This window comes from Amblyraja radiata, chromosome 13 (assembly GCF_010909765.2).
Source record: "Amblyraja radiata isolate CabotCenter1 chromosome 13, sAmbRad1.1.pri, whole genome shotgun sequence".
NCBI classification, from domain to species: domain Eukaryota; kingdom Metazoa; phylum Chordata; class Chondrichthyes; order Rajiformes; family Rajidae; genus Amblyraja; species Amblyraja radiata.
In genome coordinates this window covers 29,234,267-29,356,162 of record NC_045968.1, presented here as the reverse complement: position 1 = coordinate 29,356,162, position 121,896 = coordinate 29,234,267, and the positions used below count along the sequence as shown (strand labels likewise).

Sequence of the window (121,896 nt, the reverse complement as noted above, 5' to 3'; positions counted from 1 at the left end):
TTGAGGCGGGACTGGAAGATGGTGAGGGACACGGAATTGCGGATCAGTTGGGGGACGGAGTTCCAGAGCCTGGGAGCTGCCCTGGAGAAGGCTCTGTCCCCAAAACTGCGGAGGTTGGACTTGTGGATGGAGAGGAGACCGACTGATGTGGATCTGAGGGACCGTGAGGGTTGGTAGGGGGAGAGGAGGTCAGTGAGATATGGGGGGGCCAGATGGTGGAGGGCTTTGTAGGTGAGGATCAGGATTTTGTAGCTGATCCGGTGGGAGATGGGAAGCCAGTGAAGTTGTTTGAGGACTGGAGTGATGTGATGCCAGGATTTGGTGTGGGTTATGAGTCGGGCGGCTGCGTTCTGGACCAGTTGGAGTCGGTTGATGTAGGTGGAGCTGATGCCAAGGAGAAGTGAGTTGCAATAGTCCAGTCGGGGGATGAAGGCATGGATGAGTCTTTCAGCAGCAGGAGGTGTGAGAGAGGGTCTGAGTTTGGCGATGTTGCGGAGATGAAAGAAGGAGGTTTTAATGACATGGCGGATGTGAGGCTCAAGGAAGAGGGTGGAATCAAAGATCACGCCAAGGTTGCGGGCCTTGGGAGATGGGGAGACAGTGGTGCCGTCGATGGTGAGAGTGGGGTTATTGATTTTGCTGAGTGTGGCTTTGGAGCCTATGAGGAGGAATTCTGTCTTATCGCTGTTGAGTCTTGTCTTTTATTTTCCCCACAACTGGTCCTGGTAGCATTGATGCTAGCTTCAATTTGTAGATTAGTTTTCATTGTCAGTCCTGTTGGGCTTCCAGGATGATAAAGAGGTGGTGGAAAAGGAGGCAGGTAATGAATGGCAGAAGGAAGGAGAGGAGGAGGAGGAAAATGGGTCTCTGCAGGGTGGCCTCTTGACTTGTGTGTTCAGGGAGCAGCAGCCATAAATCCAAGATTCCGATGAATAATGCAGGTGGAGTCTGAAGTTCTGTCAAATACTTGCAAGTTCTGGAAGTTCTACTTCCTACTTCAGATTAGAACTGCAGTTGATGGCATTGTAAAGAGTGCAGAGGAAATTCCCCAAGATATTGCTTAGTTTGGAGGACTTTAGTTATGGGAAGAAATTGGATAGCTGAGCTTGTTTCCCCTGGAGCAAAAGAGGCTGAGTGCTGATCTGATAGAACTATACAGTACTAGACTAAGTTCACACGGGAGGGCTGGACCCCCAACACAATATTCCGCCTCTCCACCAATTCCAATATTGGTGGTCAGTCGGGGGGGGGGGAGGGGTCGTGACCTCTCCCTCCCCCATCATGCAGAGACTGAGCCACACCCACATTTCCGGGTTTTATCATCCCTCCCCCCTCCCATCGGAAAAGGTGTGGCATTCATGGTGTGATTGACAGGAGAGAGATTCTCAACATTTTTTAAACACTAATAACACTTTTATTTTTCATTGATGGGAAGAATCCTCTGCACCTGATGAGCGGAGGGGGACTGAGTAAGATGGCCAAAAATCACAGCCGTAAGTAGCGTTTTATCTAAAATCAATATACAGTGCAAACAGGAAGTTGTCAAGTTTAGACTTCCAACCATTTGCAGTGCTTTTACTTCAATCGAAAACCCCCACCAACCATTTGCAGTGTTTTTACTTCAACCCAAACCCCCCACCAAACATTTGCAGTGCTTTTACTTCAACCAACCACATTTTCATTTTCATTTTCATTTTCAAACCACATTAAGGGCACTCAAGTTCAGTAAAACCACACTCACAGTTTACTAGACATGTGTTCAGTGTTATTCACAGCTCAGACTGAGAGACGTAACCCTCTCACTTCCCCCATCTTGCAGAGACTGACTGAGGCACAACACTTCCGGGTTTTATAGTCCCTCAAATTTGGAGACTAAAACTGCACACAATACTTCAGGTGTGGTCTCACTGGGGCCCTATACAACTGAAGAAGGACCTCTTTGCTCCTATACTCAACTCCTCTTGTTATGAAGGCCAACATGCCATTTGCTTTCTTCACTGCCTGCTGTACATGCATGCTTACTTTCAGTGACTGATGAACAAGGACCCCCAGATCCCATTGTACTTCCCCTTTTCCCAAATTGACACCATTTAGATAATAATCTACCTTCCTGTTTTTGCCACCAAGGTGGATAACCTCACATTTATCCACATTAATCTGCATCTGCCATGCATCTGTCCACACCCAACCGGTCCAGGTCACCCTGCATCCTCATAGCATCCTCCTCACAGTTCACACTGCCGCCCAGCTTTGTGTAATCTGCAAATTTGCTAATGTTACTTTTGATCCCTTCATCCAAATCATTAGTATATATTGTAAATAGCTGTGGTCCCAGCATCGAGCTTTGCGGTACCCCACTAGTCTGCCACTAGTTTGCCTGCCATTCTGAAAGGGACCCGTTAATCCCTAGTCTTTGTCTGCCAACCAATTTTCTATCCATGTCAACCCCCAATACCATGTGCTCTAATTTTGCCCACTATCTACTATGGTGGACCTTATCAAATGCTTTCTGAAAGTCCAGGTACACTACATCCACTGGCTCTCCCTTATCCATTTTCCCCAGTTACATCCTCAAAAAATTCCAGAAAATTACTCAAGCATGATTTCCGCTTCGTAAATCCATGCTGACTCGGACCGAACCTGCCACTGCTATCCAAATGTGCCGCTATTTCATCTTTTATAATTGACACCAGCAACTTCCCCACCACCGATGTCAGGCTAACTGATCTATAATTCCCTGTTGGCTCTCTCCTGCCTTTCTTAAAAACTTACCAAGGACATGGACTGAAAAAGTATGGAGGGATAATCATTAAAAAGTCATTCTGCCATTGCAGGATTCCAGCACTGTGATTAGACCACCCAAGGGAAAGTTGGGATGTGCAAATATGACCAAAGGCAATTCTGGAATAATTATCAATCCACATGTCTTTTCTCTTCACCCTTGCTAGTTGCTGTTTGCCAACAAACATTGTAATTATTTCACTACAGGGGAAACATTCACTCCTGTGAACCATACAACTAAGCCATATACACTGACTCATAATTTGATTCAACTCCTTCTGGATTGGTGATGCTTACAATGGACGCATGTTTAGGTGTTCTTATCTCTTGACAGAGTAAGGTTAGACGAAGTATGTGACCTTGGAGATATTTTAACTTTTTCCTGGTTGTTAGAAAATTTGTTCCTGCACCATTTATTTCCATAGTATCAGATATTGTCACGGGAGCTCATTAAATCACAGTTCAGACAGTAAACCTTAATGAATGCTTCCTTCCTGTTTTCCTGCTATTTTTGTTTTTGCCTCACCTTTCATGAGTGTGTCAGCTCCCATCTGATGACTTAAGTGAGGGTGTTGAGTCAGTCTGCGTCTGTTACTTGTTTGACAATGATAGTGTAAAATGATTACCTTAATTCTTTCAGCCAACATGAAGCTGGCAAGTAATGAATAAAGATCAGAAATGAAATTATTCCTGTTATTCCCCATCTCCAGTTCAAGGTCACTGAAAATAGCTCAATTCTTTCAAATTATATTTTAGCTCGGTTCAACTAATGTGACAGATTAAAGATTCTCTTGTGGACACACTGCCCTCAATGATTAGACATTAATCGTCCATTAATAATCTGGGGAAGGCTCAGAATAGCAGAAACGGATAAAAACAAGAGAAGTAGTTTGTCTTCCTGTCTTTGATCACTCTTGACGTAATTCTTTAGAAAGAGAGCAGTTGAAACTTGAAGAAATAGAATTGTATGTTTCCTAATTAAAACTTCCCTTAAACGCAACAAAGTATTGTTTAATTCATTTGGACTGACTATGAAAGAATCTGTGCAAATTCACATTGAATGTGAATTCTCACTGAACTAGAGGTTATAATTCTAAAGTCCCAATCCCACAGTGACTGTCCAAAACTGACTCATGTTTTAGTTATTGGAAAGAATCCCCACGTGTGGGGTAATGTGAGTATATAAGGAAGACGTCATTCACAATACCCATGTTTTCCTTTCATAATATTAAAGATGTGAAACATTTTAAAAACATTTCTATTAAATATTACCATGACGATGTTTACCCATCTACTGTTGTCAATTATTAGCTCGAGAGTAAAGCATTTTAAATCAGGTATGTGAACAATAAGATTTCTAACTCTTGACTAGTTCTCCAAAATGCAGATTGAATACTTTATGACTTTGACAAATAACTTCTCCTCCTTCCTTCATTCTGATAATTTTAGTGTTCCATCTTTTCCAAAATTAACTATTGAATAAGAACTTGGAATAATAAAGCCTATTACTGTTGGTGTTACTGGGTGTCACTTTTGGTCTCCTAATTTGAGGAAGGACATTCTTGCTATTGAGGGAGTGCAACGTAGGTTCATCAGGTTAATTCCCAGGATGGCGGGACTGATATATGATGAAAGAATGGATCGACTGAGCGTATATTCACTGGCATTCAGAAGGATGAGAGGGCATCTTATAGAAACATGTAAAATTCTTAAGGGATTGGACAGGCTAGATGCAAGAAAAATGTTCCCGATGTTGGGGGAGTCCAAAACCAGGGGTCACAGTTTAAGAATAAGGAGTAGGCCATTTAGGACAGAGATGAGGAATTTTTTTTTCACCCAGAGAGTTGTGAATCTGTGGAATTCGCTGCCACAGAAGGCAGTGGAAGCCAATTCACTAGATGTTTTCAAGAGAGTTAGATATAGCTCTTAGGGCTAACAAAATCAAGGGATAAGGGATAATGGAAAAAAGCAAGAACGGGGTACTGATTTTGGATGATCAGCCATGATTATATTGAATGGCTAGAACGGCCGAATGGCCTAATTCTGCACCTATTTTCTATGTTTCAATGTTGTGAAATCTTAAAAAACATAAATTTATTTTTAAATGGATAAAATTAAAAACAATAAACTATAGATAATGTAAGCTCATGAAGTGGGAGTCTTGCCCAAGTATCTTTCAGGTTTTCTCTGAGGAAGTGATAAAGCCTCAGGCCTCACACCTGACAAAGGGTGTGTGATAGAGCCTGTTGGCGTGTGTGTGTGGTGTGGAAAGGAAAGACTTTGCACTAGAACGTTAAAGAACGTGGATGTCAGTGGAAATAATTCACAATTGAGCTATGTTTGGTTGGTGGATAGAAAAGAGAAAGTAGCAGTATGGTGACTGTGGTCAGTTTACCACCAGGGGGCACCGCATGATGACAGCCTCGCCAACAGTCTGTCTTTTTGTCTTTTTAAATTATATTTAGCATGTTTTAAAAGGGTGTTAATGTTCTCTGGTTTATTTTATGTGGGGGGTGGGGGAGGGGGTCGGGGGAAACTCTTACCTTGACGAGATGCAATTGTTTTCCGGATCGTATCTCCGGTTGCTGTGAGGCCTAACATCATGGTGCTGGCGACCTTGCTCGGGACTGACTTTGAGCCCCACCGCGGGGACGTGGACTACCCATCGGAGACGATCTCTTGCCTTGGATCGACGCTGCAACCGCGGCCTGCGGGTTTCACCATCGAGAAGCTCGCAGTCTCGGGTAGAGGCTGATGTCGGGAAGCTCCAAACGACGCTGAAGGTTTTGACCAGCCCTGACTCGGGGTCCGATCGCCTGGTGCGGGGGAGTTGAGATTCCCCCCTGATGCAGGAGCTTGATCGCCCCCTACACGGAGGGCACGACCGCCAGCTATGGGAGTCAAGATCGCCCCCTCAATGGAAGGCTCGAGGCCCCCGACAGCAGGAGAACAAAGAAGGGAAGAGATTTAACTTTCTTTTGCCTTCCATCACAGTGAGGAATGTGGAGGAGTCACTGTGGTGGATGTTTAGGTTAAAATGTATTTTTGTGTGTTCTGATGCTTTTTATTGGTATGACTGTATGGCAAATTTATTCCTCGTATGTCGCAAAACATACTTGGCTAATAAAGTATTATTATGATTATGTATAGGACCAGTAGGATCCCATTGGATTCTGTTTTTAGTTATCTTGATTTATGTCATTATAAACCATCTGAAGGTCCAACACACAATTTTACATACTTCTATCCGGTCTCTCTGCAACCTCTGGCTGCCTGACCTACTGAGTTCCTCCAGTAGTCTGTTTTATTTGAACTTTTTAAACATTTTTTTAGCCCATTGAACATGGTTGTAGAAACTTCAAAGTTTCAATGGTTGTAAAAACTGCATTTACCTATTGGCCCGAAACTGGTGATGCCCGACCTACAGATTTTCTGGACTATCAGATAATATACAAATACTCTGAATTCACAAATACTATTAATTCTATTAATTCACTTTTAAAGTATTATTTAAGACTAATACTTTTTTCCAGTGAACCAGGTACATTTAAAGGGAAGTGGAGAAACAAGGCCGGGTATGTTTTGAGGGGGAACGGCAAACAGGATCAAGTGAATTTCATGTGAGGGAGAGAACCGGGGCCCTGTTGAGTGGATGAGTGTGCAGGATTAAGCACCTGAGAGCCAGGTTGACGCTTTGCCATTTCCCACTATTCAGATAGTAAGCTATCATAGCTTTGTTGCAATAAAAATGAACCAATCATTAATATTATTGCACAAAAAAATAAACTGCTGGAGGAACTCAATGGATCAGGCAGCAACTGTGGATGTAAATGTACAGATGAGGTTGGGATCAAATTTTGGGTCGGGATCCTTCAGATTGATGGGGGTAGACGGGAGATAACTGGTAGAGTGAAATGATAGAAGAGGTAGGGTAAGAGTTGGCAAGTGATAGGTGGATACAGGTAAGGAGAGATTGATTGGCAGATTATTGCGGTAGGAGAGAGAAGGATAAGATTGGGTAACCAAGGTTGGAGGTGCTAAGTGTAATAACAAATGGGTGAAAATGATGGTATCTGATAAGAAAGGGAGATTGAAATGTAGAAACAAGATGCAGGACCTTCATTGTGAGGTGTCGAGCCCTGTGGGATGCTGCAGGGCAGAGGGATCTAAAGTACTAGTACATAGTTCCCTGAAAGTGGCATCACAGATATATAGGTTAGTGAAGAAGGCTTTTGATGTCAGTCAGGGAATTGAGTATAGAAATTGGGATGTTAAGCTACAATTGTACGAGGTGCTAGTGAGGCCGCACTTGGGGTATTGTGCTCAGATTTGACCGCCCTGCTATAGGAAAGATGCCAAAAAGCTGGGAAGAATGCAGTGAAGATTTACAAGGATGTTGCCTTGAGCTATAGTGAGAGGTTGGGCAGGCTAGGAATTTATTTCTTCAGCGCAGATGGCTGAAGGATGTTCTTGCAAAAGATAGTTTTTTCCCCCCCCAGGATGGGGGAATCAAGAACTAGAGCATATAAGTTTAAGATCAGGGGTGAAAGATTTAAAAGGAATCTGAGGGACAACTTTTTCCATACAGTGTGTGGTGGTTATATGGAACAAGCTGCCAGATGAAGTAGTTGAGGCAGGTACAATAATAACATTTAAAAAACGTTTGGACAGGTACATGCATAGAAAAGGTTTAGAGGGATATGCCATGAGTAGGCAAGTGAGACTAGCTTGGATGGTGTATCTTGGTTGGCATGATGGACCGCAGGACCTGTTTCCATGCCCTTTGACTTTCTAAGAGGAAGGGATGAAGAGAACGGGGATGGGAGAAAAATAGCGGTCCCATAGTAGGGATGGGATGGGTGATGAGTGGATTCTCTTTCCTCCTCCTCCATCCACTCATCACCCAAGTAACCCGACTCAATGTCACCATTTTTCTTCCCCCTTCCTGCTAGTGGTTCCCTTTTACTCACCATCCCCCTTCTGGTTCTACAGTTCACTCCATCCTGCTCTTGAGTGGTGAAAATCAGACTCCAAATTATCATCCCAAGGATCCAAAGAGAATTGATATCCTCAGTGGGTCACTGCAGATAGTCACTGCAAAGAAGGAAGAGTGCTATAAATTTGCTTTTACTTTTTTGAATTAATGCTGCAGTATGTTACCATGGCTTCATGATACTTTCACTAATTTTCAGTCATATGATGCCCAGTGCAATTTTCCATCAGTTTGTCCGTATTTCGATGACTTGCTTCTGCACATTAACGTCCAGGATTAAGGATTGCAAATTCTGCAGGAGGTCCACTGTGCCAACAGATACTGGTAATAAAATTAAACATTAAAAGGCCAAATCTCCTGCAAACTGAAGTTAGTTTCATCAGCATTAATGTGTTGAAGAACATGGACATGGTGTCAATATGACTGAGGGACTGTCTTTCCCTTTGCATACTTTTAAAGTTTGTTGGGGCTTTCTGCATTCCTTTATTCTGTGATTTGTTGATTATGTCAGCCCACGGTCAGAATTAGTGATGATTCAGGATAAAGAAGTGGCAAGCCTTATCTCACCCGGTCCAGATAAGCCATTCCACGTCCATAGAGTAGTCACCCATCACAGTGTAGTTGTAGTTTTATTCCAAGAGGCTTTTAGAACAGATTTTTTCCTGTTGCTTTTGCCTCAACGATCCAATGAGGATTTAAAAGATATACGATGCCTGAGAGAGACATTTATTAGATGTTTTGTCATTTTACTTTTATCTGTGGTTAACAGTTGCAATTTTTTTTACTCTTTATACATTCTTGAATGCCCTGACCTGACACTTTAGTTTCCTCTGCCAAGCTCAGCCAATGGACATTGTTACTAGTGATGTGATTCTTATATGAATCCAAGAAAAGTACTCTTTCCGTCGCCAGCTTTATGTTATCCAATGAAGTGGATATGGGGGGGGGGGAAATGGGGATGGATCATGTCTCCACTGAACTTGCTGTCCTTTTCTAAAGACCCACTGCAACCTAGCAAAGACAGTTGTCACTATGAACTAGTTCTCAGGATTTGCTGTCTGTATTTGTAACCTTGGTACCATTCCAATAGACAGACCCTTCTGCTGAATTGCTTGCCATCGAGATCTGTGAATAGTCCATTGTTCTGAGGGGGCCAAGCCACTGTCTGAGTGATGCCACTGACTAAGGCTGCTTAAAAAGGTCCCATATTCAGAATATCTTTTCCTCTGGGACTCCTTGCTCTCATCCTATTTTCTGACTGTCTTGTTGTTGGCAGAGGAACAACTCCAGGACTGTTTGGAGTCTGTAGACTGGGCAATGTTCAGGGACTCGACAACAGACCTGAATGAATATGCCACAGTCATTAACAATTAACCTACAAACCTGTACGTCTTTGGAGTGTGGGAGGAAACCAGAGCACCTGGAGAAAACCCACGTGATCACAGAGAAAACGTACAAACTCCGTACAGACAGCAACCGTGGTCAGGATCGAACCCGGGTCTCTGGCGCTGTAAGGCAGCAACTCTACCGCTGTCACCACTGTGCCGTTCATACTTTGAACATGGGGAACTTAGGAAAGGGATATGGGTCAGGTACAGGCAAGTGGGGCTAGCTTGATTAGGCAACTTGATCATCTTGGATGAGTTGGGCTGATGGACCTTTTTCTGTGCTGTAGAGCTCTGTAATTCTATTGGTAACCAAATAACAAACTATTTTCTTAGCTATGAAGATATTACAAGGAATGTTAAAACTCTGTAAATCAGGATATTAGCATGCTCTTTCTATGAATGTGATTCAAGAACACACTAGACCTTTTGTACAGTGAAAATGTTCAACATGCTATTTTTGCTTATTTATGTATAATGTATGTTGACATTTGTGAAAATTGATATCTCCCCCAAACAGGTCAGCTAGTAACTGCACTGCCTGCTTGATACTGAGGCACAGGTCTGGAATGTCCCTAGTTTTTTCCGTTAAACATACTTCAGGTAGGGTGGATGTGTGAATTAGCAAAGTGGGGAAGAAAATAAACCAAGATTTGTACTCTGGCAGAAAGTATATGACATTCCCAGGAGATGTTTGTATCTATATGTTACATGCAGGCAGACAGGCAGGCAGGTCGTGGCTTGGTTATGATTCATACCTTGGCAACAGTACACACAAAATTGAAAGGTGGCTGCTTTTTGAGAGACACATTAAATAGATGTATATTGCAGAGGTATGTCTGAAACTTTATTGTGTTTATTATGATTATTGAGCTAGGTGAGGTGGGAAGGCTGTAAGGGTAGGGAATGGGCAGGGTAGCAGAGTAATGACACCCTCAACCCCACACTGGAAAATGTCTACTTTTCTGTTGGTTGTGGATAATAGGAGGAATGATGGTGAGTTCTTCATCACTCCAACTATCACTGTATATCCCTTCTCTTTCCAAAACTCTTCCTCACTTTATTCCACCCTTCACTCTCTATCCCTAACCCACTCAAGCTCTCTATCACTCCCTCTTGCTCAGTCCCCTCTTTATCCCCTCACACATTCTCCATTCCTCACTCTCTCTCTCCATACCCCCTTTACCAATCGCTCCCTTCATTTACCCCTCTCTCCCATCAACCTATTAATTGCCACTCTCTCCATCCACCCTATCCCTTGCATTGCATTCTCTATCCTTTTCTCCAGAACTGCCTCTGTTCCCTTTCTTTTCAACTCTTGTTCACTCTCTTCCTTCCCATTTTTAGTTCATCTCTCACCATCATCTTCTTTGTCCATTTCTCTTTGACTCTGCTACCAATCTTTCTTCCATCCTCCTCTGCCTCTCTTACAGTTAATCTGCAAGTCGAATCGGTAGTAAAGAAGGCAAATGTAGGCATTTATTTCAAGAGGGCTAGAATACAAAAACTGTGATGTAATGCTGAGGCTCTATAAGGCACTGGTCATGCTGCATTTGGAGTATTGCGAGCAATTTTAGGCACCAGTGCTAGCCCTGGAGAGTGTCCAGAGGAGGTTCACAAGAATGATCCCAGAAATGAGTGGGCTAACTTATGATGAGTGTTTGATGGCATTGGGTCTGTACTCGCTAGAGTTTAGAAGAATGAGGGGGGACCTGATTGAAACATACCGAATAGTGAAGGGCTTGAATAGAGTGATGTGGAGAGGATGTTTCCACTAGTGGGACAGTCTAGGACTAGACATCATAGCCTCAGAATTAAAGGACGTTATTTTAGGAAGGAGATGAGAAGGAATTTCTTTACTCAGAGGGTGGTGAATCTGTGGAATGCTTTGCCACAGAAGGCTGTGGAGGTCGTCAATGGATATTTTTAAAGCAGAGAGATAGATTCTTGATTAGTACGTGTGTCAGGTGTTATGGGGAGAAGACAGGAGAATGGGATTAGCGAGGAAAGATAGAACAGCCATCATTGAATGGAGGAGTAGACATGATGGGCCGATTGGCCTAATTCTGCTCCTATCACTTATGACCTTATACTCTACACCTCCGTCTCTCTGATCCCCTGTCTCTCCACCCCGGTACACCTCTGCACTCCCTTTCCTGTCTCCATCCTCTGCTCCCTGCACCCACATACCATGAACCACCGTCACACGCTTCTCACCATCCATCCCCTGCTTGCTCCTGCTCGTTCCCGACACCCTTCTCTGCCCCTCTCTAACCCATCTCCCTTTGCATTCCAAATTCTCCATTATCCATCTCTCTGTCTCCTTTGATAGACGCGAACACGCTGGAGTAACTCAGCGGGACAGGCAGCAACTCTGACTTCAGACTCTTCAGGTCTGAAGAACTTAAGGGCGCTATGAGATCTTTGCTTAAGGGTCTCGACCCATTCCTGCTCTCCAGAGATGCTGCCTGTCTCGCCGTTACTCCAGCATCTTGTGTCTATCTTCGGTGTGAACCAGCATCTGCAGTTCTTTCCCACACACTCTCTGTCCACTTTTCTCTTCTCCCACACTCTCTATTCCAATATCCATTCTCAGTCTACAACTCCCTTGCACTTCTACATCCACCGGCTTCTGTCTCCTTGCCGCCTGCTCCCCTCTCATCACCCACATGAGTTGCTTGCTCGTCTCTCTGCATCCCCTCCCTCCCTCCTTCAGCCCGGGCAGCCTGCGCTCTCCCAGTTGCTGAGCTCACTTCCTGTCGTTGGGATCGAGGGAGCGCAGGGGGAGTGAGAGTAACCGGGACCAGGACCAAAGATACCAGAGCAAGGGACCGGGGTTCCCCGGCCGCGGGGGCGAGGTAATGCAGTGAGCGCCGGAGCCCATGGCAGCTGCGGCGGTGCAAACGGGGCTCGGCAGCGGGCTGTGCAAGTGGCACAATGGGTTCACTGAAAAAGCACCCCCCACGTCTCCCTCTCCCCCCCCCCAACTATCCTCCTACCCTCCCGCCTTCCTTTCCACTACCTTTTCCTCTCCCATCCTCCCTTCTCCCTCTCCCCATCAGCCGACTCCATCCCCGAACCTCTCCCCGTCTCCCTCTCCGTTTCTCCCCATCGTCACCCTCTTACCCCCCCAACGTCTTCCTCTCTCCTCCCACCGTCTCCCCATGCCCCTCCCATCATCTCCCCTCTCCCCACCATCTCCCTTTCTCCCTCCATTTCTCACTGCCCGTCTCCAACTCCCGCCACTGTCTCTCTCTCTCACCATCTCTCCCCGCATCTTCTTCTCTTCCCACTTCTCCCCATCTCCCCACCTCTCCCCGCTTCTCCCCCCCCCCCCCCCCCGTCTCTCCCCCTCTCCCCGCCTCTCCCTCTCTTCCTCTCCCCGTCTCTCCTCTCACTCCCCATCTCCCTCTCTCTCTCCCCAACTGCATTTCGTTGTCTCCGTACTGTACACTGACAATGACAATTAAAGTTGAATCTGAATCTGAACTCCCTCTTCCCGTCTCTCCCTCACTCCCTCTCCGTCACTCCCTCGCACCCCATCTATCCCTCTCCTCGTCTCTTGCTCTCACCATCTCTCCCCCTCTCCTTTGTCTCTCACTCTCTCCCCTTCTCGCTCTCTACCAGCCTCCCCCGTCTCTCCCCCGTCTCTTCCTCTCTCTCTCTCCCTCTCTCCCTCTCCGTTTTAAGAATAAGGGGTAAGGCATTTAGAACAGAGATGAGGAAACACCTTTTCACACAGAGAGTTGTGAGTGTGGAATTCTCTGCCTCAGAGGGCGGTGGAGGCTGGTTCTCTGGGTACATTCAAGCAAGAGCTTGATAGGGCTCTTAATGATGTAGGAGTGGGGGGTATGGGGAGAAGGCAGGAACGGGGTACTGATTGTGGATGATCAACCATGATCACATTGAATGGCTTGAAGGGCCGAATGGCCTACTCCTGCACCTATTGTCTATTTCCCTTTCTCCTCGGTTCTCCCTCTCTCCCCCCTCGCCCCGTTTCTCTCCGTCTCTCCCTCTCTCCTCATATTTCCCTCTCTCTCCGTCTCCATCTCCCCTCATCTCCCCCTCTCTCCTCCTCTCTCCCTCTCCTATCTCCCCCTCAATCCCCGCTCCCCCGACTCGCCCCCTCTCCCCCCTCTCCCCATCTCCCTCTCTTTCCACCTCTCCCCCTCCCCCGCCTCTACCCCTCTCCTCGCCTCTACCCCTCTCCCTCTTCTCTGCCTCTCCCTGTCTTCCTCACTCTCCGTCTTCCCCTCTCTCCCATCGATCCCGCGCTCCCCATCTTTCCTTCTCTCCGCTGTCTGTCCCACTCCCCGTCTCTCCACTCTCTCGTCTCCATTTCCCCATCTCACCATCTCCCGCCCTCCCCCTCACGCCCCCTTCCCCGTCTCCCCCACTCTCCCCTCCCCCTTTCTCCCCGTCTCTCCCTCTCTCCCCGTCTCTCTCACTCCCTGTCTCTCTCTCTCTCCCCGTCTCTTCCTCTTTCCCCGTCTCTTCCTCTTTCCCCGTCTCTCCCTCTCTCCCCTGTCTCTCCCTGTCTCCATCTTCCCCCATCTCCCCCTCCCCGTCTCTCCCCCTCCCCCCGCCTCTCCCTCTCTCCCCCTCCCCCAACCTCTCCCTCTCTCTTCTCCCCGCTTCTCCCCCTCTCCCCGTCTCCCCCTCTCTCTCTCACTGCCAATCTCACTCTCTCTCCCCGTCTCTCCCCATCTCCCCGTCTCTCCCTCTCTCCTCTCCCGTCTCTCCCTCTCTCCTCTCCCGTCTCTCCCTCACTCCCTCTCCCTGTCTCTATCTCTCTCCCCAACTCTCCCTCTCACCCCATCTATCCCTTTCCTGCTCTCTCGCGCATTCTCCCACGCTCCCCGCTTGCCCTCCTCGTCTCTCCCCCCTCCCCTGCCTCTCCCTCTATCCCCCATCTCTCCCCCTCCCCGCCTCTCCCCCTCCCCGTCTCTCCCCCTCCCCGTCTCTCCCCCTCCCCTCACCTCTCCCCCTCCCCTCACCTCTCCCCCTCCCCTCACCTCTCCCCCTCCCCTCACCTCTCCCCCTCCCCTCACCTCTCCCTGCTTCTCCTCGTCTCTCCCCGTCTCTCCCTCTCTCCCCGTCACTCCCTCTCTCCCCATGTCCCTCTCACTCCCTGTATCCTTCACTCCGCGTATCCCCCACTCCCCGTGTCATCCATTCTCCCCGTCTCCCCCACTCTCCCCATCCCTCCCTCTCTCCCCATCTCTCCTGTTCTTCACATCTCTCCTTGTCTCTCCTTGTCTCTCCCTCTCTCCCCGACACTCCCTCTCTCCCATCTCTCCCTCACCCCCGCTCCCTCTCTACCTCTCTCCCGTCTCTCACCCCATCTATCCCTTTCCTCATCTCTCGCTCTCTCGCTGATTCTCCCCCTCTCCCCCCCCTCTCTCCCCCCTCTCTCGTCCTCTCTCACCCTCTGTCCTCCCTCTCTCCCCATCTCTCCCCGTCTCCCCACCTCCCCGTCTCTCTCCGTCTCTCCCCGTCACTCCCTCTCTCCCCGTCTCTGCCACTCACCTCCATTTCTTCCTCTCTCCCCGTCTCTCCCCGTCTCTGCCACTCACCTCCATTTCTTCCTCTCTCCCCATCTCTCCCCTTCTCTCCCTTGCTCTCCTTCCCTTTCTCTCCCGATCTCCCGTCTCTCCCCGTCTCTCCATCGCCCCCCGTCTCTCCCTCTCTCCCCATCGCTCCCTCTCTCCCCGTTGCTCCCCATCCCTCTCATCCCCCTCCCTCCATCCCCTCTCCCCCTCTCTCCATCTCCCTCCCCCCTCCCATCCCCTTCCCCCTCCCTCATTCCCCCCTCCCTCATTCCCCCCTCCCTCCTTCCCCCTTCCCTCATTCCCCCCTCCCTCCTTCCCCCTTCCCTCCGTCACCCCTCCCTGCCCCCTCCCTCCAACCCTCTTCCCTCCAACCCCCTCCCCTCCACCCTCCCTCCCCCTGCACGCTCCCCCCCTCCCTGCTGAGGTGTGTTACTGGTGAAGATTAATGAGCGGTGCTGCTTTGAAACATGCAGCCAGATTGTGAAGCTGCTGGGTCAGGTATTGGTGAGTGATTAGTTGGAATGCTGAGTAACTATAGTGATCGGTGTAAACAACATCTGCTGTTGTTCAGTTTGTCCAGGCCTGGCGTCTTGTACTGAGTCTCTTGCATTCACGGATGAGTAGCAGGTTTGTAGCTGTTTTAGATCTTCTCCAGCTCTTCTATCCGTACCCCTGTCTCTCTCTCCATCTTTTCTAACAGTTTCTGATCTCTCGATCTCACCCTGCACTTTCTGCCTCCTGAATGAAGTGTCAGTTTCCCTTGTCGCTATGACGACGGAACTTGAAACTACCCCGGAGTGTACGAGAAAGCCTGATCGAGTTTGACAGCTTTAAAAGAAAACTATCTCTTTGTTGTCAAACCTGGCAGAATTGCTGTAAATTGATACATTGCAGGGACCTAACCTGCCCACTCAGGGCCGCCCCGGATTGCCTGAATTCAGAACTAATGTGCAAAGTGGAGGAAAATGATGCATATTGTCGAGTTTGCAGAAAGAGGTGGCAATAATAGACAGGTACACGGGGACGGCGGTTCTTTAACATGGATGCTCTATCTACATTGCCCACTCAGCTCGCTGTGTGATTAGCGAGCCTTTCCCGCCTGCTGGAGTGGATGAGGGAGACTATGTTGATCTTTGGATCCAGGTTAGTTTCCATGTTGCTACCTGTAGTTCCGTCTGTGTAAGTTTCGTCTCCTTTCCTGCCAGCTCATTATAGCTGCTCATTACTTCCTCAATGCTGTGAACTACATTGACCTCTGCCCCCTCGTCCTGCTTTGAGGATGTACTGTCGAATCTTTGGCTCACTGAGTGTGCTGAGCATCAACCACCCATTGACATTAATATTATTCTCTCTGCATTCCCATCAACCCCCCCCCCCCCACACCCCCAGATTCTACCACTCCAGGGGGGCAATAGGTTTAGTTGAGTGCATTGTCATGTGTACTGAGCTACAGTGAAAACCCACCAATCTGTTTGTCTGTGGGATGTGGGAGGAAACTCTCTGCACCACTCTGCTTCCTTCATAGTCGTTGCTGTTTGTGAGTCAATCTGAATTAGCATTTTTACCACTGCTGTCCATCAGGTTGGGATGTGTACCTTGAAGCCACTTTCCTGGAAAATTAGCGGTGGAGCTACTGCCTTACAGCGCCAAAGACCCGAGTTCAATCCTGACCACGGGTGCATGTCTGTACATTCTCCCTGCGACCACGTGGGTTTTCTCTGAGATCTTCTGTTTTGTCCAACACTCCAAAGACATACAGGTTTGTAGGTTAATTGGCTTGGTGTAAATGTAAAAATTATCCCTAGTATTTGTAGGGTACTGTTAATGTTTGGGGATTGCTGGTCGATGTGGACTTGCTGTTTCCGTGCTGTATCTCTAAACTAAACTAAAAACTATGGATGCTGGATATACTCCACGGAACAGTCAGCACCTGAGGAGAGAGCAGCACCCAGAGTCAAGGTTTCAGGTTGAAGATCTTTTCCAAGAGTCATTGACTAAATCTCTCCCAAAAGACTCTGCTTGACCCACTGTACGTTTCCACCATTCCCAGTTTTTGGTTCAGATTTCTGCAGGTTTCTGCTTTCAGATGAAGTTATGGACGTTGTGTCTGGTATAATGAGAACATGTCGGATGTACAGTTGGTGGAACCAGAGTGTTTGCTTGTGGGGATTGTTAATCTGCGTCTGTTGTCAACACGAGGAGGCTGGAAATGAATGAAGCCATTACATCCTCCCCTTTCCTGTGACCACTTGCATTGCGGTCACGGGTGTGTGCCTGTTCTTTGTGACTTGCGCTAGAATGTTGGAGGTTGACTGGCAGCGTGCACAGCCAGGTTGATCATGACGTTTCCTACCTCTTCCCCCAAAATCAGCATTTGACCAGAGCCATTACACAGCTGGGATCTTGGAGGAGAATTCCATCTCGAAAGATTAAGATCAGCAATAAACAGCCTAAACATTTAAACCTGTTTTAGAATCATCGAGTCACAGTCCCTTCAGCCCACCACATCCTATTGTGATGCCTATTGCACTCATTTATATTAATCCCATTAACCCACCTTCGGTCCGTAGCCTTCTATGCCTTGGCAATACATGTTCTTGTTTAGATGCTTCTTCAATGTTATGAAAGTTTCTGCCTTCACCACCTCTAGGATTTGGCAGTGCTGACAGGGCCTGCAGTTTTGCTCATCCCCAATTAAGGGGGATGGTGACCACAACTGTTCCAGGATTTCCCCCAGTGATGTTGAAGGAATACCAACACATTTCAGAGTCAGGACAGCGTGTGAAGGAGTGTTCACCAACATATCGGCCCTCACTTTGAGATGACAGGAAACAGCTAAAGAATAGAGGATTAATAAAAACAGAATTTCTTTCAAGTAGGTGCAGAGAACCCCCGCCTCAAAAAAGTCTGATGTTGGCCCCAGTTGTGCCACTCTAGGCTCTTGATCATTGCCCAGACTGAAAACATTGGCGTGTTACTTTGGCGAATTACTCGATTAGAGTGACCCATAAGTAATTTATATTGAACAGAACCCATGAAACGTTTAGCTTCAATTTGGGGATTGGCAATAAATATTAATCTTGGAAATGAATAAGACAAGAATTCAAAGAATGGAATTTGAACTTGTCAATTTTGTGCAGTCCTTGCCAGTTTCACATTGTGGGACATCTAATAGTGGCACTCTCTCTAAAACTTTCATTTAATTTATGTTTTCCTTGTTGAACTCTAATTTTGCATGTTTGATGCTTTCGCCAGAGTGATTGTTTTAAACGTGAAACAAAAGATTTAGGTGTGTCCAAGAATGTTGTTTGTCCCCTTGTTTCCAAGCACTCGGTAACTGATACAACAGAGCCACAATATATAGAGGGAGAACCTGCTGCTTGTTGCGTTTAGCAACTTTAAGCTTTTGGCAGACATGGTAAGCGCCTGATGGTGGACGTGTGTGTATGTGTGTAGTTTGACTGCTGTTCGTTATGTACAAGTCAAAACGCACTGTGCAAACCACTTGCATACATAGGATATTTAGCCTCTCCTGTCTTCCCTCTTCTATCAGTGTAACCCTCACCACCCTTCTCTCTTGTGTGCTTCTCCTGTCTCCCCCTAAATGTATCTTTACTGTTTTCTTTGACCTTCTCTTGTGGGAGTGAGTTCCACATTCTGACGATTCTAGGTTAAATAATTTCTAGGTTAAAGTCATGATCACAGGCCTGAGAGGTTGGTGGCCCACGCCCGCTCTTGTTCTCTTGTCTTCTTACGTAAACTGTGGGCAGTCCCATAGATTTAGACAACTGAAGATAACTTCTGCATCCTCTTCAGTAGCTCTTAACTGTGGTGTAATCAAGGTTCAACAGAGGTTTAGCATAACTTCCCAAGTTTTTCAATTCTATCCCCATAGAAATAGTGCTTGATTTGTTGTTTTACGGCCTTGTTAGCATTGATTGGTTGATTTATTTGTGCTCTGATCCCTCCATTATTTAATTACAGCTGGACTCTCATCTTCCAAGTAATTTATTATAAGATAATTTGTCCGAATTTATTCAAAGCAAGGTAATCTCCTGTGGAGGCACGACATTGCAGCCGCTGGTACCTTGAGCCAAACATCAAACAGCTGGAGGACCTCAGTGGGTCAGGCAGCTGCATGACTCCCTGGGTTCCTCCAGCAGTTTGATAATTTCCTGTGCAGTTGTGTACAGATGAGTTGAAGAGAGGCTCTGATGTGTCGTAAGCTCTGATACCATGCCTTAGTAGACAGTAAATTGTGAATAATGGTCTTAAACCGGGTGAGAAGAATGGGTCTGCCATTTGAAAGTGTGCTTTTCAGGGTTTCCCAGTTGGATGACTGGACAGATGCATCATAAAGAAAATTGGAATATTCACTTAATACTGTGGACATTTTTAAGTTGACAATAAGTGGCCATTCCCAAGTGAGGTTTGACTTCCTGTTTGTGAGTTCTTGCCCAACTGTAGGACTGAGGGGAACAACATGCCGTGCATTCTCAGCCATTGATTCACCCATGGCTCTGATACATGGGTTGAGTTTCCAAATTGGTTAAATCTCTAGGAATGTTAAAAATGTGCGCAGTTCTTTACAGGGAAAAATAATAACAAAACAAAATAAAATATTGGCTGCAAAGACATGAGATTTCATCTTTTAACCCCTCATGCCAAAAGTAGATTCCTATTTTCATTCATATTTTTCTTGTTTTGAATTGGTACATTTATTTTTAGTGATTTATAGTTTTTTGATTGGGAAGTTTGAGTAAATTTGGTTAAATACAATGTGGAATTTTGCAGGCGTGGAATTTGATTTTAGTATAGGAACTTACTTTTATTTATATCTAAAGTTAATCTATATCTAAATCCAAATCTTATTAGTTATTTATGTTATGACATTGGTTGGAAGCTGCATACCAAATCTCGTTGCGCTTATGTGCAATGGCAATAAAATATATTATAATAATAATAATTATTATTATTATTATAATTATTATTTATATCATAGCCTTTATATTCCTTTACAAAAAGCCTCAGTTAATTTGTAGGCAGCAGGGGAAAATATTCACAGATAAAATAATAATAAATAAATATGAACAATATGGAAACGCAGGATTCATCTTGGGGTCCTTGACAGCCGTTTGAGAGTGAGAAAGATGTGAGACCATTATTAGATTTATTGATCATCTGTATCTTCTCCAACATCACTATGAACAGTTTAATATAATATATATCCCTTAAATAGTTGGATATTTGTAGCAAATAAAATATCAATTGTTGGACTTCACTGAATGCCCAAGCCCCTTTGCAACTCCAAGTTAATTGTACTTTTTAGTGGACTTTTTAGAAGCTGGCCACGTTTGTTGCTTACCATGAATAAAGCAAACAAACATTTTTAAAGGTATTCCAAGTTCTTGTCCTCTTGTCGCTGATTCAATATGGATTGTGTCTACGACAGGGCACTGAGTTCTCGTTTCACAAATTCACCTAACAGTGGACCACACCATTCCCTTCAGTCCATGCAAGGCTGTTTCATTCTTACCAGTTTACACTTTGCACATTTTTGAGAATATTTATGCTTCTTGCAGCTTTCAGTAATATGTGCTTGTCATTTTGAAATTAAAGCTCTTTATTATCTTCTCAGCATTAGTGGTGGATGTGGAAAAAATTGCCTCTTGCCTTCACTTTTGGAGTTTACTTTTTAGGGGTATTATAAAATTTCACAAGCGTTTTTATATTTTTAATTGAAATATTTGCAAACTTTCTTTTTGCCCTTTATTATCTCATTGACAATGTTACGAGTTCTTGTTCTGATGGTGAATCCATTAGCTTTTTACTGCCATTTTCTTTGTCCTTTCTTTTGCTGTTTCTCTCATATTCTTTCTATTTAGCATGCTCTTGGTGTCTATTTTAGGCTTGACTTGTCTTGAAGGAGCATGAGAAATAGGGTCGGAGATAGTTCAGCAGATAGTGCTCCAGGTAGTTCCAGGAACTCTTCTAATCAATTTTAGCCAGCTCCTCCGTTATGCCTCTCTAGTTACCTTTACTTAACAGTAGTTCCGATACAGCTTCTCTCTCTCAAACTCCAAGTTGAATTCTATCATATTATGATCTCAGGCTCTGAGGAATTGCTTCACCTTAAGGTCCCTAATTAAATCTAGGGGATCTAGTGTAGGGAATGGTGGAGCAGTGGGTGGTAGACTGTAATTAGCCATGCCTCTCAAGATTGTAAACATGGGGAGGTGTTGTGAGATATGTAAGAGGTTGGAAATATAGGGCGGGATTGACGACATAGAGGAGAGTAAGCCTCAACTCAAGATTAGTGTTGGTGAGGGAATACAAGGAGGAACTTGGCTGCCTGGGATGTTGACCTAAGAGTGGTGGTGGAAGAGAGGTAGAGACTTTCATGGCAGTGCTGTTGGACTAAATGTACAGTTGGGAGTTATTAAAATGTTGAGTTTGAAAGTTCACCCAGCTAAAAAGATTGACTGCTGGGTGAGGTAAGGGCACAGGGGGAGGAGCCAACATGGCTTGGGGAGTTCTATTAGGAGTTGAGAAAGATGGCTATTCAACTTGGAAACCATTGTTCCTCATTGATTGCAATATCAAGCCTGCAACTCGGCAGAATCTGGCTGTGATGGAGAAGTGGAGCTGTTTTTTATGTGTACTGAAGCTTGTAGAGGGAGCAGAATGTAGGCAAAGACCATCCTGGAGAAGGGGAAATATATTAGCACTGCGCTTAATGGACGCAAAACACAGGAAGGTTGATTGAAGCCGATGGCTTGTCATTGAGATGAAGAGCTTGAGATTGTCCTTAATTTCTTGAAGGTATCCTTAGGCCTGTTACAAAAACAGAAAATGCTGGAAGAACTCAACCAGTCAAGCAACATCTGTGGAAGAAGAAACCAATTAATGTTTTGGGTCAGGGGCACTCCCCCTCCCTCAGAATATTTTATTTATTTTCTAATATGGTTTGTCTGTGGCATGTAGGGTAGGGAGGTGCATTACTAAATGTGCTCCAGCTGGGTAGAGTATTGAACAAACAGACCATCCAAACACTCATACTCTTCATGATACTTTCCGGAATCTCTGGTCACCAATGCCTTTTTAGAACATTCAGCAGTTATTTGAAGAGAATGTTTACTCGGAGTAGAAATGGATGTATTTAACCAGGGTGAAAATTGCTTCATTGCCAATGAGTCATCGCCACCAACTGCAACAAACAAGATGCAGGATTGACCACCCCATCCCCAGCATCAACACAGGTAGTGCAGCGATGTGCAGTTCCTTCACCACCAGTCGCAGAATGACTGTATTATCTGTTCCCGCTCTCCAGGAACTTACCGCCCCTCCACAAAGGAGGAGTGCCTAATGTAGAGCTTTCAGCATTGAGACCAGATGAAATTGACGTTGGCAGCGCTGAGCCATTGTCTTCTACTATTAAGGCCTTGGCGTTCTCCACCAGGCAAGGGCAACTGATTTATAGTTACCTGAAGCAGCGATATATGGGAGGTAATAGAGGCAAGAATTACCATATGTTTAAATTGTTCATCATGATGAACAGTCTCTCGTGGCTTTGTATTTCACCACCTCCCCCAGCCAAACCAGTGCAGTCATCATCTTTCCCTTGTTCTCCTGCCATCTTCTCTCTTGAGAAACTCACCTTGTTGTCACCTTTTCTGGGACACTTCTACTGTCCCAAACTTTGCAGCGTTTACCCCCTGTGATCCTTGTTTCGTTGTCTCTTTGAACTTTTTCCATACTGCTGCTCTGACTCAATCCATCCCCTATCCCCACACCTCAACCTCTCTTCATGCAATGTGTTGCCTCATTGACAAACACTAGAATTGGGCAAGAATCCTGCAATGATCCTGACATGTGGGGAAGTAGTGCCAGATCGTGAAATTATCATTGTCAGAGAAATACAGCATTTAAACAGGTAATTGGCCCATTGAAATAAGACATTAAAACAGGCCATTTGCCCCATTGAGCCCCTGCTGACCATTAACTGCACACATACATTAATCCAACACTAATCCCATTTTACCTTAACCCCCCCCCCTGTATTATTCCCCCCCCCCCCCAAGATGTTACTGTCCCCCCAGATCCCACCAATCATATTCACACAGTGGGAGGGGTGGGGGGGGAGGGCAACTAATTACCAACCCACACTTCTTTGGATTGTGGAAGATTTGGGTGGGGGGGACCACATGCAGAACGTGCAAAATCCAGACAGACAGCACTAGAGGCCAGGTTTGAACCTGGGTCGTTGGCGCCGTGAAGCAGCAGCTCTACGAGTTGAGCCACTGTGGGTGGAGGTTGTTCAACAATTGTGCAATGCAGGTTTAGTTTTAAACTAAAAGCATTTCTTGTATGCAGCCTCTAATGGATGGGAATGGGAAGTTAAGTACCGTGGATTGCTGAACATTTCTCTGGTTAGGAATGGATAGGTAGTTTGTGAGACGCGGTGTGTTGTGCAGGATCTGCAGAGAGAGTCGTTTGAAACAACAGTTGAATGATGATGTTTCCTTTCGTCCTTTTGCAGTTCTTCCACAGCAATGTTTGCTACCCTTCACAGTTCCATCGACTAACACCACCACACTATCGCCAAACGGAGTTCATGGTATCATCGCAGAGCCAGTACGGGGGATTCGGGATGGGCTTCGGAAACCTATCGTTGAGCACAGCTGGACTGCCCTCCTTCAAGTTCCGTTCAAGAAGCGAAAGCCTGGACTGGAGGCGGCTCAGCACTATAGATGTGGAACGAGTGGCCAGAGAGCTGGATGTCTCCACCCTGCAGGAGAACATCATGAGCGTGACCTTCTGTAACTTGGACTCTGAGAGGTGTCCCTCTTGCCAGAACTTGGTTGACCCAGTTTTACTGAAGGTAATGAAGCTGGCCCAACTTAACACAGAATACCTCCTTCACTCCCAGGACTACTTCACAAGCAACATCCAGGCACTGGAGGAGCAGCTACAGCTGGCCATGGAAGAGCTGGAGAAGAGCAGGCAGGAAATAGTTAAGAAGACGGAGGAGTTAAAGGGCGTGAAAGATGAGGGCCGACGGCGCAAAAAGATGATCGCAACTCTTCAGCTGCTTGTGCAAGCAGGAGCCAATAATTATCACAAGGTACCTGTGCCTTCAACCTTGTTTTATTTAAAGGTTTGATTATTTATTCTGCCTTTAAGAGTGTAAGAAAAGAGGAGCAGCTGTAGCCCACTCGGTCCCTCAAGCCTGCCCCACTATTCAGTATGATCATGGCTGATCTGCCCCATCTCCTGTGCCAATTCTCTTGATCATGGCCCCATCTCCTGTGCCAATTCTCTTGATCATGGCCCCATCTCCTGTGCCAATTCCAAAGAACCTTCAATTTCCTGATCTTTCAAAGATATATTTATTTTCTCTTTATATCACCAAAATGATTTAGCTCCCACAACCTGCAGGACAGAGAATTCCAGAGATTCACTACCGTCGATGAGAGAATTCCTAAGGAGCTTGCTTTTAATTGACTGTCCTCCATACTTGTAACTATGTCCCCTCATTCAAGATTCTCCCACTTGTGGAAACATCTCAACATCTACTCCGTCCTGTGCTGTGTGACTTGTTGAGTGTTTCCAGCATCTTTTGTTTCTATTTCAGATATGCAGCATTCACGGTTTTCTTTTAATTTAGTGTTGCGTGAGTTTGTTGCGTGCTGTGTTTTATGTCAGAATAAAGACGAATAAGCGCTCAGCTAAGATTGCAACAGTTGTGCTCTGTCGCTTTCCTTGATTTGGATTCCAAACTGATAGTCAGTTTTTTTGTTTCTATTTCAGACAGTCTTTCCTCATGAGGAATTCTCTGAAAAGTACTTTTCAGGGGGAATATTTGACAAAAATCTTGCAATTCCATAGCATGTTTGCAACCTCTGTGTGCCTCAGGCTTATGTTAAATTCTACTCACACTTTTAATCTGGTCACCTAGCAGCCAAATTGTACACTGCAAACTCTCATTAACAGAGACATTAATATCTGAAAAGAATAGACACAACATTCTGCAGTAAGTCAGCAGGTCAGGCAGCATCTCTGGAGAACATGGAGAAGTGAGTTTTCTGGTCGGGACCTTTCTTCAGACTGATTGTGGGGCTGGCAGTTGGGATGGAGGGGAGTGTTGGGGGTGGGGGGGGGGTGGTGGAGGGAAAGCTGGAAGAGAGGAGGTGCAGGACAAAGCCAGGCAGGTAAAAGTTTGATACATATGGAACATAGGTGGAAGGCTATTGTATCAGAAGAGAGAACGGGCAGCACGTCATATTCCGCTTGGGAGCTTACAACCCAATGGTATGAACATTGAATTCTCCAATTTTAGTGAACTGACCCCCTTCCCCCTCCTCTATCCCTTCTTCTCCCATAAACCCTCCCCCTTCACCTTGTCTCTTCCAGCTTTCACGCCCCCCACCCCTTTCACCTACGTTCCTTCCAGCTACACAATGCACAACTCTTCAATCCATTTGTCTTACACTTTCATCTCTAACTTTTGTCCAATCATTTGACTATCGAATGTCCCCATCACCTGTATCAACTTATTACTTGCCTGACTTTGTCCTGCCCCTTCCTCTTTTGCAGCTTTCTTTCCCTCTGCCTACAATCTGTCTGAACAAGGAACCGATCCAAAATGTCACCTGTCCATATTTTCCAGAGATACTACCTGACCTGTTGAGTTACTCCAGCACTTTGTGTTTTTTTTTGGTAAACCAGCATCTGCAATTCCTTGTTTTTACCTTAATTATTTGACTTTGCGTTGCTTGAAGAAGCGATAATGGCTGGGTGCCTGAACAATCCTGCGTCTACAGGTAGAGCTACATCCACCCACCATCTTAGTTAACATCTCCTCTCACACACAGCACCTTTTACAATACAGCACTCCCCCAGTACTCCTCTGTGGTTTTAACCTGGATTATGTTCTTATTGTTCTGGTTTTAGACATGAAGCCACAACCAGTTGCTTGGTAAAACAATGTAGAATCATGAAATTTGGAAGGACATATTTGTTGAACCTCTGCTGTAAGATTAGGGGTTTGAACCAGTAAAAGCCAAAGTTAAATCATTTGAAAAGTTGTAAACGGCACCCAACAAAATTGTTCCATTTGGTACATCTTTGGATGCTTAAAGCTACAACTGTGGACACAGAACTCTGGGTTGATGTGGAAAAAACAACTGAAGCCAATGTGGAAAAGCATAGTAAGTGTTTTTCCTTGTCAACTGAGTTAGAGCCCTGGAGACTAACTAATGAAACTGTTTGACTCTGCTCACCTGCAATTTGTACCTTAAGACATCCAGTTATGATGTGATCTGCACTAGTTTATGCATGCATGTGGGTAAGTACAATAGGCAATTCTGTAACTGCTTTTGCACTGTGAGCCCTGCACAGCCCCCTGCTGGCTCGGGTGCTGCTTCGGGGATGTTCAAACATTGGTTAGTTGTCTTCCTTACAGATGGGTATCGCTCAGTACTTTTTGAATAGCAACTGGATAGGTAAGATCAGTGTATCTGTAGCTATTGATGGTAGTGTGCACCTCAACACAATCAGCCCGAAACTTTTCAATATAACACTTCCCGATAGAGAATGTGGTCATTGATACTTGATTGAAAATTGGTATTAATCACTTTAATTCATTCGGAAGAGATGAGGGGAAGCCCTTTTCAAAAAGCTGTTTTGAAACAAAAGATGCAACTAAGTTAAAACTGGATATAACTGTATAACACAGATTTTCCAATTTCTGATGTATGTGTCCTGTGATATAAATCCAGTCTGAAATGTAATCCGGAACAAGTGGAAAGAGCATTAGGTAATTATGTTAATCTGGAAATAATGAAGTGGAGCCTTTGGAATTAAAGACTTGAAACAAAGCAGTTCACCTAATTAATCTTTGAATGCACATGGACATAAAAAAAACTAAACCACCATGCAGTTATCAAATTGTAACTTGTCCTTGTATGAAATGAGTTTGAACAGTCATTTTCCAACACTTATTTTGTGTAGATTTGCAACTGAGTATTCAGTCTTAACTGCGACAAAATTGGTAGTTACATGGGGAAATTCTCGATGGTTTGCGAGAGAGTAGATTACACTTGGATATGTTGAGCTGTGCATTTGAACGTTATATCTGATCACGAGATAACTGATTAGACTTTAGAGATTCAGCGCAGAATCAGGCGCTTTAGCCCACCAAGTCCGTGCTGACCAGTGATCACCCCGTACACTAACACTAACCTGCATATACACTAGGGACAACTTACAAATTTTCCAAAGCCAATTAACCTATAAACTTGTCTGTCTTTGGTGTGTGGGAGGAAACCGGGGCACTTGGAGAAAACCCATGCAGGGAAAAGTACAAACTCCGTCCAGACAGCACCCGTTGTCAGGATCGAACCCGGGTCTCTGGTGCTGTGAAGCAGCAACTCTACCACCTAGCCACGACACCCAGATGTTGATGCTGTATTCCTGAATTGGATGGTACAGTGATCCAGCCAGTATAACCACTACTTCAGGGCTCCAGTTACACATGTCCAGTTTGACCTCAGATCCTTACTGTATGGAGTTCTTCCTGTGACCATGTGTGTTTCCTCAGTTCATTCCACATCCCAAAGATGTGCAGATTGGTAGATTAATTGGCTGCTGTAATCAGCTCCTAGTGTGTAGGTGAGGTAGAAACTGGGGGGGAGTTAGGAACGATAGCATTGTGAGGAGAAATTATGGGGGTTCACATTGCGCTCTAAACAAGTACATATTTGATGGGCTGAAGAGCCTTCTATATTATAAGGGAATATAGAAAAGCTAAAATGATTCCATTCGCCAGCTTAACTTGATAAGGTTAAAAATAAATGTAATAGTAAGACTTGCTTCAAAAATCCAAAATAATTTTATTTGCTTGGGATCTTTTATTTCCTGAGGAATTGACTCCTTTTTTTTCTCCGCAGTGCCAACTCTGTGACAAGGCATTTGTGAACTATTCCTTCATGCAAGCACACACTGAGCGGCGCCACCCAGAGATCACTCAGGCTGGTGAGAAGTCTTTCTCAGCTACCAAATCAGGGTTCCAAATATGCTGGAATCATTTGGCATATAACCCTTGGCTCAAACACGGCAGCGGTTAACTCTTCCTCAGAATCATTTTTATGCTTTCCTTATACAATTGTTTTTATTTGTTTGTTATTTCCATTTGGTAATCAGTTGGGTGAACTGTTGTTGTTAACCCTTAAATAGCTTATAGAAGATTAGTTCCAGGGGTGTTGATGAGACTGGTAAGAATTAATGTAGTTGTTCCAAGCCAGCAGGGCATGAGTTAAACACAAACCTCAGAGTGCAAAGCAAGCATCTATGGGAAACTGGACAAATCTACTGACGTACAGTAGACGAGACGGCAATAAATGAGTCAAATGGCTTAGAAATATGCTCTTTGGCCCACCAACTCTGTATCGACTCTCAAACACCCAGTTACACTAACAAAAAACAAAAATGTTGGAGTACTGAGCAGGTCAGGCAGCATCAAACGAAGGGAAAATAATCATTGTTTCAGATCTAAGGACATTCGTCTGAAGTGATGGAACGGAAATGATGACAGTTTCTCCTTCCACAGATGCTGCCTGAAGTGCTAAGTGTTTCCAGTGGTTTCTTTTATGTTTCAGATTTCCATCATCTGTAGCTTTTTGAATTTTTAAAACTCATTCATACTAATCCCATTTTCTCCACATATTGCCATCAACACCCTCACATTCTACCACCCACCTACCTATTGAGAATAATTTTCAGTAGCAAATGAACCTACCTGTTTGGATATAATCCAGGCAGTAGTGACCACTGCTAAAAGCTGGAGGCATGGAAAATGCATTAAAAATGTGAGGTGGCTAGATTACGTTGGAACTATGGACAGGATGTGATTGATCGGCTTTTCCCTTTGTCTATGTCACCATATAACAATGAAAAAAGATCGTAAAATGTTATGAGAAATTTGTCTTGTTAGTCTTCCCCACATCTCATGATATGATGTTTAAGAAGGAACTGCAGATGCTGGAAAATCGAAGGTACACAAAAATGCTGGAGAAACTCAGCGGGTGCAGCAGCATCTATGGAGCGAAGGAAATAGGCAACGTTTCGGGCCGAAACCCTTCTTCAGACTCGTGATATGACTCATGATATCTCATGATATGATGTCCAACTGTCATCCTTTCCAGTATTAACATGGGTTAAGGAGTGATTGTGGGTTATTATTAGTCTAAGAGACACTTTTTGAACTGTCATTTAATGTAGTGAGAGATCAGCAAAATCCTATCACCATCTGAAATAGGCTAAGAGTAGTGAGAGTTAGGGGAAAGTAAGTCAATTTCTCCCTTTTGTTCAATTTGAGTTTCTTAAGTTAATAAAGATGCTTTCTCGGGTGTTTCTGTATTGTGTGCAATGTAAATAAAACTAGGCAAGAAACCTGTGGAAATGTATAACAGCGCCAACACTGGGCAGCACATTTGGTGCTGGTAGTGCTGCAGTCTCACTGTTTCAGTGACTCGGATTCGACCCTGAACTCTGGTGCTTCTGAATGGAGTTTGCACAATCTCCCTGTGATCGGGCATCCTCTGGGCACTCTGATCTCCTTCCATATCGCAAAAGTGTACTGGTTGTTAGATTAATTGGCTACTGTTAAATTACCCCAAGCATGAATGGCCAATAAGGAAAGTTTGAGGGTGGTAATGGACACTTGCAAGAGAGCAGGAATGGGATTGCACGAGACTTGGCAAAGACTTGATGGGCCAAACGGGCTGAACGGCATCTGCCAAAAACAAATGTGAAGAAAAATGATTTCTATGTTTAAGCTTTCATTAATTAGATTGATTAAGTTAATTCCATTGCAATCCAAATCGAGGAAAAAAATGATAAAATAGATTCAACCTAACTTTTACTCTGAAACAATGCAGATAAATCTCAGTTCTGATGAAGGGTCTTTGACATTCCACAAATGCACCTGATTTACAAAGTTTCCAGCATTTTCTGGTTTTGAGTCAGAAGTTTGTTGATTTTCTAAAACTAGGAGATATAGAATAATAGTTGTACAGAACAGAAACGGGACCTGTGCCCACCACATCCATGCTAGCCACTGTACCTATCTATGCCACTCCCATTAACCTGTTAAGTCCATAGCCTTTTAAGCTTTGCTGATCCCAGTACCTGTTTAGATGCCTCTAAATGATATGATAATATCTGCCTCCACCACTTGTCAGGTAATGCATTCTTGACTTGATTCACCCTCTATGAAAAATCTCCCTCCCAGCTCCTTTCTAAGCCTCCTACCTCTCACCTAAACCTATGCCCTCTTATCTTAGACACCAGCATGTGAAAAAATATTTTACTATTAACCCTATCTCCCTCGTAACGTGGTATACCTCTATCATGTCACCCCTCAACCTCCTCTGCTCCAGCAAAAAGAGCCAGCCTTTCCAATCTCTCCTTATAACAATCTCTCCATCCCAGGCAACTTCCTGGTGAATCACCTCAGCACCCTCTCCAGTTCAATCACATCCCTCCTGCAGTGTGGCGACCAGAACAACCTATTTTGCTTACTCTGTTTCTAACGAAGTAGTTAGAAACATAGAAACATAGAAAATAGGTGCAGATTTAGGCCATTCGGCCCTTGGAGCCATTCAATATGAACATGGCTGATCATCCAACTCAGTATCCTGTATCTGCCTTCTCTCCATACCCCCTGATCCCTTTAGCCACAAGGGCCACATCTAACTCCCTCTTAAATATCGCCAATGAACTGGCCTCAACTACCTTCTGTGGCAGAGAATTCCAGAGATTCACCACTCTCTGTGTGAAAAATGTTTTCCTCATCTCGGTCCTAAAGGATTTCCCCCTTATCCTTAAACTGTGACCCCTTGTTCTGGACTTCCCCAACATCGGGAACAATCTTCCTGCATCTAGCCTGTCCAACCCCTTAAGAATTTTGTAAGTTTCTATAAGATCCCCCCTCAATCTTCTAAATTCTAGCGAGTACAAGCCGAGGCTATTCAGTCTTTCTTCATATGAAAGTCCTGACATCCCAGGAATCAGTCTGGTGAACCTTCTCTGTACTCCCTCTATGGCAACAATGTCTTTCCTCAGATTAGGAGACCAAAACTGTACGTAATACTACAGGTGTGGTCTCACCAAGACCCTGAACAACTGCAGTAGAACCTCCCTGCTCCTATACTCAAATCCTTTTGCTATGAATGCTAACATACCTATCGCTTTCTTCACTGTCTGCTGCACCTGCATGCCTGCTTTTAATGACCGGTGTACCATGGCACCCAGGTCTAGTTGTGGCTAAAACAACATAAATCGGCAGGATTTTGTTTTTTTTGTGCCTTGCTGCTTTCAATCCACCTTTGCTGTGATTTCCTCTCAGAGAGAAAAACGAAACAACAGACGGCGCAGATTGTGGACGAGATCGAGGAGCTCAGGGAGCGCTTGCGCCTCAGCCAGTCACAGCTGCAAGTCGAACGTGAGGCTGATTCCCTCCGACGGGACCAGGTGAGTGGTTGCCAAATGAATGTAGTGAGCGAGGTCTTGTCATGCTGGGCTTACAACAGCAACGAGTTATTTCTATAGTTACATGGGCATCGTCACATCTTTGCAGGGGCCTAAACAGATTCAACTGGAAGGGAGCACCTCATGACTGGAACTAAGTTTTTTAAGAGAAGCTTGGGTGAAGGGAACTGTAACAGAAAAAGTCACAAAGTAACGTAGTGCAGAAACAGGCCCTTTGGGCAATGTTTATGTCAATCATCGAACATAACTCTACAAATCCCATTAAACAACAAGTACTCTGTAGCTTATCATGCCAGTGTCTATTCAAGTGCTCGTCCAGATTGTAGTTAAATGTTGTTAGATGCCTGACCACCTTCTCAGGACCCAGGGGGCTGGTCAGGGCAATCCCCTCATACCAAGGGCAGATCAGGGTGACCTCTATTCTAGGGTTTACCCGTGATTTTGCCTTGTCTCAGCTGACCTGCTGTATCAATCTTATTCGTAGACACCTGCCTGGTGATCATTGCTCTTTGGTGTCCGTGGGGTTGCGGGCTCATCCGCTTCTGGGTGGCACTACTTACATAAGAGTTAACAGTTATAGTTGACTGTATATGCCAGAAGACATTTGAGTTTGATCTAGACAAGTCTTCTGTGTGTCCCAAACAGGAAGCAGAAAATATCCGAAGGAGAGAGGAGGAACTGAGGAAGGAATTTGAAACTTGGAAGGTGGATGAAAGGAAAAAGATCCTTCAAGAAATGGATAGCCTCAGACAGCAACTTCTGATGGAGTTCCAGGATATGACATCAAAGAACCTGTCTATTGAGGCTGTGAGTGAAATGTTTCTGTAACGGATTTACACATTGGCACTATACTCTGTGAATGTGTTAAGTACGTTATTACAGATCTATGTGACCTACAACACAGGAAAAGACAATTTGGCTCAAGTGGACTTATGCTTCGTGCCATTTGGGCCTCATATCTGCTCCTTGATGAAAAAAATGATTTCATGGCTGATCTTATACCCACATACCTGCTCCACTGTTCAATAAGTTCATGGCTGATCTTATACCCTCAGTGCCACTATCCCACAGTAAGACATCCTTGATCCTCTTAACATCCAAAAATCATTGATCAATCTCAATTTTGAATATGTTCAGCTATTGAGCCTCCAAAACTCACTCAGGTTGCGAATTCCAAAATTTCATTACAATCTGGGTGAAGAAATTAATTTTTATATCTGACCTGAATGACCAATTCTTATTAAGTTGCCTGGTGATGAGTGTTGACGCTGAGTTGTTGGTCACTGCCGCATGGGTTTTCTGAGGTGATCTGATTTTCTCTCACACTTTAGTTTTTTAAAGATACAGCAAGGAAACAGGCCCTTCGGCTCACATAGTCTGCACCGACCAGCGATCCCCGCACACTAACACTATCCTGCACAAACTAGGGATAATTTTACACATACACCAAGCCAATTAACCTACATACTTGTATGTCTTTGGATTATAATTGCACTTCAAAGACATACAGATTTGTAGGTTAATTGGCTTTGATAAAATTATAAATTGTCCTGAGTGTGTAAAATAGTGCATGGGGTGATTGCTGGCCGGCGCGGGCTTGGTGGGCTGAAGAACCTGTTTCAGCACTGTATCTCAAAAGTCTAAAGTGTAATCCTACTTTGACAACAGAACACTACTGTCCACTTCTTGCACTGCCATTCGACTTGTTCTTTTTTCTATCAATGTTATCGCATTGCTTTTTGCACAGATTTCCTTTTAGAAATTTTATGTGTATTTATGTAAAGTGTGATTTTGTCGCTCGTCTCAGCCTTAATGCCTGTGATGCTGCAGCAAACAAGATTTTCATTGTAACTGCACTTCACCGTACTTGTGCATATAATAATAAGCTCAACTTGACTGATATGGTTATATTTCCTTTTATTGAATATAAATGGGAATCATTGTAGTGCAAAGTGTATTTGTATTAATGTAGGTGGTCGTAGGAGAGCTGTGGATCTAATATTGTTAATGTGTGGGAAATTTACTATCAGTCATTTAATCAGTGACAGGGTCAACCAGACGACTGAAGACCTACCGTTTGACCCCTATGCATTTGGTCCATCTTTTGTTCTGAGACACACTTATCAAATTTCTGTTTTCTATTCTGATCCATGACCTCTGTTTAAACCAGCAAGAGGTAAATTTTTATCACCTGAAAATTTGAATTGTGTTGGACTGAGTCTGCGATTCACCTTCACCCTTTACACAATTCCTATGGCTGTACTGGCCTCTTGGTCAGTCAAGCTTGAGGGCTTGCTGCAGTGACCAGTAGACAAGGAGCAGTGGCCCGCGAGTGGTGATTAGGCCTCAGGATCCTGCTGCCTCATATTTAGGCTGCTGTTGAAGGCCTTTCCATCACTTCTCAATGTACCTTTAAAAATAATTGAAGTATAACAATAATTATACATTTAAATATAATAAATCTCTGACAAAAAATATCTAATTAATATCAAATAATTAAAACAATATTAACTATAAAACAAACCTGAACCATTACCTTTTCCATTCAGTTTGGCGATCCCAATTCAAAGGCCCGTTGGACATGTTAGGTTTTTAGGGGACCAGATGTGAATAGTGTCTGGACCCCGTCTTGTAATTGATTCCATTGGTGGAATAGAACATCCAGTGTAGTGGCATAAGACATGGTTGCTGTTGCATTGCTGGCTGAAGGCCCGTATGTTTCAGCCCACTTTCCCAATCTGTGCCACTTACTCTGTTGCTGTGTCTCACTTGCTTTTACCATGCCTAAATGGCACTTTGATAAACAATGTAACAACAAGACAATTCATACTCAAAGCCAGTGTTTTCTGTTGTTAGAAACTGCAGGAGATTCAATCGAGGAGCCCAGTAATTTCCAAAGTGGAGACATTTCACGAGAAGGATCAAGCGGAAGAACTCAGAAACTGGAGGGAGAGATATGAGAAATTGGTAGGGAGAAACACTTTGAAACGTTCACTGGGCAGCTCTCCTGAGAGGCTGTGAATGTGCTGCCATTGGAGAGAAGTAGCATTGAGTGACTGTCCTACCATTGGGAAGATGTATCACTGGGTGACTGTGCTATCAATGGAAGGATGTGTCACTGGGTGATTGGTACCATTGGGAAGATGCATTACTGGGTGACTGTGTTAACATTGCGAATATGTATCATTGGGTGGTCGTGGTATATTGGAAAGTAGTATCACTGGATGACTGGTAGCATCAGAAGGATGTACCACTGGGTGACTGTGGTACCATTGGGAAGATGTACTGCTTGCTGACTGTGGTATGCAATGTTTAATACAAGATAGGATGTGTTGTCATTGCGTGGACTGGGTGATGCACTGATAGCCCTTCCATAATTACACTTTTGTGTTTCATTCTTGACCCTGGATTTTTCATATTCGCTGCTCCTTCTTTGCTATTTAACTAATTTCCTCTGGAAATGAAACACTTCATTACTTTTACTAAAGTACTTTTTTTTTGTGTCTTGTGGCCTTGTTAACCTGGATTTTTATGATCGGTGACTTATGAATTTACACAATCGCTGACTCATTTATTTGGACCACAAAACCAGGTTGAAAAGGCAAAGATTTCAATTTTATTTTTTTAAACTTCCAGAAAAAGGATTCCAAAAAGAAGATGAAAGATGTTCATTCCGAGCATGCAACTGAACAGGAACAGGTATGTGTAAAATTATACATAAAATCAGCTTACTAAATAATTTTTTTCATTTTGTCTACCATTTGGTACCACTTGGCTAAAAGATTACCTTTGGGTAGGGTAGTTGGACCGTCATCTAGTGTTGGTGCAAAAATGTCACCTGAAGTAAACTTCGCTGTAGCCCAAAACAATCACATGCTCAATCCATTGGAAGAGCTTCAAAATTGTGGGAGAGCAACCTTATCTTTACAAATTGGATTCCAGAACCACCTTTACTTTTTAATTCCCATTCGGTTCTGCCTTTCCAGAGTGGCATGGTTTATAAAATACCACTTTTCCAGGAGATTTGTTCAGTTTAAGGTTTTGATGTCCACACCTTGTGGGTCTGTTTCAAATCTGCAAGGAAGACAAATCTAGTTCTTGGATGATGTAACTCTAAAGGGCCTGTCCCACTTTCACGTCCTAATTCACAACCTCTGCTGAGTTTGCCCTTGACTCATATTCGCAGCATGGTCGTCACGAGGACGTAGGAGGTCGTAGGTAGGTCGTGATGCTAGTCATAGGTACTCGTGGCATCAAGTAGGTCGGGCGTTTTTCTAGCCTGATGAAAAATGTCCACGAGTAAAAAAGGTCGTGAAATAGTTTGTGAAAGTGGGACAGGCCCTTAATAATCTGTTGTTTCATTATTTGGAAATCCTGATGGATCTGCATCTGCCTCACTGGATTTTGCTTCTAGCTCTCCCATTAAACTCACTGGTTCATTGGAAACTTTATTATACCACTTCATCATATTTATTTATTATATTACAGCATGACATCTAAAAAATAGTGAATTATAAACGTGTTCAGTATCAATAGGAGTATCATACATTGGTCCCAGAAATTTGCAAGTCAGGCACCACTAAAGTACTGAGGAATAAGATCATTAGGAGGTTCTGAAGTTGATTTCATTTCTCTTCACAGATGATGACTGAAAACGAAAGGCTAAGATCGACTTTATCAGCTGACCAGCGGACAGCAGCAGAATATTTCCAGAAGCAAATCGGTGTACTCACTGCAAAAGTCAAAGAGCAGAGTGTGGTCATCTTGTCACAGGGGGATCAGGTACTCCACTTAAAACATTGCTTGGTTTTTTTCATCTGTCTCGAGATTTGAGTACTACTGGCAGGAACATACTTAGCTATAGATAAACACAAAATGCTGGAATAACTCAGCGGGTCAGGCAGCATCTCTGGAGACAAGGAGTAGGTGACATTTCAGCTTGTGACCCTTCTTCAGACCTGAAACGTCACCTATTTTCTCCAGAGATGCTGCCTGTCCCGCTGAGTTACTCCAGCATTTTGCGTCTACTGTGTAACTGTGTAATTCAGCATCTGCAGTTCCTTCCTACACATATTCAACCATAACGTCATACAGCATGGAAACTGGTTCTTCGGCCCACTTAGCTTGTGCTGACCATTAATCACCTATTTGTACTAATCCCATTTTATTCCCATCAACTCCCCCTGGATTCCACCACACCCACACATTACAGACAATTTACATTAACTGAATAAACAACACATCTTAGGGACGTGGGAGGAAACCAGAACACCCAAGGGAAACCCACACAGTCACAGGGAGAACACAAACTCCTCACGGGGCACCAGATGTTGGACATGATTCTCTCGATCTGGGCCACTTTGCTGTTGTTTGTACGACTGACCCTGAGACATTGATCCTGAGGCATGTTTAAGAAGGAACTGCAGATGCTTGAAAATCGAAGGTGGACAAAAATGCTGTTGAAACTCAGCGGGTGAGGCAGCATCTATGGAGCGAAGGAAATAGGCGACGTCGCCTATTTCTTCGCTCCATAGATGCTGCCTCACCCGCTGAGTTTCTCCAGCATTTTTGTCTACCTTTGACCTTGAGGCATGGCTGTTTGCTGAATGTTATCCCACTACATTAAACTGCAGTCCAGAGAATAACAATGGCACCATATTGGCTGTAAAATGGGCAAAGATCAGACTAGAGACTGTGTCATGGATGCCATTGAATTGAAATTGAACTATTTGTTAACTGGAATTATCCTGAATCCTATCACTGCAACTCAGAATATGTTCACAAGATTTCAACCTTGATCATTTTGAATTCCTTTGCTTTTCCATCCTTGATTATGTATATAACTTGGTTGAATTAATGACAGAACATAAAGATGTTTAAAAAAGCATATGGTATCCTCTGCAAATAAAGGTCTAGAGTGCTAAACTAGTTGATATGCCTTTACGGAGTGCTGCTAACCTGGCTGGGTTATGAACAGATTATCTGAGGACCTGGCTTAACTTGATGAACTTGGAATCAAACAAGTCAAAAGAAGGTTACTAATTCAATTGTGCCTGCACCAACATTTCAAAGATACGATTCAATCAGTCCCACCTGCCATTTTCCCCAACCCGTAAAATAGTTCCTTTCCCTGCATTTATTTATTTCTCTTTGAGAAGAAATATTGAATCTCTTTCACCACCCTTTTAAACCGTGCATCACAGATCATAAATCACTTTGTTAAGAGTCCTCTGCTCCTCAATGACCTCAAATTGTACCTCAAAACTATAAGTCCGCACAGGGAAATAAGTGTAGGAATTTCAAAGTGTAGTTATATTGCTACTAGAAAATTACCATTTCTAGTTGTGACCATCTTTAAATGCTTTATTACAGATCAGGACTGTTTCATCACGACCTATTCAAGGTAAGAATTATTTAAATGTTCTATCCGAGTCCTTATCTGTTTATCTATTCTTCCATTCCCACTTCGTGTGGGCTGCGAGAAAGTTAGGGCTGGGAGCAGATAATGCTACTCACCTGATCTTTGCCTCCATCCATAAGTCTCCCTCAAGTATTTAGAAATGTTGCCTTTCATCCTTTGTGTCTGCCCCAGCCCTTGCTCCCCTGTGCATTATGAAGTGTTTTCTCATGGCAACTTTGGCTCCTTTGTCATCAGATCCTTCTGCCCATCAAGTTCACACTGACCATCAAGTACCTGTTTATATTAATCCGATTTACCAACCTTTGGTACATTGCCATATTCCTTGGCGATTCAAATGCTCATCTACTCAATAAATGTTGTGAGAGCCTCTGCCTCCACCTCCTTCCCAGGCAGTGCATTCTAGATTCCAGCTACCCTCTGGATGAAAAGGTTCTTTCTCAGTCTTGCAATCCTACAGAAATGTGAAGCTTTTAATGATCAGAAGGGATTCATTTTTATGGTGCACGTAGATATACGGTGGGTTAGGGCTGTGAAGAGGAATGGCGAACAAGCATTGCGTTTTAGAGGGGATGGTTCCTGCTTCTCGGTGGTGGTTCAGTGTGCCAATGAGAGAATATCTAGGACACAAAGTGCTGGAGTAACTCAGTGGGTCTGACAGCATCCCTGGAGAACATGGATTGGTGACGTTTTGGGTTGGGACCATTCTTCACACTGTTTGTAGGGGTGGGTGAATTTGGAAGAGAGGAGAGGCAGGACAAAGCATGGCAGAATATATGTAAATGCAGATGAGGGGGGGGGGGGTATGTTAGGCATTAAAACCAAAGGTGTGAGACAAAAGGATTGAAGATTTTAGTTTAGTGATACAGCGTCGAAACAGTCCTTTAGGCCCACCGAGTCTGTGCCGACCAGCGATCCCCGCACACTGGAGACTATTTATAATTTTTCTGAAGCCAATTAACCTATAAACTTGTATGTTCTTGGAGTGTGGGAGAAAACCAACGCAGGTCATGGGGAAAACATACAAACTCCATACAGATAGCATCCATAGTCAGGATTGAACCTTGGACTCTGGCCTGCAAGGCAGCAACTCTACGCTGCGCCACCGTGCTGCCCATTGTGTTGCGAATTGTGAAGCCAGACAATGGAATATGGGTGGAGGGGCAAGAGGGGAGAAATTGGTGCAAGTCCAGGTGGCACCGGGAAACAAAGGGAAGTGTGGGGGAGAAAGGAGATTGTAGGGGTTACCTAAAATTAGAAAATTCAATGTTCATACTGTTTTATTGTAAGCTACCCAAGCGGAATTGGAGATTGCTGTTCCTCCAGTTTGCATGCGGCCTCACTCTGGCAATGGAGGAGGCCAAGACCTAAAGGTCAGAATGACAAAGGGAGTTAGGGTGAACGCCTGTTAATTTCTCGGATTACATGAACTCTCTTGTGTGGTTTGTTTCCCAGCTGCTGTCGTGAGCCAAGATTCAGAATCTGAGAAAGATGACGGTAAGTTTCGGATAAAGATTTCTCCAATATATGGGCAACCCTCGGTAATAAAGTGGGAGTGGGCAGGGGAAAGCATGAGACACCTCATGAGGCTGATATGCGCCTCACACTTAACAGAGAGAAGGAGGCTGGTATAACCGTGCTGTCCTGTTCACCTGCTGCCACGTTAAACCCCACAGTCCCCAGGAGTTCATGCTCTCACTGAGGACGAGAGGTCTTCTCGACTAGAGTGCTGATTCACCTCAGGCTCCCTGATTCTGACTGAAGTTTCTCTGACCCATGCTCAGCTGAGTGTGCAAGTGGCTGGTAAACCTTTACGCCAACACCACTCCCCCCCATCTCCACTACCCCCCATCTCCAGCACCAAGAACCCTACTCCGAACACCACTTCCCCCCCACCCACAACACTGCACGGTGGGCACCGCATGGTGGAGCAGCGGTAGAGTTGCTGCCTTACAGCGAATGCAGCGCCGAAGACCCAGGTTCGATTCCGACTATTGGTGCTGTCTGTACAGAGTTTGTACGTTCTCCCCGTGACCTGCATGTGTTTTCTCCAAGATCTTCGGTTTCCTCCCACACTCCAAAGACGTACAGGTTTGTAGGTTAATTGGCTTGGTAGATGTAAAAATTGTGCCTAGTGGGTGTTAATATGCATGGATCACTGGTCGATGCGGACCCGGTGGGCCGAAGGGCCTGTTTCCATGCTGTATCTCTAAACTAAACTGAACTAAACTGCAGGTGGACACAAAATGCTGGAGTAACTCAGCAGGTGAGGCAGCATCTCTGGAGAGAAGGAATGGGTGACATTTCTGGTCTTCTTCAGGCTGATGTCAGTGGAGGGTTGCGGGACAAAGATAGAATCTAGTTTGAGACTGTAAGACTAGTGGGAGAACTGGGAAGGGGATGGAGAGAGAAACCAAGGGCTATCTAATGTTAGAGAAGCCAATGTTCATACCACTGGGGTGTAAACTACTCAAGCAAAATATGAGGTGCTGTTCCTCCAATTTGCGCTGGGCCTCACTCTGACAATGGAGGAGGCCTAGGACAGAAAGGTCAGATTGGGAATTGGAGGGGGAGTTGATGTGCTGAGCCACCGGGAGATTAGGTGTTGCATCTCTTGCGGTAGCAGGGGAAAGTACCTGGGGAGGGGGTGGTCTGGGTGGGAAGGGACGAGTTGACCAGGGAGTTTCGGAGGGAATGGTCTCTGCGGAAAGCAGAAAGAGGCGGAGATGGGAAGTTGTGGCCACATCTTATAAACTAAACTGCACCTCTGCCCTCAAAGCACATCTTATCCCTCCTTCAGCACCCACATCCCCCCACCTCCAGCACCCATTCCTGTCCGGCACCTATTCCCCCTCCCCCCCTCCTCCATTTCCCCCTTTCACCAACACTTCACCTGTCGCCATAACCTCTCCCCTTGTCCCCAACATCTCTCCCTCGATCCCAGGCACAGTTCCTTCCACCTCCAGCACCACTTCACCCTCTTCCGCGCTCCCAATCTCTCTCACCTACTCATTACCCTCTCTCTTCCGCTCCTCCCCATGCTGCCCCGTTCTACCCCCTCTCTCGCACTCTCCGTTTCCCCCTTGCTCTCAAACGTCGCCTTCATTCCCCAAGTTTTGCACCTCTCTGACTACTTCACAGATTTGGAGAGTACTTTAGACCGCAAGCAGCAGCTTCTGGACACCCTGCGGCAGAATCCAAAATTCATCAAACAGTTTCGCCCCATCTTGGAAGAGTCATTGGAGGAGAAGTTGGAGAGCATGGGCCTGAAAAAGGTATAGTGGCTCTGGAAGCTGCCCTTGTGTTACTGTGACAAACTAGGTTAATGGAATTCCAATAATCAGATTAATGAGCAGACTCCCAATAACCATCAACAAAATCAGTAAAATGGCAATGGAAATCTGATATATAAGGCGGAAATGTTCGACACTTCAAGCAAATCACAGATGCCAGCTGAACTGTTTCTTCAGTATTTTCTGCTTTGCCGTCATAACTAAAGCCAAATTTTGTTATTGGGGAAAAAAGCATTAAGGTTCGGATTAAGAGGTAGTTGAACCCAGGTCTCTGGAGCTGCAAGGCAGCAGCTCTACCACACTGTCATAACGAAAGCCAAATATTGTTATTGGGGATAGCAGTGGCTCAGTTGGTAGGGTTGCTGCCTTACAGCTTCAGAGACCCAGGTTCAATCATGACCTCCGGTGCTGTCTGTAGAGTTTGCACATTCTTTCTGTGACCGTGTGATTTCTCTCCAGCTGCTGCAGTTTCCTCACACATCCAAAAACCTGCAGGCCATTAGGTTAATATGCTCAAGTACATAGATGAGTGAGAGAACCTGTTGGGAGTTGTTGGGAAGATGTGGAGAGTCTAGGGAGAGAGTCCAGAGAGAGGCAGGGGTTAATCAAGGATAGCATGAATTTTCTATGTACGGCTGATGTGATTTAATTTTTCACAGAGCAACATAAAGGCAGTGCAATTGATTTAGTCTGCATGGATTTCAGGAAAGCCTTTGACAAGGTCCCACTTTGGAGAGTCTTGCTTCTTCTTGCACTGGCAGCGCCTGTCGGCAGCGTGTCCGTCTTTTTTCAACTTTTTAAATTTTTTTTTAGTATGTTTAAAAGTGTGTTTTTAATGTTTCTTTGTGTGTTATGTGTGGGGGGTGGTGTGGGGGGGGGTGAGGGGGAAACCGCTTCGGCCGCCTCTTCCATGGAGAGGCGACTTTTTCAGGCCGCCTCCCCCGTGGCCTAACAGCAAGGATCGGCGCCGACTTTCCCGTAGACGCGCCCGGAGCTTCAGCGGCGGGCGCAGCGTGGACTCTCGGCGCGGAGCGGGTGAGACCTCGCTGGAGGGGAGCGCTCCGTTATGCTGGCCCGCGGCAGCCGGCAGCCTGAAGCCGCGGTCTGCAGAACTCCAGCTGGTGCGGCGTCTACAGCCCGGGATCTCACGTTGGGGACCCGGGTGGAAGAAGAAGCTTCCACCGCCGGCCCGCGGCCGTCTTCTACCGCGGGTGCGGCATGGAGGGGAGCTTCGACCGCCGGCCCTGCAGACTGCGGTGCTTCCGGCTGCGGCACGGCAGGTACTTTAAAACTTTGACCGCCGGCCTGCGGCCTACACCAGCCTGAAGCCGCGGTCTCTGGTTGGGAAGAGCCGATCCTGGACTCACCTTGACTTTGACTTTGTCCCTTACCATCTGGACGCCCGCAGCAACGGCTGTGGAGGGTGGTGGTCCCGACCACGGGGGAAAATGGAGGAGGACTGGCCAAGCTCTGTGCCTTCCACCACAGTGATGAATGCTGTGGTGGATGTATGTGTAAAATTTTTATTGTGGTTGTGTTCTTTATTATTGTACCGCTGCTGGCAACCCAAATACCACCGACCTTGGTTGTGTGGCAATTAAATTATTTCTATTCTATTCTATTCTATTCTTGCGTATGGCGTGCACAGCCTAAAGTTGTAGGACAACTTGTTCTATTTGATATTATTTGATTGTGCACGCCAGGTTGATTGCATTCGTCGAAACAGGGCGGACCACGTGAAGGTTGCAATCTCCCACCCCGGAGAGTCTAGCAAGAGGTTCGAACTCCAGGGATTTGGGGCAAGTTGGTAAATTGTATCTGAAAATGGCTTGGTGATGGAAGGCACAGGCTGACGGTGGAAGGTTGCTTTTGTGACAGAAAGTCGGTCATCAATGGTGCTGTGTCCCTCCATATATTAAACAGTAATGATTTGTAAATTGGCACATGGCAGAAAAGTTGGGGGTGTTGTTGTTAGTGACGAGAATAGCCACTGTATATTTCCCAGCTACTGGGAGAGGGTGTAGGGGTCAATCGTGGCCTCACTTGGGAGGAGGATGTCTCACTCCCATTCTCACGGGGCTGGGAGGGGAGAGGGGCGGTTCGCTCTCAGTCTCACTGGGTGGGAGGGTTTACTCCTGCGCTAATGGTTAAGTGGCTTCACTTCTGGTCTCATGGGGTAGGGGGGGTGGTTCACTCCCAGTCTCTTGGGGAGGGAGTTCACTCCTGGTTTCAGGGAAGGAATGGGATGTCACTTGCAGGTCTCGTGGGGGGAGCTGGTTCTCTTTCAGTGTCATGAGGAGGGGTAGCCACTTCTGGCTTCACATGGAAGGGAAGTCTTGGCAGAAGGTGGGGGGGGGGGGGGGGGGGGTGGGTGCTCCAAATCTCACAGAGGAGGGTGGGGGGGGGGGGGGGTCACTCACAGTCGGTGCGGGAGGGGGTCTTGCTCCTTTCGGCATTCTTTGAAGTTTAGGAGAATGTAGGGTGACCTTGTTTCGCTTGGGTTGCTTACAGCCCAGTGGTATGAATATTGATTTCTCTCATTTCAGGTCTCCCTAGCATTTCCTCTGTCTCTATCCCTTCCCCACCCAAGTCACAGTAGCTTCTCATTTTCACCCTACAAACAGCTACCAATGGCCTGTTTCCTTTATCATCGTTGCTTATTTGCATATCTTTCATTCATTGTTCTTTATCTTTCCACATCAACGTCTATATCTCTTGTTTCCCTTATCCCTAACCAGTCTGAAGAAGGATCTCGACCCGAAACGCCACCCATTCCTTCTCTCCAGAGATGCTGCCTGTCCTGCTGAGTTACTCCAAGTTTTTGTGTCTGTCTTCTTTGACCTTATTGAGACATACAAGATCCAGAGGGGGCTTGGCAGGGTAGATTCTGAGATGTTTTCATGAATGGGAGAGTGTCGATTGAAGGGAGGTTGTTACAAGATAAGGGGCCGGTAAAACTGAGGTACTTAGAAATTTTATTTTTTGCAGAGGATTGTGAATCTCAGAATTCTCCATCCAAAAGGGCCATGTAGCTTGATTGTTAGAACTATTTAAGGTGGTGGTAGTTACATTTTTTGACAGTTTACAGAATTGAGGGCAATGGGCACTGGGGATAATATCTGAGGAAGATTAGCCATGATCTAGTGAATGATGGGCAGGTTTGAGGGCTGAATGGCCTATTCCTATATTTTTTCCCATTTCTCTGTTGCTTCTTTGATGTACATTTGGGGCTTTGCTGCCATCTACAGGAAAAAGGCAGACGAGGAAAGGATCGTAAGCATTTACCCATTTAAGTGATGATGGAGACCTATATAATCCCGTTGATTTGCCAAGGGAAGGTTGTGTCTGCCAAAAGTAATTGAATTCTTTGTGGAGGGTCACTGAGGACGGTGCGTTTGACATAATCTATGTGGATTTTTAGCAAAGCTTCTGACAGAGACCCACGTGGCAAGCTAGTCAAAAACATAAAAGCCCATTGGATCCAAGAGTAGCAAATTGGATCCAAAAGCTGGTTAGTGGCAGGAGGTAAAATGCAGGGTCTATTTTTACACTGGGAAGCTGTTTCCATAGGAGTTCTATAGAAGACCAAACTTGATCCCTCTCTGTTTATGGAACACATGAATGATTTTGACTTAAAAATAGGAGGCATGTTAAAGATATTTGCAGATGATACAAAGACGGGCCACATGTGGAACAGTGAAGTGGAAAGCGCTGCAGGAGGATATTGATGACTGATTTGTTGAGCAGAACACGGGCATTTGGAATTTATTGCAGGAAAGAGTGAGGTAATGCATTATTCGGGCAGCAGGTAGAGGCGCTGCCTTTCAGCTTCAGCTATCCCGACCCAGCTATCCACTATCCCACCCACTTGTTCTACATTTCACTCCACTCCCCACCTTCCTTTCTTTATCAAGTACACTATTTGCATCCACAAAAGAGGTGTCTTTTCCACTTATCACCTCCAGTCTTCCTTACTGTCTCCACCCTTCTGTTCCCCGATCTAATTCATCTGCCAATCATTCCCTCCTTACTTGGATCCATCTAGCACTTGGCAACTCTCTTTCCCTTGTCCTTCCACCAGCTATCTCCTGTCTAGTCCATCGGTCTGAAGAAGGGTTCCGAATGCAAACATCATCTGTCCATATCCCTGCACAGATGCTGCCTGACCCACTGAGTTCCTCAAGCACAATGTTTTAGCTCAAAATCCAGCAGCTGCAGTCTCTTGTGTCTTCATTTTACCCAAGCAAGGTCACCATGAGAAGGTGGCAGTGAACTACCTTGTTGAACTGGTGCAGACTGTGCAGTAAAGTCATTCTCATTGTTCCATTAGATGATGCTTCCATCTTCATAGATGCAACCATCGACATTGTGTGTGACTTAAGTGTACAATACACAGATAAAGGATTGGGTAAAGAACTGGCAAATGGGATGTAGTGCAGCAAAATATGAATTGTCCATTTTGGCAGGAAAAATAAGAAAGATGCATATTATCTAAATGGTGAGGGATTGCTGAACTCAGAAGCAGGGATCTGGCGTCATGGTGCTCCTGATTCCCTAAAGGCTGGTGTTCGGGAGCAAAAGGTAATTGAGAAGCTAACGGAATATTGTAATTTATTGTGAGGGGAGTTGAGTACGTGGGTAGGAATGTTATGCTTAAGTTATTTGATTGATTGGTGAGACCTTACCTGGAGTACTGTGTGTAGTGTTGGTATCTTTATTTAAGGAAAATGTTCATGCATTGAAGCAGATCAGAATAAGTTTATAGAACTGCTATTTCAAAAGGGTGCATTGGAAATGGTTGATCCATTGAAAACAATGGATCAATCATTTAAGACAGAATGAGGTGAACGTTTTTCTCTGAGCTGGCGAGTATTTGGGACATTCTTCCTCAAAAGAAGCATAGTTTGAATATTTGTTAAATCTTATGAATAGAGAAAAATGGGGGGTGGGAAGGGAAGCTGGATGGCTGAGCGGTTCTCTCCAGTTTCTCATTTGTTAGGTAAAGGTCATGGATATTCTGGTCTTGATGGAGGCAATGTTTATGAGTTTGAAGGAGGGAGTGTTTATGATTTTGACTTCTCTGTGTGATTGAACAGTATTCATTCTGGCCTCCAACTGCACAATCATATAGTCTTAAACGTGTGTAGTTGCTCAAGGAGAAACAAGGAGGATCAGCCATGTTGATGAGCATAGTGATCCACTGGTGCTTGGAATGGAGCAGTGGGAGTGGGGCATCATCTTGCTTCACCAACCCCCTCTTCTCACCCATTGAAGTAATGAGCTTTTAACAGCGACTCTTTGGATTCTGTTTCAGGGTTCGAAGGGAATCCCGGCCCAAACACTGAAAAGCATGAGCATGACAGTGGGGAAACAGCGTGAGAGCAAGGCCAAGCATTTTCATGAGTTCACCAGCCTTCGCAAGCGCTTTGCAAGGATTGCCATAGAGAAGGTGAAAGAGAATCATCACACCGAAGGTTACTCTCCCCCTCGGTCAAGTAAAGGTATGTGTGTGAGCAATGTGCCCAGCTTGAGCAAGCTGTTCCATTTATCATTTGTTGCTGGCCCTACAACTATTTCTCATCCTATTTGTGTGCAATTGGGTAGACCTTTGTTTTATTTGCCGTTCTTCTCTGGGAATGTATTCCACAACTTGGTGCAGGTAGTTCTGCTATAATGTGTGTTTTTATATCACAAATTGGATATAAAGTGAGTGATGAATTAAGCAATATTATTTGCATTATGCTGGTCAAATTGCTTATAGAATGATTTTGATCAAGAACTAGGCAACCATTCGTCTTCTTCTTGCGTATGGCGTGCACAGCCTAAAGTTGTATATCAAGGGTAGACATCCAGGCCAGGACAGCATCAGTTACTGGGTAGATGGCTTTGATGCCCCCAGGGAAAAGCCTCAGTGGGCAGTCATTCTCGATGTGTGGGACGGTCTGGTCTGGATGTCCATACTCGCAAGCAGGGCTGTCTGTCATCCCTCACTTATGCAGGTGATGGGCTGTTCTTGCATGGAGAGTGCAGATTCTGTTCAGGGTTAGCCATTGCTTGCGATGGAGGTCAAAACCCGGTGGTTTCACTGTGGGGTCTGTGATGACATTTCCGTTGTTGGTGTTGGTGTTGGCATCTTTCCAGGCTCTACGCCACTCAGTCTTGGGGTCAAAGTATTCCAGGGATTTAACGGAAGACCAGGAGGGTTTGCGGGACTTCAGGCCAATGTTGGGCTGATTGTTCAAGTCAGCATGGATGGAAGGTCAGGGTTAGCCTCGATGGTGACCCAATCTTTCAACATCCTCTCCCTTCTGCGTATGCTGAGAGGGGCGATATAAGAGAGGACAGGGAGCCAGTGCAAAGGTGTTGACTTAAGCGTCCCTGTGATAACCCGCATTGCAGAGTTAAGGACAGTGTCAACTCGTTTGGTGTGGCAGCAATTAGCCCAAGCTGTTGAGCAAAACACGGCTGTTGAGTAGACTAGGGCTAAGCTTGCGGTACAAGGGTGTGTGCATTGGATCCCCAGCTGTTGCCTGCAGGTTTCCTGATGTTGACGCTTGCTTTCAGTTTATCAGCCACCCTCTTCAGGTGTTCACAATAGGTGAGGGTGCGATCCAGGGTGACTTCGAGGTACTTGGGGAATTTAAGTATATGGAGGACAATGAAATCAGGGTGGGGATTACTAATATGCTTGGGCATTTTGAGATCAAGAAGGAGGTAGTGTTGGGGCATTTGAAGAGCATTAAGGTGGATAAATTCCCAGGGCCTGATGAGATCTATCCTAAGTTATTGAGAGAGGCAAGAGAGGAGATTATAGGGCCCTTTACTAATACCTTCATATCTTCTCTAACCATAGGCAAGGTTCTGGAGGTCTGGGGATTAAAGAGAAACTGGAGCTTGCCATTTCAAGGTGTATTAATAAGAAACTGGCCTTTCCCAATGAAATAATCTTATCTTTCGAAGCTGTGGATACTGGGTACTATTTAAAGCTTTCAAAGTTGAGGTCTATGGATTTCCACTATTTGCACCCTTTCTTCTCCATTGTCATCTTCAGCCTTGATTGCTATCATCACCCTTCTCTCCCCATCTGACGTCCACCAGTCAACCTCTCCTTACTTGGATCTATCTTGCCAGCTCTTGCCCACCCCTTCTTCCCACCTCTTTCTACCTATGATCTCCCCTCTACTGCATCAGTCTGAAGAAAGGTCCTGTCCCGAAATGTTGTCTTCATTTTCCGTCATTTTCAACTGACCTACTCAGTTCCTCCAGCAGCCTGTTTTTTTTAAACCTCAAGATTCTAGCATCTGTATTCTCTTATATCTTTGTGGATTTTTGTTAGCTAAGGGATTCAGGCTATACAGAGCAAATACATGTAGCTGAGAGCACCAGGTATAGAGATTGGGTTGCTGTTGTGGAGCAGCATTAATCTACCGAGATGGTGAAGCAGACTGCTGCTGGCCCTATTTATAATATATTTGTTCCTTTTAATTAGTGCGGAGACACATCAGCTCATCACTGAATGCGGCGGGTGACAGCAAACGTCCTCGAGCTGTTCCATCAAAACCATCTCGAGTGATTGACTCAAAGGTCCACCAGACTCAAGTATCCAAACCAGCTGCACAGCACAGAACTGCCAGTCCACCTCGCTCGGCTGCACTTAGTGCCAGGTATGACTCTCCTCTCAACTTCCACCCCCATGCCTTAATTTAGGAATCATTCTCCTGAGCGTCTCGACACAAATCGGTGGAGCCATTTTGGTGCAGGGCTAACTGTGACTAGTGGAATGTTGTTCCCTTGAACTTGGAAGTGTGGATTTACAGTCCATTCAGAAGTTTAAAGTCACATACTCTTCCTGTGACTTTAAAGCAGTTCTTTAATGATTACCACCCTGTAACCAGTGGTTTCCCTTCCTTCATCATTTATAGAACATAAAAGTAGGAGTAGCCCATTCAGTCATCCAAGAAGACCTTTTATCTCAGTGTGACTTTCTTGTATCCCATTTTCCCTTAATGCACCATTTTTTGTGGCTCTACATCATGAATATCTTCAGAGCATCCACAGCCCTTGGGTTAAGAGTTCCAAAGATTCACCAAAATCTCCTCTTGATCGAGAGTGCTGACCGCTTATTTTGACACCGTGGTCCCTTAGGTACCCCCGCCAGAGGAAACATTATCTCTGTGTCTATCCTGTCAAGTTCTGTAAGAAAATGAACACCCTTGACATATCTGTGGGGAAAGGTATTACTTTCAGCTGGGATAATTGGAGCACAGTTCCCTGCGTGGATGAATCCAGTGCTCCCATTTTGTTGAAGCCACATTCCCAGGTGAGCCCCCAAAACAATAGGTAGATGACAGATGTCCACACTGCAGCTGAACGGTGTTCCTTTTTCCTCCACCATACAGCACGCCCCCATTCTCTTCTGATGACGACTCCGTTGTGGACAGTGCCTACGTCACCAGTGTGGGTGTCAAAGACGGTCCAAAGGTCAGCATTGTCCAGTGCAAACCGAAGCAGAGACAGGCCACCATGAGTGATGATGAAGACTGGTCAGACACTGACATCTCAACAGGGGTGCTGAGTCCACCTGCAGCCACCATGGTCCGCAGTCCGCCAGGTTAGTCATTAGACGTTAGTCAAAAACAAGAAGGATGCATGGGACAGGTATAGGCAGCTGGGATCAAGTGCATCCCTGGAGGAGTTTTGGGAACTAAGGAGCAAACTAAAAAAAGGAGATCAGAAGGGAAAAAAAGGGCTAGGAGATAGCTCTGGCGGGTAGCATAAAAGACAATCCCAAAAGATGTTATAAATACATTAGGGGGAAAAGGGTAACTAGAGAGAGTGGGACCTCTCAGGAATAAAAGCGGTCACCTCTATGTGGAGCCACAGGAGATGGGCAAGGTCCTCAATGAGTATTTCTCCTCTGTATTTACCGAGGAGAAAGACTGTAGGACGGAAGAAATTGGAGCAGTCACTGGAAGTGTCATGAGAGCAGTCAGGGTTACCGTCGAGGAAGTACTGAAGGTACTGTCGTGTTTGAAGGTAGACTAATCTCTGGGGCCTGATCAGATATATCCTAGGACTTTGCAAGAAACTTGAGAGGAAATTGCGGGAGCCCTGGTTGAAATTTATGAAAAATCTTTGTTAAATACAGGAGAGGTGCCAGAGGATTGGAGGGTGGCAAATGTTGTGCCTCTTTTCAAAAAGAGCTGCAGGGAAAATGCTGGGAACAATAGGCTGGTGAGAACATCTGTAGTTGGTAAGTTGCTTGAGAGTATTCTGAGGGATAGGATATACAGGCATTTGGATGTGCAAGGGCTGATTAGGGACAGTCAGCATGGTTTTGTATGTGGGAGGTCGTGTCTCACAAATCTGATTAATTTTTTTGAAGAAGTGCGCAAAGAGGTTGATGAGGGCAGAGCTGTAGATGTTGTGTACATGGACTTCAGTAAGGCATTCGACAAGGTGCCGCATGGTAAGCTGCTCTGGCAGGTTAGATCTCATGGGATCCAATGGGAGATAGCTGAATGGATAGCAAATTGGCTCGATGGAAGGAAGCAGAGGGTGATGGTGGAAGGTTGCTTCTCAGAATGGAGGCCTGTGACTAGTGGTGTGCCACAGGGTTCGGTGCTGGGCCCGTTACTGTTTGTCATCTACATCAATGATTTGGATGAGAACATACAGGCAAGATTAGCAAGTTGCTGATGATACAAAAGTTAGTGGTTTTGCAGATAGTGAAGATGGTTGTGAACGATTGCAGCAGGATCTGGATCGATTAGCCAGGTGGGCGGAGGAATGGTTGATGGAATTTAATACAGTGTTAGGTGTTAGGTGACTGGACCAAAAAGTTATAGATTGAATAATAAGTTCTCACCCTGGCAGCCTGCTTGTTGAATTCAACATGTAAAAAGAATCTGGCAATTGGACACTCGTTTCAGTAAAAGGGCAGCATGATGATGTAGCTGGTAAAGCCTCTGCCTCTCAGCATCAGAGATCTGTCCTCAATCTGGACCTCTGGTGCTCTTTGTGTGGAGTCTTCAAGTTCATTCTGCAATTGTGTAGATTTCCTTTGGATGTCTTAGTTTGTTCCAGGGCCCAAAGATGTACAGATTATAGGCAAATTGCCCCTGGTGTATAGGTGAGTGGTAGAACTTGGGGGAGTTAATTAGAATGGGGAGAGAATAAAAATAGAGATTTTGTAAATAGGTGATTGGAAATGGGTGTGAATGGGTGATATGGAATAGTTTGGCAGAGGGCCTGTTTCTGTAACTTTAACTCCTAAAGTGGATGCTCTCATAGTGTGGCAAATGTTTAATTGTGTACTTTAGGGTTGGAACGTTGGGGCCCGTATTCAATGGGGAGAAGGCAGGAACCGGGTACTGATTGTGGGTGATCAGCCATGATCACATTGAATGGCAGTGCTGGCTCAAAGGGCCGAATGGCTTACTCTTGCACCTATTGTCTATTGTCTATTATCTAATCCGAGCTGAAGATTTCTCAGTTTCACATCACTCATGCCTGATGTGGACAAGCAAGCCATTTTTTCAGCACCATTGTTGTCAGGGCAACTATAGAAGCGGACTGGGTGCGGACCTTGACAGCATTTTGAGATTGAATAAATCCACAAATGGGCATCTTCAAATATTTCATCAGTAAATTCAATGCTGATGTTTGTGAGGGTCAAATAGATAATTATCGGAAACCCAATGATGGTGATGCCATTGTTGCCGACAGTGATATTTGCCTGTGATTGCGGTGATCTTGGTTTAAGTTGAGGTTTAAATTTTCTTATTGTCATGTGTACTGAGTACAATGAAAAGCTTTGCTTGGCATGCTATCCAAACTGATCAGATATACCATGCATAGATACAATGAAGCCAAACTCAAGTACAATAGATTACAATAGAGCATAGGGGAAGATACAGAGAAGAAGAAGAAGATGAAGAAGAAGAAGAAGAAGAAGCAATGTAGTGCATTGTCGTACATCAATTCTACAGACAAAGTCTAATGTCCACAAATTACAATGGATAGAGGGGAATCCGACACTAGCTTATGACAAGAATGTTCAGAAGTCTGATAACGGAAGGGATGAAGCTGTTCCTGAGTCTCGTGGTGTATGCTTTCAAACTTCTGTACCTTCTGCTGGGCAGGAGCAGGGAGGAGAAGGGATGACCAGTGTGAGACAAGTCTTTGATTATGTTGGTTGCTTCTCCAATGCAATGAGACATTTTCCCATAGTGCCGATGATTTTGCCCTAGATGCCAGTGATATTTGTCCAGGGTGCTCGTGATTTTTCCCGTACTGCAAGTAATTTTGCCAATGGTGACGTGAGGAACATAAAATACAGAAGTGGGTGTTTTTATATGGCCTCTCAAATCTGCTCTTTCAGTAATATCGTGGCTGATCATTAATACAATGGCATTTTAGACCTTACATTTGGAAAGAACTAGACTTGTTTTAATGGACAAACAATAACTTTTGGTCAGAATATGGTCTCCATTTATTGACTATTTGAAGGGGTAGAATGTTTCGGCACGGAAAACTGACTGAAGCTCGAACTCAGGATTAGATGAAAAGTTATACTTAATAATTTTCGAACCTATCTTCAAAGTTGTATTATTAGTAAATTATTCCTTTCTTCTTTATCATGCTTTTTTTTTCTCTCTTTATTATTTTCTATCTATAAAAAAAATAGAAGCAGAGTCATTAAATAATTGATAATATTAGCAATGTATGACTGATATACATGAAATGTTCTTATTATTTACATGCTTCTAATAAAAATATTATAAAAATAAAAAAAATACAATGGCATTTTGCTGCATTCTCCCTATTTAACTCTATTCTCTTAATATAATTTAAAAATATGGCTATGCCCAGAACCTCCATAGCCCTAGTAGGTAGAGTATTTTAGGTTCAATAACTTCTGGGTGAAAAAAAAAGTCTCCTTGTTTCTTTCTTGAATGGCCAACTCCTTATTCCGAGATGTTTAAGTTAAGCCTCAGACCGGTAGAGGCCATTGCGCCAGACAACCACGGCACCTCCCTTGTCGGCAGGTCTGAAGGGTCTCGACCCGAAACGTCACCTATTCCTTCGCTCCATAGATGCTGCCTCACCCGCTAAGTTTCCCCAGCATTTTTGTCCACCTTATTCTGAGATACCTTATTCAGCCACCCAGCGGGGGAGAACATAATTAGAGTCATAGAGCTATACAGCAAAGAACAGGCCCTATAGCTTATCACATCAATGCTGACCATCACACCAATCTATACTGATCCGACTTGTCTGCATTATTCCCTTATTCCTCTATGCCTTGTTCATTCAAGCACCTGTCCCAATGAATCAGAGTCCCAATGACGTACAGTGTGTAGCTTAAATGGCTTGGTAAATGTAAAAATGGTCACTGTGTATAGGATAGTGTTAATATGTGGGGATCGCTGGTCGGCGCGGACCCGGTGGGTCGATGAGCCTGTTTCGGCGCTGTATCTCTAAACTAAACTACAAAATGGGCCAAGGAATGGCAGATCAAATTTAACTCAAAATGTGAGGAAGTTACATTTGGTATACAGTAAATTGTGGGGCCCTGGAGAACGTTGTACAACAGGGAGGCTGAGGGGCATGGGTACAGAGCTCCTTGAAAGCAGCAAGGCAGATAAACAGGGTGGTGAAGGTGGCATCTGGCAGACTTGCCTGCTTGGTCGGGGTATTGAGTGCAGGAGGTGCGATGTTGTGTTGCAACCTTGTATGTTGTTGGTGGGACACATGTCTTGTTATGATACAACCCAAATCACAGCAGGAAATGTGCTTAGTATCTGAGTTGTTATTTTCACTCTCCTGATTTCTAGGGACTATGGTTCAAAGCATGGCTAGGAGCCTGGAGAAGCAGATGAGTTCTCCAGTGAAGAAACCCATCGGGGGAGTGAAACTCCTCCCTGCACCTCAAGCCGCCCCTCAACCTTCTCCAAAGAACAGTACCATGGTGAAGAAACTGCAGGTAAGAAGGCATGAGACACATTAACAGGCATTCTGCTGGATTTTTACACCCCCTGCACACTGCAGCCCTTCAGTACTTTGAACAAATGTTAGCATTCCAGGTCTGAGATCCGTCAGAATTCGGCAAAAGAGAAAATAAGCTAGGTTTTAGTTGCAAAGAAGGTAGGGGGGAAATGGGAGGAACTAAGGGAATATTTTTGATCGGGTGATGCTTGGGATAAGGTGGCTGTTAAAGGCAGATTATCTTTCTTCGCCTGTGTTATGTGTTGATAATAACAGGAATGTGCCCAGCAGGCCAGTATAAGATCAGTGGAGCAGCCAAAATGTGTAAGAATGAATGACAGATGCTGGTTTACACTGAATATGGACACAGAAATGCTGGAGTAACTCAGTGGTTCAGGCAGCATTTCTGGAGAAAAGGAATAGGTGATGTTTTTGGTCGAGACCCTTCACTCGAAATGTCACCTATTTATTTTCTCCATTGATGCTGCCTGTCCCTCTGAGTTACTCCAGCATTTTGTGTTTATATAAGGTCAGTGGAGTTGCTTTGCATCAAGGGTGATTGTACAGTGATCAGTGACACCTGCATGCCCTTCACATCATTAATCACCAGAAACCCAGAGTAGACTTGTGATTCTTAGATGTAGACTACCGTCCTGGGATTAATTGTGCCAGATCCTTGCTACTCTCAACATATCACTACTCACAGCTCTCTCTTCTTCACATGTAGCCATCTCATTGACTATTGATGGTTGCCATTGGATTTGCATTCAACTGCCATTCAGGAATTGTATTTCAGATCACATCAATTTGCGTTATTTCATAAAGAAATTCCCCTGGTTCATTTAGTTAATCACCTCATATTTGTACCATTTGTGATTGAAAGCACTATATCATTATGGGTTTCGGCCCAAAACATTGCCTATTTCCTTCGCTGACCCCCCATCAGTCTGAAGAAGGGTTTTGGCCCGAAACATTGCCTATTTCCTTCGCTCCATAGATGCTGCTGCACCCGCTGAGTTTCTCCAGCATTTTTGTGTACCTTCGATTTTCCAGCATCTGCAGTTCCTTCTTAAACACATCAATACTTTCATGTTGTTTCAAATACCAGCCAGTATCTCCCCTTGATCTGATGCCATTAACTAAAAGATAATACGAAATGTTAAAGGACCACTGTCTTTAATTTGCTATATTTGCGTAAGAGAGAAAATGATGGCTTGGGCTAGTCCCACAGCTAATTCAATGCATAATGAGTAGGAATCAAAACATATTGCAATTTCAAATCCTGCCAAGATAAAACATGTCCGACATTCTCTACAAGATGAAGAGCATAGATGGTGAATACCATGCATCGTGTCAGTAACTACTTTGGAAAGCAAACTCAGTGGCAGTTTTTCTTTCCATGTTCAGAAGGGCTGGTGAGAATATCTTTCCCATTCTCTAGTGTACTGATTAATCCCTGAGCTGTTGAAAGGGATGCCCTCCCCCTCAGTGGGAACGTTGGGAGCTAGCGGTCCCACATTGTGCTGCAGGAGAGTTCCTGGTTTCAGCAGAAGAGGGTGGTTGGCTGTTTGATGATCGGCGAGCCACCCCGCTGATCCTCCAAGCGAAAACACCGGTTAATGCGGGCAGTTTTGGGAGTAACTACAGGTTGACAAACAGCTCATTAAGAAAGGTCTCGACCCGAAATGTCACCTATTCCTTTTCTCCAGAGATGCTGCCTGACCCGCTGAGTTACTCCAGCTTTTTGTGTCTATCTTTGGTTCCTTAAATGCTGCCTAGTCAAAGTACCAATACATCATGGGGAATGAAAACCTCCCACTTTTTATTAAACATTTTTCTGAGATCTGATCCCTTTCAGTTCCAAACTGCTGTTTGCTCTGGTGTTGTCCCAACCATGGTATCCTTGTTGCACTCCTCCACACGGTTGCCTCTCCAACAATGTCACTCATGTCATCCATCCCTGCTTTCTTTTGGCAGTTGTCGGACGATGAGGAGAGCGAGCTGGACATCTCGTCCATCGAGGATGTGTCAGAAGAGTTTGCCCCAAAAATAAAAACTTCGAAGCCTGTGCCAGTGCCACGGCAAAGTATTGAACCACCTCTCTCTCAGGGAACTAGTGCCTGGAGCTCGTCAGCCACCAGAGGTTGGTAGCGAGAACGACCTGCATGCTGAACTTAACACTCAACCAAAAGAAAAGGACTTTCTTTTTGGCTTGCATGCTTTTAATAACAAAGTGCTGTTGATTATATGTTGTCATAATTTGTCATTGATAAAGGCATTTGCCAGATACAGGCAGTGTCTAAAGGTTTGTCATATATGTGTGTGTTTTAAAAGAAAATCGTGAAAATTATTTTTTTAATGGTCTTTTTGATAGCCAAGGTGCAATTTCCGTAAGAGATGTTGTGGTATGTAATATTGCTGTATATACCAGGAAACCTGCCCTTCCTTTCAGCTGTTCTACTGAGACACCTGGCCTCGCATTCCATCCTCAATAACCTCTTCTCTACTTCCTACATGTGATGCTAAACAGATACACCCATCTGTGGCCCAACTGCTCCGAATTACCAATCACAAAAAGATGTACAGCACGCAAACAGGCCCTTTAGCCTAACTCATCCATGCCTACATGGATGCCTACATAAGCCAGTCTTGTTTGCATGCATTTGGCCTATATCCCTCTAAACATTTCCTATCCATGATATCCATGACCATCCGCATGAATTTGACCCAAAGCGATGGGTTTGTTATCTGATTGTTTAACATCGCTTGTATCTCTGCTCTCTGCTGACATGTGCCCCTCTCAGGGATGGAAGTCTAGTCACTGTCAGTCAGGACTTTCTTCCTTCTCTTGATACAGACCTTTCTCCAACATTTATTTTCCTTCTCAATGGGAGGGGTGAGCAGTGAAATTGTGATCTGGATCGCTATTTCTCCCACTGTTTTCCACACAGGGTGTTTGTGGTATACCATTGATAGGAAAAATATTCTTTGCAGACTGCGATCTGGAGGTTACAGCGCTGACCTTCCTTCAGCACAGTATGACAGACTGTTGTATAGGACAGTATAACTGCAAATATGGGTGAAGATACACATCATTTTAAAGCCACATTGTAACCCATTCATTACTTGCACTTGACTGGCGTATTAATGTATGATTTATGGGACCAAACAGATTATGAACAGAATCTTTTGGAACCAGACTGTGCTGTGCTATGATTGGGAGGGAGAGGAATGTTCATAGTTGATTGTGTTATATTATATATATTAAGGTTTTGTATAGGGCAAGTGCACTGATCCCAGTATGAAAATGTTCCCAGAGAATGCACAGATACTATAATGGCTTTTGTAATGTTAGAGCCTTCCCACCTGTAATTTTTTGTCAAGTCCATCTCTGCACTGGGACCATAGCATTTACCCATATAATTATTCTGAAATTGTAACATTGTTCTGTGAAATAAAACGCTTTAGTTTAATTTATTGCTGCTTCCGGTGCTCTGAAAGGAAGTGGTGCATTTATATCATCCAGGCACTGGCAGTGTAATTATTGCCATTAGACTGCTCTATTGCTTTAAGCTTCAGAACAACAGCCCCGGGGGAAGCAGTAGCATGGGAATGGGCAGAGTTCTTCAGAGGCTTCCGTACCTCACTGGCAGCTTTGCCACTTTTGATGGTGTGACAAATTTTTTTCAAATGTCCCATTGCATGCCGGAAAATTCCTTGTCAGAGTTGTGATGAGAATTTTCCTTCATCAGGCACAGTGACAATAAGGTTCATGATTTAATCTGTAGAGTGTGAAGTCCAGATTTTGCGGGAGCATTTTAACCTTGTGTGATAGAGTGGATAGTCTGGCCACTTGTTCTCTGCCTGAGTCCCATCACTATTGAATGGAAAATGAAGCCTAGCACACAATAAGCCATTAGTTCAACGTTCATCGCTCTCTTGCCATTGCCTACTCCACACTCGTTTCCATTGGAAAAGACAATTTTATTCCAATTTTCCATGTTTTTTTACAGTCTTCTTATCAATTAGTTGGACCCTCTCATTGACAATTACCTTGTACTAACCTGTTGCTGTCTCTGCACTATCATCTACCACATCCAAATAATCGGCTTGCTTCATGTTTCTCACACCATCATCAACCCTTCTTTTCTGCCTGGGTCATAGAGAGATACAGCATGAAAACAGGCCCTGCTGCCCACCAACATGTCAACCATCAGCCACCAATTTGCTCTAATTTCACATTAATCCCATTCTTTATTTTCCCTACATTCTCATGGAATCCTCCATAGATTCCAGCACTCATCTCCACATGATGGGCAACTTATAGTGCCCAATTAACTTATCAAGCTGAACTTTCTCAGGGTACGGGAGGAAACCAGTGCAGTCACATTGAGAACGTGCAAACTCCACATAGACAATGGTCGAGGTTGGGATTAAAACCTGGGTTCCTGGATTTATGCGGGTAGCAGTTCTTCCAATTGTTCCACTGGAGTCCTTGTCTTGGTATGTTGATAAGACCAGGGATTGTGATGGTGGGGGTCCTAGCTCTTAACTAGCATTGTTAATGGACAAATAAGCGGTGCTCCCTGCTGCATCTGCAGATCCAGGATTCCAACAAGAGTGGCCTTTTGATGGTGGACATGTATAACCTTACCTAGAGTGTCTCGTCCTCACCTCCTGCTTTTAAACTTTGTTTAAAGTGGAGCATTGGCAACTTTTTCTTTCTATAGTTCCATAACTCTTGCTGGACTTGTTGTGTTGTGGTATTTCCCTAGCTGAGGTGAAGCTGATTGAAGTCTGAACACTAAACCTGGAACCAGCCTCTGTCATGCTGTCTCCAGCATGCCACAGTGCCACACGCACCAACTCAGACACCAAGCCGCTCGCTGCACTTTCAAGCAAAGCCCATTTTCAAGCAGTGCCATCTCATAGAAGTTTGCACAGTTCTCTTACTGAAGGTGATGAAAGTGTAGGAAGGAAATGCAGATGATGGTTTACACAGAGATAGACACGAAAAGCTGGAGTAACTCAGCGGGTCAGGCAGCATCTCTGGAGAAAACAGCCCCGAAACGTCACCTATTCCTTTTCTCCAGAGATGCTGCCTGACCCGTTGAGATACTCCAGCTTTTTTGTGTCTTTCTTCGGTGATGAAAACAGGAATCACCTTGTCTCGCACCCATATCTGACAGGTGCAATGTTTGGACGTCCAACGGTTTGTAGCTGAAATTTTATTCATAGAATCATTCCAAGAAAGGCCCGAATAATTAGCGGTCAAGGAATCATGATACTTCCTGAGCAACTATTATCCTTGCCGCTCTTAGTGAATGTGTTCTGTTCACCAGCCTCAGGAATGATTGGAGCTGCATACTATTTCTCGGGGCAGGTTTTCAGAGGTACTTTCCCTTGTTTAGTTAATGCTTATCTTCAAATACATTCCTACTTGCCTAAGCCTCATGCAGCAGGTTACTCCATACGCTGTACATGTAGGTGCTTATTTCAAGCTCTCCCTGAGCTCAACAGTGATTAATTGCGATGTATTAAAGCTTTAACGCCCTTCGTGACATATTTGCCTTAAACAGCAGGAACAAAGGAACAAAGCTCTTATCTGATCTCACTATCTGCTGAGAGACGAGAACCACGTAGCTGTAGCCATGGTCTCACTGATAAGCAGCAAAGCTCCAATGAGATTGCCTGGTATTTTCTGAGGGAGCTGTGTTTGGACAGGTGTGGTCAGTACACAGGTGAAACTGCTGCTTGGTTCCATATAATTCTGCACCCTGCAGGTCAGTCTTTGATCAGGTTCTGGCTCCACATCTCTTGCCTGCCTTTTCAAACCGATGCAACAAAGGTTTCCCCTACCTTCTGTGTCCTAGGATCCCACATGGCATTGATTTGAGTAGTTATAGAGTCATTGAGTCATGCAGCACAGAATCTGACCCTTTAACCCAACTCGTCCATGGCAACCAAAATGCCCCTTCTATGCTAGTCCCACCTGCCTGTATCGGCACATATCACTCTAAACCTTTCCGATCCACGTGCCTGTCCAAGTGACTTTTCAGATATTGTTTTTGTAGTTGCCTCAATTACCTCATCTGGCAGCTCATTCCATACACTCAGAGTGAAAAAGTTGCCTCTTAGGTTACTATTACATTTCCCCTCCCACCTTAAACCTATGTTCTTTAGTCTTGTTTCCCCGAACTTAGGTAAAAGACTCTGTGCATTTGCCCTATTAGTTCCCCTCATGATTTTATACACATATATAAGATCATCCCTTAGCACTCCTAGGAATAAAGTCCTTGCTTGCCCAATCTCCCCCTGTAGTTCAACATCCTCGTAAGTCGTCTCTGCACTCTTTCCAGCTTAATGACATCCTCCCTACAGTCGGGTGACCAAAACTGAACAAAGTAATCCCAATGTGGCCCCACCAACGTCTTGTACATCTGTAACATAACATCCCAACTTCTATACTTGGTATTCAAAAGGGAACTGCAGATGCTGGAATATCGAAGGTACACAAAATTGCTGGGGAAACTCAGCGGGTGCAGCAGCATCTATGGAGCGAAGGAAATAGGCGACGTTTCGGGCCGAAACCCTTCTTCAGGCTGAAGAAGGGTTTTGGCCCGAAACGTCGCCTATTTCCTTCGCTCCATAGATGCTGCTGCACCCGCTGAGTTTCCCCAGCAATTTTGTGTACCTTCTATACTTGGTACCCTGATTGATGAAGGCCAAGATATCGAAAGCCTTCTTGATCACGCGATCCACCTGTGACATTATTATTAGGGACTGTGTACCTCAAAATGCTCTCAATTCAAATCCAAATCATAGACCTTAAGCTGAGTGATACCGGAGCCTTCTGAAATCAGTGCTGTGGCACAATTTAATAAAAGAAGATAACTATAAACTTTAATTATTTGGTTATTGAACTTAATTTTGTTAGGCCACTAAAAAGGATTACAATCAAAAATTAAATCAGCCAACACATTCTACTGATATAAAGAATACAAATAAAGCAGTATTTTACAACAGTGTCGTTATACAGCACAGAAACAAACCCCTTGGCCTACCATATCCGCGATAACCTTTAGAGGTACTCATCTACCCAGCCCTTGATCTATCGTCTTTTATGCTCTGGTGATTCAAGTGCTTGTTTAGATACTTTCCAAATGTTGTGTGAGTCTCTGCCTTCACCACCCCACAGGCAGTGCTTTCCAGGTTTCAAACACCCTCTGGGTGTAAATGTTTTTTTGTCAAAATCCCTATTCAATTTATTACCCCCTTCCCCAAACATATGCCCTCTGTTTTTGAACACATATGCTCTGGGGAAATGTTTCTTATTGTCTGCCCTCTCTATGCTCTTCAATTTTGAAACATCACAACTATTTGTTTTAATTTTCTCGTGATCTGAGCATGACCAGCATTTAATGAGCATCTCTCAATGGACAGAGTAATTGTTTGGTTATTTCAAAGTCATCCATGTAATCTGTACACTTCAGTCAGACTGGGCAAGGAAGGTAGGTCCCCTTTACTGAAGGGTATTAATGACCCAGATGGGTTTTTATAACATTACTGCAGATTAGTGGTAATTGCTACTGAAGCTAGCTGTGTTGGTATCTTCACCTCTGAGCCAATACTTTATGATGATATAATTCCTGCAGCACTTGCAAAATATTTATGAATAATAAAACAAAGTATTTATTCATTGTCATAGTTTATAAAAAAAAACACAATTTGCACCAAACTAAATCTCAGGGATGAGATTAGAAAATGTTCCTAATTTCTAACAGCATAACGTTGATTTGTAAAGTTTTATTTTTGGAAAAAATAAAACACTAATATCTGTGGATGAGTTCTGATGTGAAGCAATGCCCACAATAGATTAAAGTTCTCTTAAAATGGTTCTGAGCTAAACATTCTTCACCTCTTCTTGCCTTATAGTGCACTATAATCTTTGTCCTTATCTCCTTTACATCCTCTGTGAACCTTCTAGCTATCTCTTGTTCCATTGTCCCGTTTCCATTTATACTTGTGTTATTCATACATGTCCAAATATGTCTCTGCTCCAATAATTTGCACTGTAAAAAAAAAAGACTAAAGAGGACATTAGGTGGAAAGGTAAATTACACCAAGCAGGTTGAGAGTTCAAAGGCAGCAAAGGAGGGATTTGGGGATCAAGGTTTTAAATTAGGATATATTATTGTACAGCTAGTGGAAAATAGATAACATCAAATCAATGTATTGAGAGGGGGAATTCTGAAAATGAAAAAGATACAGGGGATGTACGAAATTGGGAAGCAGTTCCAGATATCAGAATCAGGAATACTGCATTGGAAAATTGTTTAACTTCAGTAAAGATCACTTGACATTCGGAACATTTGGGTCGTACTTTCCTCCTTGTGTATGGGTGTTATTCATTTTGAGAAAATGGAACCATTCGCATTCAACTTAATATCCAATGGCATCATGTCATCAGGATAAGGAAGTGTGGGAAGAGGAGGGACAAGTTTTGTCCAGTAATACCCCGGGATGGATTATCCACCACACTTGCCTTTCAACATGTTTCTTCCACCAGGTTTCTTGGGAAATGCATCTAGAGGTACCTTGAATCTATTTACATTACCAACTTTAACAACCGTGTTAACCCTGTTCTTATTGTTGGGATTGAACAGTTTGCCTAGTTTGCCTAACTTTAAGTGTCTGTATTGTGGTGTTTGTTAAGTTGTCCTACTTCATCCATGGGTAATAAGAACATGTTGGTTGAAAGTGGATTCAAACTCTAGCTTCCAGCCAAGTATCTTTGGGGATGACTCAACTTCAGTGGGGAAGCAAGACGGCTGGTGGTGGATTATCCATATAGTACAGCCTGTCAATCATTCCACTGCCAGTGGCTAGTTCTTGACTGCAGTCCCCACATAAATTGTTTTTTTACTGCTTTCTCATGCATGGCAACTGGGCAAACCTGTCATCTTAGTCAATAGGGGGAACATTCTATGACACTGCACATTATGGGAATCTAAACTACATAATAGAGTGACTGGATAAGGGGAGGGGACTGGGGATGAAAATTGAATCTGGGAATATATTTGGAATCCTGAGGTGATGGCTGCCATCCAGACTCTCACCTCAGGGTCGCACTGGGATCATGGTGAAAACAGCAACTTTATACATAATCATATTTCCCTTGTTTGGTATCCTCATTGGTGCTCCGGTTGTACGCGGATTTCTCATCGGGATAGGTCCTCTTTACTGGAGCCATTTCTGTTTCATAGTGGGTGCTGGATTTGTAGCCAGACTTGTAGGTGTGACCTCGGCTTGGAGCCTTGTAGATGGTGGAATTATACCTGCATAAAAGAAGTCTTGTTTAATGAGTGTATGAACATTCCTACTGATTTAGGAAGAGAAGTTGGCTGCTAAACCCTTCAAGCCCGCACTGTCATTTGATGAGATCATGTCATTCTGATTGTGACCTCAATTATCCCTGCTGCCAGCAGGACCTTCTCTCATTGTCTCTCTTGAAGGTCCTGATATACAGTCTTGGAGATGTGCAGCACAGAAATAGGCTCTTCTGGCTATCGAGTTCATGTTGATCTCCAAGAGCCCCCTTACTTTAATCCTACATTTGTCCCATAGTCCCCACACTCCCATCAATTCACTTCTCCAACTCACTCACGTACTAAAGGAAATGTAGTTAATGTACAAGCCAATTGATCTACCAATTGCACCTTTTAGGGATGCGAGAGGAAACCAGAGCATCTGGGTAGAAACCTATGTGGTCACACGGAGAATGTGCAAACTTCACACAGACAGCACTGGAGGTCAAGATTGAACTCGGATTGCTGGAGCTGTGAGTTAGTAACTCTATAAACTGCATTATTGTGCTGTTCAGGTTATTATTAAATCCAATACATGACTACAGTGAAGGTCTTGCTTTATGTATGAGAAAACCCTCTTCTACCCAAATGTCTATGTCTTGTATGTGGAAATGAACTTTTCCCTCATGGGTGAGGCCAAATAAACGCATTTTATTAATACTCAGCTCATGATATAAACTAGAAAGAAACTCCTAGCTTTCATCCTTTTGGCATCCACTAGTTATACCCAGTCCTGATGAAAAATAATGTGTAAGAACGAACTGCAGATATTGGTTTAAATTGAAGGTAGACACAAAATGTTGGAGTAACTCAGCGGGACAGGCAGCATCTCTGAAGAAGGGTCTCAATCCAAAATGTCACCTGTTGAAAAATAACTTGTCTATTTCCAACTATCCCCAATGCCATAAAATTTGGTATAGCATCAGTGAATTGTAGGATGAGTGTTTGAAAGCCTTCTATTAACTTGAATCTATTTAATAGTTTCTCCTTATCTCCCTACTTATTACATCCTCCATAACTTTGATGAATCTTCCTTTCATAAAATCTAGCTGACAGTACCCAAATGATTAACTATGACCTGAATTGTGGTCATAGTTTCTCTACCAGTTATGTCAGATTGTTTAACTTATAGTTAGTTACCTGATTACTGTCTACCCTGCTTCCTCAAAAAATTGGGTTACATTTAGTAGCTTTCAAGTCACAAGATAAATCTGGTCAATGAAAATCCAATATTCACTACTACTGAAACCGATTCTCTTAAAATCCTAATGGGCCTGTCCCACTTAGGCGACTCTTTAGGGCGACTGCAGGAGACTATGCGGTCGCCACATGGTCGTCACATGTTCGCGGGTGGTTGCCGGGTAGCCGCCTTCATGGTCGTGAGGAGTTCCCACATTCTGGGAATTATGCCGCCATGGAGAGTAGCGAGAAATCTTGTGCCTAGGTGCAGTGGTAGTGGGCTGCCAGGAGGTCGAAGGTTGTCGTAGGTTCTTGTAGGTTGTAGCCGGTGCTGACCGGTGAATTTTATTGGCTCATTGAGGAAAAAAACGTAAGCAGTAGTTTTCAGAACCAAGGATAACCGACCGGTAATGTTAATGTCCGCAGAGCTTCACAGCCATGTATCTCTGGCTTCTTAAAAGTTGTCTCCACACCTCTTCTCCCCCCTCTTTTAAAGGACTTACGTGACCCTTCCCGTACACTGTGCTTTCACCGTCTTAATTACAGCGCCAACCTTCCTGTTCATCGCATGCCTTCAGACCCAGGTGGTTTGCTACTTTCCCTCACTCTATATCTGCCGGACCCAGTAAACCTCTCTGGAATAAAATTTATTATCAAGACTTTTTCTTTCCTTTTAAGGAAGATCTTACATTAATGTTATCATTACCAGTGGATGTAATTTTCAAAACTTCTTATAAATTTGAACTCCAACAGTGGGCATCCTAATGACTTCAGTTTCTCCAGTCCCTTCTCAGAAGAGAAACCTTAAATCCAGGTTGTTTATTTCCTCTGGGTGGTCTCGATACTAGTGATGTGTTTTGGAAACAGGTCCTTATTATGACCACAGACACATATAATGATGTGTTTTGATTTAGCATTATCGAACCTCAAGGCTAAGGTACACATTACGGGACACTGTCGGAGTTCAGAGGAGGAGACCAGAGGTTGAGGGAGAGATTTTGAATCATGAGATGACTTGGGCTGTTCCAATGGTCTGGAGTGCACCATTTTCTGAAGATAGTGGGTGAGGAAGAATGGGAGAAACATTAATTGGAGAATGAAGGAGGAGCATGAGACGACACTGACAATACAAGGGTATAAATTTTAAAAATCCTTTAAGAGCAATTCTTAGTTGAATTTTGATATTTTGTTCTTAGTATAAGATGAGTAAAGAAACTTGAAATAAGAGACAGAGAATATGGAATGCAGGTTATTTTAAAGAATGGATTTGACTTTGCACTCATAGTATATAACCTTTAAGCAGAATGGAGGCTATGTATTAAATGGAGGTCATTGAGCTCTCGTGCGTTATAGATTAAAGTGATGATTAATGTAAATGCTCATGGATTTCCCTCCGGTTGCTCATTTACTCACCGAGTGTCTTCAGGTACCATTCCTCTACAGGCAATGCACATCACGATCCCACCGACTAGGAGCAAACCTCCAGATACCCAACCCACAAACAAGGCAGAACCAAACGTATACCTGTGAGGAATAATGCTCTTATCAGTCCAAAACATGACATCAGCAACAGCCACACTACCCTATTAATGCAATTCAAACAATACAATTATGGATAATTGGTTTATTTATGTTAAAAGTAGAAAATGAGCAAGATTTGCACGTTAAGTTGAAATTTCTTTATTTTTCAAAATATTTCAATTCAGTTTATAGCCCACAATAATGACCCTTTGCAATCTGCAGAGAACCAAACTTAATTATTGCAACCCAGATCCTATTGTATCAAGTCTAGAACCAGTGGTTTCATTTTCAAATAATTATATATCCAGCAGTATTGTCTGTGAGTTGATCAACACAGCATTGATTGCTTGCATTCATACATTTAATCACCTTATTCAGGAATTAGATGGAGAGCTGACTTTGCAACACCAAAAATTAACTATGGTCCACAGGAAGAACCGATGATATTGCCTCAATCCATAATTTTTTATTGCTTCTGAGTGTGTGGTAAATTAATCTGGGCTGCACTGTCGAGATGTATTCTTCTGAACGTGATGTTAATCCACAGCCTCATCTCCCCTTCTGATGAATCTGCGGGATCCTATAAGAATACTAGCATTAGGTGGACTGGGGGCGGAAGGTGGGGATTTTCCATTATTTGGGAAAATACTTATCCTTTAACTGATGTCACCAAAAAATAAAACATTCATCTCCTGCAGTTTGTGGGAGTTACAGTAAAAATCCAATAATCCAGCATTTGATTGTTCAGACATCCTAATAGTCTGGAATGTGAGCTAGAGTGCCTATATCTTTACTGCTACCTGTAAAATGTCTGTGTTGACTGGAAATTTTATTATACCTCTGTGTAACATGCTAAAACAGTGAAATAAAAGTGCACTTGGGTATTAATAGCAGTAATATCCAATAGTCCAGAAAATCTGCCAGTCCATGACTACTAAAGTCTCAGGAGTGCTGGATTATTGGAATATTATGTATCTTATATTCTTACATATTTTGGGGAAACTTCAAGTTGCTGAAGATGAACATAAAAGCTAGAGAAATTACATTTCATGGGTTGAATTGTTGAACCCTACCTCTGCCTAGCTGGTCCCTGAGACCCGAGCATTGATGTGTTACTCATCCAGAAGTTAGTCACCAACATATTTGCGTAGATTGATACACCAGCTACGCAGCAGACTCCTGTGCAGGTGGAAACAAGAGGTGTTAGTCAAACGGAGAACTGAAGTGAACATTTATGAATTACTGATCAGACATCAGACAGAGTATTGTGCCCACTTCTGGGACTAGGCTTTGGGAAGAGTGGCATAGATGCAGAAATTTACACGAGATAAGGCACTTTATTTGGGTGCAGGTGCTAGAGAAGATGGGATTGTTCTCCTCAGCATTGAGTAGGGGAACGGGAGATATCTCCTATCTAGAGAGCCAGTAACCCAAGATTTAAAGTAACTGACAAATACCCATTAACATTTATTTATATATATTTCCACTTTCTCTTAAATATTTATATTGAAAATCTAATCCAAATGGAATTGTTTGTTCTTTAAGCTAGAGATGATTTTTGAAACTCCTGGAGTCATACAACACAGAAACAGGCCCCTTGGTCCAATTCATCCAAGCTGACCAAGATGCCCCATTGATGCTAGTCCTATTTAGATGCCCCATCTAAGTTAAGCCTAAGCTAGTCTCATGTCTGGCTCATATTTCCACAAAGTATTTCCTATCCAGATTACATTTTGTGCTCATTGAAGTGTAAGCTGCGCTGACAGCCCTGGGGGAGTCTATTTCTGTTGGCCAATGCTTAGATGCACTGTAGTCAGTTCCATGCTGGGTCCCAGCAGAGCAAATCCCATCAGCCCTACCTCGTACTTCCCCAACTACCCAATAAATCTGGCTGCATCCTACCTGCAACAATGAACAGGATTCCAGAGGTGAGTGTGAGGTTGGCCTTGGCAGTATCTTCCATGGTTCCCAGTCGAATACACTTGAGTGCCAGGATGGAGACCATAGAGCCGATCAACGAGAGAACGATGGAGACAATCATCAGAGCCCGGATAGCTTGGAATGTGGCTGTCAGCAGAGAATACTGGTGTGAGCACAATAACCAGAATACTTCAAACATAACCACATAGCTGAGGTGCCTAAGACCAGAGAGCATACTGTAGGTTTAGGATGGAGAAGTAGGAGGTTCAGATTATATTTCATCCACAAAGTGGTTAGAATCTGTAATATACTGGCTGAGAAAGTAGTGGCTGCAGAGACACTTAAAACATGAGCACTGGAATAACTAAAGTGTAGAAGACAATAGAACAAGTGCTGATAAATGGGATTTAGTGGTCTCAACCCGAAACGTCACCTATTCCTTCGCACCATAGATGCTGCCTCACTTGCTGAGTTTCTCCAGCATTTTTGTCTACCAATGGGATTAGTGTACATTGGTTTTGATGGTTGGCATGGATTGTGAGCCTTTTTCTGTACTTTTTGACTTTATGGCCTGCTGGTTACCTGGCCAATTGAATCTGCCAAATACTTAACAAGGTGAGCAATACGGATGAAATAAATGATAGAGAGATGAAACTAAACATTGGACTCTGCTATACTCAAGATGCAAAGCATGTAACAGATACCTGGACCATTCTGTTTCTCTTGTACAATATCCATCTTCACTCTTGCTCTACAAAGATTTTGCGGGTGAAACTAATTTCCCTACGATTGTTCGGCCCTGAAGGCTAGATTTGATACATGAGCTCTGCTGCATTAGCTGATCTCTGGAGGGCAGTAATGTCGTTCAAAATCTGTCCTTGTATCAGGCAAGCAGTAATCAGTGTGGGCTTTTGCTGCTGATCATCACCCATTGGAAATGTGGCCGAGGAGATCGAACTACATAGCTTGACGCCATTGGTCGGTCACAATTTGACCGGTAACCATGTTCCATGTGGAGCAGGGCAGATAATCTTCATGGAATGTGCACAATCAGGAAATATTGGGAGCGAATTGTGGGGTTTGAAAAGGGAGAGAGTACAAAAACCCTACCAAGTGAGTGACCTTTCCTAAACCAGACATTCACTTTTGAACGGGAATCATTTTGATGATTAGGCAGTGGTAGTGATGTTGTAGAAACACTGTTATTTCCCTGCTGCTCTTCAAATCCAACATAACCTTAACCAGGGGCTTATTTTGCAGTTCCCAGAAGATCACAGAAATCCCAACAACTGGTACTACGGCAACAAGTTGCCATCTTGGTGCACCCTCCTAATGGGGTAACTATTATTAAAACAAGCAGTTCCCCTTGTACTTCCTTATCACATTGTTCTCAAGGACATGGCGTATAATTGAATTATAAATATTCAGGGCACAGAAAGAAGCCTTCAGACATTTGTATTAATGCAGACCTGAAATGGAGCTTTTTGGGTTATTTGAGTTTAGGTTTATTATTGTCACCAGTTTCCAGCACTTCATATCAATTCAGGTACCTCTTAAATGTTATGAGGATTAGTTTTTACCTGCACCACTCTTTCAGGCAATGAGTTTCTGACTCCATCACCTTTGGGTTTTATTTTTTATCAACTTCCCGCTAATCTTTCTACTAGTGAACTCAAATTGACGTCCTGCTATAATCAATATATTTGTGAAAGGAAATTGATTCTGCCTGTTCAGTCTCTCTGGGTTGCTTGGAATTGAATGTATCTTAATTAAAACCTGCCTCACTCCTTTGTCCCAAAGAAAGCAATGTAGCAACAATTGTGTAAGTGTTCATTGGCTTGTTTTGTGTTTTGCTAATATTAAGCAATAGATTATGGGCTGCAATACTAATCGTGGCGATGTTACCCGATGGGCAGGAGCCAACACGAATGGATAGCGGAGAGCAAAGAATCATTGAACATGCTACTGTTGCTCATGGAATGCATCCTTAAGAAAACTCCTCATTCATATGTTCCACAACCCTGACCCATCATCTCTCAATAATTTGAGCAGAATTTTTAAAATATAGTAGGAGAATGAAAGTTGTTATTGGAACCTGGGAATCCTTGTTGCACGAATCTCTGATAGCTAACATTTGGGTTTGTCGAAGTGCTGGGCCCTGAGCATATCATTAGAGATATGTACACTCAGGAATTTGAAGATGTTGACTCTCTCCACTGCTGCCCCACCAATTGATTCAGGTGCACGCTCCTTTTGCTTCCCCTTCCTGAAGTTATCAATCGGGTCCTTGGTCATGCTGTCGTTGAGAGCAAGATTATCGTTCTGGCACCACTCAAGCAGATTATCGATCTCCCTCCTGAACTCTGACTCATCGTTACTCATTATTTGTCCAACAACGGTGGTATTTTCGGTGAATTTAAAGACAGAATTGGGCTACACAGTTGTGGGCATGGAGAGAGTAGAACAGGGGAATGAGCACACAGGCCTTTGGTCCCCTTGTGCTGATGGTTAGCAAGGAGACCAACCACCCTATCTCCCTCCTCCTCATTTCCCTCAACCTCCTCCCCTCCCTCCCATTCCCTGCCCCAGCACCTACCCAGGTCATAGGCCTGGTTCTCGTACTCGGGCTGGCCCTGGCAGTAGACCAGCCGTCAGCTCGGCCGCCGCTTGGGCTGTGGTCCAGGCCCCGACTATATCTCTGGGCTCGTCCCTGAACCCGGACCCAGGCTGGTCCTTGGTTCCACCGGTAGCTTCTTTCTCGGCTCCGGTCATGGCCCCCATCCCAAGCCTCTCACTCCAGCTCCAGCACCAGGCTCGGCTCCAGCCCAGGCCCAGACCCGAGCGAGATCCTTGGCGGGCGTGGACTCGAGGACTGCGACTGGGCCAGGCAAAGGGGGGGGGGGGGTTTCCAGAACATTCCAGCCAGGCAGCCCCACCCCCCTGCAAAGAGCTGGAGTGTCCCGTCCTGCCGTGTGAGTGCATTGTGACGTCATTCGGATTTTTGTTTACCGAATGTCGGTGAGTTTGGGCTATTTTTAAAATTTCAAGGATCAATAACTTCGGTAATATAGGTGGAAATGTGACGGGAAGATGTTTATCGCCTCCACGGGAAAAAAGTGAGTAGAATGTGTGAAAATGGGAAGGCTGTGGCCTAGCGTTTGGAAGAAATTACGAATTATCCAGATTGTGCCCAGATGACACACATATATACATACACACAAACAAGAGAAGAGTTTTAGTAATATAGATAGATAATGGTGTTGAACGCCTCACTGTAGTAGGTGAACAACAGGCTGTGAACAACAGTCGATGAACAAAAGACCTGTTGTCCAAGTGGTCCGGTATGGAACAGAGAACCAGCATGATTACACTGTCAATATGCTGTTTTGTAGGCAAATTCAAGTGGGTCCAGATCATTACTGAGCATGTTGATTTGTGTCACAATCAACTTTGTGGAGCTCTTCATCATTACTAATGTGAATGCCACCGGTCGGTAGTTTTTGAGGCTCTTCGTGGTCACCAGTATTATGTGGATGTTATTATATGTGGGGACCTCAGACCGCAGAAGTGAGGTTGAAGATGTCCACATTGGCTACATAGTTTGTCAGCACAAGTTTTGAGAATGCAGCCAGGTACAACATCTGGGTTGGATGCTTTCCTAGGGTACACCCTCAAGAAGCATCTTCTGAAGTCGGTCTCAGGGAATGAGAACACAGTGTCGTCAGGGGCTGTGAGAGGAGCAGGAGTTGGACAAGATCACCATGTCATAGGCCTGGTTCTCGTACTCGGACTGGCCCTGGCAGTAGACCAGCCGTCAGCTCGGCCGCCGCTTGGGCTGTGGTCCATGCCCCCGAGTAGCAAAAAGAGTTTACCATGAGGCATGTGCCACCACCACCTCTCCCTTTTCTTGATGACACTGTCCAGGCCATACAATGGATCTAGAAACCTTCGGGCTGGGGGCCTGAGTTTAGAGAACTGGGAATGTCTCTACAAAACAGTGTAGGCAGCATTCCTTCATGTCCCTTTGTTAAAGCAGACTTGTCCTCAAGTCCTCAACTTTATTTTCTAGGGAGTGTATGTTGGCCAAGAAGATACTTGAGCTGGGGTGTGGGGCTTTGAAGGCTCTGACTTGGAGGCCGCTCTACGATTTCTCCATGCGATTAACCCACGCTTCCAGCATGGACTGTGCCTGCCGGATGAACTTAAGATCGCTAATTCATTTAAACAATCTAGAAGCCTGTTATATACAGCACCGATTTGTGTTGTTTTTCAATGCAATAGGCGATTAAAATGGGCGTATTTAAGATTAACCTGCCCAGCTGTTGTCAAAATGTCATTGAATTCTGGCCATTAACAAAAAACAGGAGAGGTTAATGAATCTTTGGATTGCTGTACCACGGGGATGTGGAGGCTACTTACATCCAATGGATAGATGTTAGATATTGAAAATAATGAAGAGATATTTAGTAAGTGTAGGAAACTTTCGCTAAGGTGAAAGATCAGACATAACCTTACTGATTGGTTGAGCAGGTATGTGTGGTCAAATGGCCTACTCTTGTTTCTATTTCTTATGCTTGTGAAATTGCTGGTGTCTGGGAGTTCCAGGATTTAATGATATATTTCCAAATCAGGATAGTATGCAGCTTGGAGTACCTGTAGGTGGTTGCGTTCCGTTATGTCTACTTAGTGATAGAAGTGGTGGGTATGAGGGATTCTGTCAATGTATCCTGGGAGATTTACTGCAGTGTATTTGATAAAAATTGAGCACAGATGGTGAAGATTATGAATGTTTACATGGTGGTTGGGTCCCAATCCTTGATGCCTCACATGATCACATGCTGTTTTGTATCAGGGGCAGTCACCTCTTTTCTGGAATTCAGGTCCTTGGTCCATGTTTGGACCAAGGTAGGGATGAGGTCTGGAGACATGTGGGCCTGGAGTTGTCGAGCAGGTTATGGGGGAATAGGTGCCATCTTGGCAACACTTTCAATTACACTATCCACCACGTTGCAGATGATTGAGAGAAGACTGAGTGAACAATAATTGGTTTTGTTTAAATGGGACATCCCTGGATAATTATTCACGCTGAACTGGGATAAATTGTTGCTGTGATGATGATTATTTATTAATTCTAAGTTAATTGCAGGAACTACTGTGGTTTAATACATCCAAATAAGTTTAGCTTTTTACAGGTAGCGCCATGAGAGATGTACTTCTCATGATCAAATATTGGGTGCATGCCAGTATTGTATCTGTACTGAAACAGCTGTACTGAAACTAGAGTATAGATTTATTGGCAGTCAGTCCCATTAATTCCTCCAATACCATTTTTCTTTGCTGTACATGGTCATACAAATATACAAACTAGGAACAGGAATTGGCCACAGATCTTTATGTCTGCTTCACAGCCATTAAGATCATGAGTTGTGACCTTAACTCTGAATTCTTGTCACTTTTCACACCCGTATGCTTCAGGAGTCTGTCCATCTCTCTTTTAGAAATGTTCAATGATTCTGCTTCTACTGGCCTTTGAGGAAGAGTTCCAAAGGCTCATGACCCTTAGAGATTTTATACTTTACTTTAGGCTTTAGTGATACAGTGTGGAAACAGGCCCTTCAGCCCATCAAGTCCGCAGACCATGCGATCACTTCACACACAAGTTCTATCCTACAAACTAGGGACAAATAAATAATCTTTACAGAAGCCAATCAACCTACAAATCTATGTCATTTGAGTGTGGGAACCATCGATCGCACATTTACATTAACCCTACTTTAATTCAATTCCAAACATATTTATACATCTGTTTCATATTTGTTTAGATACTGTTCCTTCAGTCAATTAAATTTTGATAAGTAACATATTTACAGCCTCAGTCAGTGCATCTGCGTGTGATTTCCACAGCTTAACAATTCTCTGCTGAATTACTTTGGCTTGGTAACTTAAAGATTATGGATCTTGACTCAGAATCCTACAGATCTGCTTTTCCATTACCTTTTAGCAAATTGTGAAAGCAAATTCAACACATTTTGATAATTTTTGTTCTCCAAGGAAAGGACTGTGAAAAAGTGAAAAATACTGGATTGCTGTTTATAAACCCAACTGGTTCACCATTGCGCTTTCAGTAAGGAAAGTTACTTTATTTACCAAGCTGGGCTTAAACGTATGATTGATACAAAGCTAAGTGGAAATTAATAGTAAATGCAGCTTAGCTAATGTTACCTTAACCTGAGAGGAATTACATATATTTATGCAGCCTCTTGTTCTCCACTTCTTGTACTAATCTCCTCCCCATGTTACCTTATGGGTTCTTCATATAATATATTTTTGCATCGTAATATTAATGGTGTGTCGATCTTTTGGAGAGATCTGTTGCATTTTTTGTAGAGTTTGCCAAGTCCATGGTGGATTTGTTGCTATTGTAGTGTTACAGTATTAGTGTGTTGTGTTTGATTATCAGTGAATTTGGACGAGTATTAGTGTTTCGAGTACGAGTACGGGGACGAGTACGAGTATTAGTATCACAGTTTCAAATGTTTTTTTTCTTGTATTAGATTTAATAGTATCAGGTCACAGTATTAACGAATACCATGTTAGAGAATGTTACAAATGATAGGAATTGTCACATTATTGGGATCTGTCACTGTATCAGAGTCTGTCAAAGTATCTGAATATGTCACCGTATTGGGGTATGTCAGAATATCGGAGACCGTCACAGAATCAAAGTATGTCACTGTATCGGAGTCCATCACAGTATAGGGGTACATTAGCATATAGGGGTATGTCACAGAATGGAGTCTGTCACTTTATTGAAATATGTCACAGTACTGGGTTCTGTCATATTATCGGTGGCTTTGTCTAGTATCGGATCATGTTTGTAGTATTGGCGTGGTTTGCAACACGGCCAGAGTCTGAGACGATATTGCTGGTGTATGTTGTAATTTTTGGCGAGGTACATTACGGGACATGTCACTTTTGATGGTGTTTCATTTCCCTGCAAAATGTTATTTCTTCATGTATCACTCACAGCTAAGCACCTTGAGTAGGAGGGTTGGAGACAGCAAGCAAGTTGATAAAGCCGAGATCCAGTATCTGAAACGTGGACTTAATACGCAGAAGCAAATATTAAGCTGAGACTTGAGGCACACACGATAGAATGCCACATCGCACATAACTTCAAACTAATGCTTTTCATAGATATAATCACAGAATTGTTAAGGTACAGAAGGAAGCCGCTCGTCCCATTGAGTTTGTGGAGCTCCTGTTTCATCCACCTTACACACAATGAGTTCCAGGTCACAGACAAAGTGTAAAAAAATATAATTATATTCCCTCTGGTATATTTCGCTCAGATTTTTAAAATCTGTGCCTCCTGATCTTGAACCATCTGCTTAGAAGAATATCTTCTCTTCATTAATCTAAACCATCATATTATAAACCTCAACAAATCTCCTCTCAACCTTCCTTCCTTCCTCCAAGGAGAACCCTCTCAGATTCTCCACTTTGCTGAATTCAAGGCTGAGGGAATGGAAGGACAATCCTGCTGCAGAAAGGCAGCCGTGGCTTCTGACTTGGAAAGTTAGAGGTTCCCAGAAATGAGCACATAATCTTGTTTGAAGATCTGAAGAAGGGTCTCGACCCGAAACGTCACCCATTCCTTTGCTCCATAGATGCTGCCTCACCCGCTGAGTTTTTCCAGCATTTTTATCTCCTGTTGATTTTTCCAGCATCTGCAGTTCCTTCTTAAACATAATCTTGATGGACACTTCAATGCAGTACTGTGGAAATTATGCATTTTGGAGATGACATTGAGATGAGATTTAGACCAAAATTACATCCATCCTTTTCAAGTAGACGTATGCCCCTGTCCCACTTAAGAAACCTGAACGGAAACCCCTGGAGACTTTGCGCCCCACCCAAGGTTTCCGTGCAGTTCCCGGAGGTTTTTGTCAGTCTCCCTACCTGCTTCCACTACCTGCAACCTCCGACAACCACCTGCAACCTCCGGGAACCGCACGGAAACCTTGGGTGGGGCGCAAAGTCTCCAGAGGTTTCCATTCAGGTTTCCTAAGTGGGACCGGGGCATTACCTATCAGTTGGCACTTGCTAAAGACCAGTCTTCCAGCAGCCATGTTACTTCATGGAGAAACCATGTAATTTGTTGAACAAATAACTATCACGTATTGAAGCTGAAGTCCCTCATACCTAACCATTCTTGTCCATCCCGCCGCACCCTGCCTGGGACCTTCACATTCTTTCTAGGTGTGGTGACGAGAAATGGGGGTGGAAGATTGCAACCTTCACGTGGTCCGCCCTGTTTCGACGAATGCAATCAACCCGGCGTGCACAATCAAATAAAATCAAATAGAACAAGTTGTCCTACAACTTTAGGCTGTGCCCGCCATACGCACGAAGAAGACTAGAAATGGACGTAACATTCCAGTTGTAGCCAACAACCTTTTATACAACTGTAACCTGAACTCTTAAGTTGACAAATACTGCAATTCCACATGCTTCATAGACCACTCTTTGAACATGCCATTCCACTTTCAAGGATTTCTGCTCATACACAACAATATTCCTCATTTGCTACACTTCCCTAGGTACTGTGCCACTTACTCATCATCCCATAGCCAAAGTGAATCACTTTATAATTCTCTGTGTTCAATTTTAATCTACTTGCTTGCTCATTCAACCAGCTATTGCTGCCTAACTGCATTATATTCCTATTCTCCGCACTAATTACCCCACTTCCCAGCTTTATGCTGCACAGTGGGGAGTAGAAATCTAGAACTCTTCCCACAATCAAATTGTTAAGCTGAGGTCCCACATTGACCTTCATTGCCTCAGTAAATTAGCGCTCCCATTGAAGCCCTTCCCTATTATTTGAACTCGCTCATTAAAACCCAATTAAAATTTTCTAAACGGAGTAATAGATTTTTACTTGACAGACTATGAAGGATATGGAACCAGGACAATAAGATGGAATTAAGACACTCATGATTTAAAATGTGAGCGGAATAGGCTCATGGGCCTATTAGCCTTCAGATGTTTCCCTGTATTTTTCTCATGTTGCAAGATTAACAATTGTCCGATGAAAAGTTCCACCATATACAAACAGGTAAAGAAAAAATATTTACTCATATCATTCATATAATCAAACTGTCCCAATCCTTTTACAGCCAATGAAATACTTTAGAAACGTAGTTACGGTTGCGGTGTAAGAGAGCCCCTCTTCAGACAAGGTCTCACGGCAGCACCGAGTTATTTGTTCAACAAATTACATGGTTTCTCCATGAAGTACAATGGCTACTGGAAGAACTCACTGGTCTGTAGCAAGTGCCAACTGATAGGTCTACTTGTAAAGGATGGATATAATTTTGGTCTAAATCTCGTCCCAATGTCACCTCCAAAATGCATCATTTCCACAGTACTGCATTGAAGTGTCTAACAAGATTCTGTACTCATTTCTGGGAACCTCTAACTTTTCAAGTCAGAAGCCACAGCTTCCTTTCTGCAGCAGGATTGTCCTTCTATTCACTCAACCTTGAATTCAGCAAAGATTACTGCTCAAAACTCCATAACAGCCTATTTAACTTCCTCGGTGAAGCCCAACTCCATTATACATTCACTTCTCCATCAAACCCATCCCTTGAATAGAGTAACACACCCATAAAGCCCGTCCTTTCAGTACATAACTCCCACATTGACCTTCATGGCTTGAGTACATTAGCACTCCCATCGAAACCCTTTGCTAAATATTTGAACCCACCCATCGAAACCCAATCATGAGTACAGTTGGTCTCTCCTGTAAACGTATCACTTGCACCTTAGCTACCCCATCAAAGCCCCACCCTTGAGTAAGTTAACACTCTTATCAACAGTTAACCACTAAGTCCATTAATTCCTCCTCTACAAAAACGAATTTGCTAACCTTTCCCTAGAAGCCATTTTGCTGTTGAAGTCTAATGCTCTTCTGTCCTCTGTCCATACCTTCTAATTCGGGCATCTAATGCTATTTTAAAATAAAACTGATTAGTAAGCAGCTAAATTTGCCTTGTTCATTATGGCAGATACCTCTTGCAAATATATTTTAGCAAAATAAATAAGTGAAAGAACAGTGTCAGTTTATCACTGAAGGGATTTTTGAAAACATTTTCTGCCTTTCAGATAACAAAAATGAATTCAGAGTGTTGCTAGTATAACTTGCAGGGGAAAGGTAGTTTGAGAAAAGCAGTCACTGCCTTTGAGACAGTCCTCTTGAATGCCACCCTAATCATTCTCCTGACGTGTTCTTACCTGGAAGCCCGAGAACGGTAAAGAAGGGGCGACATTCTGTGAAGCCTGACGTCTGCTGTACGCAGGTTTTCCACAGTCCCATGTAGTTGTAAACCGATGTCACCAGATCCTGGCCCAAATCCTGAGTGCTCCACATGTTCAGGGCAGTGGCCACGATGGTGCCGACAAAGCCAAGAGAAGCAACGGTAAAGCCCAGGCACTGGCACATTGTGGTAGCCATGGTCGTCCTCTCAGCAACCGGCGGATCCCACACGTCTGAGCTGCAGGTCTACCGTCGATCAAATAACCTAGCCCCTTGCGTCCGTCAAAGACGTAGCTTTTGTGACTGAAACTTATCAGCGTCAAATCGGTGAGTCGCGTATTTACTTAAATTGTTTTCATTAGGTGAACGGTGAAACAGACCATTACTTCCATTCCCTTTTATCTTTTCTTTTGTTATAAGAAATCCCCTCCATTTTCATCTCCTCCTACTTACATTAATTTTGTCTCATACAGAGCCTATAATATATTATCGACTGAACTTTTGCACCCAGTTAGAATTGTGTACGTTCCAATCCCACTCTAGAGAAAATATATCCAGGCTAATATTCCAGTGTAGTACAAAGGAGATGTTACAATATCGGACTGACCAGTGGGTCAATAGTATTTTTGTCTGCACACACACTTGTTTAGATCCAACAAACAAATATGATCTAAACAATTATCTCACAGATGTTATTTTCCTTAATTAATGTCTTAGCGGCATGTGGTCATTGGTGGCATGATCAACACTCATTCTCCTTTCCCGGGGAATTAAGGGCTATGGGGATCCTGCACTGGGAAGGCATTGGGGGGATTAACCATGATAATATTGAATGACGGGGCAGGCTTGAGGGGCCTGGTGGCCAACTGCTGCTCCTATTCTCTTATGTTTTTGTATCCTTAACTTCCACTGTAAAAACATACTTTTGTTTGTGTAGTGTAAGTGCTCCCATGGCGTTTTTAAGTAGGGAAATTGACAGTCATCTAATATTACCAGCCCATCCCATTGTGTCCTCCTCCTCCCATTCTATCCAGCCATTTTGGTACTTATCCATTTCTTTGCGCTCATCATACTATTGTGTCCAAGCATATATTCGTTGCTCAACCATCTTCTTAGGTTGAGCTGTCTCATTGTATGAAGTCCTTTTCTCGAACTTGACTATTCCATTGCACCCAGACATGTTCTTACACATCCCATTCTGCCTAAATATTCTATGTGTTTAATTGTCCTCACCATCCCATACCATCTTACATCATTTAGCCAGCCATTTGTGACCAGCCAGCTCATTGTGTACATTGAGTTCATTAGTGTCACGCCCACTATGCACAAATCTCTATTACATTTATTCATTCTTTGTCTTCCAGAATCCTTCATGGAATTGGGACTTCCTTGACCCTTTTAATTTTGCTGCATTTGGATGTCATATTGTCACAACAGAACATAGAACAGTATAGACAGTATTCTGTCCAGCCCATTCACTCTATTATCTGAATGCAACCAGTCATGTCATTTTATTCATTCACTATATTGCACCGGACCTATCCACCTTATTATCCAGCGTTACAAATAGGTAGAATGGTAAAGAAGATGTATGGTGTGCGTGCCTTTAACGGTTGGGACAATGAGTGTAAGAGTCAGCTTTATAATACTTTGGTTAGATCACATTTGGAGTATTGTGTGCAATACAGGTGACCTCGTTACATGGATGCAATATGGTTTGTGGATGCTTTTGTGAGGGTGCAGAAGAGTGTTACCAGGGTGCTACTTGGATTAGAGTATATTGCCTATAAGGAGAGGTTGGACAAACTTGGATTGTTTTCTCTGGAGCATCTCTGGAGTTTGACAAGATACCTGATGGAAGTTTATAAAATTATGAGCGACATAGATAAGTTAGAATATCCAGAGTGGAAAGATTAAAGACTAGAGGACATAGCTATATGGTGAGAGAGGCAAAGTATAAATGAGGTGTGGGAGGAGGCTTTTTACAGAGAGATTGGTGGGTGCCTGAAATGGTGTTAGGGGTTTATTTGATAGACACGTGCATACATCTTTATCATTCTACCTATTTGTATCGCTGGATAAAATAAGGTGGATAGGTCCAGTGCAATATAGTGAATGAATAAAATGACATGGCTGGAGAGATATTGAAATGAATTGAATTGAATTGAATTGAATACTTTATTGTCACAGTGAAATTTGCTTGCAAACCCAAGGTATGTACATAGTTGTTGCAAAGGTCGCTGACAAAGTCACGAAGTATCTGCGCCAGGTCCCCCTTTGTTCTCCCCCCTCCCTCACGCCCCTCCCTCCCCAAGTCGGATCCTCCATTGTTCATTGTTCTTCCCCCCCTCTCCCCACACCAGCTCCTCCTTTGTTCCTTCCCCCAGCAGCTGCGTCCTCGTCCTTCGGTCGGGCAGCCCCCTCATCGACCCACATGGCATCCCGTGGCCAATATTGCAGTGGTTCCCGTAGAAACCAGTCGTTGTGAAGTGAAGAGTCGACAGAGCCCGGGCTCTGTTTCCCGGTGGGTCTTTAAAGACCCCTCCTCTTCCAGTGTGTCCAGCAGCATCTGCTCTCAACTGGACGGGAGAATAGTAGCAAAAATCGGACTTGCTGCAAGTTCAAATGTGGGATTTGACACCCATCACTATTCCGTCAGCATTACAGAAGAGGCCCCCACGACTTTGGGGCCAGGTTGCCAAAAAAAAAGGACATTTGAATCCCTGATGAATTACAGAGCCAAATGATGAAAAGACTCCCACAACTGTTTTTAACCCTTCATTGTCTGGAGTTGTTGCCAGAAGACATCCATCCATGGGGAACAAAATTATAGGCTATGGAGGGGCAGGGAAATGGGACTGTGACCTGGTTGGTTGGGTCACAGGAAAGTAGCAGGAATGAAGAGCAGTCCAGGGAGGTGCATGCCTCGACTGTAGGACCCATTCATCTGGGCTCAGTGCTCCAGCTCCATGGGGGAACAGTGGGTGAGGCAGGGTGTTGATCGTGGGTCGGGCTGGATGGGGACTGGTGAGTGAGGCATGGGGGGGGGGGGTTGGGAGGGCAACATAGGTTGAGGCAGGGTGGGGAGCGCAGTGGGTTCGACAAGGTAGCGGTAGCAATGAGGCAGAGAAGGGACGTTAGGTGAGGTAGGGAGGGTGGAGCTGGGAGAGCAGATTTAGGGTGCAGTGGGTGAAGAAGGATAAGGGGTGGTGAATGATACAGGATGGGAGGACAATGGGTGAAGCAAGGTGGGGATGGTGGGAGAAGTGTGGGTGAGGCAAGGTGGAGGGTGGTGGTTGCGGCAATGGGGTGTGGTGGAGGCAGGCTGGGGCGTGGTACACTGGCTGAGGATGGGTGGATGAAACATTGGATGAGGCAGGGTGGGGGTGGGGGTGGTGCCGTAGGTGAGGCTGAATGAGGAGAGCAGTGGATGAGGCAGAGTGGGGTGGGAGGGGAGGGTGTGGATTGGGTGACTGTGGGAGGGACACCATATGATGGTGGGGAGTTTACAGAAAAAGATTATTGGTGTTGAAACAGGCGCTGGCACTTCACAGAACATCCACACCCCCTCCGCTTTACAGTCGGGCACACTTATATTTACTCTGCTTCCTGTGCAGTATTTGTCCAGAAAAGGAATTGGTGTGAAGTCGGCAAGCATTGGTAATGCTTGTACAGGTGACGACCTGCCTCTTGCCGGCTTTGAGAATTACCGTATGTTTTAAGTAGACCCTCTGTACTTCACACAGTGAACAAATAATCAAGCCATGTTTTTCACATGCACCGCTCATGTAAAGACCCATGCCTCTTCTGTCACATATTGTAGTACAGGAAAGAACTGTAGATTCTGGTTTAAATTCAAGGTAGACACAAAATGCTGGAGTAACTCTCGACGCAAAACGTCACCCATTCCTTCTCCCCAGCCTGTCCCGCTGAGTTACTCCAGCATTTTGTGTCTACATCTGTGGAGGGATCTAAGGGAGATCACAAGGAAGGAGGAAACCAGCTTTAAACTCGTGTATAGATAATTGGGTGACTACTGATATCAGTGGAAGATTTAAGCCATTAAATACAACCATCTGTGTCTTTATTTTGAATAGCCAGATCGCTGAAAGCAATCTTTTCATCATGAGAAACAATCTCATTACATACTATCAGCTCATTATGACCAGCCTTTGTAGATTGGACAACCTATTTATTCTGTTCAGCTTTTTTATGTAGACTGCCACTTCTAATTCCACCCAACACCTTTTCCGGCTCACTTATCTCATTGTGTTTATTATATTCAGTCACCCTATTGTCCCAGTGATCTCATGGTTTCCAGTAATCTCATTTTACACCGAGGTTTCATCATATCTTGCCATCGCACTGTCAGGATGTGTCTCATTTAGTTTGGTCATCCCACTGTGACCAGCGTTTGCATTGTTCACCAACCTGAAACCGGTAACTATTTCTCGCTCCACCTCTCGCTGCCCTGATAAGCATTTCCACCATTTTCAGTTTTTTGTTTCAGATTTCCAGCATCTGCAGTTTCTGGCTTTTCATTAACTGTGTTTTATCTTTTCTTTGTGCTTGGGAGTTTTCATTCTGCCTGGGAGTTGTATTGTGCCTGGTCACCTTCTTGTGCTGAGACATTATGTGCAGCCCATTGACTTCAGCAATTTATTGCACACAATCATCTTCTTGGGCACTTTTTGTCCAGTTTCCACACTGTGTCCATGTTTGCTATTTTTTCAGTGGTCACATCATTGTTTACAGGCCTGTTATTGTGTGCAGACATCCCCTGAATGTTGGTGGATTCACCACTCCATGTGACGTGCTAACGTGACCAACCATTTCACCTTGTTCATCCTCGATATTGCCCATACATCCCCATTCTATCTTGACCGCTCCACTTTACTCCCCCATTGCACTCTAATCCCCACTGTGCTCTCCACCCCATCACACTCCTGTGTGTGGCCAAAATGAAACAGGGAGATTGTGCTTCCTGGACAAGGTGCTCTTGCACCCTCTGCATTTCATTGCCCTGGTTGTCAGAATGTGCAATGATGATTGGTTCTGCTGCCTGTTAATACGTGGTGTTCAAAGGTTTCAAAGGTCTTTTATTGTCACATGTAGCAATTAAGGTACAGTGATATGCGAATTACCTTACAGTCATACGAAAAAAAAGCACCAAGACACACAACTACATAAAAGTTAACATAAACATCCACCACAGCGGATTGCCCTTACTCCTCACTGTGATGGAAGGCAAAAAAGTCCGATCTTCTTCTCCTACGGTCGAGACAGTCGAACCATCCGTCAGGGCGATCGAAGCTCTTGCGCCAGGGTGATCAAAACTCCTGCATTGGGGCGGTCGAAGCTCCTACGGCTTGGAGTTCCCGAAGTCGGTGTCTGACCAGAGACCGCGAGCTCCGCGATGTTAAAGTCCCATAGGCTCCCCGCGGTGGAGCTCTCAAAGGTCGGTCTCCAGTACAGGCTGCCAACTCCTCGATGTTAGGCCGCAGTGCGGACAGAGCTACGATACGGAAAACAATCGCATCTCCGTCGAGATTAGAAAAAGTTTCCCTCAACCCCCTCCCCCACTCCCCACATAAAACAAGCTAAAGAACACTAAAAACATACATTTAACACATACTATTTAAACATAAAGAATGAAGGGGCAGACAGACTGTTGGCGAGGCAGCCACAGCACCTGGCCATTCAGTCCCTCGAATCTGACATAAATAAATAGCCCTTATATTGCATCCATTTTATGTTCTTACATCCAACCATCCCAACTGGTTCAATGAACAGCCAATTCATTGAAGCTTCACAACTCACTCTACTGTGCCCACCTATTTATTTATGGACAACTCTTCCTGTGATTCACCCAGACATTTCTGTGTTGTAATGAGTAGTGTTTGAGGTGAAGTGTGACACAAAATGCTGGAGTAACTCAGCGGGTCAGGCAGCATCTCTGGAGAGAGGGAATGGGCGACGTTTCGGGTCGAGACCCTTCTTCAGACTGGTGTCAGGGGAGGTGGCAGGACAAAGATAGAATGTAGTCAGAGACAGTAAGACTGGTGGGAGAACTAGGAAGGGGGAGGGTATGGAGAGAGAAAGCAAGGGCTATCTGAAGTTAGAGAAGTCAATGTTCATACCGTTGGGGTGTAAAATACCCAAGTGAAATATGAGGTGCTGTTCCTCCACTTTGCACTGGGCCTCACTCTGACAATGGAGGAGGCCCGGGACAGAAAGGTCAGATTGGTAATGGGAGGGGGAGTTGAAGTGCTGAGCCACCGGGAGATCAGGTAGATTAAGATGGACTGAGCAGAGTTGTTCAGCGAAACGATCGCTGAGCCTGCGCTTGGTCTCGCCGATGTAGAGATGTTGACACCTGGAACATCGGAAACTGTAGATGAGGTTGGAGGAGGTGCAAGTGAACTTCTGCCTCACCTGGAAAGACTCTTTGTGTCCTTGGATGGAGTGGAGGGGGGGAGGTAAAGGGACAGGTGTTGCATCTCCTGCAGTTGCAGGGGAAAGTACCTGGGGAGGGGGTGGTTTGGGTGGGAAGGGACGAGTTCACCAGGAAGTTTTGGAGGGAACGGTCTCTGTGGAAAGCAGAAAGGGGTGGAGATGGGAAGATGTGGCCAGTAGTGGGATCCCGTTGGAGGTGGTGTTGGAAGATTATATGCTCTATGCGACGGCTGATGGGGTCTAAGGTGAGAACAAGGGGGACTCTGTCCGAATGGGAGGAGGGGGAGCAAGAGCGGAGCTGTGGGATATCGAGGAGACCCTAGTGAAGGGTGATGGGTCAATCCAGAGGTGATGAGCAGATACATATCTAGAATGCGGCACTTGTTTTTCAGATGCAGTGAGTTGAGAACACTTTACAGCTTTTTATCAGTCATACTTTAGACTTTTAGCTTGAGAGATACAAAGTCGAAACAGGCCCTTCTGCCTCCCGAGTCTGTGCCGACCAGTGACTTTGTCACTGTTTATTTCTCAACTTTGATTTTTGATTCTGGGAAGAGGCCTCTCTTCAAAGAAACAATTTCAATGCTGAAGCCTGTAAATGTTGTTCAATGAGAAATAGGTGAATACAGTAACAGACAGAAACAAACCCAGTGAATCAAGATCAAGCATATCCATGTAGGCCCATTGATGATAACAGGTGACATTTAGCAGCACTGTACATACTAGTACCTCCTGATACAAGGCAGGGTTTAGTTCTGAAACTGAGATTGGCAGATTTAATCCTATTGCAATATTGTAAACATACTATTTAAAAATTTAGACCAATTGCTAAATGATAAGGGCGACCTGAATTGAAAAAGGATTTATGCAACTTTGCATGGTGTGATTCAATGTTTATCATTTGCAAAAGGAAGTTGAGTTATTTTCTCAGACTGCTCTTTAGACTCCCAATGGTTTTTCTCAGATAAAAGCTGAAGATGTAATGCCAGTTTTAATCAGTATCATGTTTATACGTGAAAATAAGGAACTTTGAGCAGAAATGTCAACTCTGTTTTTCTGTCCCGTGGATTCTATTTGACCTGCTAAGTGTCTGCAGCATGTTCTGTTTTGACTCATACTTATGAAATTCTTCTCCCATCATCCTGAGACAATCTGGTGGGACTTGCAACATTCTCAGGGAAACATCTATCTTTCAGTTCATCTCCCCTTCCTCTGTCTCCACCCTACAAGCCCTTTCATTTACTAGACCAAGAATGATTTGTCCCTGCTAGTTCCTTGTAGTTCAGTACATCTATCCCAAGGAAGTGGCTCATGTACTACATCCTGCACAGTAAAATAATGTCAACCTCTCTCTCATCACTGTACAATAAGTCTGTAACTATGTATGAGCAATTGTTTAGAATTAAATCATGTCATCGTTTACCATTACATGACTAATATGTCCCTCGCAATAAGAGGATTAGGGTTGTGATAGACATAAAGGGCTCGAGTGCTGGGGCGGAACGGCGGTGCAGCAGTAGAGTTGCTGCCTCACAGCGCCAGAGACCCGGGTTCGATCCCGACTACGGGCGCTCTCTGTATGGAGTTTGTACGTTCTCTCCCTGTGACCTGCGTGGGTTTTCTCTGAGATCGGTTTCCTCCCACACTCCAAAGACAGAGGTTTGTAGGTTAATTGGCTTGGTATAAATGTAAATTGTCCCTAGTGTGTGTAGCATGATGTTAATATGCAGTGATCGCTGATCAGTGTGGACACGGTGGGCCGAAGGGCCTGTTTCCGTGATGCATCTCTGAACTAAACTAAACTCAACTAAACTCACTGATTCAGGCAGCATCTCAGAAGAACACGAGTAGGTGATGTTTTGGGTCGGACACATTTTTTAGACTTTCATGTCTAAATCCAGGGATACGTCACTCTGTGCCCCCACAGTGTGCAGATCAGATGATGTTTATGGGTGACTAATGCCTCATTTGTGTGGACTTCCTATCTAACACAGTCCAACCAAAACAAACAGCTGAGTTTCTATTCCCATTCATAGGAAGTCATCAGCGGTACAGCCAGAGCTAATTGCTATAACAGACTGATACCATCGCCCGGTGGGGTATCGCCTCGGCGCAGAGGGAGAAGAGGAGGGAAGAGACAGTAACTCTAAGACTTTTGCCTCCATCACAGTGAGGAGGTGTTTGGTGAAATCTAATCTAATCTAATCTAATCTAATCTAATCTATAATCTTGATAGGGAGACTGCTCTGGAGATTTTGCGTTTGTCTTTATAAAAGGCCCAGTGAGATACATCAACAGGACTGAAGCACAATGAAACCTTTGCTGTCGTAAATAATCTGGGTCAGGAGGACCAGGACTTACCCTCGGCGTGGGCATCATGGATGAAAATAAAACAGACTTGAAATTCATTTCACCTCAGGTTCTCTTGAAGAGCTTTGATGTCTGGAGAAATTGGATCATTGGGCCTGCATTCACTACAGTTTGGAAGAGTGAGAAGGGATTTCATTCTAACAGGATTGCATGCAGGAGGGACATTCTAGATGGTGAAGGAGTGTGTTATCAGGGTCACATTCTAAGGATAAGGGGGAGGCCATTTGGAACTGTGATGAGGAGAAATGTTTTCTCCCTGAGAGTGGTGAACCTGTGGAATTTTTTGCCACTGAAAGCATTTGAATTCAACTCAGGGAATGGCTGCGCTGCCCAAGTAGCTGCGGCTCGCCTGCAGTCCGTCTGTCTTTTCCTTTTTTTGGGTTTCTTTTGTCTTGTTAGATGTATGTTTTAGTTTATTTTTAGTTGTGTATGTGTGGGGGGTGGGAGAAACTTGTTATTAGTCTCTTTGTTCAGGGGGATGTGACCCTTTCTTTGTCGTATCCCCGCATCCATCTACGCTGAGGCCTAATCGCGGAGCTGTCGGCCTCCAACTGTGACCGACATCAAGGCTCCGGAGGCAGAGCCAGGAATTACCATCGCAAGACTGGCCGACTTCGGGGCTGTGGTGGCGCTGCGGCGGCGACCCGACTTCGGAGCCTCGGAGGCTTTGGCCGTGGGCCCAGTGCATGACAACGTCGGGAGCTCGCAGGTCCCAGGTTGGTGACCGATTCTCCGGAGCAACCGCAACAACAGCTTCATCCGCTGGACTGGAAGGCGGCAGCTTCGACTGCCCCAGGCCGCGGAGTTTGAACCGGCCCATTTGTGGAGCTCGGATTCGGCTGCGGGGCTTACCATCACCCGGCGGGGGGCCCAACATCGAAAGTCTGGATCGCCTCAACGCAGAGGGAGAACAAGGAAGGAGGGACAAGGTCTTTAAGACTTTTGCCTTCCATCACAGTGAGGAGGTGCCTGGCAGACTCACTGTGGTGGATGTTCAAATGTGTTAACTGTTTGTTCTGTTATTTTATTTTCTGTTATGGCTGCAAGGTATGCAACTTCGTTCAAACTGGAGACAGTTTGAATGACAATAAAGGATACTTTATACTTTATACTTTCTATTCAAGATGGAATTAGATACTGTTCTGAGGGCAAGAGGGATCAAAGAAGATGGGGAGAAAGAATAGGATACCCAATGTGGATGCTCAGAGATGATCACATTGAATGGTGAAGCAGATGGGAAGGGCAGAATGGCCTACCGCTGCATCTAATTTTTAAGCTTCCGTACCACAATTGACAACCAATGTGAACATAATGGGTCTGTCCCAATTAGGCGACTTTTTAGGCGACTGCAGGAGACTTTGCAGTCGCCACATGTTCGCGGGTGGTTGCCGGGGAGTCGCCTTCATGGTCGTGAGGAATTCCCGCATTCTGGGAACTAGTCCTGGCCTCATTATGGTCGCCGCAAATTTTTCAACATGTTGAAAAATTACATGTTGAAACATGTTGAAAAATTAGCGCCGACTAGAATGAAACCGCCATGGAGAGTAGCGAGAATTCTCGTGCCAAATGGTGGGCGCCAGGAGGTCCTAGTGGGTTGCCAGGAGGTAGAAGGTTCTCTTAGGTTCTCGTAGGTTGTAGCCAGTGCTGACCGGTGAATTTCATTGTCTCATTGGGGAAAAAAACAGTAAGCAGTAGTTTTCAGAACCAATGATAACCAACCGGTAATGTTAATGTACGCCGAGCTTCACAGCCGTGTATCTCTGGCTTCTTAAACGTTGTCACCACTCCTTCTCCTCCCTCTCTCCCTCCTCTCCCCACTCTCCCCCCCCTCTTTTAAAGGACTTACCATACACTGTGCTTTTTAGCTTCTTAATTACAGCGCCAACCTTCCTGTTCATCACGGTGTGTGTCTGTATCACATTGGCTTTGCACCGTGTAAATTTCACTCAGACAGCGCTCCCCCCGCTTGCTCTGTCATCCGCCCGCATAACGGGCTGGTGAAGGAAGCGACTGCCGGTAACTTGACAAACACCGGCAGTCGCCTGAAAAATCGCCAAAGTGGGACAGGTCCATTAGAATCATTTTGCAAAGCTTGTGGCTTGAGTTGAATGTCTTGGGTTTAGATGAATGTTGAGCTGTGGCCGAGGCCATTAATTTTCCTGGAATCTTCCAGTTGAGATTGGATAAATCACACCTTGCCTTTAGATAGTTTCATTAGTTCCATCTGTAGTAATATGGTTAGTAATATGGTTGAAGTAGTCTATTGACCTCAAGTTAAATTAATTTTCCAGCCAATGCAACAAAGAAGATTATTGAATTCTGTCTCTGGACAGGTGTTTATTCCGCTGAACTGTGGCATTATTCACGGCAGCTTGGGAATAACAAGGGGATCAGGGTAGAATATGTGCATTGCTATTGGTATTGGTTTATTATTCTCATGCATACTGAGATACAGCCAATAACTTTGTTTTGCATCCTGTCCAGGCAAATCATATCATGCATGTGTACAACCAAACATACACTGGTACAGCAGGTATTGCAAAGAGAAACAAAACAGGGATGGGCGGTAAGGCTGGTTTGCGTGATGGACTAGACTGCATCGACAATCTGCAATTTTTTATATCTTGGACAGATCAGTCAAACCAAATTGTGATGCATCCCGATAGGATACCTTTTCTAGTGCATCTGTAGAGGTTGGTAACAGTTGTTGCAGTCGTTTAAAATTTATTTAGTATTCTGAGGAAGTAGAGGCTTTTTTTGATGGAGTGTCTGTGAGGTTAGACCGGAACAAATTGTTGTTGATATTTATGCCAAGGAGCCTGAAGCTCTTGATTATTGCCACTTCAGCACCACTGATGCAGACTGGGGCGTGTTGCCTGAAGTCGATGACTACCTCCTTCATTTTGTTGACATTGAGGGTGAGGTTATTTTCTTGACACTATGGCAAAAGCTCTCTATCTCCTTCCTGTACTCTGTCTCGTTATTGTTTGAAATCCGGCCCACGATGGTAGTGTCAGCTGCAAACTTATCAATGGTGTTCCTGCAGAAATTGGCTGCACAGTCGTAATGTATAGGGAGTGTATTAAGGGGCTGAGCACTGGTGTTGAGAATTATCATGGAGGATGTTTTGTGGCCTATCCTTACTGACTGCTGTCTATGAGTCAGGAAGTTAAGGATGCAGTTGCATCAAGGTGTTACAGAGTGCTAGGTCCAGTACTTTGGACATGGGTTTGGTTGGAATTATGATGCTGAGGACAGAGTTATGATCAATAAATAGGAGTTTGACATGGGTATCTTTGTTATCTAGATGTTCCAGGGATGAGTGTAGGGAGAGGGAGATGGCATCTGCCATTGAGCCTTTGTGGCAGTGGATGAATTACAGTGATGTACGGCTGTGTAGATTGTTGGATGATGACCAGTACACACATGGCGGGTCTAAAGGCAGTTTCTCTGGTATATTTCTCGATGATTCCATTATTGATTCTTACTTGATATGGCACAGAGGAAAGCCTTTCAGCCCACTGGTTCCCTGCCAGCTCACCAAGAGCAATCCCATGTCTTGTTCCCCTCCCTTTAAAACTTTAGTATAAAGTTTATCCCTTTAAAATGGATTGTTAATTCCCACAAGGAAATTGAATTTGCGACATGATGCAGCGATGCTTGTAACACCAGTCACAGGATTGTGTAGTTTCAGTCTGTATTTACTCTGCAGTATCAGTACGGTTCAAGATTTGAGTTAGTAATCAAATATTTCACAATCACCTCCACTGTTCAATCAATGACCACACATGACTATAACCAAAAATGAAAGTAGGTGGTATTGGAGGGTGTGGGTTTGAAACGGAATGAAAAGTTAGAGGTACAGAGATAGGTGCAGTTACCGGTGGAATATGACTAGCCTTGAGATCTACACCAGGCTCTTTGATTTTCACCATGTTATTCAGTGACTTGCATGAGAGTTGTACCAACCATCCACCACCCATTTACACTAATCTCATGTTGTTCTCCCCATATTCCCATCAACTCCCCCAAGATTCTACCAATCACCCACACTTTTGGGTAAATTTACAATGGCCAATTACTCTACTAATCCACACGTCTTGGGAATGTGGGAGGAAACCGGAGCACCTGAAGGCAACCCTTGGATTTCCCATAAGGAGAAGGTGCTTGGGAAGTTGAAAAACCTTAAGTTGGATAGGTCACCTGGACCAGATGGATTAAACCACAGGGTTCTGCAAGATATGGCTTTAGAGATTGTGGAGGCATCAGTGGTAATCTTTCCAGAAACTCAAGTCAGGAGTGGTTCCAGAGGACTGGAAAATTAAAAATGTTACTCCGCTGTTCAAGCAGGGAGCAACCCAATAGAAGGGAAACTAGAGGCCAGTTAGCCAGGTAAGATTTTAGAGTCCATTATAAAGGATGACGTTTCAGTGTACTTGGAAGCACATGATAAAATAGCCCAAAATCAGCTGGTTTTGTGAAGGGTAGATCTTGCTTGAAGAATCTGTTGCAATTCTATGAGGAAGTTAATAGCAGGATGGACAAAAGGAGAGGCAATGGATGCTATTTATCTGGATTTTCAGAAGGGCTTTGTTTGATAAGGTGCCAATTGTGAGGCTGCTAAAGAAGATGAGAGCCTGTGGTATTAGAGGGAAGATACTGGTATGGATAGAAGGCTGGCTAAAAGGCAGAAGGCAAAGAGTAGGAATAAAGGAGGCTTTTTCTGGTTGGCTGCCAGTGATTAGTGGTGTTTCATAGTGTCCATCATCTATGTTTCAAATGTTCGGCCAGGCTCTTGCACAGTGGAAAGCCTTCTCATTTCCCTCCGCTTGATCTTCCAAGCGGTTAGTGTAGAGATAGCAGGGATCCTGCAGAAGGATTTGGACAGGTTGGGAGAGTGGGCAAAGAGGTGGCAGATGGAATACAGCATAAAAAACTGTGCAGTCATACTTTGTGGTAGTAGGAATAAAGGCATAGACTATTTTCTAAATAGGGAGAATATTTAGAAATTGGAGGTGCAAAGGGACTTGGGAGTGCTCATGTAGGATTTCAAAAAGTTAATTTACAGGTTGAATCAATAGTAAGGAAGGGAGATGGAATGTTAGGACTTATTTGGAGAGGACTATAATAAAGAAACAGGAATGTCATGCTGAAGATTTGGAGGGCCCTAGTCAGACTGCATTTGGTGTATTGTGAGCAGTTTTGGGCCACATCGCTGAGGAAGGATGTGCTGGCATTGGATAATGATCCCGGGGGTGAGTGGGTTAACATATGATGAGTGTTTGACGGCACTGGGCCTGTACTCGCTGAAATTTAGAAGGATCAGGGAACCTCAGTGAAACGTACCGAACAGTGCGAGGCTTGGATTGAGTGCAAGTGCAGAGAATGTTTCCACTAGTGGGAGAGTCTAACACCAGAGGCCATAGCCTCAGAATAAAAGGACGTACCTTTAGAAAGGAGATGAGGATGAATTTCTTTAGTCAGAGGGTGGTAAATCTGTGGAATACATTGCCACATGTGGCTGTGTAGGCCAAGTCATTAGGTACTTTTAAAGCGGACATTGACAGAATCTTGATTGGTACAGGTGTCAGGGGTTATCGGGAGAGGGCAGGAGAATGGGTATGAGGGGAAAGATAGATCGGCCATGATTGAATGGCGGAATAGACTCAATAGGCTGAATGGCCTACTTTTGCTCGTGTGACTTATGAACTTTCAATTGAAAGGAGTTTATTTGAGAATGCCACCAATGTTGAGTTAAATTGTTCTACATTTCGAATCACCAGGAGAAATTGAGTAAATGTTAACCCAGATATTGTATACAATATTACTTATGCAGATTTTAGATCTTGAAAGGGCATCCACATCATACTGTGCCCTCCATAATGTTTGGGACAGACCCATCATTTATTTATTTGCCACTGTACTCCACAATTTGAGATTTGTAATAGAAAAAAAATCACATGTGGTTAAAGTGCACATTGTCAGATTTTAATAAAGGCCATTTTTATACATTTTTGTTTCACCATGTAGAAATTACAGCTGTGTTTATACATAGCCCCCCAATTTTAGGGCACCATAATGTTTGGGACACATGGCTTCACATGCGTTTGTAATTGCTCAGGTGTGTTTAATTGCCTCCTTAATGCAGGTATAAGAGAGCTCTCAGCTCCTAGTCATTCCTCCAGTCTTTCCAACACCTTTGGAAACTTTTATTGCTGTTTATCAACATGAGGACCAAAGTCAAAGAAACCATTATGAGACTGAGAAACAAGAATAAAACTGTTAGAGACATCAGCCAAACCTTGAGGGCCTGTCCCACTTACGCGATTTGTTCGGCGATTTGCCGGCATCCGTCATAGTCGCAGCAGGTTGCCGAAAATTTTCAACATGTTGAAATCCAGTGGCGACCAGAAAAAGGTACGACTCTTTGGGCGACTACTCACCACCGAACAGGCAAAACCCCGTGACAAATCTCCTAGAATGTTCTCCTAGCCCACCCCCTTTGGCCTCCAATTATCCAGATTGCCTTACTGGACAAAACACCATCTTCTCCTTTGGAGAAGATGTGAAATTGAGGTATGTTGCGTGGTGTGGATAGATGCTAAATATTGCTAAGTATCCATGACGTTTGAGCGTCCTGGCCAACATTATTACCCCAGTTGACTCGACCAGGTACAGACTTGCTGCTTGATGAATTTATTCATTCACTGCTGTCAGCCTCTCCATTACTTCATTGATTTGTTGTTAATCCCACTGCAACCATAACTGTTGAATGTACTGATATCCATTACCGCATCGATTTATTCATTTGTTGCTTTGCTCATTGCTCCATTAGTTTATTGATTTGTTGATGTGATGGGTGTTCTATGAATTTATTGATCCACTTGTGCTCACTTGGTTGTGTGCCTCCATTTATCAGTATCCTTTCACCATCGTCAATGAATCATAGACTTGTGAGGCCTCTGGTTGATTGGGTGCATTAATATGAAACCCCGAGCACACATTGTGCACTGATTTAAGACTTTAGCTTATTTCATTATTTTGAAGTCTGATGCTCACAGTTTTGTTGTCATCACATTGAAGACCCAAGGACAACCTTTTCCCTTTGGTGTCACAGGGAATTGACTGGAATAAAAAGAGGAACTCGGAGAGGTGTTGGTCACACTTCATCACGTATGCAAATGTTATATGTCGAGTGTAAAGGCGAATGTAAATTGGCCTTTAATTCCCTTTTTGCAGTTCAAGTGCCTTTTAACAATATTGTACCGTTTGCAAAAGAGTGAAATAAATCAATGCTGTAATGGATATCAGTACACTTAGCAATTACTGAGCTCCGGGCTTAACACGTGAATTAATTAAGGGAAAAGCTAGCGACTGTGGACTGATAAATCTATTGAGCAGTAAGACTGTATCACACAGAGTTGTTTTATTTTATTCATTCATTTGTCATGTGGAGATGTATTGCCCATCACTAATTGTGCTAGAGGAGGTGGTGGTGCGCCATCTTTATAAACCGTTCTAGTCCTTCTGGTTAAATGCTCCCACACTGTTACATTGGCTGTATCAGGATTTGGACCCAGCTTTGATGAAGAAATGGTGAAGTATTTCCAAGCCAGGATGGTGTGCAAATTACAGAGGTGGTGGTGTCCCTGCGTTAGTGCTGTTCTCTCCCGACCTGCAGGTTGTGGTTGTTGACTTGGGTAGTGCTGATGGAGCAGCCTCAGGAAATATCTGCACTGCCTTTTGTAGGTCTGCTTTGGTTTGATTTATTATTATTGTCATGTGTACTGAGATACAGTGAAGAACTTAGTTTTGTGTGCGATCCAGGCATCATACCATACATGAGTATGATCAAACTACATAGGTTCACAACAGGCGATGCAAAAAGAGATAAGAGAGAGCTGATAACATACAATTAGAGAAATTGACCTATGGAATATAAAGTCACACAGTAAAAAAAACAAGGTGCTAGAGGTACTCACAGGCAGCAAATGTGAAAGAAAATAGACAATGTTTCGGATTGGACCTTTCTTCAGACTGATGGAGTGGTGGGGGGGGAAGATATCTGGACAAGAGAGGTGGGGGTGGGGCAAAGTCTGGCAAATAATAGGTGGATATAGTTGAGGGAAATGGGGGGTGGGGGTGGTTGACACATGGGTGGTGATACTGATGAAGCTAGAGGTGAAAAGGGGACAAAAGGGTGTCAGACAGGAAAAGTAAAGGAGGAATGAAGTGTAAAGCTGGAGGGCAGGATATGGGCGGAATGGGACGGAGGCTGGGAAGGAGAGAGTCTAAAGGGAAATAGGAGACTCAGAGATAAAAGGAATGGAAGATGAGTGTAAAGAGGAAGGAAAAGGAATGGGGTGACAATGTGCCCTCCTGAACATCAGCGAAACCAAGCATAGATGACGACCGTTTCGCTGAACACTTGAGTTCGCTCCACCAAGGCCTATTGGATCTCCTGGTTGCTCACCATTCTAACTCCTCTTCCCATTCCCATAACAACCTTTATGTTCCCATAACGACCTTTCTCCTCCATTGCCAGAACGAGGTCACATGCAAACTGGAGGAACAGCACCTCATATTCTGCTTGGGTATGAATTCACCAATTTTAGGCAACTAACCAGGGCTCCTGTCCCTCTTCTCTTCCAGCTTCCTTCTTTCCCCCTCCCCCCCTCTCTTCCCTGTGCTCCACTTGGACTTGCACCCATTTCTCCCCACCCTTGCCCCAATCACCTACACCCCTTCCTCTGGCCTCTCGATTCACATCTCTTCTATCGTTATCTCACACCTTTGGTCTTTTCTTCTCTGGCTTTTATCCAACCATCTGCCTATCAAAAAAAAAAAATCCTCACCCATATCTATCCATCACTTGTGTAGGAAGGAACTGTAGGTGCTGGTTTACACCGAAGATAGACACAAAATGCAGGAGTAACTTAGCGGGACAGGCAGCATCTCTGGATAGGAGGAATGGGTGACGTTTTGGGTCGAGACCCTTCTTCGACCCAAAACATCACCCATTCCTATCCAGAGATACAGTCTATCCTGCTGAGTTAATCCTGCATTTTGTGTCTATCTATTACGTGCCAGGTTTTGTCCTGTCCCTCTTCTCTTCTAGCTTTTTACCCCTTCGCCATCAGATCGGTCTGAACAATGGTCTCAACCTAAAACATCACCTTCCATGTTCTCCAGAGATACTGCTTGACCCGCTGAGTTATTCCAGCCTTTTGTTTTTTTTTAAACTTTCAGCGTGGACATTGTGGTTTGAAGGGTCTGTTCCTCTGGTGCACCTTTCTATGTTCTATCTATTGTGCAAGGTCCTAAAATTGAAATGCTTTGTACATAAGCATATTCTTTCTTTCTTATCATAGGGGGACAGATGGAGAAAGCCAGAATCATATTATCGCTGCAGATTATTTGGAAATTCTCGCTCGTTTGTCTAAGTTAATCATTAGCTGAATTAGGGAAAGGGCAAAGGATTACACCTCTTCACTGGCTTGCCTTTCTTTCAGTCAATGTCAGAGCTACAGGGGGAAATCCAACACTCCAAGTGCCTTATTTTCTGAATCAGTGCAGAAACACGAGGAAAGTAGAAATTGGCATAGGTTTAAAGTATGAACACTGAGGTGTGAAGTAACAGAAACTGTGATAAGTGTCCCTGACCACACTAGCTTGCTTATCAACATGGAAAAGCACAACGTTGTCATGGAGAACTAATCTGTATTCTCGTGTCTGCCTGGTCGAAGTAGTGAACAAATAATGGGTCAGAATGTTTATTCTGTTCCACCTTCAGTGGAGCGAACAGAAACAGTTGTGGCCTCCAGGTGGTTGCACCTCTTGTCAGTAATCTGTACATTTTCCATCTGGTTACCAGTTGTTGAAATAATTAATTCATATTATAAGATCTGGACATCACTGGCACTTAGTGTCCATTCACAAATAGCCCTTGAGAAGATGGTGGTGAGCATCTTCTTGAACTGCTGTATTCCGTCTGGTGAATATTCTCCCCACACTGGCATTGGACAGGGAGTTCCAGGATTTATACTTAGTGATTTATATGGAGAAATGAAAAAAACAGCATGGTTGCAATGTTCCCCAAACATTGACTGGGACTTACTTAGTGGCAAAGGCATAGACAGGGCAGAATTTCCTATATGTATCCAAGAGCATTTTGATCTCAGATCTTCCTGGAGCATCTTGAGAGCTGCACACATTCAGGCAAATTGGAAGTATTCCATCACACTCCTGACTTGTGCCTTGTCGATGGTAGAAATGGTCTGGGATGACAGATGGGGTTTCTGTTACAGTTCACCCAACTCTTGTGTCCCCGGCATGTATGTGGCCTGTCCATCCAGCTGAGTTTGTGGTCAATGGTGAGCCCCAGAATGTTGAAGGCGGGGTCAGTGATAGTAGACGGATTGGACAGTAATTGGCCAGATTGCATTTCTTTAATCGGGCATAATTAAGATGAATGTACACCGCCTTTTCTCCAGGGTAGGGGAGTCCAAAACATTGAGGGCATAGGTTTAAGGTTAAAGGGGAAAGATTTAAAAGGGACCAGGGGGACAAGGTCTTTACACAAAAGTAGGTGGGTAGATCAAATGAACTGCAGGACAAATTGGTAGAGGCAGGTACAATAACATTTAAAAGACATTTAGAAAGGTACATGGATTGGTAAAGTTTAGTGGATGTACGATAAATGCGGGCAAATGGGACTAGTTTAGATGGGCAGCTTAATCGGCATGGATGAATTGGGTCAAAGGGCCAGTTTCCATACTGTATTATTTTGTGACTGTGACTCTGTACAAAACACAGTACAATGTACTCTGTCAATGCGACAAGCTTGGATCTTAGGTGGGGCCACATTAGACAATTTTATGGACTATTGAATGTTATGATTATTATTATTATTATTATTATTATTTATATGATAAATTAGGTAACCCCCCTTAGATTAATATATTTCTAAATTGGCCATGGACAGGATGTTGTGACACTACACCTGAAAAACCGTGAATAATTTTGGACCTCTTACCTAAAAAAAGGATATAGTAGCATTGGAGGCAGTCAAAAAAAGATTTACCAGGTTAATTTCTAGGATGAGAAGGTTGTCATTTCACGAGAGGCTAGACAGGTTGGATGTGTATTTCTTGGAGTTAAGAAAATGAAGGATCACCTTGTTCAAACATGTAAAATGCTAAGGGAGCTTGACAGGGTAGATGTTGAGATGATTTCACCAATGGGAATTTTTTGAACAAAGGGACATTGCTACAAAATGTAGGACTGGTCATTTAAAACAGGCGGGTAGAAATTTCTTCTCTCACAGGTGGTGCGTATGTACAATTCCCTTTCCCTGGGGATGGTGGAAGCCAGATAGATAAATATTAGATAGATCAAGGAATTAGGGGTTCTGGGAAACTGGCACGGAAGACGTGTTAAGGCCAGTGCAGATCAGCCATGAGTATATTGAATGATGGCTTAGGCTTGAGGGGCGAGTGGCCTACTCTTGCTCCTATTTTCTTGTGTTCTTGTGGAAAGTAAACCTTCCACGCTCACCCATTCTGGCAGATATCTAATCATAGATGCACCATTATGCATGACTTTTAACTGCCCCCTCAATCCAGGGGCAATAAATGCTGGCGCTGTCGCGGCCCATGGACAAGTTCAATAGATGTTCCATTTTCCATATCTTCAGAGATGCATGGGGTAAGTGACATGGATTTATTATCATTAATTTGACCACAAACAGCAGACAGAGTGCGGGAATTGCAGGTGGATCTGATTGGCTTCTGAGCGGGCTGGATAAAAAACTGACCTGATTTCCTTCCTATTCCAGAACAGAAAGAGGCCAACATGGGCGCTTCATTGAAAAGCAGCAGTTTTGCCACAGTAACGGACATCAGTGACTCCGAACTCAATTTTCTCTGATCACCATCAAGACTTGCCTCGATCGACAGAACCGTTCCCGTTCAGCTTCGTTCTTCAGCATATGTCCCCTCTGGCCCAGTCATTGCTGTGTCCTAATGTAAAGGCACGCCCTTGCTATCCTGCCTGGTAACCTGTGCTGCCTGTTTGTCAGGGTCACTAACTCTGGTGGAGAAGAACCCTGAAGCTACCATTAGATGAACATGTGCCACCAACTGCCTCTTCCCCAACATCCTGACATTGAACTCTAGGCACCTGCCCCACACTGCCCTCTCATAACTGCTCACATGGATAGCCTTGAGTCATAGAGTCAAACAGACCATTATTTTTATATATAAGAAAGGAATGCATTTAATAAAAATAAATGTTCTTATTTTTCTTTGCCTTTGCTCCCGGTCTCCTTGATTAATCCTTACCAGCGGAGGATTCCTTGAATGTCCCCCATTTTACTCCACATTTGGTCCCACACCTGTGGATTTTTTCTGTCTGTGTAATAGCTGCAAGTAAACTGAGTATGAACCTACATTGTGGACATGATTTAGGAGACCATTCAGAACACTCTGTTATGCATGACATGAGTTTCCACAGGATTCTCTTGATCCTCAACCAGAGGATCAGTGTAAAAGGGTTCTTGATGGTTGGCACGGATTTGATGGGCTGAAGGGCTTGTTTCCATGCTGCAGGACTCCAACTCAGCACAATTCTGGGAGAGGTAACTGGGAAGTAGCACGACTCTGTGGAAAGGAGAACTTGCCGGCATCCTCTGTGAATGGTTTAGCTCTGCTGCTCCTCCTTGACTAAAGAAACAGTTGCACGAATGCGAGAGCATGTTCCTAAGCCGCAAGATAGGCCAAATATTATACATGTTCTCCAGAGCTGTTGCCTGACTTGCTGTTACCCGAGCAATTTGCGTCTTTTATTGTAAACCAGAATATGCTGTTCCTTGTTTCCCCAAACATTTTTCTGCCGGTTTATCCCAATCACCAAGGCCTATATTGGCAGACCTAGCATGAAAGTGTTCTCTCAACCACATGGCCAGTTAACAAGATACATAACTGGTCTGTGTGATTTCCCAGCTCTTCATTGAAATAACACAACAGGAATATTTAAAGAGCAGCCAAGTGCATCTGAGAGGTGACACCTCCAACCACTGCATTGACTCTCAGCCTAGTTTTTGCACCTCACACCTCAGCTGATACTAGTGAGCAAGCTCTGGGCTGGGGATGTACCAGAGCACTCTATCTATCTGTCCATACTCCCACCCTTCTGTAGCTTGCAAGTCCTGTGTAACCCCACCAGACTTGGTGCATTACAGGAGAGTATAATTATGCTGCAAACTAAGGCATTAAATAAGGACGAGACAAATTAACTAATGAGTGTAATTGAGTTTAATGACATTTATGTAGGGGTATTGCATGGTCTATTTGTGCGTATAGTTTACTCAACCAGAGATGAATTAGGCAATTAGTCCCGACTGAAAGTTTATACAAGTTTGATTAACCCGAATTCCAGATGGAAGCATATGATTACACTTTGATTAATGAAGCACTATTAGTAGACCAGAAGTCTGCTTCCTCAGATACACTGTTAACTACGACAGCATTTAAACAATGTGAGACATTCCCATTGAAGTGCTTATACCATTATGGAACAAAAATCACAGTGCATGTATCTCTTGGTGGCCTCATTCTGAAATCTGTGAGAGAAAAAAAACTTACAAAGCCCTCTGTTCAAATGACTAATTGTTTTCTTTCTACCCACCTTAATTTTATTGCCAAGTATGAATGTGCCCTCAGATAAATGTTGGACTCATTGAACAGGATATGATTGTCGATCGGTTTTAGCTGTTTCAGGGTGCAGTGTATGAGGGGGACAATGGTGCAATTTTGGTGGTTGACTGTTTGACAGGACGGAGGGTGACTTGCAGTGGCGGACTGGGTCTAAAAATATTGGTTGCCAGGAGACAAAGGGGGCCACCCACAACTACAATGCTATCATTTAACAGGGGCCCACTTGCCATCACTTGCTATCACTTTATCAGGGGCCCACTTGCCATCGGGCAAGCTGACACCCTGGCCAGTCCGCATCTGGTGACTTGCATATCGCAGGTTAATGGCAGGATGTATTTAAAGAAGATTGTGAGGAACGGGTTTGTGCAATATCAAAGGAGGGATGCATTTCTGTGTAACTGCTGTGAGTTTGGGTGTGCAATGATGGGTACGTGGAAAGTCAGTGGTGATGTGTGTGCACAGGATGAGTAGCTGATGGAGTTGAACAATTTAACCAAGGAAGATGTTATGTAGTTCTATCTCAGGGCATGATTATGTAGGACTGACTGTGACAAAGCTTTGTGCAACATCATATATCAAAGACGGTTGATATTGTGTGAGATCAAAGGTGGTTTGTGTTTGTGCGGGATGAGAGGAATGTGTGTTTGTTTGGAATGAATGGTAGGATGTATTTTTTTTCCGGGATCAGTAATCGGAAGTGCTTATGCAGAATCAGAGCTGATGTGTACATGTAAGACCTATTCTGATAATGCACTTTTTCAGCATCTGTGGTTGGATGTCTTTGTTCAAGATTTGTGGTAGGACATGTTTGTTCAAGATCAGTGGTGGGATGTGTTCAGGATCATGGGTGGGAAGTGTTCCGGAACCATGCTGGGACCACCTCTCATCCAGCTTTCCATTAACCCCTGCTACAATTAGCTTGAAGAAGGGCTTCAACCTGAAATATCGCCGATCCATTTTCTCCAGAAATCTGGAATCAAAAGGAAAGTAGGGATAATCAAATGGGATTCGTGTAAATGGAACTTCAACAGTCAGTGCAGCTTGATGGGCTGAAGGGCCTTACTGTACCATGCAACTCTATGAAAAAGTAACCACGGCATGTTAGAATTTTATATTAAGTTCAAAACTGTTGTAGTTCAATCTAAAACCAAGGTTCAATTCAAACATAGAGGGGAAGTTTGGCTGGGGTAGATGAGGGAACTATATTACAGGGTACTGCTTACGTTTTTTTTCCCCAATGAGCCAATGAAATTCACCGGTCAGCACCGGCTACAACCTACGAGAACCTACGAGAACCTTCGACCTCCTGCCAGCCCACTAGGACCTCCTGGCGACCCACCTAATGCACGAGAATTCTCGCTACTCTCCATGACGGCTTAATTCTGGTTGCCGCTAATTTTTCAACATTAGATGCGTGAATGCGGGAAGTCCTCATGACCATGAAGGCGACTATCTGCGACCATGTGGTGACTGCAGAGTCTCCTGCAGTCGCCTAAAAAGTTGCCTGGGTGGGACAGACCCATAAAGATATTAAATGTAGGAAAAAGGCTTTGAAAGCCACCAGAAAAAAACAATGCCTAGGGATTGGGAACATTGTAGATTTCAGCAAAGGTTGACCAAGATATTGATAAAGAAATGAAAAATACAATCAGGCTAAAGACTAAAGCAGCAAGACATACAAAATCAGTTATACAAGTTTCTGCATCAATACGTAACAATGGACAAGATTAGTGAGAACAAAAGTGAACAGATGAACAGAAATATGACAGTTTATAAAAGTGAATATAAAAAAAATAAGGAATTAAACTAATTTAATGGATCAATGGTTCAATGATACGTTATTGTCACGTACCTAGGTGCAGTGAAATTCCTTTGAGTTGAGTAAAAGTTGAGTAAAAATCTTAATATTCATAGGCACAATCATGCTCAAGCATAAGAGTGTAAAATGGGAGATTAGACTGAGGCAGTACACAAGAGTTGCCATGTTTCTGACCCCATCTTGTAATCCTCAAGACACCGCAATTTTCCTCCATCCGGCACCGAGACCCTTTAGAGCATTACGGGAACTACGTCCATTGGGGATAAAATCAGTAGCAACCTGTGATCTGCTGATGTCATTGATTATTTTGGATGACATTGACATTGGCTTGAGTTGAACATGAAAGCTGAGACCCAATTACTGTAAAGCTCTGATAATAGGGTGTGTTTGGGACTTTGGTGATGCTGCACTGATAGATCTTCTGGACTATTGGACATTATTCCTCTGAATATACAAGCACATTTTTAGTTCCCTTTGTTTTTTAGGATGTTTCTCAGCAATATAATTAATTTTTCAGTGAACACTGTAGGCTTAAAGGGAATACAGGAACTGATTTTAATGAGAGCACAGGAAACCGGACCCTAATGTTTAAAGGGCCCGCAGGAAATGGAGCCCCAATGCGCTCCAAGAGAACATGGTAAAAGCAGTCATGGTGAATTTAAACAGCATGCAGGAAATGTTGAAAACTTTATTGCCACTTGCAGGACCCTTCTTTGAGACCTTTCTTCAGGCCTTCTTCGAACCGAAATGTCACCCATTCCTTCTCTCCAGAGAAGCTGCCTCTCCTGTTGAGTTACTCCAGATTTTTGAGTCTATCTTTGGTTTAAACCAGCATCTGCAGTTCCTTAGGGCGGCAGCTTCGACCACCCCGGGCCGCGGAGTTTGAACCGGCCCGTTGGATTCAGCCGCGAGACTTACTTACTTACCGTCACCCGGCGGGGTCACAACATCCGAAGTCTGGATCGCCTCGGAGCAGAGGGAGAACAAGGAGGGAAGAGACAAGGACTTTAAGATTTTTGCCTTCCATCACAGTGAGGAGGTGCCTGGTGAACTCACTGTGGTGGATGTTAAATTTGTGTTTATTGTGTGTTTTTGTCATTTTTATTATATGTATGACTGCAAGGCAACGAAATTTCGTTCAGACCGAAAGGTCTGAATGACAATAAAGGCTACTTTGACTTTCCTGCACATCATGGTGAGCAAAGTCTTTCAGAGAAACACTTCATGAGACAGTCGAAGTGAAGGGGGTGGCAGAACGAGCTCACGTCAGGCAAGCCTGTTAACTGCAGTGCTATCTGGAGATATCCAGCATTGGAGTGATGGGAATATAATGGTGGTGGACAGAATGGATGCTGTGTGCAGTCTATTTTTCTCACAGTCATTGGTCGTATGGCAACGGATTTGCAGATTTGTGCAGAAGGACCAATGGTAGCATGCATTTGTCTTGGCAGATAAAGATGGATAATTAGAAGATTCATATTAAATAATTACTTTGCCTCAGTATTTATCCGAGGAATTAACATGGTGGAGTGATGATTAGAAGGGTATAGATCTATTTAAGATTGAGACGAATGAGAAAATTGATTAATCAAAATTAGAAAGTCTAAGCCACAGATTGGAGAGATTGCATCAACATACATTAAAATAAGTTAGAGAAGAGATAGATACAACCTATTGCTCATTATATATCTATTATAAAAGAAATAGTGTCAGTGTGGACAGCTAAGGGAGACGGAGCAAGAGAGGCAAGTTTCAGACCCAAAGCTTATGGCCAGAGCTAGGAAGGGTCATAGAATCATGAATCCGAGATTCCAAGGAAAAGAAAAGCCAGAAGCTGACTATATAACAGAGTTGGTACAGATTCTAACCTTTACCCACCTTACTGAATCTTTTAAAGAAGGAATAGTGAGGGTGGATGAGGGCAGCGCAGTAGATGTGAAGTATTTGGAAATTTTAGAAAAAGGTTTCAATCAACGTACTACGTTGACCACTCAGAGCTAAAACCATGAATGATGACAGGAAAGAGGTTGCAGAATAGGTATTGGAACAGCTGAAGGTAGTCCTTCAGTTAATGGGATGTTGTGTCCTGCAAAGATCAGCATTCAGGCTGTTGGCGTTCACTATTTGCATGAAAGATAAAGACTCAGGAAAAGTAGGACAGGTTTAGAGGGATATGGGCCAAATGCAGGCAGGTGGGACTAGTGTAGATGGGACATGTTGGCCGGTGTGAGGAAGTTGGGCCGAAGGGCATGTTTCCATGCTGTAAGACGCTATGAGTCTATAACTAAACATTCAATTCCCAAATTTTCAAAAGTCAGAAAATGTTTTGAGGTTTGCTGGAGGACTTTGGGACTTGCTTTATGGCATGGCAATGGTTTAAACAGACCCTTCCTATCTTTCCTCTATCCACATCATAACAATGTGCTTGTGCATTTATAATTTTAAATACGTCACGTGGCCAGACCCTGCCAGGATCCAGACAACAGGTCAGTCTGGCTGCTGCAGAGCTACCTGTTGGATTCAATGATTGAGTGATGACAATATAGTGGTGGTGGTCAGGACTGGACCCTGTGCGGTAGCACATTCCAGCTCACCAAAGAGGTGGGTTTTCACGCCAGTTCTGCTATATAAAGACATGTTTAAGATGAGGATATAAGAGTAGGCACACTGAAATGCACAGGGCATTGTCTACCCTGAGAGCCAGTTTGCAATGTTGGTGAATCATTGCGTGATACAACATGGAATCAGGTCCTTCGGCCCATCAAGTCTACTCTAACGATCAACCACCCATTTGCAATAATCCCCCATTTTTTATTCTCTCCACATTTCCATCAACTCCCACCAGATTCTATCGTCAGTCACACCCACTTGGGGCAATTTATAGTGGCCAATTAACCCACTAACCCGCACAACTTTAGAATGTGGAAGGAAACCGGACACCTGAAGGAAACACACACAGTCACAGGGAATATGAGCAAAATCCATCCCGGCAGTGCCCGAAGTCAGGATCGAACCTGTGTTGCGAGAGGGCTGAGGCAGCCGCACTACCAGCTGTGCCACTGCTAGAATAAAAGGCTTTGTTTTGTTCAGAAGCACCGTGGTTATAGTGCTGAGTGCTACATGACTGCTGGCCATGGCTTCCTGAGCATTTCCAAAGCTGTCAAACTTTGCCTGTTGCTTCGTGAGGAGCAGAGGGTGAGGTCCACTGTGCTGGTCTAGCAAGGTCCTGAGAAGTCATCTGCACCGCAGGACATTGCCATCGGTGAAATGTGACTTGTGCAAGCAGTAAGCAGCTACTGCTGTAACAGGACTGAAGGAGGTAAGGGAGAGAAAAATTTTCCCCTGCTGGAGCAGAAAATTAGTGCGTGGCTGGCTCAGACTGCCTGCTTATTCACTGTCACGTTTAAAATCCCCCCCCCCCCCCCCCTCCCCCCCTCAGATACTGAGTTTCTTGGGCAGGTAGAGAGAGGAACAATGTTGCTTGGACAGATAGAGGTGGGAACAATGTTCCTGGGACAGGTAGAGATGGGAGCTGTGCTCCTGGGATAGGTGGGGGTCTGAATGGTGTTCCTAGGACAGGTAGAGATGGGAGCTGTGCTCCTGGGGCAAATAGAAGAAGGAATGTTGTTCCATGAGTTCATGACAGACCATGGGTGATGCATCCTAGTTTTTGGCTGCTTGCTCCAAACCTCGGCTAGAGCAGCCTCGCTTGTGGCTGAAGAGACCAATGCAGGAGTGACAGTCTCTGTGGCAAAGGTCACATTTGTGTGTGGTCTCTGGTTTGTTGAAGTTGCTGTGCTCCTTTCTGCGTGCCAGCTTGTCTGCCGCTGCCTTCAACAGTTTCTCTTCCCCCGTTTTGAGATGTTGGTTCAGGGTCCCTCTCCACCTTATGCGGTGCTGCAAGGCTTGCCCAGGACTCCACATCGATGTCGAGTGCCTTCATATCTCTTTTGCAGACATCCTTGTAACGTAGCTGGGGGCGGCCGATGGTTCTCGGCCCAGATGTCAGCTCTCCATAGAGAATGTCTTTTGGAATACGGCCATCCTCCATGCGGTGGGCATGGCCCAGCCACCGCAGTCTGCGCTGCCTGAGTAGTGTGTACATATTGGGAAGGCCAGCACGTGACAGGATCTCAGCGTTGGACACTCTGTCTTGCCAGGATATGCCCAGGATACGGCGGATGCTTCTCATGTGGAAAGTGTTGAGACTTCTCTCCTGCCTGGCACATGTAGCCTTGTAGACTGCTAACTTTGTCTTCACTGTCAGCTTTGGGTTGGTCCACACTCGAGTTGTGAGGCGAGCGAGAGTTGTAGCTGCCTTCCCGATCCTCTTATCAATCTCTGTGTCCAAGGAGAGGTTGTCGGTGATGGTGATGGTGGAGCCGAGGTACGTGAACTGATGGACGGCATCAAGTTCCATGTTGGTCCACGAACAAGTAGATGTATGAGTGTTGTTGCTGAGAGAGATCAAGGCCAGACGTGTGTTTCTATTGCAATTAGGTACAGGGGCCCTTAGTCCTACCACCCTCAGGAAATGGATCCTATTCTTCTTAATCCAGGAATAATTCATCTATTCTGCCAGGAACCAGCATCTAATCATCACCCAGACAAACGGTCCTATCTCTACATCTCCACATTTACATATTCCTACACCTTTCCCAGCATCACTCACCTCACTTCTACCTGTCCGAGCAACAAAGCTCCTGAACCAATGTATTTGAGGTAGGACCATTATTCTCTGGACAGGCACAGGTAGGAACATTGTTCTTGGTGCTGGTAGAGGAAGAAGCATCGGGTTTGGGACAGGTAGAGGCATCGAATACTACCAGGGATAGGTAGAGGTCAGTGTGTCGGGGACATGTTGAGGTGCGAGTAGTGTGTTGGAGTCAGAAGTGGAGGTGGGACAGGGTGTTGTGGACAAGTGGAGATGGGAATGGTGTTCTTGGGGCAGGTGGTGATTGCAGCATCTGTAGTCTCTTGTGCCTTCAGTATCAATGACTGTGTGATTGTTGTGTTTTGTGAGGTAGTTTATAAGAGGTAGTTGGTTGTTGGACAAACAAATGAATGAATGAATAGGTTTATGAATAGGTTTATAGGCCAAGTATTCACATACAAGGAATTTGCCTTGGTGCTCCGCACGTGTCAATATGACATACAATGACTGTTAGGAATGACACACAAAACATTAAAAATTAACAATAAAACATTATTGATTAAAGATGTGAATTAAATAAAATATCAGAGCAAAAGGAGGCTACAGATTTTTGGTTATTGCGTAGAGCTACTACTCGTGGAAAAAAGCTGTTTCTATGTCTGGCTGTGGCAGCTTTGACAGTCCGGAGTTGCCTTCCAGAGGGAAGTGACTCAAAGAGTTTGTGGCCAGGATGAGAGGGGTCAGAGATTATCTTACCTGCTCACTTCCTGGCCCTTGCAGTGTACAGTTCGTCAATGGAGGGAAGATTGCAGCCAATAACTTTCTCAGCTGATCGGACGATTCGCTGCAGCCTCCGGATGTCATGCTTGGTGGCTGAGCCGAACCAGACCATGATGGAGAAGGTGAGTACAGACTCTACGATGGCTGTATAGAATTGGACCATCATTGCCTGTGGCAGATTGTGCTTCCTCAGCTGCCGCAGGAAGTACATCCTCTGTTGTGCCTTTTTGTCTGTGGAGTCGATGGGAGCCCCCCATTTAAGGTCCTTGGAGATGATGTTTCCCAGGAACTTAAAAGACTCCACTGTGGTGTTGTTGATGGTGAGTGGGGTGAGGGGAGGGGGAGCTCTCCTAAAGTCTACTATCAATTCCACTGTATTAAGAGCATTGAGCTCCAGGTCGTTGTGATGGCACCAGGACGCCAGCTGTATCACTTCCCGTCTGTTGGCAGATTCCTCCCCATCCTGGATCAGTCCAATCAGGGTTGTGTCGTCCGCAAACTTGAGAAGCTTGACAGAGGAGTCTGTGGAGGTGCAGTCATTGGTGTAGAGAGAGTAAAGGAGAGGGGAGAGGAGAGTACGCAGCCTTGCGGTGCTCCTGTGCTGAGGGTCTGCTGGTCCGAGATGTGCTTTCCCAGCCTCACATGCTGTTTCCTGTCTGTCAGGAAGCTGGTGATCCACCGTCAGAGGGGTTCAGGCACAGTCAACTCGGAATGTTTGGAGTGTAGTAGCTCTGGCACAATGGTGTTGAATGCAGAGCTAACATCAACAAACAAAATCCTCGCCTAGGTCCCCTGGCGGTCTAGGTGCTGGAAAATGAAGTGCAGTTAATGTACAGGGATCGCTGGTCGGCACAGAATTGGTGGGCCAAATGGCCTGTTTCCACGCTGCATCTCTAAACTAAACTAAACTAAAGGTCAACAAATGCAGCACCTGACCTAAGGCAGCACTGGAAGTGAGTGCAATGTTCTGGTGAGAGAAGTATAGGTGACAGCAGCTTTGGTAACCCACAAAGATGGCCTGCACTTTGAAAAGCAGCATCTGCAGTTCCTTGTGCCTATTCTTGAAGGATGTTTACCCAACGATCAGCCTAATTCTTTGATTGATGTACTGCTGCACCGGTTTGTGTACTACAAACTTATTTTATAATGGGATCATCAATATAATTCGCCCAACATGGGTGGCTGCCCACAGTGAGAGGGAATTAATTAACTGGACTCGGTGTACTTGGATTTGAGAAGAAGAGAGCTAAGTCTTCTCAATGCCAAAGACATCAAGGGGTACGAGGAGAGAGTGGCATTGAGATGGAGCATCAGCTATGATCACATTACATAGCATTGAGGATTTCGACCCGAAACGTTGCCTATTTCCTTCTCTCCATAGATGCTGCCTCACCAGCTGAATTTCTCCAGCATTTTTGTCTACATACCAGTGAAGGGCTGAAAGGCCTGCTCCTACATTTCATGAAGCTCTCCCCTCAATTTACAGATGATAATTGTCTTCGGGCATAAGAAGGAATAATTAGAATAACTAGAATAAGGCAATTGATCAATAAGGGAGAGCAGCCCACCATGATTCTGCGCAGGCAGGTTGGGAACAGTGTGAAGTCCAGTTGGTACATTGTACACCAGGTGGCAGCAGAGGTCCATGATATGGAGAATAGTAACATGCTGACACTAACAGCAAGCAATGTACATAAGGTCTTTCACACACATTGTATGTATGGTCTTTCACACCCATTGCACGCACGGTCTTTCACACACACATTGTACGCATGGCCTTTCACACTAAGGAACATTGGTAGAAAGCTGAAATTCTTAAAAGGACGAGGATGCTGTGTCAATTTCAAGAGTGTGGCAGGAGGAATCTTTGCTGGGCATTTAGCACCAAGGCAGTAAAGAAGTTGATGTGCAGGTCTGTAATTACTGAACAGAGGGGTAGAACAGGTTTGAGGGACAGGATGACCTAATCCTGCTGATAGGTTCCTATGTTCTCAGTTGTTGCCTGATGTTCAATGAAGGAGATTACGAGGCTGTTCATCCTATCTTATCAATGACAGCGAATGGTTGCGAACACTGCTGAGTCATGATGACCCTATCCTTTTATAGATCATCCACTTATTCCCCAACACCTTTTTTTTCTTCAAGGTTGTATAAAAGGGCTTATGTCTATCATCATCAACTCATAGACAACTACTGTTGTCTTACCCATAGTAACTGAGTTACAGCCAACTTGTATAGATTGTTCACCATGTTACATCCAGGCAGGCAGACCCGTAAATTGATATTGATAAATAGACAATAGACAATAGACAATAGGTGCAGGAGTAGGCCATTTGGCCCTTCGAGCCAGCACCGCCATTCAATGTGATCATGGCTGATCATCCCCAATCAGTACCCCGTTCCTGCCTTCTCCCCATATCCCCTGACTCCACTATTTTTAAGAGCCCTATCTAGCTCACTCTTGAAAGCATCCAGAGAACCTGCCTCCACCGCCCTCTGAGGCAGAGAATTCCACAGACCCACCACTCTCTGTGAGAAAAAGTGTTTCCTCGTCTTCGTTCTAAATGGCTTACTCCTTATTCATAAACTGTGGCCCCTGGTTCTGGACTCCCCCATCATCGGGAACATGTTTCCTGCCTCTAGCGTGTCCAAACCATTAACAATCTTATATGTTTCAATGAGATTCCCTCTCATCCTTCTAAACTCCAGAGTGTACAAGCCCAGCTGCTCCATTCTCTCAGCATATGACAGTCCCGCCATCCCGGGAATTAACCTTGTAAACCTACGCTGCACTCCCTCAATAACAAGAATGTCCTTCCTCAAATTAGGGGACCAAAACTGCACACAATACTTCAGGTGTGGTATCACTAGGGCTCTGTACAACTGCAGAAGGACCCCTTTGCTCCTAAATTCGATTCCTCTTGTTATAAAGGCCAACATGCCATTCGCTTTCTTCACTGCCTGCTGTACCTGCATGCTTACTTTCATAGACTGATGTACAAGGACCCACAGATCCCGTTGTACTTCCCCTTTTCCCAACTTGACGCCATTTAGATAGTAATCTGCCTTCCTGTTTTTGCTACCAAAGTGGATATCCTCACATTTATCCGCATTAAACTTAATCTGCCATGCATCTGCCCACTCCCCCAACCTGTATTTTACTTTCTCATAAGTATCCAATATTCCACCCTTTACCAATTTTGATTAGAGGCTGCAAGAATTTGACTATATTTAGAGCTTTAAGCACATAAGAATGCTTAAGTACAGTCACTTTGAAATGCAAACAATCACTCAACAAGGTTCAATAACGAGCATCGAGACAAATGACGGGAAGTTAGATTCAGTGAGGATGACCGAAGGTTAAATATGGGAGTGCACCAGTACATTTTGTTGCACCTCTTCAAAAAGTCATGGAGTCACTGGAGAGTGACTTATCCGTTCTATGCGCCCCTCACTCCTGGAGTCTAACATTAATTTGTACACAAGGGACAATTTACTGTGGTCAGTTCCCACTTAGGAGACCTAAACAGCAACCTCTGGTGACCTTGCCCGCCACCCAAAAAAAAATCAAGGTCGAGGTGACCTGCAACCTCCTACCACCTTCCAAGCATATGTTGAAAACCTTCCTCGACTATGAAGAAAACCGGCAACGACTAGACCTGCGACTAAAAAATTATCGATTTTTAAAACGGTAACCTATTTTTAGTCGAGGCAGGTTTTAATCATGATGAAAAAATAGCAGCAACCTAGATGAAGCCTCGACCACGTGGAAACCACTTTCGACCATTAGGGAGAGTGACCAAAACCTCCGGCGACCTCATGGAAACCTTGGGTGGTGGGCAAGGTCACCAGAGGTTGCTTTTTCCAACCTATGTGATGTGGGAGGAAACCAGAGCACCTGGGGGAATTCCACTCAGTCACTAGGAGAACGTACAAACTCCACACAGAAAGTGCCAGAGGTCAAGACTCATCTGGGTCATTGGAGCCATGAGGCAGTGGCTCTAATATCTTCTCCACTGACCACTCCTGGCCGGCCCATTACTGGAAGGATGTAGATGAAGAGGTTTACCAGGATGCTGCCTGGATTAGAAGGTATTAGTTTCAAAGAGAGGTCAGACTAACTTTGATTATATTCCCTGGAGCATCGGAGGCTGTGGTGAGAGCTGACAGAAGCTTATAAAATTATGAGATGCATAGATAGGGTAGTCAGTCCGAACCTTTTTCCAGGGGTTATAAATGTCAAATGCTAGAGGCATAGCTTTAATGTGAGAAAGGAAAAATCTAACGGAGATGTGCTGGGCTATTCTTATACAAAGAGGGTAGTATGTGCCTTGAACCTGCTGCCAGGGTGTGGTGGAAGCAGATACAATTGTGGTGTTTAAGTGGATTGTAAGTAAGCATTTGAAAATGCTGAGATTGGAGGGATAGGGTGTTATGTTTAGACAGAAGGGATTAGTTTACTTTGGCTTCATGTTTGGCACGGACATTGTGGGCTGAAGGGCCAGCTCCTGTATTGTACTTTTTAATTTCGTTTTTTAGTTTAAAGATACAGTGCAGAAACAGGCCCTTCGGCCCATCGAGTCCACACCGACCAACGGTCCCCGCATATTAATACTATCCTACACACACTAGGGACAATTTGTACACTATACCAAGCCAATTAACCTGCAAACCTGTATGTCTTCGGAGTGTGGGAGGAAACTAAAGATCTCAGAGAAAACACATGGGGAGAACGTACAAACTCCGTACAGACAGCACCCGTAGTCGAGATCGAACCCGGGTCTCAGGCGCTACAAGTGCTGTAAGGCAGCAACTCTACCGCTGCGCCACTGTGCTGTTCTATGTTCTATGTTCCAAATGTCTGGGGTGTTCACCAGTTGGGGTCTCAGACCTCAATTTCACATGATGTGTGATGGCAGTACTGCCGTTTCTCCGTGATGCCTGGACCCTCAGTCTGGATTGCATGGTCAACCCTCATGACCTTCTGAAACAGCGGCACGAATACTAACAGAAGATACATTCCAGCCCCCCACTCTTTCCTGAGTCACTTGCATTCTATTCCCAAAATGAATGTAACTAACTCCTGGCTATCTATCTTCGGGTTAGTTCAGATTAATATCTCGTTTCAGTCGTCCTATTGAAATGCAGTTTGATCTGACTGCTCCAACCAGGAACATTATTAGTGCTAAACCCAAACTAAGTGGAAATGCTTCTGAGATATAATCTACTGATATATGACTTGCGGAAGCAGTGCCATTTCTCAACATGACATTACATGACATTATCAGCAAGCAGCTCCTGAAAGCAGTGCAGATGGATGGAGAAAAACAAACTATTCTTCAGTTAGTGTCGGTCTTTGAATAGTTCACAAATAAAGGTCAGAAATCAGGCATAAGACATCTAGGAGGTCAAACTGTGCTTAATCAGAGCGTTAGTGTGTGTGAAATGTATAAAGTTAAACCACTGAGAAGCTCTACAACGGATTCACTTTTGTGTATGTTTTTACATACAAAGATATGATAGACAGACTGATATGCAGGGTGCCACATGTACAGCACAAACCTAAACACAGCCACAAGGCATGTAGAAATATTGTACTATCGATCGCTTCAGTAAATAACAAATAGCTAATGTTGCATATCAACATTAATTTACTCTGGTCCTCAAGCTGGTTGGATAACTTTTGATAGCATTAGAAGATGAATGGCCTCTTTACTTGAGAAGTTAGAAGTGATAGCAAAACAAATGGAAATACCCCGACGGTCAAACTGCAGCTGTGGGAGGAGAAACAGAGCTAACATTGCTGGTTGAAGACCCTTCTTTAAAACCAGCAGATAATCGGATTCTGCAGGTTTTACATTTTTACTTCCAGAAGTCATGTTTGCTTTGCACAATGATCTGGAGTATTGGACTCCACAAGGAGCGGAGTGCAACTGGTAAGCTGTCTTTCGGCTTAGTTTAGTTTAGCGATACAGCGCGGAAACAGGCCCTTCGGCCCACCAGGTCCACGCTGACCAGCGATCCCTGCATAATAACACTCTCCTACACCCACTAGGGACAATTTTAACATTTACATCTGAAAACCTGTACCTCTTTGGAATGTGGGAGGTAACCGAAGATCTCAGAGAAAACCCATGGGGAGAACGTACAAACTCCGTACAGACAGCACCTGTAGTCAGGATTGAACCCGGGTCTCCGGCGTGGCATTTGCTGTAAGGCAGCAACTCTATCGCTGCGCCACCGTGACTGCGCCACATTGTAATTTTGTTTCGGGCAATGTTAATGGGGAAAATACAATAAAGCTCTGAGAATCCAGCACCCTCCAGGTATTGGTGGTGTCGGACTGGAAGATTTTATGGACCATTACTTCAACATGCATTTTTCTAAAAGATGTTGGACACAGTAGTGAATTTACCAGTGAATCCATAGAGGTTAAAGGGAAAGCAGGAAACAGAACCAGATGAGTCGTAGGGAGCTTGAGATCCAGAGTTAACGGGCGGGAACAGAAGATCTGGTGAGTTAGAGCAAGTTTGGGAACTGAGCCCATGATGTATTGGAGAGAGCATGAGAACTCGGAGCTCACTGTATTAGAAGGATACGGAAACAAGCATCAATTCAGTTCTTCACTGGTGTACACTATCTGCATCCTCTTCTCTTTCAGTGTGTACATTCAATATTCAACTCGTATTACAGAACCGCAGATCCCCTCGCTACTTTCACCAATTACTTAAAATCTGTGTGTATTCACTGACCTATTAGAAATATGTGTAAAACGATGAAAGGCACAGATAGAACATTTTTTCACAGGGTGGTAATGTCAAAAACTAGAGGGTGTAGTTTTAACGTGAAATGGGTAAAGTTTGAAGGAGATGTGCAGGGCAAGTTTTTTACAAAGAGAATGGTGGATGCCCAGAATGCATTGTCAGGGTGGTGGTGGAAGCAGATATGATAGTGGCGTTTAAGAGGCTTTTAGATGGGCACAGGGATATGCATTGAATGGACAGATATGAATCATGTGCAGGCAGGAGAGATTAGTTTAACTTAGCATCATGTTCGGCATAGACATTGTAGGCTGAAGAATTGTTCCTATGTCATACTGTTCTATATTCTATGACGTACCTCATCTATAAAACTCTGATCTTGTATGTGTGTATATGTGTGTGTTTTTACATCTTCGCAAAAAAACTATGTGGTAACGATAACATTTTTACATATTACGGTTGACATTTTTCCCGTTGAGTCCAAAATCACCTCATCTGAACATTTCATGGTTTACTTCTTGACATTTTACTGGGTCGAGAAGTAAACCCTCTCTCCCTCTCTAGCCGCACCTGCACAGTTGGGGGCTATGCGTGAGTGGATAGGGCGGGGGATGGGGTAAAAGGAGCGAATGAATAATATTAATATAATATCAAGAGAGGGGGGGGTTAGTGTTTGTCGCAGGCCCCCCCCGCAGCCGCGCGTTGAGGGGATGGGACCAAACTTGGTCTAGCACATTATAAAACCCTCTTATATAGCCCTGATCATTTATCTTCAACTTCTCCTTTACACACATCTGCTAAGATAACATCTTTGTCATTTCAGAAGCTGTTCCATTTCAAGAAATTGGAGATTGAAAGTTATGCTGAACTGAAGAGCTGAAACTTGAAGGATTTTTGCTGCTGAGTTATGCTGTAGTGAGCAGTATTATTACTACGTTGGCTGACTGTCAGTTCAGGGGACAGGGACAGAACCATACATCATGGGAACAGGCTCTTTGGCCCACAAGTTCACTTCCCACCAACCACATATTACACCGTTTTACACCAATCCCACTTTTATTCTCCCCACATTTGCATCAACTCTCAGATTCACCCGCTCACCCACCTACACATTAAAGGACAATTTACAGTGGCCAATCAATCTACCAATCTGACCTATTTGGAAAGGGGGAGGAAAACGGAGCACCCAAAGGAAACCACTAGTTCACAGGGAGAACTTGCAAACTCCCTCAGACAGCTCCGGAGGTCAGGATTGAACCTGGCCCTGTGACAAGGTGAAGTAGCGGCTCTTCTAGCTCCACCACTATATCCTGAGAAATGACTAAAGAAATAGAGTGTAGATCACCCCCTGAAACTCCAGATCCTACACTACTCCCTATCTCTGTAATCCTGCCGGCGCCTATATAACCCATTGCCTCTGCAAGCCACTCTAGCTTCTACACCACTTATTGCCTCGACAAACCCCTCTAACTCCTATGGTAATAAACAATGTGGGCATTATGTGGTTTTATCTGTTGGGACATTGAGCGTAATAGTTGGGAACTCACGTTGTAGCTATATTAAACTTTGGTTAGCCACATTTGAAGTATTGTGTGCAGTTTTGGTCATCACACTATAGGATTGATGGTTTTGAAGAGGATACAGAATATGTTTATCTGGATGTTGCCTGGATTAGAGTGCATTTGTTATAATTGAAGATAGACACAAAAAGCTGGTGTAACTCAGCGGGACAGGCAGCATCTCTGGAGAGATAGAATTGGTGAAGTTTCGGGTCGAGACCCTTCTTCAGATTCAGGCTTCAGTCTGACGAAGGATCTTGACCCGAAACCTCACCCATTCCTTCTCCAGAGACACTGCCTGTCCCGCTGAGTTACTCCAGTTTTTTTGTGTCTATCTATGGTTTAAACCAGCAACTGCAGTTCCTTCCTACGCATTCGTTATAATGGTTGATTGGACAAACTTAGATTGTTTTCACTGGAGCATTGGAGGTTAAGAGGTATATAGAATTCTGAGAGGCATTGGTAGGGTATATAGTCAGAGTCTTTTTCTCAGGGTGAAAATGTGTATACCAGAGTATAGATTTTAAGGTAAGAGGAGAAAGTCTAAAGGAGATTTCGGAAGCGTTTTTTAATGGAGAATAACAGCCAGAACCACCTCTTGTATTTGCTTCCACCATGCTGCAATGGGAAATGGTGGAACCAGATACACGAGGAATGTTTGAGGTATTTAGACAGATAAATGAAAAGGTAGGGACTAAAAAAGATACAAATCATGTGGAGGAGGATGGGATTCATTTAGATTAATTTCATGTATGGTGCCGTCATGGTGGGTCGAAGGGCCTGTTCTTATGCTGAACTGTTCTACATAGTAAATACACCAGCCCCAATCTCGAGAAACCCCTCCATCCCCTTCAACTTTTTCTATCTGTGTAAACTACTCCAGCTCCCCTCAACCCATTATCATTGTAACTCCCTGCAGAGGTCCAGAAATATTGGATTATGATATAATAATTGAGAGAAAAAGCTGCTTAAACAGAAACAAATGATCTAGTATGTTTTCCGATGGGCCCTGTGATATCTACTCCAGGAAAGCACCGTAAGACAGAAACTTCTGGGAACCCCTAAAAACATGGAGGGCTACTTGAAAATCAACATTAAAAATCGGTGTATAATTTTGCCACAATGGGTAAACTAAAAAAAGTGCAGGTGCTGGATTTTAGCAAACAGTGGATAATGAGATTCGTAAGTGATTCACTTAGTGAGTCATAAACCAAATTTGCATTTGAAATGATGAGAGCAAAGCCATTAAAATGATATAGAGGTAAGTACACATTACATGGACTTTAAATTGGAAATTACCTGAATTACCTCATAAATAACAGTGGAAGTGGAGAATTTGCAACAATTTGCCCTGTCATTTGGGATGCTTGTTCCTGGTGCCATAATTATATTGTTTGTTTGCACTGAAATCACATTCCTTCTCCAGATGATTTGGTTGCTTGTTCTCCAAACTTATCTGAACAGTCAGTGCCCTCACAGATCATGGAGAATTCAAAGCCAATTCTGAGGAACCTGGGCATACAGGATCTTGGGTTGCATTAATAAATAGAACCATCCAGTGCAAATGAGAGGATAGTCATTGGCTATTATATCAACACACCTAAAACCCACCTACTTCATGTATTGTTTTGGTCTATTATTATTTTCATATGTACTGAGATAAAGTTCGCATGTTATCCAGGCAAATCCTACCATAAATCAGTGCAACAATAGTGCAAAAGGGAATTATAAATAGGGGTTCCAAATATAGTGGTACAGCTATAAAGAAAGTGTAGTTTAAAAAAGTGCAAAAAGCATGATTTCATTGGTTGGTAGGGAATCAAATGCTTCTGATATACCCAATAGACTTAAATCGAGCCTAAATGAGTCACTAACCCTAGGCTAACACTTTAATGTAAGTAATTTAACACTTTGGTTCTCCTCTTGATATTTCAAAAGCCACTAAGTAACGTGCCATGTGAGGAACCAAAAATCTGGGTACAGGTGCATTGGAATCAGTGAGTTTATAATAATCAACTCACAACCTACAGATTGTCCTACATACAAGGACAATTTACAATTTGCAGAAGCCAAATAATCTACAAACCTTTACGTCCTTGAAGTATGAAAGGAAATCGGAGCACCCGGAGAAAACTCTCATGGTCACAGGGTGAACATACAAACTCCATACAGACAGAGCCTGTAGTCAGGATCGAACCCGGTCTCTGGTGCTACAAGGCAGCAACTCTGTCGTTGCACTACTGTGCCTGTGAAGCCTGGCTTGATTATCAGGAAGTACCTAGCAACTTTGCTGATGTATCATGTATTATGATGTATTATGGTGGAGCAGAGCAGACAGAATAAGCAGCCACGACCAACGAACTATCATGCTATCCTTTTTTCCATTGAGTTTGTTATTGGTGACTTTGACTGAAGTGTGGTTTGATTGCACTTCCTAAGTCTACATGTGGCAATGCTTTGTTGAGTAAAAATATTGATAAATATTGATCAGGGCATCTAATCACCATTCATATAATCGTAACAGGATAAATGGTTTCTGCTTGACACAGCTACCTCCCCCTAATAACCAGTGGCTCGTTAATGCAGCAACAAAGAGTCAGAGAATAGAACCATAGGGCCATAGGTTCATGAACCATGGAAGGTGCATCTTGGATTTTTGTGTGAAGTCTTCAATTAATCCTTCTGCCTGTCCCCTCTTTATGCATAACCCTGAAATATTTTCCTTTCTAAGTCCCTCTGGAGAGTAATCTTTCACTCCGCTTTCATTAATACTGCAGAGGTTGTATTCTAGATAGTAACAACCCACTCTTGAGATACTGTTTTTGTACGCCCCTTTGGATCTTTTAAACCTGATTACCAACACCAGCATCAGTTCCTATTGATTCTAATTTTAAATATGTCAATAACATTTCTTCTTAATCTTTCACTAGTCTAAAGAGAACAATTCTAGGATCTCCAAATAACTAAACTTCCCTTGGGTACTCATGAATTTAGACAAGGAAACAATTTGGCCACTTGAAGGATATGAAAAAATATGTGAAATAGAAGCATTGTTGAACGAGTTTTAGTCTAACTTTTTCAAGAAAAATGGTCAACTATATGAATAGTAAATGGACAACCATGAGTTCCACATTTGAAGTAATCTTTACTAGATACAAGGAACTGCAGATGCTGATTTACAAAAAAAGATACATATAAATGGAAGGAGACATAAAAGGATGATGCAGTGGAAGTAAGTCTAAGTTGAGTTCCAACTAAAAATTAAAATTAATAAACCGGATCCATGCTTGACAAAGGAAATAAATCTATTGATTATGAGGAAAGTTCAGGGCTTTGGGGCCAACCAGAGAGTTATCACATGTCTAATGGGCAGAATGGACTCCTTCTACCCTACATGAATCTGTGGAGGTGGCCACATTTAACCCCATGGTGCCTGAGTTTTAGGTAATCTAACAGATCCACATTCCTGGTGCAGGTAGGGATTGAGGGGATGGAGATGAGGGCAGCTTGTGAGGGGGAAGGACTTGTATTAAGTCTCCGTGGCTGCGGTTATCAGTGATTGAAAAATAATGGACTCACAGATGATTGGTCCAGGATGATTGGATGAGGTCACCACTTGGTTACCCAGCAGTTCAAGCCACTGGACATCACAATCTAACTGTGACTTCATAAGGACAGGAAATGATGGCACAATGGGCTTTTTGAGAAAAGCTTGCTTGCCACTTGGATGTGCTGCAGTTGTGCTTGGCTGTGAGGAAATCCAGCTAACAAACTTCAAAGTATGCTCGCAAAGCCTTTTAACAAAGCAGGGAAGAAATCTGAATCCATCTGAGGAATAATCTACATAGGACAGAACAAGCCCTCAGCTGTACCGAAGTAATCATGGAAAAGTAAGAGGAGATCTTTGTGTTAAAGGGTGATTGAGAGAACTTTGCATCAAAGCTCAGTTGCCACATGTGAAGATCTACAAAGGCAAGCCGAGAGCTCTGTTCACCCAGTATGGACAGTACATTCTTAAGGAACATTATTTAACATCACAATCTGTTCATGACATCTCATATTTGCATTTACAAAGACTCCCAGAGCAACAAGTGATCCATCATTTCAATTATGTGCACTTGTGATATTGAAATGTCGTACAGAAAGTAGTCGGATGCACAGAGAAAGAACTTCAACATTGGAAGATATAGTTCGTTTGTGCGAGAAATAAGGGGCAGAGAGTAAATGATTGAAAAAAAAGCCAAATGTCTACCCCAGTCAATGATAAGCCCTATTAGTGATGTGAAGAAATAAAAGAGAAAAGGCTGTTTGAAAGAAGGCACAAAATGTGCAGAAAAATAGAATAACTGGATATTAATAGAATTGTACAGCTTAAAATCTATTGTTGGAATAGTGAATCAAAAAAAACTGATTCAAAAATGCGATGCCACATGTCATAATAAAATTATCATCACCTTTGTGTTGTCAAGAAGAGCTTTAGTGACGATATCAATATACATCAAGGAAGCATTCCGAGCAAGACTTTACACAGGACTCGAAAGCTTTGTCTTCAAGGACTTGTGCTAATCGTGAGAGACAGCTGGGCCTGTATTAAAGAATGATAAAGGAAATAAACCTAGATCACAAAAGTTAAACTTCAAAACTTGATCAATGCTTGTGAAGATCTGTGAGGTGAAACAGAGAGGTCTGTGCTCCATTGTGCATATGTGTGTGTGCTATTATAAGAAGACATTCTCAACAGGTGTAGTCTTTTCAGTACATTCTGCACCGACTTGAATCAATGTGAATTCAACAAAAGCATAGAAGTGAATAAATAGCAATCAAATTTAATTGGTGTGACATTGAGTAATAATACTGTAGGAAATTGGAGATAACGAGCTGTAATTCAGTTCCTTGGTTCCTAAGCACAATTGTTCTTGAAGGATAAAAAGAATACAACAAAAGAACATTCTGAGCTAGCAATTGTGCAGGATTGGGAGCTCTGGCCCAGAAATCGAAGACTAAAAGTGATTGTTCAGAAAAAAAGCAGCAAAGCAGCTGAAGACATCTGGTTTTCCAGAGTAATTTAGAGTAAAGATGGCGAATGGCAAAATGGGAGGGTTGCTGAATTTGCTTCTGGAGGTGCCTTTGGATGACGATAGCTTGGTTAGCCAGATGGTGTTTAACTCTCTGCAGGAACTGGGTTGTGTGGATACGGAGGGTGTCCTGACATTCCTTCGCAAATACCTCACCCACCACCGTCGCCTGCCACTTGCATGTCGCACGGCTTTGTTGAAGGTGATGGCGCAGATGGTGAATGACAACATTGATAATTTGGGCCGTGCAGTCGCCAAAAAGCTCATTACCTTGGCTTCTATTGAAATGACCAAATGTAGGGATGTGACCGATGAGCATCAAGAGATGGCAACCAGGCTCCTGCTTAATGTGGGCCATTGGTTTACCAAGGAGGCATTTGATGAACTTCTGCCATTGTTTCAGCTGAAGTCGGATCCCTTTTTCTTTGTGGTGCT

General features: G+C 44.1%; 3 protein-coding genes across 6 annotated transcripts in view; 2 read left to right on the top strand and 1 right to left on the bottom strand.

Moving 5' to 3' along the window:
- The first annotated feature begins 11,923 nt into the window (after positions 1-11,923).
- On the top strand, positions 11,924-99,412 carry dzip1l (DAZ interacting zinc finger protein 1 like). Of its 4 annotated transcripts, none has more exons than XM_033031531.1 (17): positions 11,924-12,017; positions 23,251-23,835; positions 27,662-27,746; positions 31,120-31,244; positions 31,908-32,069; positions 34,119-34,229; positions 34,899-34,961; positions 35,904-36,044; positions 37,635-37,665; positions 39,136-39,177; positions 40,822-40,955; positions 46,288-46,474; positions 48,463-48,637; positions 49,373-49,584; positions 53,813-53,961; positions 55,941-56,106; positions 98,935-99,412. In XM_033031531.1, the coding sequence occupies exons 2-17, from the start codon at positions 23,326-23,328 to the stop codon at positions 99,024-99,026; spliced, it is 2,385 nt and encodes a 794-aa protein (XP_032887422.1). In that variant the 5' UTR covers positions 11,924-12,017; positions 23,251-23,325; the 3' UTR covers positions 99,027-99,412. The 4 variants fall into 4 exon arrangements, with proteins under 4 accessions (XP_032887422.1, XP_032887424.1, XP_032887423.1 ...); XM_033031533.1 differs by lacking the exon at positions 11,924-12,017 and adding an exon at positions 15,110-15,215; XM_033031532.1 differs by lacking the exon at positions 11,924-12,017 and adding an exon at positions 15,323-15,854.
- On the bottom strand, positions 65,897-78,508 carry cldn18 (claudin 18). The gene is made up of 4 exons (XM_033031536.1): positions 78,251-78,508; positions 67,934-68,098; positions 67,105-67,210; positions 65,897-66,034 (listed from the first exon to the last, which is right to left on the bottom strand). The coding sequence occupies exons 1-4, from the start codon at positions 78,468-78,470 to the stop codon at positions 65,920-65,922; spliced, it is 606 nt and encodes a 201-aa protein (XP_032887427.1). The 5' UTR covers positions 78,471-78,508; the 3' UTR covers positions 65,897-65,919.
- A 22,050-nt stretch (positions 99,413-121,462) lies between the features above and the next one.
- The window catches only part of LOC116980150 (maestro heat-like repeat-containing protein family member 1), a 4,926-nt gene continuing 4,492 nt past the window's right edge, over positions 121,463-121,896 (top strand). Inside the window, exon 1 of the mRNA XM_033032262.1 lies at positions 121,463-121,896. This exon is cut by the window's right edge and continues 4,492 nt beyond it. Within this exon, the coding sequence (XP_032888153.1) occupies positions 121,463-121,896 (434 nt within the window).

Excerpts from the sequence above, each read along its gene's own strand:
- cldn18 (XM_033031536.1), bottom strand. The coding sequence starts at position 78,470 with ATGGCTACCACAATGTGCCAGTGCCTGGGCTTTACCGTTGCTTCTCTT. Across the intron at positions 68,099-78,250 it reads TACCGTTCTCGGGCTTCCAG|CCACATTCCAAGCTATCCGG; the intron begins GTAAGAACACGT and ends CTCTGCTGACAG. Across the intron at positions 66,035-67,104 it reads CAGGGACCAGCTAGGCAGAG|GTATACGTTTGGTTCTGCCT; the intron begins GTAGGGTTCAAC and ends TATTCCTCACAG.
- dzip1l (XM_033031531.1), top strand. The coding sequence starts at position 23,326 with ATGGTATCATCGCAGAGCCAGTACGGGGGATTCGGGATGGGCTTCGGA. Across the intron at positions 23,836-27,661 it reads GAGCCAATAATTATCACAAG|TGCCAACTCTGTGACAAGGC; the intron begins GTACCTGTGCCT and ends TTTTCTCCGCAG. Across the intron at positions 36,045-37,634 it reads TCTTGTCACAGGGGGATCAG|ATCAGGACTGTTTCATCACG; the intron begins GTACTCCACTTA and ends GCTTTATTACAG.